A 121,896-nucleotide genomic window follows, 5' to 3' on the forward strand; every position below is an offset into this window, starting at 1 on the left:
TTAAAAAAATATTTATTTACTTAGGCTGCGTCAGGGCTCAGTTGCGGCACACGGGATCTTCGTTGCGGCGTGCAAACTCTTAGTTGTGGCAGGCATGCGGGATCTAGTTCCCAACCAGGACTTGAACCCGAGCCCCCTGCCTTGGGAGCGCAGAGTCTTACCCAGTGGACCACCAGGGAAGTCCCTAGCTGCTGTTTTTTTTGAGCTCTAAGTACTAGGTGATGTGCCCAAATTATATGATTAATCCCTTCAGCCCCATAATGGAGTGTCATTCCTGATAGAGAGGGGAGACAAAGGCTCAGAGAGGTTGCCAAACAAGCCCAAGGTCACTCAGCACGGAAGCAGGGTCAGGAGTTGAGCCTACACGTATCTGACTCCAAAGGCAGTGCTCTTAACACCAGTTCTTAGTGCTGGCCACACGTCAGAATCAAATAAGGAGGGACTTCCCTGGTGGCGCAGTGGTTAAGAATCCGCTGCCAATGCAGGGGACACGGGTTCGAGCCCTGGTCTGGGAAGATCCCACATGCCGCGGAGCAAATAAGCCCGTGCGCCACAACTACTGAGCCTGTGCTCTAGAGCCCATGAGCCACAACTACTGAAGCCCGCACGCCTAGAGCCCCAGCTCCACAACAAGAGAAGCCACCGCAATGAGAAGCCTGCGCACCACAATGAAGAGGAGCCCCCGCTCGCCGCAACTAGAGAAAGCCCGCACGCAGCAACAAAGACCCAACGCAGCCAAAAAAACCAATTTATTTAAAAAAAAAAAAAAAGTTCCCCAGGAGATCTGCCAGGCAGCCAGATTGGCAGGACAGGTACAGGGAATGGGGGCTCATACCCAGGGGAGATGCATCTGACGGGAGAGATGCAACCCATGCAGCTCTAACCCTTGCCCCCGCAGCTCCCCTTAGCCCCACAGGAACAATGTAATCATTCGAGACCAGACCCCAGGCGGAGAGCTTCCCAAAAGCTGCAACTCCACCAGGAGTCAGCAAGGAGGCAGCAGGTGCTGGGGCAGAACTTCCAGGAGCCACTCTTGGGCTGGAGGCTTGGCTGCATCCCCCTGATCTGGCCTGGGCCCCTCCCCAGCTCACAGCTCAGCACAGGCCTGGCTCTCCGACCTTTTATTCCTGTTTCAGCAGTGGGATCATTTCTTCAAACAAAATTTGGGGAATTTGGCTTGTCCAGACTTTGACTCAGGCCCATTCCTGTTGACATTACAATGAAATGTCTCTGAGCCTGCATCCTCCCACCAAAAGCTCTTCCCAAATCCACAAACGCAGGTCCTGGTTGCTCATCCACCTTCCCCGAGGCTGGCGGATTACACAGCCCCTGTAAGATGCTGGCTTCCAATCCTGGTTCTACCGTTTCCGAACTGAGAGGCCTTCGGATGGTCGCTTAACTTCTGTGAGTCTCAGTTTCCTCATCTGTAAAATGGGCACCTACCTCATATTCATAGAAAGGGCGCCAAGATTGCAAGAGAGAACAGTGTAACACCCCTTTGCCAGTGCCTAACATGCAGGAGGCACTCAATAACGACACTTGTTGTCAGCCTGATTGTGATAGGGGAGGGACAGCAAGCAGCCTAGACTGCAGGCCTCTGGGATTCATACTCCACGTGGTCCACAGCTCTGACGCTGAGTCATTGTCCTGCTGCCAGAGACTGACTCCAGGTGGCCATCCTATGGGTCAGAGGCCAGCACACCCACTGATGCACTCCCTTCCCCTCCCCCCAGGCCACCACACCAGCTTTAGTAATTAACACAATGAGCCTGGCCCTGGCCAAGAGAGCCACTGGGTGCCACTGCCCCTCACACCCCCCTCTAAAGCTCTCTCGCTCCACGCCCACTGCCACCACCGTAGTCCAGGCCCCCAGTGGTGCTCATTTCCTCCCTTCCACCCTGTCTCCGGGCTCAGCCCCTTGAGTGGATTCTCCACCCAGCCAAAGCCAGGCAGATCGTTATAAAGCACTGTGATCATCTGTTACCATCCTCCATGGCTCTCCAGTCCCTCCATCTCAGCCAGCCTCCGGAGTCCTCTTGTGACCTGGCCACAGACTCTTCATCACCTCTGGTTTCTACTGTATGCTCCACCCACCCTGCACCTCTTGGTGCTGCCCAGGTGTGCCAAGCTCTCTCTTGCCTCTGAGTCTGAGCCTTTGCACATGCTGTTCCCTTTTCCTGCTGGAATGCCCTTTCCCCATCCCCTCTGCTGGTCAACTCCAGTTCATCCTTCAGCACAAGTGGCTGGAGGCTTCAATCTTCCCTATGTGGGTCTCCACAGATGACTTGGGCTTCCTGACAGCATGGTGGCTGTCAGGAAGATGACCAGATGGATGGTGCCTTGCCTTTATGACCTAGCACTGGAAGCCATTCAGCATCACTCTGTCTTTGCCACAGGCCACCCAGACCCAAAGGAAGAGAACATGTGGACCTTACCCCCCAAAGAGAGGAGTGTCAGAGCCATATCATAAGAGCCTGCGCAATGGAAGATGCTGTGGCTATTCTTGGAAAACAGAAAACAAAAAGAGGGGGAAGGAAAATGTAAGAACTCAGCACACAGCTGGGGCCACCGATGCGGGGTCTGGTGTCCATGACCTCACTGACTTACAGCTAGTGCTTCGGTAGGTGGTATGGCTCTGACTCAGTCAGGAAAGTTTAGCAATGTTAGTCTCGTCTGCAAAGCGCATGAGGTGTCATGGGAAGATTTCTGTGTATATTGGAAACATTGACAATGTAAAGCTCTAAATGTTAGTGATCTTGAAAATTCCCCTGTGTGGCTGAAAAAGTAAGATGGGCCACAAGTGATTTCAAAGAGGTCTGGGGCAGGAGAGATGGGAAATTTTCCAAGTATACCTGGCCCGCTAAGGATCACGTCCTCTGAGGGTTGTTGGGAGAAAAGGATCTACCTGGCATCTATCTTTCCAACCACAGGAAAGGCCTGGAATATGCTGGGGGGATGTCCAATTGGTTCTGGCATGCACACACTCCATGCAGAGGTTACAGAAGGAAATTGTAAGATGGGGCTGAGGGTGCTGGTGTGAGCAGAACCAACCCAGATTTCCTCTCTTCTCTTTCCCCCTGGGTTCTGCTTCCTCTTTCCTTTTGCCAGTTGGGCCCAGATAATTCAGATTTCCAGAACGTGAGGAATCTTCAGACCCCATGGTTTAGCCAGTGACACCCTATTTTGGCTGTTACAGCTGTGGGACTCCCTCACCCTTAAGCGTTCGGCTGTGCCATGTGGGTCTCCCTGGACCTCCAGCATTGACACCTGCTCTGTCTCCTTGGCCAGGAAAGGTGAAGCTGTGTGACTTGAATCATGTTCCCTCACCTCTCTGAGCCACCCCCAATAGCACCCTGAGCTGCTGGTCTCACGGAGCAGTTAGGGAATCACCAGACAGAAGTGCTTCATGAAGAAACTCTGACAGGCTGTACGGTTAGCGCTCATGGTTAATAATAATGGAGCTCCATCCCAAGATGAGAGCAAGGGTGCAGACAGACAAAGGAGGGATTTAGGAGCTCTTTTGATTCCAAGTGTGAGTGAAACTTTCACTGAGCATTTACTGAGCACCACCTGTATACCAGGGCCCAGGAAGCACCATGGACACAATGATGCACATGATGTATGTGGCCCCCGCCCTTGAGGCCTCACTATCTGGACTGTTCCAGAAACAGAACATGAGGTCTAAGGGGAGACCCGAAAGATGGAGAACCATCCAGATGGGAGGCGGGAAGGGTTGCTTTCCTGATAGGTGGAACAGCATATGTGAGGGCCCAGGGTCCAGGGAGAAGAAGGGCTTCTGGAAGGTAGAGTTTCAGCACAGAGGTGGAGCTAGAGGGGGATAAATAGTAAGAAAAATGGATAAATAAAATATATGGCATGTTAGGATTTGGTAAGCGCTACAGAGAAAAATAAATCAGGAAACAGACTGAGAGTGTGTAGGGGGTAGGGATGGGGGTGCCATTTTTAAAAGGGGGAAGCCTGGGCTGAACAGAGCCAACGAAGTGAGAGTCATGTGAGTATTTGGGGAAAGGGCATTCCAGGCTGGAGGAAGCAAATGCAAAAGTCCTGAGGCAGGAGTGTCCCTGCACTTGGGAGGAATAACCAGGAGCCAGTGCAGCTGGAACAGAGAGCCCAGGAGAGCATGGTGGAAGGTGAGGTCTTGGAGGTAACAGGGCTCAGACTGCACAGGCTTTGTGGGCCACTATGAGGACTTTGCCTGTTATCCCAGATGAGGTGGGAGCCATGCGGGGGGCGGCCGAACAGAGGAAGGATGAGGGCTGACTTTAACAATATCCCTTTGGGCTCTGTGAGAAGAGGCTGAAAGGTCGAGGAAGGAACAAGGGAGGAAGCGAGAGAGATTATGGTGGCTGGAGCAGGTGGCAGCAGTAGATGTGGCAAGAAGTGATGGGTTTCTGGATGTGTTTTGGAAGTGGAGCCAACAGAAACTGGAGGGAGAGAGAGAGAAGAGAGGCATGAAGAGGGGAGGGGAGGGGGAAAAGAGAATGGAAAATCCATGGCACACACACCTCTGTTCCCTCCTGGGTCCATGACAGACATCATTAACTGAGACCTTTTCCCCCTTGACCCCAGATTGGTCCTCAAACTCCTCCTTAACCCAAACCTACAAGCCATTATTCCCACTAATCAAGATTGAATACTGAATAAGGTTGGAAAGCAGTCTAGGTTCACACAGGGATGGAAACCATTATTTTGGGACATCTACCACATGCCTGGCACTAGCTAGTTGCTTTTCTCTTTATTTGTTATAATTTTCAAATGAGTTAAGTAATTAAGTTCCACCTTTATTGAGATCTAATTGACATATGCTGCTTGTTTTTCACATTCTCTCGTTTCAATACTCACAACACACACTGTGTGGTTGGCATCAGCATCCCCATTTCACAGATGAGGAAACTGAGGCTCTGAGAGGTATGGACACTGGTCCAGAATTTCCCAGTTAGGAAGTTTAGCACCAGGGTTCAAACACAGCGGTCACGTATTCCAGTGCCACCCCCAGCTCCCCACTGGACACCTCCCTCCCCACCCTGCCCAGGCCTCACCCACCACACCTGGGCCTCCTGGCCCTGCCAGGGTCTACATTCCGACAGGCTGGTAGAGAAAGGTGTGGGCAGAGCATACCTGCAGGCTGAGAGCCCTGCCTGCCAACACCCAGGCCATCACCAGGCGGGGAGTTTGGAGGGGTGCATGCTACGACGTTGAGAGCCGGGCGCTGGCTGGGGGCTGGCCCTGCCTGGCCAAGGTTGTCAGTCTCTTCTCTCCTCTGACACATCTACAAGTTCAGGGCCAAGAATTATTAAGGAAAAGGTAAAACTGAGGACACGGCACCGTCAATAACTGGAGGTGATGCCAAGCTCCAGGAGGTGGGGCTGGCTGTCATCACCTGAGCCACTCTCTTCTCCAATGGGGCATCTTCCACATAATTAGAGAGTAGATGCGTCTGTCTGTCCTGATGTACTGTGGGGTCTCTAAGAGGGTACTGTGGCTTAGGAGGACAAAGAGAGTCATGATTCCATGGGGGGGCTCCAGAGCCAGACAGCCTGAGCTCAGATCCTGGCTCGGCCACTTACCTGCTGTGGGGCCTCGGGGCAGTTACTTTACCTCTCTGGGCCTCTTTCCAGGTGAAGAGGGAAGAGTGATAGTATCCACCTCAAAAAGTTTGTGAGTATGGTGGGTAGTATACATGTGAAACATTTAGCACGGTAGGTGCCCAGGAGGGCGATAGTAGTACTATTACTATTAGTATTATTAGTATTTCATCATCATCATCATCATTATTCATCCCTGAGTCCTCAAGATCCATATGGACCTGAGCAGGTGCCCAGTAATTCTGTGGAGAAACACAGTGACAGCCAACCTCCTTGAGGTGGTAGTGGGGGCTGGGGCCTGAAGGGTATGAGCCCATGTCAGTCACCATCTTGCTGTGTGACCTTGGGCAAGTCCAGTGCCCTCTCTGGACCTCCATCTCCCCTTTGTTCACATGCCGACATACACGAAGGTCCTCCCAGCTCTGCGACTCTGTGACTAGACTTTTTATGGGCACCTGCTGTCGGCCCAGCCCAGGGCCACGTGCTTGGTGAGGACTTGATATCAGATTTGGAGGGGGCTCGGGACCTCTGGGCTCCCAGTCCCTTGGAGGGGTGCTTGTTTTCTGAGGAGGGGGGATTGGGTCTTGCTGGCTTTTTCGTTTCCCCACGCGCATCCTCCCACTCCCCCGCAGGCTGAGGTCCACGCTCTCTCCCTGGTGTGCAAAGCTCCAGCCTTTTGGTACCAAGCCTGCTCTCCCTCCTCCTTTCACACTTAAGTCGGCCCCACCTCCTCCAAGAAGCCTTCCTTGACTCAGGCTGAGTTAGTTACCTCCCTGGGCCAACTCATGGCCTTCCCTCATAAGAAGATGGAGTTGGGGGTTCACCTCTCTGCCAGACAGCTCTTGGAGGGCAAGGGCTATGTCTGACCTGTGCTATGTCCCTGGCACCATGGAGTGCCAGCCATGTAGGCACAGGGAGTCCTTGATGAATGAAGGAAGGGAGGGAGGGAGAAAGGAATGAAGGAAGGAAGTTAGGAAGGAAGGAAAGGAGTGGAGGCCACCGAAGGCTCTAGTCTTGGAAGGAAGAGATCTTCGACACTGTCCGCCTGAAGGGATAGGATGCTGCTGAGAAAAAGGCCAAGAATCAGGAGCCACACAGATCAGGATCTAAATCTGGCTCTGCTCTGTCCTAACTAGGCAAACTTCCCCTCCGTGAACCTCAGTTTCCTCATCTGTCACAAGCAGGCAGTCCTCGTTGCCTCTCAGGCAGGCCCACATGGAAGCCTGGTTCCCCGAGATCCTGGAGGTGGTGTGTGTGTGGTTCTGAAGGGTCCATGCTCAGTGGGTTTCTGTGTCCCCTCTTCTGGCCATGGGCTCCCCAGAACCCTCCCTGCCTCGCTGGCTTCCCGGCAGCAGGCCGGCCCTGCCTCACACACAGGGTTAGGGTTAGGGTTAGGGTTAGACTGCACTGGCCTAGCCCCCTGCACTGAGCAAGGGACGGTCACCCCACAGGCACCTGCGGAAAGGACAGGTCCTGACGAGGTGCCAGCCTGTGGGAGTCTGAGCAGAAATCCAGGCAGGTTGGGCAGCCCCTGCTCACCCCACCCTGGCCGGGCAACCTCAAGCAAGTGACCAACAACTCTGAGCCTCCGTTTTGTCACCCGTTAAGTGCAGATGTTCAGGGCTGTCTCAAAGATTAAAAGAGCTATGGATTCAGAGCTGGGCATGGCCCTCAAGAAGCATCTCACTGTGTGAGAGCCCTTCCCTTTGCTAAGCTAATGCCTTCAGTCCTTCTGACCAAGTTGAGGGCTCAGCGTGGGGCGGGGTGTCCTGGATGCCTCTCTGCCACTGGCCATTCTGTCCTTTAGCAAACCGAAAGCAGGTCTCTGGCTCTGAGCTCCCCCAGGTAACAGAGTCTAGAAAAAATTATTACAAAGCCTTATTCTGTCTTGATTTTATTTGTGTTTCTGGTACCTTCTGTTCATAGCAGCCGTTTCTCAGATGTGACGTGGCTTTTCCTTTCTAAATATGCTGGCCTAAGCAATAGTGTCGGGCAGCAGAGGGGTTGAGCTCAGGGACCCTGGGGCCAGGCGGTTCTGGTTCGAATCCCAGCTCTGCTCCTCCGTTGCCCTGGGCTTTCAGGCAGCTCTCGCCTCAGTTGCCCCGCCTGTACAGCACGAGGATAACCCCAGGACCCCTGTCTGGCCTGAGGGCTGTTATGATGGTTGATGTGTATGCAGTGCCCAGGGCCGGGCCCAGGGCACGGTCAGGGTTACCTCTTTCTGTGAAGACAGTTTAAGAAGTAAGTTGACATAGAGCACGCTTGGGGCTAGTGACTGCAGCCATCATGCGCGGCCTGGAAAACGCCAGCCTGCCCCGCTCCGGCAGGCCTGCTGCTACCTGCCCGCCTCCCTGGTAAGCTCCCTGGCAGAATCAGTTTTAATCTCCAGGCTGGTAAACAAGCGATCAGGTTTCCCAGGCTTTGTCCTGTTACTTGGAGAAGTTCTCTGGCCCTTCACTCTCCTCCCACCACCCTCCCACCAGCGCTGCCCCCACCCTGACTCCAAAACCCCGGGTTCCCTCTGACCCTCACCCATGCCTCAGTTCCCTCATCTGTGAGGTGGGCAAGATACCTAGCTCTCATCCCGGAAATGGGCATCACGCTGTGCTGAGAAATGGCTCAAACGCTTGACAGCAGGGCCCCAGAAGATTCCACCGTGCCCTGCACGCTCTTCTGCTCACTCCCCCGACGCTCATCCTTTTCCTCAGCCGGGACCCTCACCCGGAATACCCTCCCACTATTTCCTGTCCACCCATCTTTCCCACCCCTCTGACATCCCACAGTATGGAACCAAGGGCATTACCTGCTACCTGGCAGGTCGACTGGGGCAAGGAAGGCTAGCAGAGGCAGGCCAGACCTGGGCTACCCACTCATTCGACTCTGCGTGCCTCGGTTTCTGCATCTACAAAGTGGGAACAGTAACCGTTGCTTCCTCACGGGGTTATCCTGGTGGTGCCCTGAGCCACAGGTCTGGTGCACCCTCATGCCCCCATGACTGTATTACTGGCATTATCATCTGTTTGAGAATGAAACGGGAGACAATCCTGCCTCTTGCACGTCGTTTCTGGCACTGTATTCAGTCTTAGCACGTCTGGAAAAATTCACCTCATCTCTCGCTCTCCGCACACATCTACCTTGGCAGGCTGTCCCGGTGCCTCTCACCTGCCCACCACCATGTGCCCGTCTCCACAGCCTGAGAGCCGCACCCCGCCATCCCACCTCCACCGAGGCCGGAGCCCTGGAGCATGGCTTCCAGACCCCACCTCTGAGCAGCTCCTCCCCTGCCCTCGCCCCTCCCAACTCCCTCCCGCTGCCCCCCTGGTCCCCTGGTCCCCTGGCCAGGCCCTGTGAGGTGTGGATCCCCAGATATGCCTCCTGCCTTCCTGGCTGGGCCTCCAGCCTGGAGGCCTCTTGCGCTATAGCCCCAGCCCGTCACCCGCTGAGATCTTTCTCCTACTTCACAGCCTCGGGCTTTCTGGACAGACCAGGGAGCGGGGGGCGGGGGGCGGGGGGCGGCCGGGCCTGGTCTGGATCCTGGCTTCTACCCCTGATGTGCTGCCTGGTCTTGGCCAAGCTGCTGGTCCTCTCACAGCCTCGGTTTCCCTACCCGGAAAACAGGATCATGTTAGAGATCAAGGAAACATAATTTATGGTGTGGTTCCCATACTCCAGGCACCCAGCCAAGCATTTCACCCACATGATCTCATTTTCCCTTCCCAGCTGCACTGTGACGTAGGTAACAACTGTGTGCCAAGCACTGTTCCAAGCACGTTATGTGTATTCACTCATTTACTCCTCAAAACAATGCCATAGGCAAGGGACTGGCATTATCCCCGCTTACTTATGGGGAGATCGAGGCAGGGGAAGGTGGAGTGACAGAGCCGGGCAGTCAGGCTTCAGAGCTCATGCACTTGGCCACTGGGTGATATGATCTCTGAGGAGACCAGAGAGCAAGAGTGACTTGTCCAGGTCCACACAGCGGGGACAAAGCAGAACTGAGTCCCAGGACGGAGCACGCCAAACCCTACACCCACAAGGCCACCACCTAATAGAGTCTCTGTAGAAGGATTGAATGCGACTCCCACTGACTAAGGGGAGATCACTTCCTGGGGAATCTGCAGGCTTTTCTCAAGGCCCCCTTTCTGCTTGGGGTGGAAGTGAGCCGTGAGCAAGTGTAGCCCTCCTACCCACCTGGGAGCTCCTTGACTACAGGGACTTGACCTCATTCACCCATCCACCTACCTACCCACTCATCCTTCCACCCATCCACACACATACCCCATCCATCCACCCAGCCATCCATCCGTCCATCCATCCACAGACCTATCTACCTATCTATCCACCCATCACCCATCCCTCCTTCCGTCTTTCCATCCATGCACACATCCATCCACCTACCCACACTCCACCTTTTATCCACCCGCCCACCTGTCTTTCCATCTATTCATCCATTTTTCCTTCCTTTCCTACTTTCCTTCCATCATGCATTCATCCATTCATCTTTCCATCCATCCAGCTAGCATCTCTTCTGTGCTAGACCCGGTGCTGGGCTGTGCTGAGAACCTGGGTGAATTGTCTCCAGTCCCTAATATCCAGGACTCACCCTCCAGTAAGGGAGATGGGGACTTACAATTCAGTGGGATATGGTGTGACAAATGCTATGTAACCGAGGCAGCAGGGAGGGCTACGATACACCAGCAAAGGGGAAGACTCTGCTTAGGGATCAAGGAAGAGTTCCTGGAGGAGGTGTCCTTTGAAGAGCATCTGTATTAGCCAGGGCTCTCTAGAGAAACAGAACCAATAGAAAGTATGTATAGAGAGAAAGATTTATTTTAAGGAATTGGCTCATGTGATATGGAAGCTGGCAAGTCCTAAATCTACAGAGTGGGCCAGCAGGCTGGAGTCCCAGGAAGAGCTAGTGTTACAGTTCAAGTCCGAAAACTATCTGCTGCAGAATTCCCTCTTGCTCAGGGGAGGTCAGTCTTTCTGTTCTATTCAGGTCTTCAACTGATTGGATGAGGCCCACCCACATTATGGAGGAAAATCTGCTTTACTCAGGGTCCATCAGTTTAAATGTGAATCTCATCCAAAAACACTCTCACAGAAACATCTAGTATAACGTTTGACCATATATTTGGGCACTGTGGCCCAGCCAAATTGACACATAAAATGAACCATGGCAGTATCTGACATAAGGAGGAACAGGGGTTCAAAGCATTCTAGGCAGTGAAAACCATCCTTACGTTGGTCCAGAGATGGGACGCAGCTTTCGGACAGTGGATTCCGCTAAGGGCAGAGAATGTGGGCAGCAAGGCCAGTGAGTAGGTGATCCTGTGCTGACATGCAGAAGGGAGCAGTTGCTGAATTCTGACTCCCCAGGCAGATCTGGGGGAAATGGGGTGGTTCGCAGCTGACACTGACCCTCTATTCCCTTTCTCCCACCCCAAGGCCTTGCCAGGCCCAAGCCGGATGTGGTGGGCAGGGAAGAGGGCCTGGCAGGCCGGGCTGCCTCCAGCTGCCCCTGGGTTAGGGGCCCTGTGTCTGCTCTCGGGGAGGGCATTCACCCATTCACCAGGCATTCACCCATTCACCGGCATTCACGGCCGGCAGGCCTGGCCGGGTTCACTTGTGCCCCCCTCTCCAAACTCTGATTTCTCTCACCCCCAACGCCACGCCTCTACCTGTGTGCCTCCTCTGTTCTACTTTTGTCCCCGGCTGTGTCTGCCCCCCTCTCTCTCTGTCTCTGAGATAAATGAGGCATACATCAATGGCTCTTTCCCTCCCGGACATTCAAGCATCCCAAATACAGAAAATAGGCAGCTGGAAACATCTCAGAGACCACCTTGTCCAGCAGCCGGGACAACTGAGGCCTCTGAGTCCAGCCCGAGATCACTCAGCAGGTGCGAGGGGGTAAGGAGTGCCTCCCACTGCCACTGACTCAGGGGTGGGCCATCCACGGGGCTTCTGGAGTCTAGGACCCCCTCTCCTTCTCTCCAGCTCCCACAGCAGCTAAACCCAGAAAGAGCAGCAGAACCTTGAAAGAGCAGTCAAACCCAAGGCTTGCAGGAGGGGCTGGTCGCCGAGGGCCTAGGGCTCTGCTTGGTGAAGAACAGGCTCCTTGAAGTCTTAGAGCAAGAGAACACGCAGGCCTCCAGGGGAGGAGGTCAGGGGCGGTGCCACATGTGGGCCTCCATCTCTCGGCCTCCGTGACCCCGCCCATCCTTGGAGGCCAAGGCTGGGGCCTGGTTGGGACATCCACGACCCGGCCCCTCTCTGGCCTGCACCCTCAGAGGCACCACACATCCCGCTCTTCTGTCCGGCTCAAACCCAAGGCCTGAGGCCCAGGAGCATGGAGTTCTAGCTATGTGGCCCTGGGCGAGGCAAGCCCCCTCCTCGTAGGAATGGAGCTAATCCCCCTCCTGAGCAGGGCTCTGGGGACAACCAGGTGCCAAGTTCCTGGCATTAGTCTCCGTGTGCCTCACTTTTCTGATCTGTAAAATGGGGAGAGTGGCACCTGCTTCCTAGGGCTGCTGGGAAATCGAGTGAGTTCAAGGTAGAAGTGCCTAGAACAGTGCCGCACAGAGCAGAGGCCATGGCCCTCCTCCTCCCCCTGTTGGTGCTGTTATAATCCCTGTACCCACCCGACCAGTGGCAGGGCAAGACAGAGAAGATGCCGATTACGTGTGTGTCTGCTCTGGAGAAATGGCTGATGCTGCGATCTTGCTACCAGGGCCACCCAGAGAGCAGGAGGCCTGGACACTCGCCCCAGCTCTGCCGGGTGACCACAGGCAATCCCTGACTCACCCTGTGCCTCAGTTTCCCCATCTGGGACATGATTTCACCCCAAGGCTTCTTCCAGCGCTGACATGAATCAAATCTGGGAACTTTTGGCAGAAAGCTCAGCCCACCTATTTAATGTGAATTGTTGGGCAGACCACCATGCTGGTCCGAGAGTAGCAGTGCCAAGATCAGACCCAGGCTGTCTGACCCAATTACCAAGCTCTTGCATCAGCCTGCCATATCTCCCTCGAGGGTGGGCCCTTTGAATCGCCTCACGATGGGTCACTCTGAAGCCGCTGGGGACATGGGAGGCAGAGAAAGATGGAGGTTGAAATAGATAAAGCAACAGGGTAGGGTGGAAGGGAGCAACAGGGCCCTTGGCACTTGGTGACACCCCAGATAAGATTTCCAGCAGGGCCTGCTGTGGTCTGAGCCCTGAGCTGTCTCTGAGGGTGACCTGAATTGGCTCTTGTGCCCGGTTTGTGCTTGTGTCAAGCCGGTGTCTCTTGCCTGAGCGACGACGTGGGGGTGGGCAGGCTCCCCTGACAGCGGCCGCCCCTGGCAGGGTGGGCGGGGCCTGTGCCAGGCACCAAGGGCTGAAGGTTTTGGTGGGTGGGTGTGGGGTGCGGGCTGTGGAAACCCTGCGAGAAGCAGCTACCTCTCCTGGGGAGGCGGAGGGCGGAGGAGACGGGCAGGGGAGGGGTTTTCCTCAGCCCCATCCTTGGGACGACGTGACCCCGTGTCTGGTGCGTGAGCTGACCGCCGGCTGTGTCCGTGCTACACCCCAGGGCCCTCCCAGTGTGGGGACAGCGCCAGCAGCCAGCGGCCCTGGGCTCCAGGCTGCTCCCTGGCGCCCTTGCCGGCTGTGCTCTGCCCACACCGGGGAGGGGAGATGCAGGTCAGGGCACCTCCCACATCTTCTCCCACAGGAGCCGAGAGAGCCGGGTGGCCCAGGGTTGTACAGCCAGCGCACGGTCCGTGGCTAAAGCTCCGTCTGCTGTGGCTTGCGGCTGTGCCCTCCTGACCCCTCATTCTCATAGACACTGGGCCGTCAGGGCCGCACTGAGTACCTGGCCCAGGGCAGGGGCCTAGCACATGCTCGTTGAATGAATGAATGAATCAATCAATCAATCTGGACCAAACTGGAGTAGAAGCACCTCAGGATCATTAAATATCAGATGCTCTAAACAATGTTCAAGCCTCCCTCTGAGCAGGTACCATGATTATCCCCAATTACAGTTGAGGAAACTGAGGCTTCGAGTGGAGTCTGGCTCAGGACCGGCTTCTTCAGCAACCCGGGCAGGAGGTGTCTTATGGAGCCAGGCAGTCCCCCTGTGACTTGTGTGTTGTGTCCCTGGACTACCTTCCCAGGGGACATCATGTCAAGGCCCCCTCCTGGCTGCCCCCCAAGGGCTGAGACGGCCTCAGTGCTAGCCCGGCTGCGTGGTCTCTTCCCCTTCTGTTTGCAGATCTTAATATAAAGGAGGCTGTGAGCCACATCATTTGGGACGCAGTAGGGGGGTTTCTGCCGCTCAGAAGCTGGCTAATCCCAGACAAACTCCTTGATCTCTCTGAGCCTACTTTCTCATCTGTAGTATGAGAACCAGAATCACACCTGCCTGAACCATTGGGAGTGAAACAGGAGCAGCAGTTTAAGTAAGAGCCTTTCCGTGGACCACTATACATCGGTGAAGAATCAATGTCCTGCAGCTACATGTACCAACTTGCTGAACCTCAGAAATACACTGCGGAGGGAGAAAAGGCAAGTTCCAGAAGAGAGTGTACGTGTGGTCCTCTTTATAGAAAGATTAAAGACACACACGACCTTTGGTACATGTTATTTGTAGATACGTACATAAGTATTAATAGTAAAAGAATAAAAATACATTTGAACGAGAAACACCAAGTTCAAGACTTGGTTACCTTTGCAAAGACTGAGAGGCGCCCAGAGGTGTGTGTTCAACTTGTACAATGTACCCAGATGTCTCAGCATCCTTTGTCCCACCTGTGCCTCATCCAGGCGAGTGATGCAAGAAGATGGGACCAGCATGGTGGCAAGGACGGAGAGAGCGGGTGTTTTGCAGGTATATTTTGACAGGCATTGCCTCTGGGTTGCCTGTGCCTTTGGGCAACTGACTTGACCTTACTGAGCTCAGTCCCCTTGTCTGTGAAATGCGGACACACCTGCATGGAGGGCCGTGGGGGCTCAGTGCAGTAATGCCCGTATGGCATTCAGCATGATGCCTGCCTCGCCAAGGTGCTCATTCAGCCGTGATGGCCTTAACCACTGTGGTCTGTGCAAGTGTGGGGGGGTGGAAGAGGGGAGAATCTGTGCGGAGCTCTGGAACTTGGGGCTCTGAAGCTGGGGCAGACCCCCAGGAGCCCCCCAGTAGCCCAGGGCCTCTGCAGCTCTCCCTGCGGAAGGTCACGCCCAGGGACATTTTGCTCCACTGCAGTCCCCCAAAATCCCTCCCCATGTGACTCTCGGGCCCCACTAATTGGTCATAAGGTTGACCTTGAGCACAGAGACTGAGCCACACGACTCCACACGCCCTCCTCCCACGTCGTGAAGCCCTGGACCTGCAGGGATCTCCTGCTGGTGGTGACGGAGGGGCAGCACCTGCAGCCCAGTGCACCCCAGAAAGCCAGGCCAAGGGCTGCTGCACCCGCATCTGTCTGGGCCCCGGGCACGCACTTACAAGGCCTGGGAGTAGGCCTTGTTCCGGGTCCTTGGCCAGGCCTTCCAGCCCTGAACCTTGGTTTCCTCATCTGTCAAATGGGGATATGATTGTGCCCACTGCAATCAGATGATGGGTGGACATTGCTTGACCGGAATAGAGCTACTTTTAGTACCAGTAATGATCTCAAGGGCATCTCCAGACCCTGTCCCTGACACAGGACCATACTTTGAAGCACTGTGAGGGCTGTTTCATCCACGGCTGGATCCCAGTGGCCAGCTCAGGCCATGGCACACAACACAGTGCATGAACAATTGCTTTGTGTCAAGTAGGAGTTGGAGAGTGTGTCTCAGGAGGCATGGGCTTGAGCCCCCACATCTGCCCTGATCCCTGTGTGACACTGTCCCCCACCTGCCTAGTTCTCCTGGACGTCCACACCAGCTCAAACACCACCGCCTCCTGCGGCCTCCCCTGATTGCAGGGCCGGGAGCTTTCTCTCTCTCCTAGGTCCTTTTGCCCTTTGTCCCAGTACTCCTGACACATCAGCCGTGTATGTGAGGCCTTGGCTGGTGTGCGAGGCCCTGGCTAAGGAGGCTCTGTCCAGGTTGGGCAGCTTGTTCATCCTGCGTGGCCCACAGGGCTTGCCCACCTAATGAACTCTCTGAATGGATGGAGTTCTTTCTCTGCTTACCTCACCCCTGCACACCAAGGCCTTGCACAGGGCCTGGCACACTGGATGACTGGAGGGTGGGCAAATAGACAGAAGTTCTTCCCTGTTACTTGCCATCAACTGCCCGTGTGCCTCCAAGGTGAGTCCCAGAGATTCTCTGCTGATAGTCACACCCTTGTGCAGCCCCTCCCACCAAGCAGGGCTGTGTAACCCATAGGATATTGCAGAAAGGATGGTGTGTGACTTCCGTGGTTGAGTCACACAGCGTTGCAGCTTCCGTCCTACTCGGGGGGGGAGGCAGCTGCCATGAGGGCAGCAGCCGTTGCAGAGGGCCTGAGGCCTCCCACCAGCAGGCAGCACCGACAGCTGGCCCCGTGAGCCGGCCACTGGGAAAGCAGGGCCTCCAGGCCCAGTCAAGCTTCTGATGACAGCGATCTCATGAGAGACACCCCCCTAGACCAGAGCACCCAGCTAAGCCACTTCCAAATTCCTGGCCCACAGAAAACACAAGCTGTAAGCAATGTTTGTTGTTGTTCGGGGTAACGTGTTACACAGTGATGGGTAACTGACACAGGCAACCTTGGGTCAGAAGGATTCATGCAGGAGCCACCCCCGGGGCACCGGGAGACGACTTGCCAGGTACAGATGACAGGCAGGGGCCTGACCCTCCCACCCTGGACCACGGTGGGGAGGCATGAGCCTGAGGCCTGAGGAGGCCGGGAGAGCTCTCTGTCCCAGGCCTCAGCTGGGAACTTTCTGTCGCCAGGAGGCAGATCTGACTGTTGTCAACACTGTTTGTCCCTCTGGGGCAATGTGAATGGAGCTCCTCAAAAGCAGAGAGGCCTCCCTGGTGTCCGGGGCGGAGGACTGAGAGTCTTATTAATCAGAACTGCTGCAAGGCCTGCTGGGTAACCAAGTCAGACTCTTGTTCTGTCTTTTGGGGTTTTTGGTTTTGGTTTTGGTTTTGGTTTTTTTGCAGCATCAAACCCCAAAAGTCGGGACTTCCCTGACAGTCCAGTGGTTAGGACTTTGCCTTCCAGTGCACGGGGTGCGGGTCGGATCCCTGGTCGGGGAGCTAGGATCCCACATACCTCACAGCCAAAAAACCAAAACATGAAACAGAAACAATATTAGACTTTAAAAATAGTCCACATTGGGCTTCCCTGGTGTCGCAGTGGTTGAGAATCTGCCTGCCAATGCAAGGGACACGGGTTCGGGCCCTGGTCTGGGAGGATCCCACATGCCACGGAGCAACTAGGCCCGTGAGCCACAACTACTGAGAGTGCGCGTCTGGAGCCCGTGCTCCGCAACAAGAGAGGCCACGATAGTGGGAGGCCCACGCACTGCGATGAAGAGTGGCCCCTGCTTGCTGCAACTAGAGAAAGCCCTCCCACAGAAACGAAGACCCAACAAGCCAATAAATAAATTAAAAAAAAATAGTCCACATCAAAAAAAGTCTTAAAAACAAAAACAAAAGCCACAGTTTCCCCGAATTCAGTCACACCCAGGCATGACTAGGATGTCCTCTCTGCCAGGCCCCAAACTGGGCAATGGGTGCTGGTCATGCAGAGGTGCGTGAGTCTCTGCCCTCTGGAAGCTCAGCCCGGACCAGCCGACGTTGAAGGAGGGCCCAGTCCACGCAGGGGCTGCAGGCACAATCGTCCCCTCCTCTACCTCCGCTGTAGCACTGCCCACTCGCCTGGACTGTTGCAGTAGCCCCCTCACTGGTCTCCATGCTCTGTCCTTGCCCCCTGCAGTCTCTTCTCTTCCAAATGGAACTCAAAGTGGTCTTTACAAACGTAAATCAGACCCTGTCACTCTCCTGCTCAAAACCCTCCACTGACCCTGACAGAAAAACGAAAACTTACCTTAACGGTGGAAAGCTCTGGGGCCACTACCTGACCCACCTGAGATCACAGACGGTGGGACCACCTGCCATCCTGGGCATCTCTGGGTGGGATGTGATACGTGAGGCACAGCCCTACCTGCAAAATCTTGACTTGGTGAATTCGATGCGTTTTGCTTCATACGACATCAGGACACATTAGGTGACACCACAAGGAAACCAGTAGACACTACAGCTGTCCTGGACCCCATACTCAGTGTCCCCAGACACACTCCAAACGCCCCCCGACAGGACAACAGGAAAGTGTGTAGAGTGTGTTCCGCCCGGAGCTGAGGCTCCTGCACCCTGGCGCTTCCTGCGGGTGTCAGGCTGAGCAGAAGCAGCCCTGCCCGAGAACGCTGTCTGGCCCCGTGTCCGCAGAGCTCCAGGACACCCGAACCAGCCTGCGGCGATGGATGGATCCTTGGCTGCCTTGGGCGGGGTGGGGATCGCCTGGAAGAGTGAAGGGAACCTTCTGGGTGGGTGGGAATGTTCTCTATCTTGACCTGGGTGGTGATTGTATGTGTACAGATTCACCAAGCTGCATCCTGAAAATCTGTTCACTGAATGTGTGACAAACCTCAATTTAATAAGGCAATCGAATGAATAAACTTTTTACAAAGTCTGTGTCAGGGGAAACAGGTGGGAGACTGTTCTAGCTTAAAAGAATTTGACATAGTCGTCAGGTGCGACATGTAATCCTTCATTAGATCCTGGGTCCAGGAAAGAAAAGAAGGAAGGAGGGAAGACCCAGCCACATGAGACATTCAGGGTCAACTTGAGAATGGATTGAGAATTAGGGAATCATTTTAATTTTCTCTAGTAATAATGGTAATGTACTTATGCAGAGGAACATCCTCGCTCTTAGGAGACATATGATCAAGTATTTAGGAGTCAGAAGGCATAACGTTCTCAAGTTTTCTTCAGATGCTAAGGGGAGGGCTTCCCTGGTGGCGCAGTGGTTGAGAGTCTGCCTGCCGACACAGGGGACATGGGTTTGTGCCCCGGTCCGGGAAGATCCCACATGCCGCGGAGCGGCTGGGCCCGTGAGCCATGGCCGCTGAGCCTGCGCGTCCGGAGCCTGTGCTCCGCAACGGGAGAGGCCACAACAGTGAGAGGCCCGCGTACCGCAAAAAAAAAAAAAAAAAAAAAAATGCTAAGGGGAAAATGAAAGTGTGTATGTGTGTATGTGTGTGTGGCGGGTGGCAGGCGGGTGGCAGGGGAGCGAGTTCCCCGGTGGCCTAGTGGTTAGAATTCCCGGCATTCACTGCTGTGGCCCGGGTTCAGTCCCTGTTTGGACAACTAAGACCCTGCAAGCCAAAAAAAAAAAGAAAGAAAGAAAGAAAAAATCACACCTATGTGAAGATAAGGCAAATATGCCAAGACATTAACAGTGGTTGTGGGATTTCCCTGGTGGTCCAGTGGGTAAGGCTCTGTGCTCCCAGTGCAGGGAGCCCAGGTTTCTATCCCTGGTCGGGGAACTAGATCCCGCACGTAAGCCTCAACTAAGCGTTTGCATGCTGCGACTAAGACCCAGTGCAGCCAAAATAAATAAATATAAAAAAACCAAACAACCTAGTGGTTGAACCTAGGTGGAATATATGAGTGTTTATTCTATATTCTTTCAAATGTTTCAAATTTTAGGACATTTTTATAATAAAAGTTGGGGTACAATGAATAAAATCTAAAGGTCTGGCTGTGGCCTGTGTGGTCCTGTGTTATCCTGCCCCTGCCATCCCTGATGTCATCCCCTGTCACTCTCCCCCTCACTCTCCCTGCTCCAGCCACACACACACACACACACACGCACACGCACATGCACACACGCACGTGCACACATATGCACACACGCACGCGCGCACACATGCACATATGTACACACATGCACACACGCACATACACTGGTCCAGAATACAGCAAGCTCCCTCCTGCCTGGGCCTTTGCACTGGCTGTTCCCTGTGCCTGCAACACCCTTCCCCTCAATTACCACACAGCTGGCTCTTGTCACTCAGGTCTCAGCTCTGATCCCAGGGGGACTCAGTAGCTCAGTGCTGTCCCAGGGACCCCAGCACTTTCTGACTTCCCACCCTCGGCGATGACACCTTCCTCAGCATGTCAGAGACACTTCCCTCATGGACACAGATGACGGCTCCAGCTCTGGTTACCAAGTGCCCTCAGCTGGGAGAGAGGGGGCAACAACTTCCTCCCCTGAACAGTGAGGTGTCCTTCTCTTCTCCCCATGAGGAAAACCTTTCCCAAAAGCCCCTCAGCAGACTCTCTCTTACGTTTCATTGGCCAGAACCTGGTGGCACACCCACCCCAGACCTGTCACTGGCCATGGGCAATGGGGAGGCTTGTGCTCCCTCCCCCTAAAGCAGAGTCCTCTTGGCCACAGGGGGTGGCTACCGGGGAGACCACGCCGGGTGGTTCTCCCACGTGTCTGGAACTTGGAGATGACAAAGCTCATTTTGCATCTGTGCCTTCTTTTCATTCTTCCAACAGGCCAAGGGAGCAGCTGGTAGTCTCAAGTTCCATTTTACAGATGGGCAAATGGAGGATCAGAGAGGCAGAATGACTTACTGAGTCTTGGCTGGTCCAACTCCAAATCCCCTGTAAGTACAGAAGCTGCAAGGGCAGGGTGGGAAAAATGTCACGGACGTCCAGGAGCTGGGGGTTCCTTGGGACTGGGAAATGCAGCAGGCTTCCCGGAGGGGGTGGCCCTCGATGGTGCCTGGAGAATGGAGGGTGTTCAGCAGGGACTGGACAAAGTGTCAGATGAAGAGAACAGAGTGACCAGGGCAAGGAGGGGCAGAGCAGAGGACACATCCTCTGCTTGGGCACCAAGGAGGGGGAGAGCTGGAAGGAGGGTGTGGCCAGATGTCAAGGCCTCCTGGAGCACCAAAGGAGGGGCTGTTCTCTGTTCTGCAGGTAGCAGGGAGCCACCGAAGGTTCTGGGGGCCGAGCCTTGCAGAGCGAGCTGAGAGAGGAGGACTGGAGGGGTGAGATGGAGGCTAGGAGACTGTGGAGGAGGCTGACACAGAGCGGCACACGTGGAGAGGACAGTCGGGGGCCACTGCTTTGGGGAGAAAGTCTCGACTTCCGGGGGATTGGGCCTCATCTGTGAAGTGGCATCTGTAGTGCCCCTGCCTCGTGGGGCTCTCACGAGGACTGAAGTTCTAACAGCGCCTGCTCATGGGGGCCTCCCCTGCCTGGGCCCTGTACTGAGAACTGCACTTGCTTCTCGTCGCACTGAATTCCTGCAGCCCCCTGTGAGGGTCGCGTTATTTGAAAAGCCTCATCCACCACACACAGCTAGGGAAGGGGCCTGGCCGCGGTGTCCTGGAAATCGGGGCCTTTGCCCCAGCTGTCATGTGACCGCGTGCCTGAAGCCCGGCTGAGTCAGGCCAGCCCAGCTCAAGGGACCTGCAGTGGCCTCTGATGACCTCACCCACCTCCAGCCCACCTCTGGGCCACCTCTAGGGTCCCCCATCCCTGTCTCTGTCCCAGCCTCATCTCCCAGCCCCAGCTCCCGTCTAAGAGTGCCTCTTCCCTCTGGCCAGGCAGAGGGATCTGAGCCTCCTGGAGGCCAAGAAGACAGGCTCTGTGCCAGGCACCTCCTGCCAACCCCGGGGCACACCAATTTTGGTCTCAAGGAAACCTCCCACTTGGAAGAAGTACCTGGAGTCGGCAGTGAGCTGAGGATTTCCTTCCACTGCTGACTGATGCAGTTCTATCAGTCATGGAAATTGGCACAGGGTACAGCTGTTCGCAGCAGAACCACCGTTGGCAACGGCCTCAGGTAAGCCTCTGGCTGGCGTCTTCTGAGATGCTTTGGGTGCAGGATGGGGGGGTTGCCGGCTTCTCAGGTTCGCTTAGGTTTGGAGGCCCCTTAGGCCTAGATGCTAAGTCTCTGCTGCCTGATAGTCCCCTGTTAGGACACTGGGACTCCACTGAGGCTTGTCTCCTGTGGCTTCTTGGGCTGAGAGCCCACCACTGTTCCATCCTCCCCGTGAGCCTGGGGAGGGGGTGCAGGGGGTACAAAGAGGGCCAGACTCTGCCCCCACCCTCAAGGAGCACAGGAGTAATTGCACAAAATGCACAATGGTGAGACAAATTACCAAGCTCTGTCCCCTAATTCAGGAGGAGCCCTCTGCTTGGCCTGGGGAGTAGTGGGGTGGACCCACAGAGGGGCTGCTGAAACAAAGGCATAACAGTGGGAAAAGCCTAAAGGAAGGAGAATCCTTTCATGTGGCCGGTCAGAAGAGTTTAGGGGAGGCAGCTGGCAGTCCCGGTGGAGAGGTAGGCTTATGAGAACTTGAGGGCTGGGCTGAGGGGTTTGATCATTCGAAGGGCAATAGGGAGCCACTGAAGGTTCTTTAGCAAGAGAGTGACATGTGAGTTGGCTTTTCCCCGGGGGCTCAAGTGGATGTGAGCCAGTGAGGAGGGTTCTGGCAGAGGCCGGGCAGGAGGCAGGGCCTGAGTCAGGGACAGGCCTTGGGCATTGCATCCCCATGGCCTGGGGACAGGGACTGATGGGGCATTTAAGCCCCAGTGAGGATCAGGAAGAGGCCAAGAGAGGGGACCCTCTAGGAGTTCAAGATGGCTGGGCTTAGCCCCTTTCTGGCACAGGTAGGGTAACCAAGGTCCGAAGAGGGCCAGGGTCCCGCAGCAAGTCTGTGGCAGTTCCGGGCCCCAACCCAAGGCTGCGAGCTCCTCAACCCAGGCTCTGTCTGCTCAGACAGCCACCCCCTGCCCCCACCGCTCTGGAATCAGGCCGCCAGGATTCCAGTCCTGGAATTCCAGTCCTCCCAGGTTCTGTCACACAGGGCGGATTGCTTCATTTCCCTGTTGGCAAAGTGCAGATGATCACAGCACCTGCCTCGCTGGGCTTCCGTGAGGATTAAATGAACTAACGCGGTCGGTCGGAGAGCTGAGAATAGGAGCTGCACTCGGGCAGGGCTCAGGGGCCTTCCCGCCACCGTTACCCTGTCCCGTGTCCCTCCTGCCCCTCACCTTCCTTCCTCCACTCCACAGACAACTCTTCCCCCATTTTCTTTTCCCCTTCTTAAAAAAAAAACAGAAAACAAAAAAAACAGGCATTCACCTGGTCAGGTGTGTTTCACGAAAACAAAAAGATCAAACTCACAGCTCCCTGGGGGATCCGCCAGCCAAGGGGAGCCTCTCCCACCCACATGCTGATCACTGAGCCCTCCCTCCTCGAGGTCCCCCTGCTCCTTCTCCCCAAAGAGTCTGAAGCTACCACAGCTCCACTGCACAGGGGAAGAGGCCATAGCCCAGAGAGGTGAGGTCATTTGCCCAAGGTCACACAGCTTGGACGTATGAGAGCTGGGGCTGTCCTACCCCAGAGCCTGTGTGCTGGGCCCCAGTGCTATGCTGGGGCGAAAGGCTAGCCCTTGGGGGCATTTACCCAAGAAGATTTCACTCATTCATTGGTTCATTTATTCATTTGTCCATGGTCTCTGTGTCTCTTCATGGATCTCATGTTTCTTGAAGATGTAGACTATACTGTTTACTTCTGTATCCCCCAGACCGTCAGGGCATAGGAGGTGCTCCTAACAGAACTGAAGAAATGCATACATAAGAGAATATTGGGGAACATAATACGTCCACACTGCATGCCTTCCCTTGCTCACCAGCTCACTCCCTGAGCCACTGTGCTCAGACTTCCATCCCCTGCACTCCACAGAATCCCATCTCCAGGGCCATTGATGGCTGGCCTCCAGGTGGACACATCCAGTTGTCACTGTCAATCCTCTTCCACTGACTCGGTTAAACCCTCCTCCTCCTTCATGATTCCCATGCTCTTCCCTGGGCTCCCAGGACATGCCCTCTTCCCTCAATCGCCCCCACTCGTCTTCAGGCCCCTTTATGAGCTCCTCTTCTGAGGTCCACTCCTTCAAGGCTGGGGTTCCCTTCTCTCTCAACATGCTCTCTCTTGGGTGTTCCCATGGATTCCCTGGGATCTAAAACACTAGTCAGGGAGGGCATGAAGGGTACCTAACCCCAAGCCACCAACAGGAGACCCTCTATAACTAAGACATGGAGAAGGGAACTAATCTCAGGTGAGATAAAATTGGTGGTGAAAATCACCAACCCCACAAGAGGCCTCACCTTCTTTCTTTCACCTTTGACGCAGGAGCAGGAGAAGACCAGCACTTAGTGGGCATCCTCTCTGTGGCAGGCACTGTCCAAAGTGTTCCTTACTCCTCCCCAGCCAAAGAGGATTGGAAGAGGAGGTATTAGTTAGCTCTAGCTGCGTAACAAACATCTGGAAACAAAGTGGCTTAAAATAGTAGCGACTTATTTGGCTCACAATTTCATGGGTTAGCAATTTGGGCTTGGCTCAGCTGGGTGGTTCTCTGTTGGCCTGAGTCTATGGTAAGCTGGTGGGCTTCTCCACATGGTCTCTTATCTGCCAGTGGGCTAGCTGGGCTTTTTCATGTGGCAGGGGAAAGGTTCTGAGACAGCAAGAGCAGAAGCTGCAAGGCCTCTCATGGCCCAGACTTGAAACCGGCACATCGTCACTCCCGCTGCATTCTATTAGCCTGAGCAAGTCACAGGGCAGCCCCGAATCATGGTGGTAGCAGCAGACCCCACCTCTTAATGGGGAGGACTACACGGCATCAAGGTCATCTGCCGATCTGCTGCGGAGACAGTCTTCATTTTACAAAGGAGGCTCGTAGTGACAAAACAGCTGGGTGGACTCCAGCCCACTGACCCTCCCACAGACACAGACCTGTGGGCCTTTGAGCTCGGAAAGGCAGGCCTCACCGAAGAGGCTGTTCAGAGGGGTCCCAGGCAGGCCGGTGACAAGCAGGCGCTTGACTCAAGAGGAGGATTAAGGACACTAAATCCGTCCTGAGGTTTGAAGGGTGGCCAAAGCAGCAGGGCACCGCTCCAAGTGCAGGCCTCCCTCCAAGGGAGGGGAGCACAGTGGCCTCCCCACCCGACTGCCTGGCTCCAGCCTTGCTGGCCCAGCCCACTGGGAATCTGAGTAGCCAGCATGTGCCAGGCCCAGGCATCTGATGACCGGCAATGGTTCCTGCCCAGACTAGCAGGGCACACAGGTGCCACTGACAAGAGCCCTTGGTGTTTCCCCTGTGGGTGTCCTAAGGGCCAAGCCTGAGAAAAATGAGGCTTTGGAGTCTGCCTGTGTACAGCCCAGCCTTCCTGCTTCCCAGTAAGGGTCAGGCCTTGGGCAAGCTACTGCTCTCTCTGGGCCTCGGTTTCCTCCTCTGTAAAATGGGATTGAAGATGATGCTTTCCTCACAGGAAGGTGACAAAGATTCAGGAAGACAAGCACATAAAGTGCTTCACTCTGGGCTGGGCAGATGCAACATTGTCCAGAAATGGTAGCCGTCACCACCTATAGCCTAGGGCCCTCAGTCCTCTCTCCAAGGCCCGAGTCCCAGTGTGACTGGGGATTAGAAAAGCGATGTGATGCCTATACCACATAGTACACGTCACCCCTCGGGGCTAGAGCAGCCCGCATCCATCAGACTGATTTTTCTACGGTGGAGCTTGACTATTCAAGGCACCTGGGCTCAAGTTTCCAGACAGCTTCATAGAATTTCAAGTTTTCCCACTAAATCCGTTTTTTTTTTTTTCTCGATTTCATTTTTCAACAGATTGATGGCTGTGAGAAGCACAGATAAGGGGTCCTTCGGATCATCGTAATTATTCCTCAGCAGTTCTCAGTCCTGGCTGCATATTAGAATGAGGTGGGGAGCAGGTTAAACTGCAGGTTCTCGCACCTGACACCAGACCAAAGGAATCAAGTTTCAGGAAGTGGGTCCCGGGGAACAGCATTTAAAAAACGCTTCCAAGGTGAGTCTGATGCCTAGGCAGGGATGAACCATATTCTAGAGATTATAAAACAGGGAAGGGGCTTCGCTGGTTTAGGAGGGTCAGGGAATACTTCTCCGAGGGCGGGACCAAGCTTGAGCAAACTGACTGGGTAAGAAAGGGGAGGAAGAAGGTTCCCAGCAGAGGGGACAGTGGGCACCAACTCCTCAAGGCAGGAAGACACTCAACAGCAAGTTAAGGGAACGGAAAGGTCCCGGGTGGGCTGGAGCAAGGGCGAGCTGCCTCCTTGGGTTCTTCTTTGGTGGGGTTCAGGGGGGAGATTTGAGACCGGGACCTTCCTGAGGGCGAAATCTGTGCAAAGAGGCTCTTTCTTCCCAGAGAAAAGGGAGCAGCAAGGCCAGAGGAGGGGAATAAATTAAAATCAACACGTGGGGACTTCCCTGGTGACACAGTGGTTAAGAATCCACCTGCCAACGCAGGGGACACGGGTTCGAGTCCTGGTCCGGGAAGATCCCACATGCCGCAGAGCAACTAAGCCCGTGCACCACAACTACTGAGCCTGCGCCCTAGAGCCCGTGAGCCGCAACTAGTGAGCCCACGTGCCACAACTACCGAAGCCCACGTGCCTAGAGCCTGTGCTCCACAACAAGAGAAGCCACCACAATGAGAAGCCCGCTCACTGCAACAAAGAGTAGCCCCCGCTCTCCGCAACTAGAGAAAGCCCGCGCTCAGCAACGAAGACCCAACGCAGCCAAAAATAAGTAAATAAATAAATTTATAAAAAATCAAATCAAGTCAAATCAGCATGTGTCGGGCTGGGAGGCGTCCCACAATCCGATAACCCAATGGGTTTTAAGTGTTTTTAAGTTATTTTGGTGGCTTTTTGTCAAACAGAATATTTTGCCACTGTCCCTGTAATGGTTGGAGGCAAGTGATGGTGATGTAGGGGATCTGGGGTCCTGCCCCCTTTGACCTTTGCCACCAACCCTCCCCAGGTCCCCTTGAGACTCTGAGGAACCCAGTTTGAAAACCCCAGGGAACCGAGGCTCAGAGAGGTATGATGGGATTGCCCAAGGTGCCCCCAGTCACGAGGGCAGGGCTGGGGCAGGACCCTGGCCCCCTGGCTCCCTTTCCTGTGCTCCTATGTCCTGGGCAGAGTTCCCCAAATCTTTGTCAAGTAGGTCTCCCTGTACAAGTTTTTCTTTTGCTACAACTCACTTATGGGTTGAACTGAGTCCCCAAAAGAGATATGTTGAAATCCTAACCCCCAGTACCTTATTCAGAAGTAGAGTCTGTGCAGATGTCATCAAGTTTAAGATGAGGACATTAGGGTGGCCTTTATCCAATGTGACCAGGGTCCTTATAAGAAGAGGGAAATTTGGGGACTTCCCTGGTGGTCCAGTGGGTAAGACTCCACACTCCCAATGCAGGGGGCCCAGTTCCATACCTGCTCAAGGAACTAGGTCCCACACGCATGCCACAACTAAAGGTCCCGCACGCCACAACTAAGAAGCCTGCATGCTGCAACTAAGACCCGGTGCAGGCTAAATAAATACATTCAGAAAAAAAAAAAAGAGGAAGAAGAAGAGGGATATTTGGCTGCAGAGGAGGGTGGCCATGTGAACTCAGAGACACATGGAAAGGAGGCCAGGTGACCCCCGAAGCAGAGATGGGAGAGACACAGCAGCAAACCAAGAAACGGCAGAGATCGACAGGAGCAACCAGAAGCTGGGAAGCGGCAAGGGAGGTTTCTGCCCAGAGCCCCAGAGGGGGCGCAGCCCTGCTGACACCTTGACCTCAGACTTCTGGCCTCCAGAAAGGTGAAAGAACACATCTTAGTGGTTTTTAAGCCATCCAGTTTGTGGTGCTTTGTTACGGCAACCTTAGGAAACTAATATACCTCCTAAAGCATTACTCATTCAATTTTTTTCCTTCAAACAGACTCGTTTTTAAACAACACATTTTGCTAAAAAGCACACATTTTGCTGAAAAGTAAATCTCCCATCGCTGCTAGAAATGGAAGACCATGATCCTTTCCATAAATAGTAGGTGCTTTAAAAGTAAAGACAATGAAAACTGGCTAATCTAGCTGGAGGAAGTTGCCTGACGGCTCTGATCTGGGGATGTCTTTGTTGGAAAAGAAGACGAACAGTTGACAGAGGGCATTGAAGACACACAAGCCCCCAGCAGAGACGTCTCCATGTATCAGAGGGAGGAAATGAGAATTGAAGAGAGAAAACTCCCTTATTACCCGAAAATGTCTCATCCTGAGATGTGTCCAATGATTAGAATTTCAGGGGTGGCCATCCCCCACCAAGCCCATCCTCCTCTTATGTTTGAGGAAACTGAGGCCCAGAGAGCTTCAGTGATTTGTCCAAGGTCACACAGTGCTGGTGGCCAAGGTTGGATTTGAACCAAACTCCTATGTGCTTTCCAGGAGATTACATGTGAGAGACTTCTTGGTCCCATCCAGCAGTCCTGGGTCATACTCGGGTGGCCATGGACCAAGCACAGGGACACAGAGTAGGGGCAATAAGCTCTGAAGGCCAAGCAAACAGACTCAGCCTGTGTGTCCTAATCCCATAGCAGTTGTAGCCAAGTGAAGGCCATGCAGAATTATTACTATGCTTCAAGGCAGTTGGACCTGAGCAAAACTTGGCTCACACCGAGGGTTATAATTCACGTGATGATCACAAGATTTTTTTACTTCTTGCTTCATTAGACTGTCCGTATTGAAAATCAGGCTCGATGCAGGCAGCCGTCCTTGTCCTGTTACATATAGTCACATGCTAAACAATGGAGGTCATGGGGCCCATCCCCAAACCAGGCATCTCTTTCCCCCTCGTCTGACCAGGTGGCCACCCTCTTCCCTCTCCCTCTGCTTCTCTCTCTTCATCTCTTAGCTTCCATTGCCTGCTATGGCCCCTGTGAAGGAGCAAGGCTTAGAACGTAGAATCTGATACACTTGAGTTCAAATGCCAGCTCTACTGTGTGGCCTTGGGTGGGTGGCTCATTATCTCTGAGCCTCAGTTTCCTCATCTGTGAAATGGGTCCCTTCCTCTGAGGTCATGTCTGTGAGCATTTGACTCAGTGCCTGGCACATGGCAGAAGCTCAATAAACACTGATTTTCTCCATCTGCCAGGCTGCAAGCTCCTGGTTTCTCTGCCAAACCTCAACTGCCATGGGAGTTTTCAACATCACCAGCCATAATGCTAATTGTGCCTCTTCATGAGCAAGTCCTGTTCCTGCATTAACCCATTTCATCTTCCCATCAACTGTGTGCAGGCCATACTGTTACTGCCCCAGACAGAGGGGCACACGCCTCAGAGGACCTCTCTGGGACCCTCCCCTGCTGCACACCTTCCCCCAGAATGAGGGTTCTGCAGGGTCAAAGGGAGGTGTACGTACGGAGCCGGCACGCTACAGTACCCCAGCCCCGAGTGCTCCAGTGTCAGCCCCTCCCCCATCCATCCACTTGAGGGCGGAGAGGTCCACGGTGTGCACCAGGCCCGAGGGTGGACAAGCGGGGCTCCGCGAGGGAGTGCAGGTGTGGCTGAGGTGGAATGGGAGTCCGGGCTGTCCATATAGGTGAGTGTGCCGAGCTGCTCAAGGGTGAGGGCAGAGCCAGGGGTGGCAGGAGAGGGGTGAGGGGGGCTACCAGCCATGGCCACAGGCAGAGGATGGGTTCTCCCCTGCCCCCACTTGAGGTATAGAACTCCAAGGAGACTGAGAAATTTTCATTCAAACCTGGCCCCTGGGTCGCCATGAAAATACACCTGCCAAGGTGAGAGAGCAGGATAGCTTCTAGTTAAGAGCACAGTAGCTTGATGTGTAATTTGTCAATATCAAGACAGATACATGTGGGTCTCTTTGAAGCCTGGGGGCAGCCCCACCAGTGCGAGGAATGGCCTGGTGTCATCTCTGTTTTCTCAACTGCCGACCCATAGAGGACAATGCATTTGTCAAATTAAGGAATGTGCTGGGCCCAAGGCTTTCTATACACAAGTGGAGAAGACCAGGCTTAAAAATAGCAAATAGCGTCTAAGCACAAGCGATGATAACACCCCTGGAGACCAGGTTCAGGGCCCATGTGGCAGCCACCTCCGCCCTCACTGCCTCGGTTCCCCCACTTGCACAAGAAGGGCATTGGCTTCTCTCCTACCCCAGGGCCTGGCTAGGATCCCCCTTGGCAATCTAGACCTAGACCTGTCTCTTCCCTTCCCGTCCTCTAAAACGAGCCTCCTACCCCAGGTCAGGCATCTAAGATCTGACAGATAACCTCCTATATCTCCCTTTCCCACCGTCCTCCACATGGGCTTCTCACTTGCTCATGCCAGCTGGCTTTGCCAACTTGGCAAAAAGAATCAGAATGATGAAATCATTATAAGGACGCACCTTGTACAAGCCCTGACCTTCACAGTAGCCCTGGAAGGGGCTCTAGTGCCATCCTCATTTTACAGATGGGCAAACTGAGGTTCAGTTAGGGACTGGTCCCTTGCCTAAGGTCACAGCTGGTAAGGGGCAGAGCCTAGAACCGAACACACGTCTCTCTGACCCCTAGAGCCCACACATCTGCCCTACAGCCAGAAATCACAGAGAAGAGGGGCCTTCTCGGCACTGCTGTGTGTCCTGGGACAAATCACTTGTCCTTTCTGAGCCTCCATTTCCCGGGAGAAGTGGCCACGGAGGGCGCCTGGGGTCACCTAGAGCTGACGGATTCTGGGATTCCAGGAGTGGAGCTGGGGCGGCTGGCATGCCAGGGGCCCACCCTGTCTGGCTCAGATGACCAGTCCTGAGGGCCCAATCAAGCCAGTCTTGGATCAGGCCATAAGTGGGAACAAAACAGTCAGGGAGCTTGCCTCCTCAGCTTTGTTTATTGTCTGGGAGCTGGGAATATTTTGAATTGTTGTGTTTGGGGAGGGAGGGAAAAATAACCAAATATAAGAAGGCAGCCAGCGAGAGGCCTAGGCAGGAATGCAGAGGAATTAGGCCTGCCTGGGTATGTCTGGGACACGGTGATGCTCCCAGAGGCCCAGCACCCTCTGGATCAAGGATCCTCCACTCTGACGAGACATTCAGATTGCCTGGAGAACGTCATTAAAAAAAAAAAAAGCCTCATTTCCTATTAAATTAGGATTTTGGAGGGAGGGTGGGACCCAGATAGAAAGATTTTTTTAAGCTTCCCGGGTGATGGGGTTGGGCACCGAGATTGAGAACCAGTTCTGCTCTTGGCAGTGCCCGGCAGACGGCTGGGGAGACACAATTGCTGGCCCTGACCCAGAATTCCAGATTCGGGAGGGCGGGGCGGTGCCTGGGACTGGGCTTTCCTCACAGGTTTCCAGGCACTGCTGCTGGTCTGGGGGCCACACTTGGAGAGCCTCCCCTCTGTACTCTCACGACTCAAAGCGTGGCCTGGGGAGCAGGGGCATCTGAGCACATCAGAAATTCAGAACGTCAGACCCCATGCAGGACGGCGCCGTCGAATCTGCCTGTGAACCCGTGCCCAGGAGACTGTATGCACTTCACAGTTGAGGGTCCGACCTAGGTCGCCTTGGCTAGCCATTCATGCCACAGATGGGGAGACCAAGGCACTGAGAAGCAGAGGCCCTCAGGGCTACAGAGCCATTAAAGATCGCTGGTGCTTTGATCCAGCTCTCTCCGGGGAGGGGCTTCCATGTGGGGTTGAATGCACAGCCTTGAAGATGGGGGAGGGAGGGGCTTTAACCCCAGCTACACAAACGGTTAGTTTGTGGACCTAAGTGTGTAGGCGGGGGTACCCGGCACAGGGGTGGCGAGGCATCTGTAGGCGGCTACGGTCCCATTCATTTGTTCAGCAGAGGTCTGGGGGCACCTACCAAGGGCCAGGCACTGCTCTAGGCCCTGGGACCCAGCTAACTCAGCCCTGCCGTGCGAAGCAGGCAGCCCAGATGTGGAAGCAGATATGAACAGGTGGACATAAAAGCGATCAAGGTACATTGACATGGTTCTCTGAGTCAGGGTGAAAATATAACCAGGGAGGAGACACTGGCCTAAATGATGGGAAGGGGCCAGCCCGGGAAGGGCTGGGGGAAAGTATTCCGGGAGGGGGAGCAGCTAGCAAAGACCCTGAGCGAAGGAGTCTGGGGTTTGAGGGAGGCCTGAAGGGCCGTGTGTGTGGCTGGAGGGGAGGAAGAGGTGAGTGACAGAGCTGGGGGGCGGGTCTCAGAGGCTGCGAGGAGTGTGGGCATGGGGCCAGCGGGCAGGGCGTGGGCTGGTTCAAAGCAGGAAAAACTCAGGGGCTCTGGGGCTCTTCCATTTGATTTTTCCTGAGGTACTCATCGCATTGCGTGATGCGTTCAGATCTAACGTGTGTGGGTGTTTGCAGATGTACACACCTGAGGGGGCTTCACCAGATCAGCAGATGGCACCATTCCAACGCAGAAGGTGGTCCTTCCAGCCAGCCCCTCTGCCGCCCCAGGGGCAACCACTGCTCCTATTTCCAAGACCATAGTTTCGCGCTCCTGATTTAGAGTCCATGTAAATGGCCATTTAAACGGTGGTGTGTGGTGCCTGGTGTTTCGGCGATCGCCCCTGCTTTGGGGCCTCTCAGGAGTCCATCTGTTTGTCTGTTTTGCACAGCCCTCCTATGGATGTTCCGTCTTTAGGCCCTTGCGAATAGTGCTGCCATTCACATGCTTGTACAGTCCTGCGTGGGCGTCTGTTTTCTCTTTGGTCAATGCCGAGGCATAGAATTGCTGGCAGATCGTTTAAGTGGATTTTTAACCTTATGAGAAATTGCTGAACTGTTTTCTGCAGTCTCTGTGCCATTCCTGCCTCACCAGCCATGGAGGAGAGTCCTGGATCCCTCCAGCTGCCGAGTGGAGATGGGCCGGGTGGGAGGGGACACAGGGAGGAGGCCTGCAGTCACCAGAGGGAGATGAGGGTGGCCTGGCCTGGGGAGCTGAGAACCTGGACAGCTGAGCTGCGTGGTGAGTGAATACACAGGCGCACGTGTTCCCTCCCCACAGGTTTGTCTCCTGCACTGACACTGTCCCCTTCCCTGGGGCAGATTTGCTGTTTCCACCAAGGGAGAGGGGGAAGGGCACCCTGGAGGCCTGCCACCCACAGACCGCATCCAGGCAAGGGCTTCCTGGGATCCTCTGTGCTCCGGCCTTGTGCTGGGCACTGCCAGGGACCCCTGCCTACTGGGTGCTCCCAGTCGGGCTGAGATCCAGGCTGCTGGAGGGCAATGGGCAAAGCGCTTTGGGGGAAGGAACAGCAGGGGGGAGGGAAAGGTGTGGGTGAAGGCCGGGAGGTAGAAAAGCCCAAGACACGCAGGCGGGAGGGTAGGCAAGCGCCTGGTTAACCAAAGGCTAGACTGTGTGCAGCGCTCTGTGTGAGCCTCACTTACTCCTCACAGCAACATGGCATAGGGGTTGTGACAAATGGGGAAACTGAGGCACAGGGTTACACGATTCCCTCTGGGTCACACAGCCCCTGAGAGATGAAGCCGGGATTTGGCAGCAGATAGGAGGAGGGTGGGTGGGTGGGAAGCAGATTGCTGAGGCTAGATGTGCCAATAAGGCCTCTATGGTGCCACCGTCTGTCCGTCCACATCCAGAGATGTGGACACGGCCGTGCCCGGGAGAAAGTGACCAGGATGGGGACCACTCGGCCACTCCATCACCATCCCTTCCTCTCTTCAGGGAATGAGGTTCTGAGAGGCATGGAGGCGCCAGACGACCCTCGGCAGGGCTGGTGCCAGGGCCTCCCTGCACTGGCCGGATGGTCCAGCATGGCTGGACCCTAGCAGTATTTCAGCAACTCTTGGTGATCGCCTGATAGACGGATGAGACGGACTATTCCCTGGCAAGGGACGAAGGGTTTTGTTCAAAGCCCTGGATCGATTTTACGTTATTATTGCCAGCTGCTGAGAAAAGCATCATCGAGCAGCTTTTTCAAAATCTCATTCACTGCCTTTGAGTCCAGGGCCTTCCGTGAGCTCTCCCCGCAATCGATTTCTGTTCTTGGAATGGGAGGAGTTTAGTCCCCAAGGAATTTCAGGCCAGGATGTGGCTTCTGAAGTAAACCTCTGCCTGGGTTTCCTTGAAGGTCCCTCCTCCTGCCAACATGTTCACTTCCTTGGTGCTCACAGCCTTGTCCTAGAGCTTCAGACACCCAACTCTGGCAGGGGGACAGGGACGTGCTCAAAGGACACCCGGGTCTCACACTCATCCCATCGCAGGGAACTAGCCGGGTGGGGACTGGCCCCTGGGGAGCCGCAGCCCCATGGGAGGGGGTGGTTGATGCCTCTCGGCTCCAAGTGACAGTAGGTAAGTGCCCTGAGGTGGCTTCATCTTGCCACCTTTTCCAGAGAAAGCAGACATTCAAGTTTGTAAAATGTCAACTCTTCCAAACTTTCATTCACGGCAATTAACTCAAAATATTTTAAAGCGCAGTGGAGGCCAAAGAAGTACATCTGGGAGCCGGACTCAGTGCAGAAGCACCAGCCCCGGCAAGTTTGAGACCTCTTGTCACAATGGCTCAATGATGCCGGACTAGATCTCCTATTAAGGGTGAGGAAACTGAGGCCCAGAGAGTGGGCCTGCAGGCCCAAGTCCCAGCAGAAAGGGGCTGGAACCTGGGAGTTTCTGGCCTCCATGCTGGCTCTCCTCACCTCGCCTGGCCCTTCTCTGCCTCTTGCTGCTTCGCCTTGGGGTGGAGGTTGGAGCATTTCCTGGTGCCTTTCCTCCTCCTCCTCTCTCTCTCCCTCTCCTGCCCTCTGGGGTTGGGTTGCGGTCTGGCAACCACTAAAGGCCCCAGAATCCCTTCAGTTAAGAGTGTGGCCTCTGGAACTAGATGGCCTGCTGAGTGACCTTGGGCAAGTTACTTAATTTCTCTGTGGCTCAGTTTTCCTTTCTGTAAAATGGGGGAGATTAATAGTACCAACCTCACAGGGTGGTTGCAAGGATTCGGCAGGTTAAGGTATTTAAATGCATCGTACAGCGCCCGGCATGTAGCTAAATGCCGTACAAGAGTTCGTTAAAATAAATGCAACGAACATTTGCTGAGCACCTGCTGTGTGCCAGGCCCAGGTCTCCATGGAGGCACAAAGGACAAGGTCCTGTCCCTCGTGGAGGTGATGGTCTAGAGGAAGAAGGCAGATGGTTGAAAGGGCCTCATCCGTGGTCCTGCACCGATAGCGTCTGCACTGCACCGGCCCACCTGGAGGTCAGCCGATTCAACAGGCCTTTCCAAATGGCAGCCGTGGACATGCCGCTCCCCATCACAGGTCCAGTGGCCTCCACTGCCCTTGCTCACTCCCTGTGGCCCTCAGGCCCACGTTACCTTTGCTTAGGGCCCCCCACTCCTGCCAGCAGGCCTACGCACAGCAGATTCCTCTGCCTGGAACACGCCCCCTCTCCCTTCCCCTCAACCCTCTGGCTTCGTCACAGCCTCCTCATGGTTCAAACCTCAACGCCAGGGTCACTTCCCTGCACTGTGACCTGCCGCTTTGCGCTGTGTGCAGTGACACACGGGGTCTGGGGAGTTTTTGCTTGCCATCTGCTCCTTCAGCTCACGGGGGAGCCTCACACACATCAGGAGAAGGGGACAGGTGTGGGGACTCAGTCGCTCGATCTCCAGCTTTGCTTTCCTCACCTATAAAAGGGGGGGCGGGTACTCTGAACTCAAAGGAGAGAGCTGAGTGCCCAGAGTAGATGCCACCCGGGGTGGCTGGGGTGCTAGAGGCACTGCCGGTCCCTCGGTGCTTCCTGGAGGAAGGGGCACCTGGGCCAGCAGAGAAGGGCAGGGAAGGCTCTGGAGAAAGGTGCAGGAGGGTATGTGCCAGTGTCTGGCTTGGCTGGAGCTGCCATGGGGGCAGCCTCTAGAAAGTCAAGATGGAGCCAGAGAGCAGGAGCCTCAGTGAGGAAACCAGGGAGAGATGAAGGGTCACCCCCGAAATCCTGCTCCTCGCATCCCTGTGTGCCGCTTCTGGGGCCGCTCCAAAGAGGGGGTTACACAGCGCTTTCAGGAGGTGGATACAGGCGGGGCCCGGTCTGGCAACGGGATGGCACTCTATGGGGCCTGTTTGGTATTTCTTCTTTCAACCTCAATCTAAAAGGTTCTCTGCACACAGCCTCCCAGGTGCAGAGACGGAGTGAGAGAAAGTGAGAGACCAGCACTGGGCTCAGAGAGGGAAAGCGCATGCTGGAAGTCACAAAGCACTTCCCTCAGGTCTGGCCAGGGCGTGGATGTGGAACGTGGTCTCTGAGGACCTGCTCATGCAAATAAGGACAAGAATAATGGCACTTTCCCCATTTTTAAAAATTTTTATTTATTTTTGGCTGTGTTGGGTCTTCCTTGCTGCGCGCTGGCTTTCTCTAGTTGCGACGAGCGGGGGCTACACTTCATCGCGGTGCACGGGCTTTTCACTGTGGTGGCTTCTCTTGTTGCGGAGCACCGGCTCTAGGCATGCGGGCTTTAGTAGTTGTGGCACTTGGGCTCGGTAGCTGTGGCTTGCGGGCTCCAGAGCATAGGCTCAGTAGTTGTGATGCACGGGCTCAGTTGCTCCGTGGCATGTGCGATCTTCCCGGACCAGGGCTCGAACCCATGGCCCCTGCATTGGCAGGCGGATTCTTAAGCACTGTGCCACCAGGGAAGTCCCACATTCCCCATTTTCATTTAAAAATAGACACTCACTTGGCACTTCTGTGCCGGGAGCTCTTCTGAGCTCTTTGCACCGTTAACCTTGGGTCTTCATAGAAGCCAGAGAAGATAAATTCCATTATTCATATTTCCATTTTACAGATGAGGAAACTGAGGTAAGGAAGAGAGCCTGAGTAGTCCCCCAAGGTCAGCCAGCCAGGGCAAAGCCAAGAAGCCGGGGTGGTTTCACATCACTTTCTCAGGCCACCCTCCGGCCTGGGTGAGGCGGGAGGGTGGAGTGGCTGTGCCTGGTTTTGCGGGGGGAGGGGGGGTTGGGGGGTGCATACAGAGGCTCAGAGAACCTGGATGCCGCCCAGGAAGACGCGGTGGAGTGCTTCAGACCTCACCACTCAAGGAGCCCTGGCCCCACCCCATGAGCCAGGTGGGTGGCGAGTGGTGAGCTTGGTGGCTCGTGTTGGGAGGGAGCGAGTAGGCGTCGTGGGCTCTCTCGTTCCTAATCGGAAGACAGGAGGGGGCTGAGGACCCGCCGCACTCACTCCTTGGCTCCAGGGTTTGGAGTAAACGGTTTCCTCGGAAAGAGCGCTCTTAAGGGGGTAGGCAGGGGACCGAGTGCTCGCCCGCCGCATGAGGGTGTGTGCACGCGCGCTCGGCGAGCCCGGGCTCTTTGTGTCCGAGCCCGAGCGCGCGTGCGTGTGCGGTGTGTGTGCGTGCGTGTGTGTGCGTGTGTGTGTGTGTGTATGTGTATGTGTGTGTCCGCGTGTGGGGCGGGGCTGGCGCCCGGCCCCGCCCCCGCCCCGCCCCCGCCCCGGCCAAGCTGGTATTTTTCCACCCAGCAGGATGGGTGATGCTGAGAGCTGCCTGCTCAGACAACAGACACGCGAGGTCAGGAAGAAGCCGCTTATAAATTACCGCTTCCTCCGCGCCGCCGCCAGCGCCGAGCTTCGGGTCCTGGCTGCAGCACCGCTCGCTGGCCGGCGCCGAGTCCCGAGGACCACGAGCTCAGAGGCCGAGCCCAGCCTACAGGGAGCGCCGAGCGCGGACCCCGCGGGCCAGAGATCGAGCCGGCTGGCAGCCCTCGGTGAGCGGAACCGAGCGCAGACGGGTGCAGCGACGCGGCCGCCCCAGGTACCGAGGGAGAGGAAGCCGGGCGCGCGGAGCCCCTCCCCATCCCCGCGCCCCAGCTAGCCCCGACCTCCTCCCCGCCCAGGGACCCCGTTCCGGCGCCCCTTTCACCACCCAGGGAGGGACGGAGGGTCGCCCGCTCAGTCCCCCTGCGGGGCTGTTATTGTTTCCCGGGCGAAGAGGCTCGGGCTTCTCGTTCAGGAGCCAGGTGTGTGTGTTTGTGTGTGTCTCTTTTGGTGTCTCGATCTCACTGGGGGTCTACATGTATCTCCGTGTGTGTCTGTGTGTTTCTGAGGGTGGCTGTTTCTCCATGTTCCCAGCAGCATGCACTTGTGTGTCCCAATGTGTGCCTGCTGTTCTGTGACCTGAGCTGTACATGTGTGTGTTCTAGTGTGTGTCTGTGATACCTGTGTGGCTGTGTCTTCAGATGTTTGCTCTTGTGTGTCCTGGAGTGTGTCTGTGTGAACCTGTGTGTGTGTGTGACTGTATCTCCGAGTACGTGGCTCTGCACGTGTGTGTCCCAGAGTGTGGCTCTGTCTCTGGGTCCCTGGTTTCGGACACTCATGTGCTCTCGACTGTACCCGAGGGAGTGTCCCCGGTGCCTAGAGGGCCACACAGCCAGAGCTGGTTCTCCAGGGCAGGCGCTGAGTGGGTAGAGGTGACAGGGCGGCATGGCTCCAAGGGTGCTGCCTGTGTGCAGCGTGCAGGTGGCAGTGCCAACGTCCAGCAGCCTTCAGTGGCAGGATCCAGGCCCCGAGGGACAGCTGGGAGCCAAGTGGACAGCGGGCAGGGAGAGCAGGACACATCCATCTCTAGACCTTTCCCTTCCTTCTGGGGGTTCCTCTTTTGAGCTGGAGGTTCTGGTCCCCCTCCCACTAGGAAAGCCAGAGAGAGGATCTCAGAGATTTCATCCTCCAGCCGCTGAGGTTTCGTCGTGGACTGGAGGGGGACCTCTGGGCTACCCTCCCTGGGACTCAGAGGGAGGTGTGTGCTGGGCAGGGCCACCGGCCTGGCTATTTTGGTCACTGCCCAGCCTCTGCCAGATCCTGGCCTTCTCCAAGACCAGCCCCAAAAGCTTGGGAGGCAGCCTGGACCCCCATTTCCCGCCTGGAGAAATAAATTAGCTCAGTAACCCCCCGGACACTTGAACAGAGGGTCTCGGGGCTGAGGTTAAGAGGCACGTGGCTCCATTTGGACTTGGGTGAATTGGCCCATGCTTTGGCACCGCTGATGTTCAAATAAATGTCATGGGGGAGATCTTTTTTAAATTTCTTTTTAATTTTTTCTTGGCTGGAAAGGAGGGGATCTCATCCAGAGTCTCCCAGCCAGAAGGAGTTTATTTTTATGGGAAAGAGCGGGTGAGCGCTTAGCAACCGCCTGCCTCCCTCTCGACCAGGGAGTCATCCGGGGATTGTGGGGTGGGCACAAGGGAGGTGAGGTGTGGGGGCGGAGTGGGGGGAGGAATTTCATCAGGATGGTTTTGGGGGCGTTTGGACGGGGCCCGAGGGCACTGGCTGAGAACCCATCATAGCGTAGGAGTGGGGGACTGGCTAGAGGTCTTGGGCCTGGCTCAGCCCCCTGTTGACCTTGGGCAAACTTTTTTTGTCCTGTGTTTCCTCATCTGTAAAATGGGTGGAGTAAAGGGGTTATGGGGTAAGCTGAGAACGAAAGGCAGGAGCTCTTCCCCAGGGCGCTGAGTCCAAGTACTGTGCCTCTGTCTTAGTCGGCAGGCGACCTTGGGTGGTTCCCTCAGCCACTTTGAACCTCAGCTTCGCTGTCTGGGCAGCAAGGACGCCAAAGCCGGCCTCACTGCGTCCTTGAGGGGATTGAGGGAGATGAGGCTGAATAAGCCTGTGGTAAGCTGTAAAGCCGGGCTCGGCTTCGGAGCTGCCGATTAGAGGGTGTCACGAGGTCCTAGGTCACTGTGGTATGTGGCAAGGGCCAAGGCTCACTCTCGAGCTCTTGTCCTTCGGGGATGTCCTTGTACTGACCTGTGGCGCAGCCACAGTCACCTCCCCTGCCCCTTCCCTCCCAGCTCATCCTGTGGACATGCGGTCCCATCCGATTTGTGGAGTCGGGAGGCCCTGGCGAGCGGGCAGTGCCCCTTTTACAGATGGGCAAACTGAGAGCCGCCCAGAGGACTTTGCCTTTATTGCACAGCAGCAGGATTGGGCTTCAAAGGCTTCCCCTGGGCCAGCCGCGAGTTTGGGCTCTGTGGGGCTTTAGTCACCGATGTCCTGGGGAGTTGAAATTGGACCAGAACCTGGGGAGAACAAGGGACGAAGGCTCCAGGTCTTCAGGGTTGGAGGGTGAGGGCGTGGGCCCCATTGGCACCTGGATTCTACCCCTGGTTACTCATTCTCCCTTCTCTGTGCCTCTCAGGGAGCCCTGCCACTCTTCCTACTCAAGTGTCAGCCCCCCACGAGGCAGTGTGGGCTCTGGGGATGGTGTTTTCTATCACCTATCAGCCTATCGGCTTGTCAAAGGATTTGGGAGCTTGTGAGACTTCATCTGGAAGTCTTTCCAAAGGTCCCGAAATGATAAGACACTTGTGAGTCATTCAACACATTCCTGTGTATAGGAAAGAGGTGAAAACTAAATTACAAGGAACACCTGGGATGCAGCCTGGTCACAGCTGGAAGGGGTCTGGGTGGGAATTTGGGCTGGCCTTGGAACCCCAGGGCCACCCGCCAGGTGTGGGCTGACCACCGCCCCCCCCCCACCCCGAACTTCTGCCGAAGGTCATAAGTGAGGGTCGGATTCTTCGGGGCTACATCTCCGAAGAATGCAATCCCATGTTGCAATCCTGTCTCCAATCTCCATGTTGGCTAACTTATCTTGGCCAAAGTGTTTGTTTGAATTTACGGGTTCTGGGGAGGAGCCCTGGGTGTGGAAATGCCCAGGGTGGCCTTCAAGTGTGAGTGGGAGCTCTTTTATAACATGCCTTGTTTCTTTGCTGTTGTCAGTTCTGGCCAGGCACTGGATTTGGGGTAGAGTATTGGCTTTCGAGGATCTCATAGCCCAGAGGGAGACGGGCAGCACGGCAGCCGCTGTGACCATGCTGCGCGTGGGTGCCGGTGCTGAGCGTGCCTAGATGGCAGGGTCGCAGGCAGAAGGCATTTCCGCTTCTTAGAGGAGGTGATGCTGGAGCTGGCAGCTTCTGTGGGCAGAGGAGCAGGGTGGGCTGGCATTCCGGGATGGGGGCATAACAGGGACAAAGGGACAGGGCATGAAACAGCCAAGCGTGTTTGTAGCACAAGCCTCGCAGGGACCCAGCTGGAGAGAGGAATAAGCCAGGTGTGGCGGGCCTTGAGCGCTGGGTAAATGGGGTTAGGCTTTATTCTGAAGGCAGCAGAGATAGAAATAGCATCAGGCTGGGTTTGGGGACAGCAGTGTCGAAGCCAGTTAAACCCGGGCGTCCGGGAGACCCTCATGGTGAGTGAGGAATTAGGCTGAGGTCCAGGACCGAAGGTGGCCGGGCCACTGCTAGTCAGGGCACAAAGCATTTTCCATGCCAGCGAATCTTGCCCTGAGCTCTTTTTGTAAACATGGGGTGAAGGCCTGGACATGCTGTCTAACAAGTACACAGGCCATTAACTGTGCCTCTGACCTCCCCGGAGCACACAGCCCTGGGGCCTTGGGTGAATTATGTCTGTCCTGGACAAGGCTTCTTTTGGGGTTTCCCTGCCCACCTCACCTGCTCAGAGGCTCCTTTTGGAAACCTAAGCTGAGGGGCAGGGATTAGGGGTGGTGGGGAGAGGGCAGAGAGAATGGAAATTGCTCTTCTGTTTCTAAAAACCAACATAGAAACAACAAATCACCCAACACAATCAAAGGGGGAGGGGGTGTGGGGGGAGGGGCAGGTCGCCTTAACTCTAGTCAGGCATCAGAATTACCTGAGTGACTTTGTACAGATTCAGGTTCCCAGGCCTGGACATATGGAATCTGAATCCCCAGTGGGTGGAGGCTAGGAATCTATATGTTTAAGTTTTCAACTGTGACTGTTAGAAATATGAATATGAAAATTGAGATATAATTTGCATTCAGTGAAATGCAAAGATTCTGTTACAGTTTGTTGAGTCTTGATACATCCGTGTAACTACCATCCAGATCAAGATATAGAAAATTTCCAGCTCCCCTGGAAAGTTGACTTGTGCCCTTCCCCTCCCAGAGGCAACCAGTTTCTGATTTCTATCACCATTAGTTTTGCCAAGCCTAGAACTGGATGGATTTGTATGGTATATACTCTTTTGTGTCTGGCTTCTTTCTGCTTGATGATTTTAAGATACATTCGTGCTGTTGAGTATATCAGTAGTTCAGTCCTCTTATTGCTGAGGAGTAAACCATCACATGGATGCCTCACAGTGTGTTTATCCACTCTCCTGTGGATGGACATGTGGCTTGTTTCCAGTTTGGGGTGATGATGAACGAAGCTTCTGTGAGCCTTCGTGTACAAGTCTCTTTGTGGGCGTATATTTTCATTTTTCTAGGAGTGGAAGTGCTGGGGCGTAGGGTAGATGTTTGCTAACTTTATGAGAAACTGCCAAAAGAGTCTCTTTTAATTACGAAAACAGTACACCTCAAGCAGTACAGCACTGTACAAACAAAAGGTGATTCTTAAAGATCATTTTTTTTTAAAGTGCAATCTAGTCTTCAGTCATCTGTCCATCATCTCTATCTTCCTATAATAACAATAAAAGCCTTTAAGATTATACATTTTCCTCTGCATACAGCTTTGACTGTACCCCTCAGATATCTAGATGGACATATATTCCTTTTTATTCTTTTTAGATCAGTTTTCATTTCAGTTTTGATTTCCTCTTTGACCCAGGGTTATTTAGGATCATCTGTTCAGCAAGCTAGCTGTAGTTCTGTTTTGTTGTTAACGAAAATGACATCATACTGTTCTTGGTTCTGCCACTTAACACTATTCAAACAACAGACCATTGTGGAACGGTCGCTTGTCAGAACATACAGATCTCCAGGCCATTCTGAACAGCTAGTCTGCATGTGGGAATCACTGACCGAGTCTGGCTTGTCTTAATCACCCCGAGTACTGCCACCTTAGTGAATGAAACGCTTCCACCCGATGGCTTTGAACTTACTCTGAAGGTGGGCAGAGAAGCAGCCCAAGGCAGCTCAGTATTCTGAGATGGGAAGGAACCAATACTTTTTCAGCACCACTAGGTCCTATCTCCCTTCCTGCATTTAAGCCCTGTGCCTGACTTGGGGGTTCTTATCTCCATCTTCTGGAAGAGTTCATCCAGTCTCAGAAAAGTGACTTACCGCCCCTCACACAGCTGGGACCTGGGAAGGAGAACCAGAACCCCTGCCCATCCTCGTTCCACTGCACAAGCTTTTTACTGAGCACCTGCAAGGTGTCTGGCATAGGGCCAAAGCCAGAGGGAGGGATAAAGAGACAGAACAGCCCCTGGGCTCAAGTAGCTCACAGTCTCACAGGAGGGGAGAAGATCTGTATCAGGAAGAGGTTAATGAACAATCCCAGCAGATTATGCCAAGGGCAGGCAACCCAGGGAAGGTGTCAGGGAGGGTGCGCGGTCCACTGGCTGGGAGTGTGGGGACTTTGGGGTCATGGAGTTAAGCCTCCCTGCCCACCCACTTAATGGATGAGGAGACTGAGGTCTGAATGAGGCCTAGATCAACAAGAGGGCCATTATTCACAGACTTAAGGTTCTCCCCCCCCGCCCCCCCCACTCCGGCCCACCTGCCATTCAGTGCTGATGAAGTTACGGACAGTGTTTTTCCTTCTGTCTCACACTTTCGATGACTCTCTTCACAGTTCTCCGACCCTGATTGTGTCACAGCAGTGGGAAGGGGGATGGAAGGGCTAAGCCATACTGATCCGAACGATTCCTTGGGCTTGGCTGTGCAGGAGACACCTGCAGCATCTGGAACAGGGCTTCCTGGGCAGCGGGACCCCTGCTCAGGGAGGAGCGGGGAGCCTGGCTCTGGTGGGCAGCTCTGGCCACTGTGTGGGACAGAATGGAGGCAGTTGTGAGAGGGCTGGCGAGTGTCCCTGCTGGAGGGCGGGGCAGCTGCCTTCTGGTTCCGCTCACCTTGGGTCCTCACTGGACAGACACCGGCCCCCAGCTTTGCCCCCGCCCTCCTCCACTGAGCGGAGGCTGGGACCACATCTCTGTGGGGTCCCTAGTGTGGACATTCTGAGAGTTTTTTCCTTCCCACCGCTCTGCTTTGCACACGATGAGGGAATTCTACCATCCACTTTCCTGCAGAAAGTCCTTAACACAGCCAGGTTGCTGTCACCTGGTGGCGGTGGAGGGGTGTGGTTGGCCTTGGGTTTCAGCAGAGTCATGCTTCCTGGGGGAGGGGCTTCAGAAGGGGGCGGTCCTGAAGGCTCTGCCCTTTTGCCCCATGGCCATTTGGCACCTGGAGACAGTCAGCCCTGATGGCGGACTCAGGCCATGATTTTAAGAACATTCATTCTATCACCAGATGGCACCTGGTGTCTCCTCTCTGGGCGGATGCCACCACAGCTCAAGACAGCAACCTCCTCACCAGCCTCCATGCCTCCTGAGTTTTGTAGCGTCGGGGGCCAGCTCTCAGCATGTCACTCTCCTGCTCTCAAGCCTTCTGTAGCTCCCTAGTGCTTTGTGAAATCAAGTCCAAACTCCTTAGCCTGGCATTCAGCGCCCTTCATGATCTGGCTCCTGGCCAATGTTTATTGTCATCTGCCACCACTTCTCTCTGTTCCCTGTGATCTGGCTGGCTTCTGCCCTTAGTCCGAGCCTCAGGCTCTCAGCCCTGCCCAGACCTCAGCCCGAAAGGCTCTTCCTCCCTTCCCTCCTAATTCCCACTCTTCGAGGGCCAGCGTGAGGCCACCTGCTTCATGAAGGCTTCCTGGAACCCCTTAATGGTGCGTGAGACATCGTAAGCACCCAGCAAAGATCCTCTGAGTCAAAGTGGACTTAACCTCGCCCTGCTCTGAGCCCTGTGGACCTTTTCTCTGGCTGGAACCCAGACCTGTGTGGTCTTACCTTTTTTCCAGCCACCTGACCAGAGGCACATCAGGGGAGTGACAGTTGCCCCAGCAGCCAGCCAGCACGGGGCCTGACACACAGTAGGTGCCCAGCACAGAAATAGAGGCCGTCTGATTCCCTCTTTCCTGAAATGAGAGCCTATGATTTGAACATCTGAGTGGGTCCAAGCTTGGAAATTATATCCACCCATCACTATCTATCCTTCCAACAAATGTTTTTTTCTAGACCCTGTCGTAGTCCCTGGGGATGTGGCAGGTGAACAGGATGGACCAACTCATGCCGTCAGGGAGCTGACCACAAGAGTTAAGTGAATTGTTACAGGAACACTGTGACGCCAGGATTTGGATGTCCTTGGCCACTGACTTGCTCTGTGACCTAGGAAAGTCCTTTCCCTGCTCTGTCCTAACCTGTAAGGAAGCTTCATGTTTGAGGGAAATACCTGCTGGGTGAAGGGGGGAAAGACCCTTGTTTCTCTCTGTTGGGGAGCACATGTCACTACATGGGTGATGGTCCTGTGGGATTTGATTGTAGTCCCATTGGTTTTCAGGATGTTTTAGCCCTCGCTCTGAAAACGGGTACCCGATTTGGGGACTGGAGTTCAGAGATGCTCTGAGCAGAGCTGTAGCAACAGGATTTTAGTGGAAAACACTTCCTTGGAGAAGAAAGTGGGGTTTCTTTTAAAAATATTTATTTATTTATTTATTTGGTTGTGCTGGGTCTTAGTTGCGGCAGGCAGGCTCCTTAGTTGCAGCACGTGGGCTCCTTAGCTGCAACAGGTGAACTCTTAGTTGTGGCATGCATGTGGGATCTAGTTCCCGGACCAGGGATGGAACCCGTGTCCCCTGCATTGGGAGCGTGGAGTCTTAAGCACTGCGCCACCAGGGAAGTCCCAGAAAGTAGGGTTTTATTCCACCATTGGTAGAAGAGTATAGATCAGAATAGACCTTTAAAAAAAAAAAAAAAAAAAAAGACCCAACCTGCCAGCCTCTGTTGCCGGGACTGAGCAGAATCTGTTTCTGCTTCCACTTCTCACCAATGCAAGGTGTGGGCTGTTTGCAAAGGATTGCATCCCAGGCCTGAGACAACAGTACTAGTCGCTGCAAAATCGTCCCCCACGGGCAGCTCCAGGCCTCCTGTATGGTTTGTGTTGTCCACTCAGAGTTTTATAAAATCGAGACAGGGTTTTTTCAATGTGGGTTTTTTTTTTTTTTTCTTTTTTGCATCTGCCTCTGGCCATTTGGTTTCTCTGAACGACCCTCCGTTTCTTGGGACCCGGCTGCCTTGAGGCAGGGACATGCTGCCTGTGGATCCTGGGCAGGTGGGAGCCTTCCTGCTGTGTTCCTTCAGCAGGACTGATGGTGCAGCGTAGGGAAGAGGGATTCCTACCCCTTTCAGGGGACCCGTAGTGCTTTCAAGGGGCATTTCAGGGCTGGAGCAGGAGAAATCCAGCCACCCCTACCTGCGCACTGCTCTGTGGGGGGCTGGGGGGTGGCCTGGATGCAGCACGCACCTCCCAGGGCAGCCCCCTCTGCCAACCTCTGCTGGGAGTTCCGGTGGCGCTGCAGGCGGAGAGGGTGATTTGCCTCCTTGAATGTGAAGCGTTCAGCCTTCTGGAGAGCAGACCAGGCAGCCGGTCTCTGCCAAAACCCGCACATCTGAGATCTGTCATTTTTTTGGTGTATTTTGTTGCCGTGGCTGAGCCGTGAGTTAAGTCCGATGGTCCTCACCTACTCGCTAAACCCTGTGTCCCCTCCCCTCTCCTGAGCCGTCTGGGGGCTTGTCGTTAGTTGGGAGGCCGGGGAAGCTGGAGAACTTTTCTTCCCTCTCTCAACATTTCATTACCTTTGACCCCTGCCTGCCATTCCCCCAGGCCTAGGGGTTGTGGGTGCATCTTGGCTCTGCCCTGGGATGTTGCAAGAATGACAGTAGTAATTATAATGTATACCAGCACTCCTCAGACTTGGAAGATGTCGGCCTCACTCGCGATCTTGTTAAAATGCCCCTTCCCCGGCAGGAGGGCTAAGGTGGGGCTGAGATTCTGCATTTCTAACCAGCTCTCAGGTGCTGTGATGACGGTCTGTGCGGGTAGGGCACACATTGAGTAAAGGAGGTTAATCATAGCTTTTGCCACACTTTGTAAGCCAGGCCCCGTGCCTTATAAGCATCGTCTTCCTAACCATCACAAAAGGTACCATCGTTCCCATTTTGCATGTGAAAAGCTGAGGCCCCAGAGAGAGCAGGTAACTCGCCCGAGGTCACACAGCTGGGAGGCGGCTGAGCCAGGCCAAGCTCTCTGGGCCAGTGCCACCTTGGAAAGGTTGCTGGTGGGGAAGCCCTTTTCTGCTGAATGGTGTCCGTGGTCCAAAAGCCACAGGAGGCTTTTCAAGGCAGCCAAGTCGGATGTAAATCAAGGAGAGCCAGGGGCCAGCCAGGCCGCGCTGACAGCAGGGTGGCCCAAGGCAGTGTGTCAGGCCCAGGCCCGCTGCGGGATTTGGTGCTGGCGTGCGGCCTGGTTGGGGGAGCAGCTGGGGGATGCTCACAGCTCCTGTACGACCGGTGTGGGGCCTGCCTGGAGCCCAGAGGCACCAAGTCACACTTACTGCCTCCCCATTATTTAGATAACTCCCAGGATGCAGGGCTGGCTGGAAGGGTCAGCAATGGGACAGGCGGAAGCTGGGACCTGTACTTGAGTTGTTTAAAGGCTGGCTCATCCTTGGAATCACGGGGGCACTTCCCCTTAATTGGCGGTCTGCTATGGGGACTGAGGGGCTGTGGTCTGCCTGGCTGGGCCTTCATTTTTACACTAGACACCTGCCCCAAGCAACTGGGAAGAGTAGAATAGGTTTAGAGTCTGGGTCCTCAAAATGTGGTCACTGGACGAGCAGTCTCAGCATCACTGGGAGTTTGTTAGAATGCAGTATCTCTGTCCCTACCCCAGCCCTGCTGGCTCAGACCCTGGGGTAGTACCCAGTCTTCTGTGTTTTAACAAACTCTCCAGGCTTAACTTTGAGAAGGGCTGATTTCTCCATCTCCAGCCAAATGCCCAGGGGTAGGGGAAGATCAATCCTGACCTTTGCAATTGGCTAGAGTGCCAGGGCTGCAGGAGGACCACAGATGTCATTTCATCTGTGCCTCCCTTTTCTGATGGCCTGAGTGTCAGAGAGATAAAGAGACATGCATAAACTTACACCGCAAATTCAAGGCAGACTTGGGTCTGGGTTCTTAGGGTTGCAAGTGGCAATAATCAGTTCAAACATTTACTGACTCCTTTAACAGAAAAGCCCAGAGTCGTACTTCAGGTATGGCTGGATCCAGATGCTGAGAGATGTCACTGGGGCTCAGTTTCTTTCTCTCCCTTTCTGGCTCCATGTCCCTCCTCTGTTGGCCCCATTCTCCTTGGGGTGCCCCCAGCTGCACAGGGTGTTGCCCACCCGCACCCCCAGCAAAGCCATCCCAGCCTAGAAAGAGCTTTCTTTTTTCCCAATATTTTCAGCCCAAGTCCCTGTTGTCACTCTCAGTGTCCAGTCTTGGTCATGTGCCTGTCCTGGAGCCAATCATGACAGCCCTCTGATTGGCTCAGCCTGGCTCATACACCCAACCCTGGAAATAGGAGGTGGGCTCAGCCCACCCAGAACCCCATGGGCTGAGAGTGGCATGTGGGGTCTCCAGGGGGAATAGATGCAGGCTGTCCCCAGAAAAAAGGGTCCAGGTGCCAGCACAGTAGCTAGAGATACAGGGACTTGGTGCCACTTTTATTCTCCTCTGAGTTGGACTCATGCAACTGCTAATGTCTCACCTCAGATAAAATTATACTCTCGTTCCTCTGGTTCCTTTAACATTGTGCCTGTAATTGTACATTGAACATGCTACCTTCATTTCCCCTTTGTCCCTCTTCCCTTGTTATGGTCCTGGATAACCAGGAACGCATTGCCACTTCCACCACCCACACCTGCTGCAGACATTACTAATCCACCCAGACGTCACAGAGCCGTGCCTCCATCCAGAGAATGAAGCCTCGATGGCATCCGTGTCAGCCCCTGCTATGTGATTCCAGGCTCCAGGAGAGTGGCAGCCTCAGCTGTTTTGTTCACTGCCGGGTTCCAGTGCCTAGAACAGTACCTGGCATATAGTAGATGCTCAATAAATAATTGACTCAGCATTCCTACACTCAGTGCCTCAGACACAGTGGGTGCCCGTGTGAGCCTGGTGAACGTGGAAGCCCAAACACGGCAATGAGGTTGTCTAATTTGGGGAACAGGGGGCTCTGTAGACTGCTGGACCCCAGTTCTGAGTCTGGGGAAGAGGCTCCAAGGGCAGGGCTGCAGGTACAAAGAGGAAAGAAGTGAGCAGCCCTGGAGGCCTCTCTGCTCTTCCACCACAACCCCCTTCCTTCCCTGCTAATCTGTTTAACTTGTTCATTGAAGTGTAAGCTCTTCCTTGATAAGGAAGCATTTCCTGGTTTTCTGCATTTTTTATTCCAGGAAACCAGGAGAGCCTTCCAGCACAGCTCTGCCGGTGGAATGAGGCAGAGGTGATCTGCCCCCACTTGCGTTGTTTCCCAACCAAGTCCAAAAGAACAGAGGTGGTCTATTTAAAAAAAAAAAAAAAAAAGCTTCAGGGGTCAGTCACACTCGGGGAGTGCTTGGCTCGGCACAGTTCAGCAGGCTTCCTTGGCGCAGTGATGCTCAACCTCTAACCAGGTGATGGGTATCAGGTTCTCCATCTGGCTTCGGCGCATCCCTGTGCTCACAGGGGACGGTCACTCACAGACCTGGGCAAGTGGCTGAGCTCGTGGGGGGCTTGGGGGAGCGCAGACTTTTGGGTTAGGGCTGGGGAGCTGCTTACCTGTTCTCAGCCAGCAAGAAGAGCCTTTCCCCTCCTGAGTGCAGGCTGGGCCACCCACCCCTCCCAGCTCTGGTTCTTGCCACTGCCAATTTCAGGGATGCTGGCGAGAGGTGTGTGAGCGTGTGCCTGTGTGTGAACACGTGGTGTGTGTGTGTGTGCATGCATGTGCGAGTGTGTGCAGGAGCACCCGGACGCCTGGCTTTCCCCCGCCCCAGCCCCACTGGGTGTGGACGGGGCCCCTCCCAGTTGTGTGTGCTGGGTGGTCACACGGAATAGAGTCTGGGTCCTGAGTACATCACACCCTGACCAGATCTCTTCTTTCCTTCTCTGCCTTCTGTCCTTGCAATAGGTCCAGAGCGACAGCGCTTTGTGAGGAGCCTCCAAAACGTAAGTGGCATTTGACCTCCCCGTGGTCTTGGTGTCTCGCCACGGGTGGCAGTGACCCACGGTGGGCGCTCGGGATCCCAGAGGAAGAGACAGAAGCCCCGAGGTTCCAGGACCTTGTCCACGGGTCACCTCTGGGTGGCGGGTCCACGGCCCGGCTTGGCCACCTGTGCACATCGGTGGCAGGGAGGTAGCCCTGCAAATGGGCTGAGCACTGATTTCGGAGTCCTGGCCTGGACCCCAGCCTGGCTCTGCACCAGGGGGTGAGGAGGCCTTCGTGGAGTTGATTCTAAGGTTCGGGGTCAGAAACGTGTGAAAGGGTGAGCTGCTTGGCTCCCAGCAGACAGGATGCTCTAGGAATCGGGCTGCTGTCCCAACTATCTCTTTACTGAACGTTTTATTTTTAAAAAATTGAAAACCTTCAAGAAAGTTGCACGAATGTTACAATGAACTCCTCTAAGTCCTTCACTTAGATTTTCCCATTGTTAACATTTGCCTCCTTTGCTTCCTTGCTTTAATATATGCTATGAAAACAGTCACATTGATATCCTGGATCACTGGGGAGTTTCAGGCACGCTGCCCCTCTACCTCTAATCCTTCAGCATGCATTTTGTAAGAGCAAGGCCATTCATTCTCTTATATAAGTACACAATGATCAGCCCTGGAACATTTAACATTGACACAATTCTGTTATCTAATCTAAGACCTTAATGACGTTTTGCTGATTGTCTAGTATTTATAGAACCTCCCGCACCTCCACCCCAGTTCAGGATCACAGTAGCGTTTTTAAAAGGGGTTTAATGGGGCAGGAACCTGACTCAGTCACTTTTCTGCAGCTGCCTTCTACACCTTGATTTAAACATCCTCACTGTAGGGGCTTTCAAAGAAGTCTTTGACTCGTGACATTCAGTAAGAAGTATACTTTACAGCAGGATGCCGTGTGTACTTAACACACGCGTGAAGCTGAAACGAAAGTTTCACGAAATAAAACTCGTAGCCTCACCGTCTGCAGGGCTCTCTGTTCTGTTCTGTTCTCTTTTATAAAAACGATAGCCCTGACCCTCTAAGTCGATAGATTGCGCGACCCACTAGTACACCCTGCTCTGGAATTTGAAAAACCTGGCTTCCTGGGCAGAAACTTCTCGGGATCCAGCTCCCCCAGGTCCGGGGCCGGGTTTGGTTGATTGGGGTCCCCTAGGAAGCCAGGACTGGGAGAAAAGCCTGGAGACCCTTGGCCTCTTGCTGCTGGTGGTGGGCCCGATTCCACCCCAGTCATCAAGCTCCCAGCCCTGGGTCTCTGTCACCGGCAGCCGCAGGCCTCCGGCACCACCCAAGACCTGCTCTTCATGCTGTGACATCAGATGCGGAGAATCAGGCTGGAGTATCCCTGGTGGTCAGGAGATGCCCTGCTCCGGGTCAGCCTCCAGAGTCACCACTGTCATAAATAGCAAGAGGAATAATCGCGAACATTTACGGAACTCTTGAACAGCGTTCACCGTGCTGCCGAGGGTTTAGTGACAGCAGCAGATTTTATCCTGCACCCGTCCTGTGATGGGCGCTGTGGTTCCACCATTTATTGAGCGCTTGCTCTGCCTCAGGCAGTGCTAGCACCTTAGTCGCCTGCAGTCCTCACAGTAGCCCTGTCAGGTGGGCACTGTACAATGGTAGTCCCCATTGTACAGATGGGGATACTGAGGCTCAGAGGTGGTGAACTGCCCACCCCCTCACCCCCAGGTCACACAGGATTTGAACCTGGTTGATCTGACCCTGGTGCCAACACCATCCAGCATGGCCCTCCCCTCCCCCTCCCCCAGGCTGGAGCAGACTCTGGTCCAGCCCCTTCCTGAGGCCTCTCACTGGTTAATGAGTAGCCCAGGGCAGCCAGGAAGCCAGGTGCCTGCCGCTGTGAAGCTGGAATGTGAGTTCTGCTTCCAGATAAAGAGAATCTTGTGCAAGGGGCTTGGCCTTTAGAGGCAATAAACAGAGGCCGGCCACGGTTCCTCTCCCTGAGGCTTGCTGATCCGTCCATACTTGGTGGGAGCCCATTTTACAAGAGAGGCCGCTGAGGCTGAGAGGCCTGTCTGACGCCTCCTCCAAGCAGCCCTTTTGGTTTAGTCTTGCCAGAAGTGCTCACTGCCGCCTGACATGGCAGGCAGTGGGATTTGGAAGGAGGTGTCTTTAGAGAACAGTTGTCATCTCTGAAGTCTGAGCCCTGCTGGGTGTGCGGCCTTCAGTTCCCACCTGCGAAAGGGGATGGTGATCGCTCTGGAGCCGCCGCAGGGTCAAAGAGGTGACAGATGTGTGCATGTCCGTTGGGTGTTCAACAGACCCTGGGGTATTAATGAACCCGCCAAAAATAGTATTCCTGAGCTGGGGGCAACCGGGTAGTAGAAAGTCCTTGGAGCTGGAGAGTCAGACAGCCCAGGTTCAAATCCTGGCTCCATCCCTGGCCAGCTGTACAAACTTGAGAGGGCAGTCAGAGCCTCTCGGAACCTCCTCTTCCCCACCTGTGAAATGGAACAGTAACAGCCCCGGGAGGAGCAGAAAGTGAGTATGGGATCAGGGGTAACGATCAGTCATCACAGTGGGGTTTAGAAGCGCGCAAGGGGCCTAACAAAGTCAGTGCCCCGCACCCAATAGCATTTCTTTTATTTATTTATTTTTTTATAAATTTATTTATTTTATTTATTTATTTTTGGCTGCATTGGGTCTTCATTGCTGCGCGCGGGCTTTTTCTAATTGTGGTGAGCGGGGGCTACTCTTTGTTGCAGTGTGTGGGCTTCTCATTGCGGTGGCTTCTCTTGCTGCGGAGCACGGGCTCTAGGCGCACAGGCTTCAGTAGTTGTGGCTTGCGGGCTCAGTAGTTGTGGTGCATGGGCTCAGTAGTTGTGGCGTGCGGGCTCAGTAGTTGTGGCGCACGGGCTTAGTTGCTCCGCGGCATGTGGGATCTTCCCAGACCAGGGATCGAACGCGTATCCCCTGCACTGGCAGGCGCATTCTTAACCACTGTGCCACCAGGGAAGTCCCCCCAGTAGCATTTCTTATCTCATCTCCCACGTGGGATCCCCTGAGCAACTCCCCCCCACCTGAAAATCAGATCCACCCTCTTGGGTGCCCAGGAATTTTAGGGAGGGGCTTGTCGTGAGAATTCCAGCGGGGCCTTCTCCACCTGTGCCTCCCCCGACCTCACCGCCCTCCCTCTGCAGCTTGTAAACTCTGGCAAGGGAGGGGGTGTCGGTACGACCTCTGACCATCCACCAAAGCACTCGCTGCCTAGAAGGGCCAAGACAGTGAGAAAATGGTATTTATTGTTTGTTTACCCTGATTATAAAAGTCATACAATTTTTCAAAAATTGAGAGAGGGTTGGCATACAACGTTGATGTACATTTAAGGTGTACAGTGTGTTGATTTGGTCCATTGCTATTGCGGTATGAGGGTCACCGTAGCATTAGTTAACACCGCCATCCAGTCACTTAATGATTTCTTCTAGTGTTGAGAAGTAATATGTTTTTCATACAGAAAATTTGGAGAGCACAGAAAAGTCAAAACAAGAAAATAAAATTCATCTCTATTCCTACCATCCAGAGATAAGCACCTAATGGTACATTTATACACGTTTGGGTAATATACCTTATTTAAAATTTTCCTTTCCAAATTGAACTCGTAGCATGGCTCTTTGGGAGCCAATTTCTCCCAGCACACCCTCCAACCTATTTCTGATAGCGTTTTGGGGTCTTGGGTCTTCCAAGTCCAGGTTTAGCAAACTTCTTAAAGGGTTGGATAGTATGTACTTTGGGCCTGTGGGCCATGGGCTCTCACCTCTGCTATTGCAGCTAGAACCCAGTCCAAGACAATAGGCAAATGATGGATGGAGCTATGGGCCAATAAAACTTTATTTACAAAAACAGTGCTGAACCTAGCCCAGGGGCCACAGTTTGCTGACCCCCTGTTCTAGTTTGTTTTGATTTGTTTGGGTAAACCATCATTTATTTAAGTAATCCCCTAGTGAGGAGAGATTGGCTGTGTATAGTTTCTCTTTTTTGAAAACCACTCTGCTGTGAACATTTTTTTTTCTATTTTTAATTATGGTAAAATACACATAACATAAAATTTGCTGTCCTAACCATTTTTAAGTCTACAGTTCAGTGGTGTTAAGTGTCTTCACATTGTTGTGCAGTCCATCCCCAGAACTTTTTCATCTTGCAAAACCGTGTGCAGTAAATTACACATTGGTCTGGTCAGGAAACTGGAATCACTAGCATGAAGGGAGCGTGCATTTTTAAGATGCTCGCACTTGTTGCCAAATTATTGACCCTCCAGAAATTTGCTCTAATGTCATCATTGACAGCCCTCAGTCCTTGAGAGAGAGAGGTGGCACGTTCCTGGTGAATGTGCTTTCAGGGTCTTAGGGGGCAGAAAATTTAAAACAATCCATCCTAGAGGAGCTGCTCCCAGTCTGCCAGCCTTCCTTTTTTGGGAAGAACATTAAAAACTCAGGAAATACAAAATGCTATGAATCCTAGGCCTCCTCCGAGGCTGATAAATACACCCTTTAGAGAGAGGAGAGGTGTGTTTAAGACCTAATCTCACCATGAGTCTGGGTGTAAATGTCTTTTGGCCTCTACCTTGCTGTGTGACCCAGGGTATGTCACTTAACCTTTCTGGGCCCCAGGGTCTTCTGTCAAAATAAACATGATGTAGAATCTCCCTTCTGTGGTTGTGGTGAGGATCAGGGAAGAAAAACTATGAACCTTCTCAGTACAGTGACTAGCCCATAGCAATTACTGAAAGTGGTACTTGTCACTGTAATTGGTCTTCCTATTGCTACTGTTACTGTTAATACTTTTGATACCTCTATCAGGGTAGGCTGAACATATGGACAATAATAGCGTGCGCAGCTCTTTGCAACTCTCAAAAAGGTCTCCCATCTTTCATACTTGCATTATCGTATAGCGTAGTTATTACTGTCGCCACATAACAGGTGAGAGATGTGAGGCTCAAGAAGGCAGTGGCCAGCTTGAGGTCAGCCGTGTTTCAGGTCGGGACCTGGGGTGAGCCACGTCTTTGGCTTCTTAGTCTTGAAGTCAAAGGTGCTGGGAGACGGGGCCTCTGGACCACCAGGCCAAGCAGGAGCCGCGTCTTCTGGCCTAACCTGTGGCGGGAAAGCTCGGGCCTCAGGTGGAGAGAAGATTCCTTGGCTGTATCTTCCTGTCTTGGCTCTTACCCCAACGGGGGTCACACAGGGATTTCTTCAAGGAGAGAGATTATTATTTTAATGTGTGTGGTTCTTTCCCCACACCACCAAGCAATCCTCCAGCACCAGCTGGGCATCCTATGACTTAAGTCACTATTGACGATACTGACGCTGTTGGTGTGGAGGTAGTCTCAGGTTCCCCAGGTGAAGGGCTCAGTCCCACAAGACTGCCCCCACCCCCGACTTTAGCCCGAATGGCTGTGAATCGGAGGGTCCCACGACCCCCTCCTCGGGTTGGATTAATTTGCTAGAGCAGCTCACAGAACTCAGAGAAACATTTTACTTACTAGATCACTGGTTTATGACGGAACGATATAACTCAGGAACCAGATGGCAGAGACACACAGGGCCAGGTGTGGGGAAAGCGAGGAGCTTTCATGCCCTCTTCAGGCGTCCTTGTCCCTGAATCTCCACGTGTTCACCAACTGGAACCTCCCCAAACCCTGTCCTTTTGGGATTTTACGGAGGCTTCATTACCTAGGCGTGATCCATTCAACCTCCAGCCCCTCTCCCCTCCGCAGGGCTGGGGGGTAGTGGGACTGAAAGTTCCAGCCCTCTAATCACTGGTGGGTTCTCCTGGCAACCAGTCTCCTTCCTTTGCTCCCTCCTAAGTCGCCTCATTAACATAACAAAAGACACCTTGATCCCTCTCGCCACTTAGGAAATTCCAAGGGTTTTAGGAAGTCTGTGCTGGAAACGCGGATGAAGACCAACTTTATCTTTTTTATCATAAATCACAATATCACAGTCCCCCCCCACCCAGTTTTTGAAACTGACAGGGCCTTTCAAAAAGAAGAGCGTCCCACAGTGGTGAAGCCTGAGGGGTTTCTGAAGGATACTGCTAACTGCTAGCCGGTGCTCAGCCACCAGACAGCAAGTCCAGAAACCTGGGCTCCTAGAGCAAAGCAGGCACCTCCCAACCCTGGGGCTGCAGTTGGCCTCTGGCCTCGGAGGGCCTGGCTCCCTGGGGCAGTTCCCTCTAGCACCTCCATTATTTACCCATTTGCTGGGGGACCTTGGACAAGTCACTTCCCTTCTCTGGGCCCTAGGGCTTCCCCACGTGTAAAACAAGGGTCTGGAATCGTCTCCCTGGGGTGGCTGCTGGCGTGGCAGTGCCGAGCTTTGGCTACGAATGTCAGCTCTGCCATTTCAGAGTCAGGTGCCCTAGCGTAAGGGGTCTCCCTTTCTGAGCTGGGTGTTCTCTGTAAAAGGGGCGAAAGTGCATGTGCCCCCCCCCCCGGGGTCTGCAGGCTTAGGAAAGAGGCCACCCCCACCACAGCCTGGCCGCTGCTGGCACACCCTCCGTGGGGCCTTACACGGGGACCCCTGGCATCCCCTCACTGCTCCTCCCCCCAGAGGGAGTTTGGGATTGGCCTGCCCTCCTGCCCCTCATTCCCACCCTCCTCACCCCCGAGTCCCCCTCCTCACTCCTCTCCTCCCCAAGCTCCTGCTCTGTGGGTCCACGAGGGCCCACGCCTCCCTCCCTCCCTCCTGCCACAGTGAGGGGGACGTGGCTCTTCTTTCTGTTTGGGGGGTCCAGTGCCGGGAGCTTCTGCTTGTCTTGCTGCCCCCCTAGTCTTTTCTGGGCATCTTGCCTGCCCCTGACCATCTCCCTCATGTGAGCGCATTCTCTTGTCCGTTAAGTTCCTGAGGTCCAGAGAGACGGGGTTCCGATGAGGAATCTAAGGCTGAGTCCTGATGATCGGTGGGAAGGATGCCATGATCGATTAGCGATGTCTGTTGGGGGCGCGGGATAGGAGAAGGTGGCCTGTGGGTGGTACACAACCCCCTTGGTAGCAGACACCTGCTTTGGAAAAAAGGAGGAGCTGAGAGGACTGTGAAAGTTCTGTGCAGCCACCAGGCAAGAGTCTTCTTCTGGGTGGGAAGAAAGAAAGGGACACGACTATGGGATAGGGTGACCCTCAAATCCTAAGTTACTTAATTCATATTTAGGTGGAGGTTTTCGGACTAGGCACCCAGAGTATTTGATTGCTCTTATTTTCTGGGTCTGATATTTTTGCTAGATGTGGGATGGCGGGGTGATAACACATCGAGACCCTCCGGATGAGGTTGCCAGATAAAATGCAGGTGCACCTGAGAGGTGCAGCGACCTGCCCAAGGTCACACAGTACCTTGACGTTGGGCACCTCTCCTCTGCTGCTTCCTGGCTGTGTGACCTCAGGTGAGTCCCATCAGCTGCCTGGGCCTCAGTTGCCCCATCTGTTAAATGAGGACCGAGATCAAGATGCCCAGTGGGTGAACTGGCGCACGTAGGAGAAAGCAGCTTGGTGTATTGAAAAGTTGATGAGCTGATTTCTTATATATGTGGCTTATGAACAATAGCTGTAATAAAGTGCTTTCAGGGAAGGGTTAGTCACACTAAACAGACCAGACATTGAGTGAAGTTTCTCGCCCTAAAAGAGACAAAACTAGAAAAGCTTGGAAGGCGGCAGGTGGCTGTGCTTCTGGGCAGTGATTCCTGACACCTCGGACCCCTGGGCTAGCTGATCCCCATGTGGCCAGGCCTGAGAGCGCCACGGCTGGGCACCTGGCCTGAAGTGCTTCTGGGGAGAAGGGTCCCCCTAACTTTATTAAATTAATTTTATTTCATATTCATAAATATTATGACAGGTGCTGGTGATACAAATATAAGCAAGATATTGTCAGCTTTTTAGAATTTTACAGTCTAGTAGGTGAGACTGTGTGAAAGTGTAAATTACGTTAAATTTTGGTGATTTCTTTTCCAGTTTTATTGAGAATAAATGACATACATCACTGTATGAATTTCAGAAGTACAGCGTGATGGCCTGATTTGCATATATTGTGAAAACGATTACCACAGTAGGTTCTGTTAACGTCCATCACCTTGTGTAGATACAACGGCCCCCAACTTAAGGTCATGGGGCCAGACCTTTGACTTCCCTTGGGCCTTTCCAGTCCATTGAGAAATTCGCGTGTTTTCAAACCCTTTCCAGCTCTGCTGAGTGGGGGAAAGGCCCAGGCAAGAACATTTGATGTCAGGGGAAGTTTGGGGAAAACCTGTAAGCATCTGAAAACCGAGAATTGAAAGTCTGCTCATTCAGTCATCAGGGAGTTATGGACTTGTCCTGTGGCTCAGGCCCCCGCTGGGCCCTGGGGACCCAGAGATGAGCCTCACTCTGTCCAGCCTGGGAACTGCCTGGCCTGCAAATCGGGCGTCCATTGGCGGGGTCTCTTGAAGATGCTTGGGCACCCAAAGTTCAAAGAACTTTCCCAGAGGCCTTGAATGACAAAGCATGCCAGCTGGGCACAAAAGGGGAAGGGCATTACTGGTGAGGAAGCAGCCTGTGGAAGGGCTGGCAGAGCGTGAAAGAGTGGAGCGAGGACCCCGGGGCCGAAGGAGCCTGGGGGGCTAGGGGGCTGTGTTCTGGGGTGGGAGGAGGAGCCGGATGGGTGTTGGTGTAGCCTGGTGACCCCCAGTGCCCTGCTGAGTGCTTGGTCTTGATTCACTTTGGGGAACCAGCCTGGAATCAGAGTCCTTATTTAATGCTTCCAGGTGTCCGTTAAAGGTAGTAACTGTTTAGTTGTTCTGACAACTGGCTTCTGCTCAGGAAGAAAAACAAACAAGCCCAGCCCTCACCACGGAGACCGCTTGTAGGAGAATCACAGGCGCGGCCAGAGGTCCCAAGAGGAAACCCACTCTAATGAGATGTCTAACCTAGTTTTGCTGATTCACGTGGTTTGGGGAGCACACGAAGTGCCTTGAGAGGGGATGGCGGTGCCAGCGGACTTGGCTGCTGGTTTGACACAGAACGCCGGATGGAGAAACTGTTTATTTGGTATTTTCCCTGCTTGACAGATCAGCCCTGGGTGTTTGCTTCTGCCTCTCCCAGCACTTAGCTTGATGATGCTAACAACGGGTGGAGTCCGTGTTTGTTGATTTAACTGCATGAAATGCAAGGTGGCTGATCTCTCTGGTTCAAGGGCAAACTGTTTCTCCTGAGAGCAAAGCCAGGCTTGTATTGAGGCCCTCCCTTGTACCTTCCCTTGTGTAATGTGAGGTGGCCCATTTTACAGATGGTGCAACTGAGGCCCCAAGGGGAAGAGACATGCCTGAGGTTACTATTTGCCGCTGACAAGTGGCAGAGTTAGGTTCCAACTAAAATCTCTGATGGTGACGCAGAACAGGCAAAAGCGGAACCAGGCAAAGGGTATTTGGGGAACAGAGTCTCACTGGCCGGGTTGGGAGCGGGAGGCTCACTCTTGGGGAATTCAGAGAACAAAGCTGGAGAGGCGAGGAGGGTCTTTCCTCTCCACTGACATTATGCGGGGGAGGGAATTTTGTACAACTCAGCCATCTGGGGGTCAGCCGTAACTGACTGACCAAAGAAAGAGATGAGTCAGTTAAAAAGGACAACGGATTTCTCGACTATTTATAGTTGTGGCCTAGATCTCAGGTATCCTTGCCCCCAAGGAGTAAAAGGAGACTTTTTCAGATGGCCCAGGCTCTGCACAGGGTGAATAAGCTGATTAAGTCCCAGGCTGCAGTGGATGGGACACTTTGAGGGGGGTCAGGGTGAGAAAGGTCAGAGGAGGTAGGGGTGGGGGGATGCTTCTGGGGCTGAGAGGGTGCAGACAGGCGGGTACACCATTTCCAAAAGCGGTGCAGGCTATCAGACCCCACACCCCTCCCTTCCTTTCATCAGTTCACTGAGATTAGCCGCATCCCTGGACATTAGCTCTGAGCAGGCTGAATTTAAAGGGTTAAAAGCTCTTGCTGGCCTAAGGGGCCAGTATTTAGCCATCCCAGCAGGTGTACAGACTTAAATGGGAAGGTCCTGTAGAGCACACAGCCTCAGTGAGGTGGATTCTTTTCGTTGCTGCTGTTCTGTGGTTGAGGCCGCTGGGTCCTAGTCCATGAAGATATGTGTGATGTGGGCCCACTCAGGAGATTCTAATCCTAGCTGGTGAATTTTCCAAATGACACCCCTACCTCCTGCTGGCCTCAGTTTCCTCCTGTGTCAGGTGAAGAGGGGGACCTCGTGGTATCCAAGGTCATAGCCAGGAGATGCCCCAGAGCCCTGTGGTCGAAGACCCAGGACCCTCGAGTCTTGCCTCTTCCTGGCTGTGCAACCCTGGTTAAGTCGATTGATCTCTCTGAGCCACAGATGGGTAAAATCCATCATCTCATAGGGTGGTTGGAAAGAACTGGGTAAAATAGGGAACCCAGGTGCCAGGTGGTGCCCCAGGCACACTTGGGCGCTCAGCCTGGGGAGCTGGTATTCCTCTCTGGAACTGACTGTGCAGCTGGAGGATTTTTCCATACATCTAAGGCATTTCAAGTGTGCTTTTTCTCCTATCAGACTCTCTGAAAATGCTATAAAGTCTCATTACCTTTGGACTGGTTATAGGAAAAAAGTGAACAGCCATAATCAGTGAAAAGTGATTTAAGGAAATAAAAATATTTAGCATATTTTTAAAAAGTTACTATTAGCTAGAATCATATCAAGTGGCCAACACAGTGCCAGGTACATAATGTCAGCCGCAATTATTATTGTTTCCAGGATGTAAGAACAGCTGGAATTAGAACAAAGGGTTGCTATGACAGTGGTAGACCACGCTCCTCATTCACTGCTGCCTCTGAGGAAGCTGGGACCACGTTCCTCATTCACTGCTGCCTCTGAGGAAGCTGGGACCCTTGCACTAGAGCCCCCAGACCAGGGGAGGAAGAAGACACGAGGATTACAGCTGAGGAATGAGCACCTCGTTCCGCTGGGAGATGGGCGGGGGGGGGATGGTCAGGGAAGTCTTCCTGGAGGAGGTGGCATTTGAGGATGGAGAAGAGTGGAGATGTGCATTCCAGGGCCTGGAATGGCCTGTAAAAATGTACCAAGCTGTGACAGGCTAGGATCTTGCAGGCAATGGTGTGTAGTGACGGTAAGCTCTGTGATCAAGGAACCCTCTCTCTGGCTTTAGTTCTGCTAAGGGATGTTCCTAATTGGTGGCATTTTTCTGGAGAACGAAGTCTCTGGGCACCTGGGCTGTGTTGGAAGGGGCATTGTGACCTCATGAGCAAATATTCTGAGACCCAGAGCCGAGGTGCTGGGCATCTTCCGTACTCTCTCTGGCCTCCGATGGCGTCCCATTTCCCAGTGCCTGGGGTAAGTCACATTTGCTTGTCCACCTGTGTCTCTGTTTGCACACAGAGCCCCTGCCCCCTTAGAGAACCACCCTGGGCTGTCTTCTATGATTCAAGCTTGTGAGGTCTCCGACAGCTGCAGTCGCCTAGGAGATGGTGTTCAGGGAGACTGCCCCAAAGTGGGAGCAGGAGACAAATATGGGAGCCCTTCAGTGCTTACAAGTTCTGACCCAGTGGTCCCGCTGGGGGCCTGGTGGGAGGAAGGTCTTCCTCAGAGGCATCCAGCTCGGAGCAGGCCATGGCTCCCCTGGCTGGAACTGCTCCACCAGGTCCCCCACCCCAGACCACCAGTGGGACCCTCTGTTTACCCACCTCCTCAGCCCAAATCCTTGCATGATGGAGCCTCTCAGCCCCTGAGCTGACTGCAAGTAGGTCGCCGGGTGAAGAGACACGGCATTCCCTTGGGGTCAGGGGCCTCCATGGCACTTGGGGCTCTGGATTTCCTAAGCCTGGGAAAGGGTCCTCAAATAAGTAAGGAGTCGATCTGGTCCAAGGCATCCAAACAGCAGCAGCTGGCGGGAAGGGGCACTGGCTGTGGAGAGCTCAGAGCTGAAACCTTGGAGACTGAAGCTCGTGCACCTGGGCCTCAGTTTTCCCACCTGTAAAATGGGCAGATTAGGCCAGATGATGGTGCTGAATTTCATGAACTAGTGCATGTTCAAAAATCATATTGGGGTTGAGGAGCGGAGTGGCCCACCCTCGGGCCGCACACCTGTCATTTTACCCCTTCACAGCAGTTCTATAAAAGTGACCATCTGGTCTCACTCCGATGCTGTGAAAGAAAGACAATTTTAACCTCCCCTCCAAATAGGAAGGCTGCAGTTTCAGAAGGTGGGGGCACACGTGTCTAAGAAAGAGCCCTGGCAGCCTCCAGGCTTAGCCTCTCACTGCACCATGGGCTGGAGGAGGTTTCAGCCCAGTTGGCCCTGCCTGGTGTTGGGCAGCTCGGAGTAGAAGCTCTGAGAACCACCCCAGCCCTCGCTGTGACTCGCCTTCCTGCTGCTCGGCCCTTCCCCAAGACCAGCCTCAGTGTGAACAGACGCTCGTCCTCACGCAGGACATGGTGATATCACCTGTCTGTGTGCCCGCCCCATGCGGAGCAGCCCGCCTGCATCAGCTCACACGGGGGTCCTTCCACCCTGGGAGGTCGAGGCTGCTCTTGGCCGTGACTTATAGCTCAGGAAGCAGGGTCACCCTGAGCCTCCTGGCAAGCCCCCTTCCCTTTCAGGCCTCAGTTTCCTCATCTGTAAACTCTGGGCATTGGGCTCCTGGGTTGATCTGTCACTCCGTGATGGCCAGGAGAGGGGTCTCACATACCCAGGGACCTCCAGCTAGGATCCTTGGGCTTTCGAGGCTGCCAGGAGTTGAGGGGTCACAGAATCTGATTTCTGCAGCTTCAGCCATCCTGGGGGACACCAGCGAGACCACCTTCCCCTCATGAAGGTTTTCTTGACTGCCGCCCAGGGTCTCTGCCTGTGACCAGGGGGATGGAGGGAGGCTGCTTGGCCACTCTTCGATTAGCTGGTCTGTAGTTCACACCATGGGTTGTCACGGCCACTCTGTAGCCCCATTTCCCAGCAGCAAAGCCTTTGTCTGCTCTCAAGTTCAGGTCCAGCCCCTGTAACTTCCACCTCCCCTGCTTGGCAGGTGCCACCACCCAGGGGCCCAAAGGGTACCAGCACCTTGTATGGGGAGCTGCCTGAAGTGCTCTCTAATCCCACCCCAAGACTAGGCCAGGGAGGTGAGGAAGGTTTCCGTATCCAAGCTCAGATCCCCAGGGAGTACCAACCCAGGGGACCCCAGGGTCCACCAGTCCCACCCACTGTGGAAGAGGACAGGAAGTTGGAATAAGAGGGGGCAGGGGTGTTAGGGTGACGCCCCGAGTCTCATAGCTGGTTGACCCTGGTCCTGGCTCTGTGGGATATCTGTCAGGTTCCCAGTAGGCCTGGCACACAGGAGATGCCCAGTAGGGCCTTGGCTGTGAGTCCAGGCTGCCGCTGGTCTCAGGGAGAACATGCGTGAGTTTGTTCGCCATCCTGATGCTGAGAGCACACACGTTGTCCAGGTGCTGTTCTAAGTGGTCTGTACGTACTCGCTTATCTAATCTCAGCAGCCCTAAGAGGCAGGTCCCCATTCACTATTACTGTCCCCATTCTACATTTGAGGAAACTGAGGCACACAGGGTTTATTGATGACGTACGTTTTCTTCTCCTGGGGAGACTGCCTTTGCTGAGGGAGAGAGGGCTGTGTGTACACGTGTGTGGGGAGGGACAGGACACTGCACCTCCAGGCTTGGGGTCTCCTGGTTGGAGGGTCTAAGCCATAGCCCAGAGAGGGCAGGCCTTGCCTTGGTCAAGCAGCTGTCACTGGCAGAGCTGACCCCACCAGGGCCTTGTGCTTGGGTGGCTGGCATTTAAAGGACAGGGGTTTCTTTTGGGAAGACCCCACCTGCTGCCTCCACCTTAGAAAAAAGTGACTGCCAGGGTGACAACCAAGGGGTCCCTGAGTCCCAGGCGGTGTGCCGTGCACCTCGTCCCTGTCCTTGGAGAAGCTGCCTGAGGTCTGCTCAGCTGAACTCTGCCTTTTACCAGGCTTCAAAACCAGGTCCTGGCTTCCTTTGTGTGTCCCACTCCCAGGGTAGGGGGCTCTCTCTGATGCTTGTCCCTCCAGGATCACATATACCCACTCAACTCCCTGCCCCAGAGCCCCCAGGTAATGCACCTGCCAGCCCTCACCTTCAGTTCTCAGCCCCCTTTTCACTTTAGTAAGTGGATATAAAGGCGCGCTGGCCTTGTCCTGGGTTCAGTACTGGCTGTCACTCACTCACTGGGTAACCTTGGGCCAGGTCCTGTCTCCTCTCAGAGCCTCAGTTTCCTTATCTATAGAACGGGGCAAAAGTGCCCGTGCCCCAGGGTGCTGCAAAGAGCAGCGGCAACAGGGAAGATCAAGTGTGGGGTGGCCCTGAGCCCACCAGGGCTGGCAGAGGTGAAACCCAGCCGGCCCAGCCTCCAGCTGCTCACAGTCTGGCGGAGGAGACCACGCATGTGCGCTCACACACACACACACTCACGTGCTCAGGTGCACTGTCATCACCAACAAGAGTCCTTTTCATTGGTTGGTTTTCTTTTGCATTTTACCAAGAGTCTCCCAGTCCATTGGCACCACTGTCCCTGGCCTCACCTGAGGCTGAGAGTCGCTTGGGGGCTCATTTAACAGCTTTGAAGATTCAGTCAGGAGAGGTGGGTGTTGGGGGGAGCCGTCTGCACGTTCAGCCAGAGCCCCAGGTGATGCTGGTGTTGAGGCCTGTGTGAGGGTCTTGGGCATCTACTAGCTCTGCCCGAGAGCCCAGAGACTTCAGCCAGGGATGGCTTTATAGATTAGGAGGCCCATTTTACAGGAGGAAAAACTGAGGTTTCCCAAAAAGAACTTTGAACTTTGTCCAAAGTTGCACAGTTCTGAACAAGAGTCCAGCACCTGGGAGATGGGGGTGGGAGGGTGACACTGGCCAGAGGAGGTGAGGGAAAGAGTGGGGTGGGCAGGAAGGGCTTCCTGGAGGAGGCGACACTTGGGCCAGGTCTTCAAGGTGGGTGGGATCCACCTAAATATAAGGGAGCCCACAAGCGAAGCACAGGGCGGAAGGGGATAATGCTGGGGAGAATGAGGAGGGCCCAGGATTCATGCAGGACAAGAGAAGAAATAAGGCGGCAGGGACTGCGGACAGGGCCAGACGTGTAGAGTGAGCCTGGGTTTCCAGGTGGGGAAATTGAGATGATTAGTCTCCAAGCAGCTGGGATAGTTCCACTGATAGTTCTTGAGCTAAGGGCGACATGGCAGGCAGTGCGGTCTGCCAGAAACAAGCTTGGCTAAGCTGGTGGGAGCAGAGTTCGGGGCGCGCCTCTGGGGAGTTTCCAGTGGCTGGGTCGGCCTCGTCTTGCGGCGCTGCGTGAGTGGCAAATCCCCCACACCGTGCTCTTGGCAGGCACCATGGAGGCATAAGTGGATCACAGTGAAAGGTTAGGGGTCATGGAGGCTATGTGGGGCTGCCTGGGAGGTGGTCTGCACGTGTAGGAAGACCACAGTTGAGGAATGTCAGCCATCCCTGCAGCCCGCCCCGCACCCCTGGGGTGGATTTTAATGATGAGTTTTTCTTCTAGCCAAGCAGTAGCTGCTGTTAGGCACCATCTTGTAGCCCTGGAAGTCGCCGCTGCTGCTGCACCAACATTCACCAACCTGACGGAGTTAGATATGAATCCGGTCCACTCAGGTTTGGAATAAGACCTTTACTTTCCGCCTCTGGCACCCACTGTGCTCCACTGGGTTGGGGGTGTCGGGAGCATCCCCACCCTCCGTCAGCTCCTTCCAGCCTCAGTTTCCCCTCCAGCTCTGATGGTCTGTCTGTGAAAGAGGCTGGTCCTCCTTGTTGATCCGCCGTGGGTCCAGGGCCTCGGTTTTTCTATCTAGAAAGTGGGCTTGCGTTCACACATGCCAAGACCTCTAAGGCCCCAGCTGGAGCTTTCAACGTTTGTGCAGGATCCACTGGGCTCTCCAGCACTGGGCAAACCTTTAGGGAACCAGAGAGAATTCCCTTCAAACTCATTTTTGGAAGGTGCTCGGGGAACACATGTAATGAAAATTGATTTCCTAAAGATTTGGGGCTCATCTCAATAAAAGGCAAAGCTTTGTGGAGTTTTGACCCTTGGGGGGACCTGTGCTCAGATGCCAGGGATACATGTAATAGAGTTACATCCATAGCTCTTTGCTCCGTCACCCTCATCGAGGGGCCTCGCAGCTGCAAAGTGGAAGAGACTTGCTCCGGCACTGAGTGTCCCCAGAGTCCTGAGCCCTAAATGTTCCCTCTGACGAATACTCCTAGTGCCAGGCCTTGTGCTGGGTGTTGGGAAGCAGGCCCGGGGAGTATGGGGCAGAGGTGGAGGTGGTGTGGCCTGCGGAGCCCAGGGGAGGCACTAGGGGGTCCTCGGGGCCACCATCCTGGGGGTTGCCTGTGAGTTACTCGGGGAGCAGCGTGCTGGGCTAAGGCAGCAGCAGGAGCCGAGGTGTGGAGGGGGGCGTGGGAAAGCACGGGCTGTGTGGGTTCAGAGGCCCCTGGGCATCTTGGGTGGGGCCTGGATGGTGGAGGATGCTTGAAACTTGACTTCCAGACAAATGGAGTAAAAGTTCAGGCAACAAGCCCCTTTGCTCTGCGGTGGGCGCAGCGGCAGCCCGTGCCAGTGGATCACCCCCTCTTCCTGCTGAATGAATCCCAGGCTGTTTCTCTCCACAGGCACCAAACTCTCCTTGAGCTAAATTTCTAAGTGAGGGAGAGGTAAGCGCGGAGCTGGGCAGGAAAAAGAAAGTCCTTCCTCTTTGAGAAGAAACATGATTAAAAGAGGAACAGTGAGAACGGGGAGCTTGTTTACAAACACTAATGAGCTACGCGTTGTCACAGTGTAGACAGGATGTGATGCCCATTTTACGGAAGGTGACACCGAGGCTGAGAGCAGTGACTTGCTCAAGGCCCTACTGCAAAAGCTGCCCTGGCTGGTTTCCCTGGAGCTGTAACTTCCAGCAGAGCCCTGGTGACAGAGTGGTGGATGGCCGGCTCTGAGCGAGCACTGGGCCACGCGTGCCCTTAGCTGGCCTTGCCCCCAGGGCCTTTCTCTCTCCAGTTTCTGTAGAGGGAGGGAGGCGCCTGCCCTCTGTTTGCTTTTTACAGCCAGCTAGAGAGGAGTGAGGAGGTTAGGGTTCTTACAGCTTGAAAGGGGAAGTTTGAGGAAACAGAAACCGAGCCTTTCTTTTTTCTCATGTCTCTTTTTTTTGTGGCCTCCAGAAATAATCCTGGGCTCTGCAGAGCCTGTCTCAGGGTCCTGGTTGACCTACTCTACCCACGCTTCCGGCAGAGCCCGGCTGGGGCCCGGGTGGTGGGGAAGCAGGCGGGGAGAAGAGTGACAGGCTTGCGGCTGGTGAGTCAGTGGCAGGAGGCCGTTGCCTGCTGACTCACCGCCCTGTGCGTGAAAACAGGCCCCCTGAGTCCCCCGCAGCCACGGCGCCCTCCCGGCTCCCTGCTTCCTCTCTTTCACCTGATTGGTGGTTATAGCGCGTGCTGGCAATCTCAGTGGCATTTGGGGTCCAAGCCCCCTCAAACGGATTCGTGCAGCCTGACTGTTCCTGGACCTCCGCCTTCCCTCAGGGACCAGGTCCAGCCTGGCTGCGGGCCCAGCCCAGGGGGTGTCACGGGACCTGCTCCTTGAAGCCTCACTCCAACCAGACGCGTGACTCCTGTCCTCCTCCTGAACTGAGAACCATTTTTGTGATATTGTGACAAAATGAGGCCCCCACCCCCCGGGTATTAGCACCCTGAGGGCAGGAAGGCGGTAGGTGCTCGGTCCAGGTAGGGCAGGTGGGGCTTCTCCTGGAACCAGTCCGAGGGAAGTGACGTGTCCCAGATCATATAGCGTCAAAGACTGACCCTGTTCTTTCCAAAACCCATGGGTTTTATCCACGGAGGGGCCAGGGGTCTGGTCTAGACTCACAAGGACATTTTCTTCTCTCGGTCACCCATGTTATGGTCCTTGGCCGAGGGACAGCAGTTCTGGCCGCGATCCTTGGCGGGTCCCTCTTTGCGAAAGATGGCGGTCACTTCAGCCTGTCCCACAGGTGCTCGGCTCACAGTGAGGAGGCCGGCGGCACTGAGGTGTCGGGGTTCAGGACTTGGGCTCTGCAGGCCCCAGTAGAAAGTCCCTACTGGCAACAGCTTACAGAGGAAAGCCCAACATGGGCCCTCGAATCCCTTCAGGGTGGGAGGGAGCCAGGTGGTCAGGGACAGCCTGAGTTGAGCACTCCTTGGGGCAGCACAAAGCTCTCCAGGGTCCCTCACCACCCGCTAGATAAATCCAGGTTCTGACCTGGCCTCCAGGCCTGGCTTCCTCTCCGGGTCGCCCCATGCCCTGTCCCCCTTGCTCTGTCCCACACCGGCCTTCCCTCTGTTCCTTTGCCGTGCCCAGTGTGGCCTTCTTCACACACGCTGTCCCTGCTCTGAGAACACCGTTCCCCCAGATGTTTGCCATGCAGATCCCAGCTTTAAGGTGGTTGAAAGCACAGACCCTGAAGCCCATTGATTGCTGTGTGACTTTGGGCAAGCGACTTCACCTCTCTGGGCCTCATTCCTTCATCCAGGCTAGTGAGAGGAATAGATGAATTGGTACCTGCAAGGGCTTAGCACAGGGCCTGCCCAGAACCAGTCTTTAGTGAGCGTCTGCCACTATGAAACGTCACCTCCTCAGGGGGTCCTCTGACTCCCTGTGCCCTCGTCTTGCGTGGTTGTCTTCTGCTCACCGGTCCCAGTCGTAAATATTTATTCATGTATGTATTTAGTGTCTGTCTTCCCTTTTGGAATGTCAGCTCCAGGGCTCACCTCCGAGTCCCCAGTCCCTACCGCAGGGCCTGGCACCTAGTAGAGGATGCTCTCAGTAAATATTTATTCGGTACTCACTGCTCGCCGGAGCTGCCCTCTCTCCGTCTTATCCCCAAATATCCAAGAGGCACAGGGGAAGTGCTTGGCCTGCAGGACTGGAACTGGAACCAGACCCAGTTTTCTGACTCTTCACCTACTGCCCTGTCCCCTGACTCGGTGGCCTACTGGGCCAGTGCCTGGGGCACCTCTGTTTTGGGTGTGTTGTGTGCCCAGCTTGCGTTCCCCTCGAGGGCAGCGCCGGCCTTCCTGCACCTGCTGCCCGCCCATCCCCGGGCCACCCGGCCACAGAGCAGCCTGCTCGCGCCTTCCTCCCCCTGCCCGCCTGCAGGTTTGGTGCCGGAGAGAGGAGAAGGCTGTACATTGGGCCCACATCCTGCCCCCCGCCCCGGCGTTGTCCTAGAGGCCAGTTCTTTGGAAAACCTGCCCACCTTCACCCACTTTTTCCTCTGCGAACCATAGATCAAGAGTACGATCTGCTCTATTAGGTCCCTGTACAGAGGCCACCTTACCCTGGGGTGTCACCAACCACGTGGAGTCAGGATCTAGGTGCAAATCTTGGCCTCGCCTGGTGGCTGTGTGACCTGGGCCAGACCCTCCCCTTCTTTGAGCCTCAGCTTCCTGATCTGTGAAAAGGAAGGCTCCGTGAGGCTTGGGGTGAAGTCAACGCTCCTGTAGGGTGAAGGCCGAGCCTGAGCCAGGCAGGGTGCTCGCAGCAGAATGGGGGTAGACATGAGCCTTCGTGGGCGGAGGGGAGGGCCTTGCCCACAGACGCTGAGCCCAGGAGATAACAGACCCTGTCCCCAGAGCTGCCGTGCTGAAAACAATTCCCCAAACAGAACTCACTTTCACTAGGACCACAGAATTGTCGCTCATTGTTTCGACTTTGTTCCTGGCAAAACAATGCCGGGCTTCCTGGATGACCTCACTGGGGCGAGCCATCGGACCTTGGAGGCTGGGCTGGTCAGCATCTCCAGCCGAGCCTGTCCTGCCCTTTGCTGCGACTGCCTTGGGTGACCTGAGACAATGGTCTGACCAAAGAGGACAAACTGGGTGTTTGGCCCACACGATGTTGTAGAAATTGGAAGTTGTATGTGCACATACGTCTCAGATTTCAACACCTCTCCAGAAACTGGAGGATCTGGCCTCAGTGGCCTCGATCCCAAAGGCAACCACAGTAGCTGGAGCTGAGGAGAGCTGCCCGTGGCATATTCTGCAGGCCCTTCCCCACTGGCCTCCATTCTTTGCCTGCCAGGTCCCTGGAGGCCTTTGAGCTTGTCATGCTTGAGTTAGCCTGAGTTAGGAATAGACAACCAAGACAGAAGGATACAGACCTTCTGATTGAAGGTCAATCAAGTGATCAAATGATTCAATCAAATGATCAGATCTTTTAAAAGTGTACCTTTTCATGAAAAAGAATAAAAAACCCCTTTTTAAAATTAATTCCTGCTTTCTTTTCAAAGTCAGCTGCCCTAGGAAGTGAAATAGTGCTCTTAATACACGTTTTTTTTTCCCTTTGGTGCTTAACTGTTAAATACTCTCTAGGGCCAGGATTGTATGTAAGCAGCGTGCCTGGGGCAGACATTACTAATTGATTCTGGCCCTCCTCCTTACTGAGCCTGTCCCCCACCTGCAGTCTGTGGGGACAGTGCTCGAAGGAGCCCCTCCAGGGCTATCAGAGAAGTTTGGGAGAAACTCTTCCTGTTTGCTAGAGGAAGCCTCGGGTCCATGGCTCCATCCGTCCTGCCCCAGTCAGTGCGTTCCATCGGCCTGCTCAGCCCACCCCTGTGGCCCTGGGCGCTGACTGCCGCACGGGTCCCCAGGCCCTGCCCTGTCTGTCTCTGTCATGTGGCCCCTCACTTCCCTGTTTGCCTTCACCTACTTCCCTAATTTTTCAGCATAGCCCAGTAGCTTGAAGCTGGCGTAAAGGCGCCAGACCTGATGTCACTTTGTGACATATCTAGAGCAAGTGATCCGAAACAGCCGCGTGGTTGAGAACATGGAATTGAGAGGCCGAAATAGACCTGGGAGCCCTTCGAAGCTTCAGCGGCCTTTTGCTTGCTTTGTGACCCTGGGCAAGTAACTTCACCACTCTGGGCCTTGTCAGCAAAAGGCAGATGGTAATGGTCACCCATGGACAGGGTTAATTCAGAAAATGCTTGCAAAGCGCTTAGCACGGTGCTGAATAAGTGTGCGTGCAGCCAGTGCCCAACAAATGCAGCTTGCTTTCTCAGGATATGCCCAGGATACGATGCCTGCCACATAACGTAGTAAAATCCCAGTGTGAGCAGATGTTTTCTTCAATAACAGCTAATATTTATTAATCACTTGTATGTACCAGGCACTGTGCTCAATATTTTACAGGCATCATCCTATCTGATCCCTATAAGGCGAGTTTTATTTTTACCCCCATTTTTTTAACCAGTGAGGAAACTGAGGCACAGAGAGGGTTGTCGCTTGGACAGGTCACTCAGCTTAGTTGTGGCCTCTGTGAGCCCAGAACACTGGGTCTGGAGTGGAGACAGGGGACAAGGAAAGGAGAGAGGAGGAGGGACCCTGCTCTGGAAAGGGCAGACAAGGGGTCCAGCCGCTTGCTTGTTTCCATAGCAGGCCCAGCGGGCTGCGGGCTCCCTACCTGTGAAGTGAATGGATCTGTCGTCCAGCTGTCCTGCCCCAGTGTGGGGATTCTGGGAGTCGCTTGCCAAACCCCAGATGTCAGGCCCAGAGGTTGATCCTATAGCCCAGCTGTGGGCTGCGCCCTTTTGGGGAGGGGAGAGTATTCCAAAAAGGAAACAGAAGTACCTGCCTCTTGTTTAAAACCCTGTAGGGGCTCCTGAGTGACAACAGGGGACTGGAGAGCCACATGGGACACTGTTGACTTGAGAAAGTTCAAGTTCTGCAGGGGAGGGCAAGGCAGAGAGCCCCCCGGCTTCTGGGCTTGGTTCCCCCAAAGCCTTGGGCTGAGGTGGCAGGTGGGGGGGAGGGGCCTCAGTAGCATCTCAATTTCAAGACCCAGATGGCTGGTGCGTGGGCCCCCGGGGTCCCCAGCACTGCCCTGCTGCTGGCTCTGTACCTCTGCAGTCCTTTCCCTCTGAACTCAGTGTCCGCATCTGCAAACCCCGCAGAGGCTGCTCTCTAAGCTTCGCTCCAGTGCTTTCAGCGTTGGGCAGACCAACTGGGAATTCTGCCTCTAGTCTCCTTCCCACCTGTGTATCCTCAGCCAGGCCACGCTCTTCCCTGCTTGAGCCTCAACTCCCCCCATCCGTAAAACGGTCCTAAAAATCCCGTCTGCAGTGTTGAGGGTGTTTGAAGAGTGCATAGAAAATTGTGTGTAGACAGCTCAGCACAGAATTAAAGTACTCAAAAATTTGGTAGTTTTACATTGGGAGGAAGCAAAGGAACATCTTGTCAACCCACGGCATCTCTGGCACTAGGTTGACTCTGTCTGAGTACGTGTCACAAGCCAACCCGGTGATCTGCACGTTGGTCTTCAGGCACCAGAACCAGGCCCTGGCTGTGATGTCCACCCCAGGAACAGAGTAGGAGTTTCAGCTGGACAAGAAGGGAGCCTTCGTCGTGGAACCTCTGTATTGGAGCCGATTCTAATCACTTGTAGCTGTAATAAGCAAATAGGAAGCTCTTAAAATGGGGAATAATGTATCACGGTTGCTAGAAAATAGCCCTGGGCCTGGCGCCAAGGAAAACAGCGCTCAGCGGCGGCCTGCAAGGCAGCGGGCGTCTGGGACACCTCGGAGGGGGCTCGTTCCCAAGTGCTGGCTGCACTGGGGGCGCGATGTTGGTGTGTGACGGGCGAGAGAGAGTTAGTGAGTCTCTTGGGGGTCTGCAGAGTTGGACGGGCTGGACTGGCCAAGGGACAGTGAGGCGGAGCTGGGGGTTCCAGAACATCATGGTCGCTGTCACTCCCAGCTTCGTGACCTCAGCAGTGTCACTTGGCCTCTCTGGGTCTTGCTGATCTCACCCTGAGTAGGACTAAGGCCTTCCATACCGCATGGTCAGCGTGGACCCCAGAATAATTAGAGCAATAACAGAGTAGTACTGGCAGATACTAGTTCAGGAGCACTTGCCATGGGCCCCCTCGTTCAGTCCTCGTAACATCCCTATGAGGCGGCCACAGTTAACCCTCTTTACACAGGAGAACACTGAGGGCCAGAGGGTGGAGTAACTTGCCTGAGGTCCCTCAGCCAGGAAGTGGCTCTCAGCTTCTAGGCCAGGGCTCACCCTTTGATTCCTGCAGGGGCCAGGCTGCCACCAGGGGGCCTAGAGCAGCCATGCGGGAAGCCCGAGCCTGAGGGGTGGGCTGAACTAAAGCGGTAATGTGGGACCAGTGTCCCAAGGAAAAGGGGCCTGTGCTGAGACCCAGTAGCTGTGGTGAGGCGCGTGTGTTTTCTTCCGGGAGTGACGGAGGGTTGCGGTGGCAGGGCATTATGATCTGAGTCTGCTTCGTAAGTTGCCTTCAGCTGCTGTTTTGAGAACAGATTGTAGGGGTGGGGTGGGCAGAGTAGCAGCAGGGAGACCCAGGAGGAGGCTGCAGGGGATGCCCATGGAGGGCTGTCAAGCCTGGAGCTGGTAGTTGCCATGGTGATGGAGAAGTGGGTGGATGCCAGGAATGTACAGGAGGCGGAATCCGCGGATCTTGCTGCTGGGGCTTCCTCGGACACCCCAGAGGAGCTTGGAAGGAGCCCCCCTGACAGGGAGTTGGGGTGTCTGCACCTGGGTCAGACCACATCCAGGCGTGAGTCTTGGGCGAGTCCATGGACATCCCTAGGCTATGTGTTCTCAATGGCCAGGTGAGCCTGTGATGGTAGCAGCCACAGGTGGGACAGGTGGCAGTGATGCAGGAACACATCTGCAGGTACACCTTGGCAGTGAGGAGTGAGGAGACCACTACAACACCAGGACATGACAGGCCTCACCCCCGATCCTGGTTCAGGTACAGGCGTCGGGAAGATGGGGTCCTGAGTGCGGAAAAGGGGGCCGGAGGTCTCATCTCATATGGAACCAGAACCTGGAGCCAAGGGTCTTAGGGAGCTTGTTGCTGCTCCCTGCCTCATGTTTCTAGAGGGTTCTCTGAGGGCCAGAGTGGCAAGTGGGCCTGGGGCCCAGAGGGCAGAGCCAGGACTCAGGGTAGCTTTCGCCAGTGCCCCCAGCCTATGTGAGCAGAAGCCGGCCACCTCCCCCCTCCGTCTGGCTGACCTGGTGAAGTGCCTTCCGGCCCCGAGATCCAAGGAGGGCCCTGAAGGGCGGCACCGGCCCTTCTTGGAGGAGGCTCAGGGGTCATTCCCTGGAAAACATCCCCACTAGGAGGGAGTGGAGTCCCACATCCTCCAATTATGCTCCCATCCAGCCGGCCCACAATGGGCTACTCAGATAACTATCGGGGGCTGCACGGATCAGCGCTGGAACAATGCTGGCCGCCCGGGCTATTTTTACAGCAGCCGTGCGCTCGGCAGAACCCCGCGTCGCCCCGAGGGAGCGGGCAAAGAAAGGCCTGCGGATGCCGTCGCCGGGAGACAGAGGAAGGCCCAGTGAGCCGCCCGGCGGCTCCAGGAAGCCTTTTCTTGGTCTGCTCACCGCCAGATAGCGAAACAATCGGGGTCCCCCACCCCCAGCCAGGAGAGGAAGGAGGCGTGGGGGAACGGGGGTTCTGTTGTGCTGCGTGCCTCTTCTCCTCAGAGCACGGCCCTGGAGGGCCCACTGCTGGGGCCAGGCCAGCGCGTCCCCTCAGCAGCCCTCGCCCTGCCCTGCCCCAGTGCCTCTGGGCCACACGCCGAGGACCTGCCAGTGTCATGGGGCTGGGAAGCGGCAGAGCTGGGGCTGGTACTTGGCCCCAGCTGCTTGCAGACACACTCTGGGAACCATCTACCCAGCAGTCCTTGCCTGACGACCTACTGTGCGCCAGCTCGGGGCACCGAGCCGTGGACAAGGCAGGTCCCGGTGCCACGGAGCCTCTGTTCTAGTTGTGGAGGAGACCGCTAACGAGGAAGCAAGGAAGGGATTTTCAGCTAGTGCCACTGTGACAGGAGGACTCAGACGCCCCTGGACAGGTCCAGTGAGCCGGGGTGATTGGCCGCCTCTGGTCCAGCTGGAGGTCACTGTAGGGATCGTGAACCCAACGTGGCCCACCTTCCGATTTTGTAAGAAAACCTAGAAATCTCGCCTTTTCTCTGGAATCTGATATTTCAGTGTTGGCCACCGATTTGGATCACGAAAACAAGCAGGTTGTGTTCAGAGCTGCTTAGCTATGAGTCGGTCACCTCTGCCGTCATCCTTTTCATTCTGCAGGTGGGGAAACTAAGGCTCATCTGTCCTCATGGTCCTCTGCCACGTGGGGGTAGAAGGCACCCTCTCCCACTGCGCTGGGACTTGGGATGATCTTGCCCTCAAGGTCGAGCTGCCAGGCCAGCGAGGACTCGGGGACCTGAAGAAGTACAGAGAGCAGGGGCGCTGCGCTGGCCAGTGGCCGACCTCCTCCAAAATGGGGTCCCAGCAGGGGTGGGCTGTGAACGGCTCCTGGGGGCTTAGAGATTTGATATCCCCTGGGGCCTCCCCTCGCAAAACCCACAGGGTAGTCAGAGGGCGAGGGCCCTGGATGATACAGGGGTCAGAGCAGGCCAGAGCATGGAGAGAGAGGGCTGGACACGTGGGGATTAACCCGCATTCTTCCCTAATCCTGACCAGTGCAAATCCCTTATTTCTTATGCCGCAGAGATGTGACTGGTTAATAAGTTGCAAATCTATTTTATAAGCATCCATTTTCTGTATGTGATGGAAACTCTGTTTTCAAATATCGTTTCCATTCCAGCCTGAAACCCCATTCCTCACTTGTCTGTGTTTATCCATTCTTTAAACAGTGAGGAACGAGCACCTCCTGTGGTCCAGGTCCTGTGCTGAGCTGTGAGTGAAATGGGAGGCATCGCTCTCTGTGCAAATCTGAAATTTGGAGATCATTTCTAGAAAATGCAGGCAGGCTGTTATTTGGAAGCTGCCCTAGACCTGCCTGGAGGGTGCTGTATTCTGCAGAGATGCTGCCAGGGCTGGGTGGCTTCATGCTTATCTCCCTGCAGGTGGAGGGTGCGGTGTGACATTCGGGGATGCCGGGCGTGGGCCCCGCTACTTCTGTTGGGAATGGCACCTGTCAGTCCCTGGATCACTAGGTCCCCCAATCACCTAGGAGGTCAGAGGAGTGGACAGACGAGGCGGCAGCAGGCCAGAGCCGGCCAGCCGGGTTGTGTTAAGACACACAGGGTGTCCCTTACCGACGCACGTTGCACTCTGTTCTGTCCCCCACAGAAAGCGAGGAGAACATGGCCACCAAGGAGAAGCTGCAGTGTCTCAAAGACTTCCACAAGGATATCCTGAAGCCATCCCCAGGGAAGAGCCCAGGCACACGGCCTGAGGATGAGGCTGAGGGGAAGCCCCCGCAGAGGGAGAAGTGGGCCAGCAAGATTGACTTTGTGCTGTCCGTGGCTGGCGGCTTCGTCGGCTTGGGCAACGTCTGGCGCTTCCCGTACCTCTGCTACAAAAATGGTGGAGGTGAGCCTGGGCTGGGCAGAGAGTGGCATTGGAGGAGAAGGGTTGAGCCAGAGCGTGGGTGGCCTCCCCATGCCTGGCTTTCCAGGCTCCCACCTTCACCTCCCCCGGGTCAGCCTGCTTAGCCCCCAGCCCAGAAGCTCCTCAGAAGCAGGAGAGGAGCATGACTAGCAATCAGGTGGTGTTCTGTCAGGGTCTTACTGTGTTACCTTGAGCAGATCCCTCACCCTCTCTGATCCTCCAGTTTACCATCTCTGAAGAGTGCCATGAGGCCAGGCCGGAGTCTCCCAAGCCTCAGATATTCACACGCCCCCTTTGTAAATTCCCTCACAGCTCTGCACCTCCCCACTCTTCCTTACTTTATAACTTTTTTAACCTTTGCTTTTCTAACTTAAACCAAATGTAGTTCAAAAGCAAGCTTGGTTTCCCACCTTAAATGTAAAAAGCCAGTATCATTTGCCATAATGGAAAGGTGGTATCCAGGAAAAAAAAATACAGTGAAGATTTTTAAAATTTTTAATTTTCACTTTTTTCCAGTTTTATTGAGATAGAATTGACATAAAACCCTGTTTTAATTTAAGGGATACAATATGATTTATGTCTATATTGAGAGATGATCACCACAGTAAGTCTAGTTAACATCCATCACCTCACATAGTTACAGATTTTTTTTTCTTGTGATGAGAACTGTTAAGATTTTGCTCTCTTAGCAGCTTCCATGTTTTGTTTTGTTTTCTTCTGGCCGCGCCGTGCGGCATGCGGAATCTTAGTTCCCTGACCAGGGATCAAACCCGTGCCCCCTGCGTTGGGAGTACGGAGTTTCAACCACTGGACCGCCAGGAAGTCCCTTAGCAACTTTCAAATGCGTAGTCCAGTATGTTGTTACTGGAATCACGATGCTATACATGACACGCCCAGGACCAATTTATCTTATAACTGGAAGTTTGTCCCTTTAGACCCCTTCACTTAGGTGAAGGTGTTTTTTAAGTGTACATTCTCTGTTTGGTCAGCTGGTTAGTTGGTTGGTCTGAGTTTTTTGGGTTTTGTTTTTTTACCTGTTGAAGGCTCTGAGCTAGAATCCTCTCCTGTTGGAGAAGTTCAAGTTGGTCAGACACGATGGAGACTTTCTTGCTGACGCAGTTAAAACCGGTAGTAAGAACTCACTCCCAGCTCCTCGTGGCGGCCCATGGCCAAGGGCTGGCGCTCCGGCGGAGCCGGGCATGCGCGAGCTGCTCCCGTCAGGAGAACCACCTTTCGGGAAATTCTGCCTTCGAGCCTGATTACTTAACCTTTTGTAGGTCTCAGGTGCCTCTGGGACTCTGATGAGTACCCTACACGCTCCCCAGAACAAAGTACATACACATAGACCCAAGTTGCCCACAGTTTCAAAGGGTTTATGGACCCGCTGAAGCCATTAGTGGACACCAGGTAGGAACCCTTGCCCAATTATTTGCCCCTCCCTCGTCCCCTGGCTCCCACCCCCGGCTGGAGAGGCCCACCTCTCGCTTCCCATCACCCTTCCTAACAAGTTCTTCTCAGCTTCCTGCCCTGGGGGCCGGGGAAGGCTAGCTGAAGGCGTCAACGAGGCCCCGTTTGAAACGGGTGTTAAGGGTGTTAAGGGCTGAGCATTCCTTCTTCGGGTGGACGGATGTGGGGAAGGCAGGCAGGTGGGCAGGCACGCAGCTTAAACAAAGGCTCAGGGACTTCAAGCACCTGGTAGATTTGCAGAAGGCAAGAGGGCACCCAGGAAGGGTGATGCCGGCTGGACAGGTGGGCAGGACCTGGAGAGGTTTCAGCCAGGTCCAGGAGTTTGGCCTTTACCCTCATGTCCCTCACCCATGCCCTCTGATTCCATTGGCCGGGAGGGCTTGGGAAGGAGACCTACAGCCTCGGCCCCGTGACCTGAGGGTCACCCCACTCTTTTCTCTCTGCAGGTGCATTTCTCATACCATATTTCATTTTCCTGTTTGGGGGCGGCCTGCCTGTGTTTTTCCTGGAGGTAATCATAGGCCAGTACACCTCTGAAGGGGGCATCACCTGCTGGGAAAAGATCTGCCCCTTGTTTGCCGGTGAGTGTGGGACAAAGGTCACCTGGGGCCTGGTGTTCATCGGTTCAGCAAATTTTTATTGAACACCTACTGTTTGCCAGGTACAATGGAGCCTCATGCAGGCCGCGTGGCACCGTGCCTGACGCAGGTCACGCCAGCACCTTGTACACGTGATGCTGCTGCTCGTTCCACACAGCTGTTCCCGCCTCTCTGGGTTGTTCTAAGCAGCAGAGGGTAGAAGAGAAGCCTTTCAGGAACCGTTCTGTCTGGCTTCAAGTCCCAATTCCTCATTTTGCTAATTCTCGTGACTTTGGGAAAGTCACTTAATCTCTTTGTGCCTCAGTTTCCACAACTGTAACATGGAAATAACATGCTTACTTCAAGGATTGCTATGAAGACAAAACGACATAGCCATGTAAAAGTGCTTTGTACACATAGTAAGCCCCAAACCAGTGGTAGCTTTATTATTATTGTAACATTTAGTCCTGTGCCTAGTTCCTAGTATGCCCTCATAAGATAATACTGTCATGATTATAATTGGCAGGGGTGGGAGAACGTGTGAGTCTGTTCACTCAGTCATCCGTGTAAATCTACCCATCCATCTATCCATTAAACCTTTCTTTCATTAAACTAGTCAATAGTTAGGCAATCCATCTATCCATCCAACCATCCTCCATCTACCCATCCACTCGTTCATCCGTCCGTTCACCTACCTAACCTTCCCTTCAACCACCATCCATACATCCATCCAACCAAGTGAATAACCATCATTCCAACATCCATCCATTCATCTATGCATCCATCTAACCATCCATCCGTCCATCCGTCCATCCATCCATCCATCTATCCCTCTTTCATACATCCTTCGATTCATCCAACTATCTGATTTATCTAAGCACCCATTCCTTCACCTAGCCATCCATCCAGTCATCCATTCATCCTACAGATATTTGCTGGTCCCTGTTGAAGGGCCCCTTCTGGCCCCAGGCCTGCAGATTCCAGGGTTTTCTGGTTGAGGGGTGGCTGTGGTGGGTCTGGCCTCCCTCTGATGCTCGTCTCGCTTATCCACACTTGCAGGCATCGGCTATGCCTCCATTGTGATTGTGTCCCTCCTGAACATATACTACATCATCATCCTGGCCTGGGCCACGTACTACCTGTTCCAGTCCTTCCAGTCGGAGCTCCCCTGGGCAAACTGCAACCACAGCTGGAACACGCCCCAGTGCTTGGAAGACACCTTGCGCAGGAACAAGAGCCTGTGGATCTCCCTCAGCACCACCAACTTCACCTCCCCCGTCACTGAGTTCTGGGAGTAAGGCTGGCCTCGCGGAGGACGGAGGGGGCAGGGGAGGAGGCAGTGGACAGCCCACTCCCTCGTCTTCTCCCCAGGGATATGGGAGCCACTCTCTTGGGGCGGGGTGGGCGGAAGGAGGGGTACAGATCTGGAGATAAATCCATGCCTTTGGTCTCAGACAGGCCTGGACTCGAACCTCAGTTCTGCCATTTTACTGGCTGTTTGACCTCCAGCAAGTCACTGCCCCTTTCTGAGCCTCAGTTTCTTTAACTGTCAAATGAGGGGAATGAATCGTTCCTACACCCATGGGATCTCTGTGAGGATTGTTTCCCAAAGGCAGGTATATGTTCTTATGTTGTCTGAAAATGATATAGTTTTCTTAATGTATTTTAGAAAAAATATAGTTAGCACATCAAACCTGTTTTTGCACAGAGAAAAATGCATATATGAAGCTGAAGTAGTTACTCAAGTCAAGAGGTGAGTAGCTAGCGTGAAAAATATGTTCAGTTAGCATTTGCCGGGTAACACCCATCCCCACATTCAAGCAGCCATTTATTTTATTTGGCTCACGGCTCTGCTGTTTGGCAGTTTGGGCTGAGCTTGGCTGGGCAGTTCTGGTCTTTGCTGGGCTCCCTCACTAGTAGGTCAGCTGTAGGGCACCAGGGTAGCTCTTCTGGAAATTGGCTGGCTATTGGCTGGGGTGCCACAGGCAACTGGTCCCTATGGTCTCATTACCCTGCAGGCTAGCCTGGGCTTGTTCCTAGGTGGCTCAGCATTCCAAAAACAACAGATGGGGAAGTCCCAGTGCAGGAGCACTTTTCAAGCCTCTGTTTGCACCATTTTTGTTAATGTCTCCTTGGCCAAAAACAACCACAAGACTAACTCAGACTCAAGAGGTGGGGAAATAGGCTCTGTCTCTTTATGAGAGGAATGGAGAATTATGGGCATTTTTGCAGTTTTCCACAATAGAGTCAGTAACTGCTGAAGTATACACATAGACCAAACATCAGAAAGGCAGAACATGGAGGCCTGAAGTTTGGGTAGCTCTTAGCTGACATACCGGGAAGTCCTTCTAACACAGTGCTTGGAGATGAATCAAAAATGTATTAGTGCATTGCTTTTCCTGCTCTCCATGAGCTATTAAATTGACTGCTCAGTAGTCCCTTCGATCCTGGAAATAACAGATGAGGCCTTGCGTGGGGTCGAGAGCCAGGGGCAGGGGACGGTGTTAAGGAAGGGGGCGGCCCGTCATGATCGCAAGATGAGACCCCCTCTCTTTTGTGTGTGGATTTGCTGCTTCAAGGTGTCTCTCCCCCTCTTAGAACCTGGCCCAGGAGCAGGCCCACAGAAGAGGGAGTTCACTGCTGGCTGGTCCCAGCCAAGTGTTAGGACCAGGGCTGGGGAATCTTAGGCCAGAAAGGGCCAGTCGGCCTCACCCAGGTGGTCCACGTCCGTCTCCTGACACGCGGGCCTTCAGTATGTGCTCACGAGTACCCGGGCTCCTGGAACTGGGGCTCTTTTCCATGGACATATTTCCCTCTTGCAGACAAAAACCATTACAGACACATCCCCCACCTTGCTCCCCACCCTCTGGACAGCTGAGTTTATAGACAAAGAAATGCAGGTACTTCATTCTTCTCGCTTGAATGGGGCCCGAGACCACAGCCCTGTCCGTTCTCTGTCGTGCCTGGCACAGCCTGACCACCTAGGGCCCTGGCACTCACCCAGCTACTCAGGTGCCCACCGGGGCCTCGTTGCCTCAGGCATGGTTTGGCTACCTGGGTTGAAACCCTTGTTCTGCCATTTCTAACTCAGGCAGGTGCCTTTTCCTCTCTGGGCCTCAGGGTCCTCAGCTATACTTGGGGAGATCATAACCCTGCCCTCCTAGGGTTGTAGGGCCGCCCTAATGGAACAAGTTCATGTATGGCCAGCCCTGAGAGCCTGCTTGATAAATGTGGGCCATTACTCCTAATTTAGTGTCCTCATTGTGGATAAAACTGCCCCCTGGGGACATTTGAAACTCAACTTCAGAGGGACTAAGAATGGCCCATTCTCAGGTGCCCGTATGGTCCCGCTATTACAAAGGGGCTGTGCCCTGTATCTCAGGCCCGAGGGCTCTTGGGAAGGAGCTCACGTGAGCCGGGAGGTCCCTACCTGTGCCTCTTCTCCTGCCTGTCCCCCAGCCTGGGCCCTCCTGGGGGGTTCTAGGCCTCCTGCCTTCCAGAACCCCCGTTCTGAGTGCCCGAGCTCCCTTTCCTGAGCCAGAAGACATTGACAGGATTTATCTTTGGAAACATCCTGGTCCTGCAGTCACCTTCCCAATCCTCACATGGTCCACATAGACTCGCCCAGTCCAGAGAATGTCGGCCGCCCGCCTGGCCGCCCCTCCCGCTCTAGCCTTCACACCCTCCCCTGGGCCCCGGCAGGGCTCTGTGAGCCCACCTGAACCTTCACGCATAACCTTCCCTCTTTTTAGAACCCTAGGGAGGACTGGGGTCCACAGAGGAGAGGAGAGGACCTTCCTGCCACCTGTGAGAGTGGAGAGGCTGAGGCCACCTGCCTTCAAGGGCCTTCCCTTCTCTTGGGCATGAAAGAGGGGGAGGGAACGAGAACTCGTGTGGAATAACTGACTCCCGTGAGCATCGTCCCAGGGACTTGCCCCTGTCATTTCGTCCCATCTTTGCAGAGGCCCTTTAAGTAGGGAACATATCTAAGAATCGTCCCAAACTCCTTTCTGCCTCAAACCCCACATCCAATTCGCCGGTCCTCTTGGCTCTCCGCTTAAAGCATATCCAGAGCCTAGCCCCCTCCCCACTTGCACTGCCGCCCTTCCCCCACAGGACCCCCTCATCCCTCTCCCGGACCCAGCATGGCCTCTTATTGCTCTCTCCACCTTACCTTTGCATCTCTGCAGTCAGCTGTGAATCCAAACACGTCATTTCTCGGCTTAGAACCCTCTCGTGGCTTTTTCCATGATCATCATCTTGCCCAGCCAGGGAGGATTAAGTGAGTGTTTCAGCACTGAGTAAGCGCTCACTGAGTGCTGATTCTTACTCATTCCATGTTTGCATCCACCTGCCTGTGTAGCTTGGAGCAACAAGTCACTACCCTTCTGGCCTCATTTCCCCATCTGCAAATGGAGGGGCCATGTGCGCTGGGCTTTGGGGGATGAGTAGGAGGTCACTAGGCTGGAAAAGAGAGAGGGAAAGACATCCTGGACAGAAGGAACAGCCATGCTGAGGCTCAGCGTTCGTAAAACACATGAGTAGCAGTGAGTCATTGGTTTGGCCGGAGGATAGGACACATGGGGCCAGGGAGAAGGATGGAGGCCTTGGATGTTAGGCAGATAAATTTGGGCTTGGTTCTCTAAGAGGGGGAGCCATGGAAGCTAAGGAGGAGGGAAGGGGAGTCATGGGATTGAATTTGTGTTTTCAAGACTTACTCAAGGAACACACTGGTGAGAGAGAGAGGCTGGGACATATATTAAGTGCCTACTGTATACAGAGCCTCAGAGGGCTCAGCCAGCAGTATGTGGGTTCCCTTTAAGGTGACACTTAGCTTATATGATTTCCCCTGAAAATAGCCACCAGCCCAGCAGTGACTAACTCTGGGATCTCCACTGAGAGAGAATTGCTGGGAAGTGACTGAGGTGTCGCTGGCCGGTACCCACTGGGCTGCTGAGCAGTAAGCATCCTCTCAAGGCTGGTCTCCGGGCCCCTCGAGCCAAAGCCCAGCCCCGGCCATCACTGGCTTCACCTCTCTCATCTGCACCAGACACGCGGGTCCCTGAGCTGGCCCTTCTTTCGGCAAAAGAGGCCTGACAGTGCTCGGAGCCACCTGGGGTTCCAGATAACGAGACACCACAGAGCTAAGCCTTCCTCCTGGCTCTGGACAGGAGAGGCCCTGGTCGACCATCCCTACCAGCCCCTCTGCCCGCTCTGGTTTTACAAGAGGAGCTACTGGAGAGCCACGGGCCACGCTCCTGTCTCCCAGAGCAGGGACAGTGACTCTGGCCCGGGGTCCCTGCTGCTTGGCCTCCGTGCAGTCACCACCTCTCCAGAGCTCAGAGGTAGCGTGGTCCTAACACCTCACAGCCTGGCTGAGTGTTAAAGAGCTAGAACAAGCGGTGTGCTGACGATGGAGCCTCTGGGCGTGGCTTATTAGGTGGAACGCTGAGGACCAGAATGGTTAAGTGACTTACCCAAGGTTACATAGGCAGCTACACATAGCAGAGAGCTCAGCCCTGGTCTCCAGTACTGGACGCCACCTCCAGGGCCTATGTCCCCACCAGCCATAAGTCCAGGGCAAGTCCACGGTCACAGGTAACATTGTGCCGTGTGTGTGTGACCCCACTGTCAGGTTACGCATGGGGTCTTCTTTTGGCCTGGGTCCCCACGCCTACCCCGTCTGCAGCACTAAAGCACTATCAGCGGGAGCTGGTGAGATGCCCTTCTCCCTTGAAAGCCACCCGGGCCCCTGAGACAGTCATTTCACACTGGCTTTATAATTTAACTCTGAATCGCTCTGTGATGGGGAAGCAGAGCTTCTGCCCCCAGTCAGCCTCATCCTTGCTCGCCCCTGCTCTGAGGTCACCTCAGTCCCGAGGGTCCTGCTTCGCCCCCAGCCCTGGAAGACGGGTGGGGCCAGATCTGGCTAAATGCCCTCCATCATCCTGGAGCCATGCCTTCCTCCCTGGTTCCTCCAGAGCCCCCTGGGAGCTCAGCACATATCATTAGACTTTATTAGAATCAAAGAAATGAGTCATGTTTGCAAACAAGCCCTGCTCAGCCAATCTTCCCCTGCAGCTATCGGAAGGGAGAGACGGCGGAGAGAGCCCTGTGCGGCCCCATGCTTGGGGCGGATGGGCTCTTTTATAATTGTTGCCTCCGCCAGTCTCCAGGGAAGAGCCATCGCCAATAAATGGCTGGCCGGCAGTCAAAAGGAAACGATTTGGCCCACTCGGAGGACGTATTTACATCTCTGAGTGCCGGCTGGACGGCAGCGGGGCGGCCGACTCAAAACAGACGTCCAGGCGATTCTTTTTTGGATCCCACCCTGGAATGAATCATTACTATTCTTGGACAAGAATGCAGCTCACCTCTAGGTCTCCTCCTCTCTGTATGAGAGATGCAGGGAAGCCTGGGCTGCTGGGGCCCCTCTCGAAGGGTAGCATGGTACCCAGTGCATGGGTGGCTGCTCCCCAGGGTGGGATCAGAAAAAGGAACCAGGCCTAGGGTTGATTTTTTTTTTTTTTTTAATCTGGGTAATTTCAGATGAATTACTGCACCTCTCTGAGCCTCAGTTTCCCCATCAACCAAATGGGTATAGTTAATTTACTCAACTAATGTCTATTGAGCATTCACTGTGTGCCAGGCACTGTTCTGAATCCAGCAGTGGTCAAGAGAGACACAGGTCCTGCCTCCATGGAGATGACATTCTAGTAGGACAGACAGACATTAAACAGATGATACAAGTAAAATTGTAATATACAAGCGATGATAAGTGATGTAAAATAAAGCCAGGGCTGGGGAAGGAGAGCGACCAGGGATGCTTTTTACAGTGGGTGGCCAGGAAAGGCTGCCCTGGTGAAGTGGCATTTGAACAGAGACCTGAAGGTGGTGGGGTGGCATGTCATGTAATGAGTGGCCAAGGGAACAGCCAGTTCAAAGGTCCTGAGGCAGGAGCGTGCTGGACCTGTTCAGGAAACATTCCAGAAGCCAGTGTGGCTAAAGGAGGAGGGGAAGGGGCCACGAGGATGAGCATTGAAATGGGACCGCTACACACGGAGCTTGTCCTAGACAGGTCCCATTTATGCCTATGGTCCCAGCCTCTTATTAATAGGCACCACCCTCGCTCTTTAAGATGTCTGGGTCTGAATGATAGAGTATTTGGTCACCTTATTCAGGGAGGCAAAAAGGAATGGGGCAGGTAGGTGGGGAGCCATGGGGGTTGTGGAGCAGAAGTGGGGTGTCACCTGACTTGGGTATTGCCAGATTCTGTCTTAATCAGAACAGACTGGGGGTGAGAGTGGGGGCAGGAAGACCAGTGAGGAGGCTGCTGAAACAGCCCTGGGGAGCAATGGGGCCTGGACAGGGGTGGTGGCAATGTTGGGGCGATGTGGCCAGATTTGGGGTAACTTGTGCAGCCTCCGGGCGAGGTTAGGAGGCATTGGTGAGGGGCAGTGCACCATGGCAGTCCCTCTGGGGCACAGTACTCTACAGTGTACTGAGCACTGCCATGCACCAGAGGGAGAAGGGTCAACAGATCCTGGTCTGTGCCTCGTGGCTGAGACTGTGCGGGCCCGACAGGGAAGCGTCCTTCAAACTGGGTCCCTTCAAGAAAGGGTTCAGATGGACTCACACAGTCTCCGGCCTCCTCGGCTATCCCTGAGATGACTTTGGAAAGGATGTCTGTTACTTTGGCCCCGAGCCTACAGTGGGCTCTGTTACGACAACTGCTGTTTGATGAGACAAGTTCACTCCATTCCTAGAATGTCTGCATGGCCCCATGCAAGCATTTTTAAGAATTTAAAGTAATTTTTATAAAGGTGATATGAGCACGTTGAAAACATTCAAATAGTTTAAAAAACATATTCACTGCCAAGTGAGTCCCCGCACCGCCCCCCCCCCCCGCCCCTGCATCCCCCGGGGCAGCGACTGCACCATTGTCTTGTGTGTCCGCCAGAGTCTGCGAATCTGAGCATGTGTGCCCGCCTTCCGCACAGTGAGGCAGCCTCAGCACTGTTCTCTGTTCACTTATCTCGCCCCTGGGACGTCACCCCTTATCAGCACACAGGGAGAGTCCCGAGGTCTTAAGGGCTGCGCAACATTTCGCCAGGAGCCTGCTCAGTGCCTGCTGGGCCCCGACCCATGGCCATCTGGATGGTTTCCAGTCATTTGCTCCCTCCGACAGAGTGGAGATGAATCGCTGGGGGTGGACCCTGTCGTTGGCCACACCTGCAGATGTAACTGTAGGAGAGTCTTAGGATAGAACCCCTGGGTCACAGAAAACGTGCCTTAAACTGTCGCAGGAGGGCACCGCAAAGGGGACTGCCACCAGCAGTGGAGAAGCAAGTGCGTGACTCAGTTTCCCTCTTGTGGCCTCTGGCTGGTCAGCTGCCCAGAGCAAGGCCATGTGGCAGCCTCCCGTCCATAGTGGGCACCACAGGTTTGCCCAGCACGGTGGTGGGAGAACGCAGAAGGGCACCAGTGACCTGAGCGCGGGCTGGGTGTGGTCAGAATTGGGGCTCTGGGGTTTCAAGCTCTTGGCCAACTTGCCCTAAAGGAGAAAAGGAAAGGCCGTCTTGTGACTGGGCACCCCCTCGGCATTGGCTGAGCCCCTGCTGTGTGCCTGCCGTGGTGTGTCTAGAGTCTGGTAGGCAAGACAGGCTCTCACCTGAGGGCGACGTCCAGTGTGAGAGGACGGCCTGGGAGACAGAAGGACGCTGGCCGTCCGGAGCATCATGGGAGGCCTCCCTGGAAGCACGGAGATGGTGTGCCTGGCGGTGGAGCGGTGCCTACCCGACGCAGCCCATTCACAAGGAGTCCTTGGCTGCTGCCCAGCAGGCCCTGGGCTTTCATTGAAGGCGCCGAGCTCTGGAGGCTGCACAGGGAAGGGCTTTTTGTTCTAAAGCTGCTGTAGCCGCCAAACCCACGTGCTTGGCAGGGCCCCAGCCGGGACACGGTTGGCCCACAGCCTGCCTTGTGAGGATGCCCCCTGCCCTGAGGCTCCAGTGACCCCTGTTGAAGCAAGGCCTGGAGAGATTCTTTTCAAAGTTTAGGCTCTGTTTTCTCTATTAACCAGAGGGGCAAGGTAGTGGAGTCCAGAGAACACTGGCGTTGGGAATCAAGACAGCGCGGGTGTAGGGTGGCAGTTCTGCCACCTGGTGGCTGTGTGTCCGTGGATGATTGGTTCTCCAAACCTCAGTTTTCCCCATCTGTAAAATGGGGCAAGTGACTTCTAGTCCTTGGACCAGATGAGATAAATTAGAAAAGCTCGTTGATGGAGCCCCTTGATGTCGGTGTGACCAGAAGAAAGGCCTCACCTGAATGCCAGTTGAGGTGGGAATCTTGGATTTATTCAAGGTCCTCGTGTTGAAGCTTCTTTGGGAAAAAAGGAAAAGGCAATGAGAAAGTGTCCTGGGCCAGTGGGCCTTCCGAGCCCTGACCGTGGGGATCATCCCACAGACTAACTGAGAGCTGGGGATGGTCTGGGGGCAGGAGCTAGTATTCGTGTTTTACAAAAGAGGAAACTGAGGGCAAGGTCGCACGCCCCTCCTGCCTCTCGTCCCTGAGACTGTGGCCCTCGAACCGGGAGCTGACTCGTTAGAGGGAACCCAGCTTCTCCCCAGGGAGCACGAGCCCCCATCTCCTGTGACTCCTGTGACTTCGGTGGCAGTGGCCCTTGTGGACCGATGTCCCTGTGCTCGGCGTGGCTGCCCTTGGTCACTGCCACAGCAGTCGGAGCTCTGGGACCGTGGGGACACTTTCTGGGCATTAGGTCTCGTGGTCTCTCGGCTGCCAGCGTCCTGCGTCATCCCAACCCAGCTTCAGAAGGCTCCTGCCCCTCGGGGGTGTGTCTGAGTAGGTGTTGCGTGCGTCTGCCTCGGTCAGCAAATTTCTTGGACTCCGAAGAGCCAGGCTCTGCCATGTGACGCTGGTCGGGGTTGGTGGCTGCCTCGTGCTGCTTATCCTTCAGACCGTCCACTCACCTCCTCCTGAGCCCTTCACAACCCTGGCAGGGAGCAGGGGAGGAAACGGCACTGCTTAGGTAGGTGTCTGGAGCTGCACTGGGGTCTCTGCGCCACGACAGTAACAACCGCTGAGGTTTACCGACTGCTGGCTGCATCCCAGGCCAGTAGCTGATACTTCGAGTGGGCTTTCTCCTAACCCTGTAAAAAGGTGTGTGAGTGTCCTACAGCCACAGATAGAACAAACACTCTGCCCCCTTGAGGCTTACCTTTTAGTGAGAGATCCAGGTAAGAAACAGGGGCGAGTACAATAAAAGAGGGACAGGACAGAGAATGTTGGGGGAGGGTAGTTGTTCCCATTTTAGAGATGAGGAGACTGAGGTCGGGCAGTTGGATAACTAGCCCCGAGTCAGTGGTTGCGTGGTGGAGCCCAGTTGGAACCCAGTGTTTGGCCCACAGTGGGCACTGAGGAAGGGTCTGCCGGGAATCAATCACATGAATCAGCAGTCGATTCACAGATGAGGAAACTGAGGCTTAGGGGTTTAACTTAACTTGCCCGAGGCCTGGCTGGGTAGAACCCAAGTTCGCCTGACTCAGGAGTCCAAAGCTATACCCTTGTTGGCCTCTCCCACGACTCTGTGACACAGGTGTTAACTATTTCCCTAGACCAATGGGATTCCACAGCTCGGAGGCAGGATTTGAGCCCCAGCCTGTTGGAATCCAGGCGTCAGCTCTCTCGGCCCCTGACCGGGCCCCGTCGTCTGACTTGTGGCTCTGTTTGCTTGAAGGCGCAATGTGCTGAGCTTGTCTTCTGGAATTGACGAACTGGGCGCTCTGAAGTGGGACCTTGCTCTCTGCCTTCTCCTCGTCTGGCTGGTCTGTTTCTTCTGCATCTGGAAGGGCGTCAAGTCCACGGGCAAAGTGAGTTGTGCTCCTGTCCCTCCCCTGCCTCATGGAGACCGGCCCCCATCTCCTGCGCCCCCAGGCCTTCCTGCTCGAAACTGGTCCTGATCAACCAGTCCTCCCAGCAAATACAGAGCCCTGGTGTGCCGCATTTGCCCACCTCATGATGTAAATATCCCCACCAGGTCCAATTAGAAGTTATTGATGGTTCAACGACCAGCTAAAAAAATTCCTGCAATTGAGCTGTCAGCTCTCCTGAGCCTGCACAGGCTCCCACACACGCCTGGTTCCCCATCAGGGAGTGGGCAGCAGTGTGAGTGTTAGCAGATAGCAAACCTTGGAGATGCCACTGATAAGGTAGCTGGTAACTGCATTGTTAATTACCAGCTTCTCTACGACCCCATGCACCCTTGTAGCCTCCACATCCCCTGGGGGCTCGTTAGAAATGCAGACCTGTGGGCTGACCCCAGGCCAACAGAATCAGAAGCTGCCTTTGAACACTTTCCCCAGATAATCCAAATGCACACTGAGGTTTGAGAAGCACCAACTGGGATTTTTTGCTGCTAAATCAGATTAACTGAATTATCTTACGATTTGCATTTCAGCTGGTAGCTAAGATGTTAGTTATTAAGGAAAGCTTTCACTGATGATTAAGTCGTTCGCTCATAACCAAAGTGTTAGTTGTAACTGAAGTATCTGCTGCTGTTTAATATATTACATGATGACCAGGATGTTAGCTATTAGCAAAGGTGGTAGCTGATAATTAAAATGTTACCTTATAATTCAGGTTTTAGGTGTAGCGGTATATTGTCAATATGAAAATGTTAGCCTGTAACAAAAATGTTCCTGTTAGCAGAGCACAGCAATTACCTGATAACCAAGACACTGGCTGATATGACACCATAGTTTTTCTGATGACAGAAATCCGTGCAGAGGGTTCTGTTGGGATCACAGGTGTGAACCCAGGGCACTAACTAAGCCACAGCAAAGGTGTTGGCTGATCTGCCCTACGTGCCCCCCGTCTATCATGCCCCGACCCCCATCATTTGCATCTCGATAGGGGAAAAATCTCTTTAAGATCAAAAAGCCCTCAAAGGTCAAAAGAGTAAGTTAAGGTAGCATTTGAGGGACATCGATGGGCAGTGGGTGAAGTCATTTGGAGAAGGGGCCTTTGCTGTACACATTCACCCCAGACAAAGAGGCCCTTAGGCAAAGTCATGGATCTGAAGAGACCCCAACAGTACTCTGGGACACGCCGGGTAAGAGGTGGGTCCCCGGTGGTGGAGGCAGAATGAGCACGGAGGCCTGCGCGCCCACGCCCTCCGCCGGTTTCTCTGAATAGAGCCACCTGCGACCCTAAAACCCAATCTGGAAAGGAAGCGGGCCAGGCTTCAGAAATCTGCACGGGCACACCCCCGCTGACATCACCCACCCCGAGAGGCAGGAAGAGGGGACGTGGCGTATTCCCGCCGCTCCTTGGGACGCACGTCCTCCAGTCTTGTTCCATGTCCTCCACCGTCTTGTGTGCGAGCGGTTTCCTTACCACCTCTCTTTAAACAGTGAGGGAACTGGGCTGGGATTCCTTAATGACTTGTCCAAGGTCGCCCCTCCCTCTGAGCTTCAGTTTCCTCATCCAGAGATGGGTGAGGGTTAAAGCAAGCTGTGTCAGCACCCGGCACAGTGCTTGGCACAGGCTGTGCAGTAGGCGCCAGTCCCTGCTCCCCACGTGGAGGCGAGCCCGTCAGGAAGCTCTGTGGACCCTGGTCCCGAGCAGTGCTGCAGACACACTTACGCACGCGTGCTTAGAGCCTCTGCCATCTGCCGGGCGCTGCCGTGGGCATGGGGCCCGGGGTGCACAGAACAGACAAAAATCCCTACTGTCCAGGAACTGACAGACTTGTTGGTTGCAACAAGGGGAAGGTGTAAACCATACAGGAGTCAGTTGGCCACAAGAGCTATGGAGGAAAACAGGAGTGTCAAGTGCAGTTTCAAGGGGGTTGGCCAGACAAGGCTCTCTGAGAAGGGCACTTCGAGGCAAGGATCTGAAGGAAGTGAGGGTGAGCCGTGCAGAGGCCCGGAGGTGTGAATGACCAGACCCTCGGGGAGCCCCCAGTCTGATGGAGGAGCTGATGTCCCCTAGGAACGGTGAGCAGTGCTTGAGACACTTGCTGGGGCCGGAGAGTAGAGTCCAAGCGGGTGTAGGGCTGCATCGGGGGCGGGCTGAGGGACGTGACTTGCTAGAGGTCCCCCTGCCCGCCCCCAGAGACGAGGCTCCAGGCCCCCAGGGGCGGGTGTGGTTCCCAGAACAATAGCAGGGCCTGGGCCAGCCGGGAGAAGCCAAGACAAACACAGTGAGGCTCAGTGGACTTCCTCAAGCCTCTCCGCCTGCCTATCCGCCCATCGCCAGCCGGTACTTCCAGCCCTGGCCACAGACCAGGCTCGCAGCCGCCAGGGGGGCTGGGCCCACGGGCAGCAGGACGGCCTCATCCTGGCCAGGGCCTCGCTCCAGGGGCTGATCCTGGTGTGGCAGGGGGTGGAAGGAGGGAGCGCCGGGTCCTGGGAGGCTCAGGACCTGAGTTCAATCACTTCGCCTCTCTGGGTCTCAGTTCCCTTTTTTGTAATATTCAGCCTTCTGAGGGTCTGACACTTGGCCCCGAATTTGCTGCTGCTTCATTCATTCAAGAAATGGAGATAATGGCGGCAAATGCTCTGTGGCACGTGTGTGCCAGGCACTGTTCTCAGTGCTGATTATTACTTACTAGTTCATTTAATCTCCTGACGCCTGAGGTATGTGTGGCTCTCACGACCATTTTACAGATGCGGAAACAGAGGTGCAGAGAGGTTAATGAACTTGCCCAAGGCCACACAGGTTGTCGTGGCCACACAGGTGGGATTTGAACTCAGGCAGCCCAGCTCCTAGCCTCAGTGCCCGTCACCTGCTCTCCGCCCTCAGCCCTGTGCTGGCCTGACGGTTGTGTCCGATGCGAGTCCCAGCACGTAAGGTCCAGGGAGGTGACACAGAGGCCCAGATCCTCACACAGGAAGTGCAGCTCTGTGGACCCAAATGGCAGTTTGGTCCCAGACATGAGCACAGGCGCTGGCCTCTCCATCACCAGCCTCCACGGCAGCTCTTCTGTCCAGTGCTTAGAAACAGGCAGGGGTGGCCGGCAGAGCCAGACCTGGTTTGGGGTTTCAGCTCTGCCCCTATAGCCTACATGACTGGGGGCCAGTCCTTCTCCCCCTCTGAGTCTCGGTTTCCCCTTGTGTGAAATGAGTAGCAGTACCCACCCCCCAACAGGAGTGCTGTGAGGACCCTCAGGACCTGCCCAGGCGCTGGTTCCAGACCCTCGGCCTCAGGTCTCTGGGATGAGTGACCCACGCTGCCCAGGCCTTCTTCTCAAAGGAAGCTCAGGGCAGCAGGAAACAAGCCCATCTCCCCCCTGCCTGGCCAGCCACCCTCTCCCGACCGTCCCTAAGGAATGAGGAAGCGTTGTCCTTGTAAGTTTCCAGGGCAGTTGGGCCACAGGGCTTTTGGGTCGAGGGCTCAGAGGAGCCACGGAGGTTTGCCAGCAAGAGTGGAAAAGTACCACATCCCGTGGCAAGGCCTGCTGGGCCCCCCCCCAGAGGCCCATTGGTGGTGGCTGGCACCAGCATCTCCCACGAGCATCCCTGGAGAGTCACGGAGAAGTTGAGAGAATGGCTCCCAGGGGCTTGTCCTCAGCAACAAATTCTGCAAAATAAGGGTGTCTTTCCAAAGAGGCGGCTGGGTGGCATAACCAGGTGGGCTGTCGTGTTCTGGGTTTGGGGAAGACAGCGGACACACACACACACAAGCCAGCTGGCCTGGACCACATCCCACCTCTGCCACCTACTGGCCCTGGGCCCCCGAGCAGCTGACGTGACCTCACTGGGCCTCCGTGTCCTCATCTAGAAAATGCAGGTGATAATAGTCCTACTTCTTACAGTTGTGAGTTAACACGCATAAAGCTCTGGCATAGCGCCCGGCACACAGCAAGCGCTATATAAGTGCTTGTGAAACGAATTAAATACGTGGAAACAAGGGAAGCCACCCCCACCCCGGGAGGTGTCCTGTGTCCCTGACACAAAGCCCTCTGGCCACAGCCCGCACACCCGCCCAGCCCAGGGGGCCCTCAGGCTTTGAAGCAGCTGCCCTCCGCCCCGCCGCTGTCAGCAGCCATTGTTCTCCGGGCCCTGAGCTAGGGGCCGGCGGGCCTGTCGGCAGGAAGGGAGGAACGGCCTGCGGGCTGGTCTTCTTTCTTCTCTCACCCCTTCCGTGGCTTCCTGACCTGCCTCCACCCTCCACGTCTGCCTTCCGGTCCCTGGGAAATGGAGGGCTCTCTGCCTCGGGAGAAGACAGTAAGGTGGCTGGGGAAACTAAGGCCCGGGGGAGAGGGGCGTCCAGGGAGAGTGTGGCAGAGGCGGAAGGAGGGTGGCCCTTTTAGCCTGGGATCCTCAGGAGGACCTGCTGCTAGGGTGAGTGGGGAAGCCACCCGCTGGGAGGGTGCAGAGGTGCATACGGACCCCAGTCTGTGCAACCCCAGCTGACCCTCTCAGCCACTCCACCCCTCCCGCTGGCAGAGCTGGAGGAAACCTTAGAGCCCAGCTGGTTTGAGCCCCCCAACTTGGCAGGTGGGGAAAGGGAGCCCAGAGAGGGGCAGTAACTTGCCCAAGGTCTCACAGCAAGCTTGTCACTGGGCCTGAATTCTGACCTGAGCCGTAGAGCCCTTGGCGAGTCCAGCTTCCCTCTGGTCTTTGGGAGGATTGAATGAACTGCCAGACGTTGAAGGGCTTTTTACTGCCGTGCTGTTGTCACTGGAGGAGGTTCTAGGCTGCCCCCGTTCTGCTGCTTAAATGCTGTGTGACCTGTGGGCAAGGGACAGACTCTCTGGGCCTCAGTTTCCTTGCTTTCATGATGGGGTTAGGGCAGGACCAGGTGAGTGTAGAAGTCACTGCACTTGGATTAGCACTAGGTACACAGTAAGCACTCAATAAATGCTGGCTGGTGATATTGACTGAAGGCAGCTGAGCCCGACAGGCCCTGAAAGCTTCCTTCTTTTTCCAAAGCCCCCTGCTAGTTGTTTCTACTCAAAGGGATGGCAGCTGTCTGAGAACTGGGCTCCATTATGGCAGCTAGGCGAGGTTCAGGGCTCTATCACCCCCCCGCCCCCCGTCGGTGTCTGTTACCTGCCTGAGTCCAGAAGTGCCTGGCAGTGTTCTGGCACTGCGCCCTCCCCCAACGCCACGGGCCTTTCATCCTGTTCTCGGTCTCAGTTTCCTCACCTGTAAAATGGGTGCATTGGCCATGCAGTGGTCCCTCCCCGGGCCCCTGGCCTCAAGGCCCTCAGAGGGGGTCAGGGGCTCTGTGATCTAGTCTTAGCATTTCCACTGGTCACCACGGACTTTTGCATGTCCTGCACCGTGCAGTAAGATGCCTCATGCCTTGGCTCGGGGCTGACCCTCTGCCTGCTGGGTGCAGGCCTTGAGCACAGTGGTGGCTTGGAGAAGTCTGGGAGCCCTGCCCAGTCTCCGTTCCTTCTCCAGCAGCAGGTTAGCCAACGTACCGATTTGGGGGTGTGGTAAGCATGAAGTGGACTGGTGCTGGGGAGGCCTGGCTCAGCCGGTGCCCTGCTGAAATAGCAGGATTTCACTGTCCATTCAGCCAGGCATCTTCAAGCTCCTCGCAGGTGTAAACCCTGCCTGGGAACTTCTTGTGTTGAAGAAGAAGTTGGGAAAATCCATCCACGAACTGAGGCTACAGGAGGTATGAAGGCTGGTGCTTTCGGGACAAGAGGAGTAGAGAAAGTAGGGCGGGGCCCTTGGAGATGGAAAGGCCTGGCCCGGGTCATCTCTGGTCCCCACCTTGATTGACCTAGGCCTGCCTGGGACGTGCTGCGTGACCCAGGGAAGGCTGTGGGCTCCTGCACCCCCAAGGAAGTGGAGGCCTTCCCCATCCTCGTTTCCCCTCTCCAGAAGTTCCTGTTTGCTTCCTGCACAATCACATGGCCAACGACAGGCCCCATTTCTTGCTCAAGCACCTAAGCGGCCACCTAAGTGCCATGCACTGTTTTGACCACGTTGTGAGCATCGTTCCATTGAATCCTTGCCTAATCCCTTAATGAGGGCCTTCTATTACTCTTACCTCCGTTTTACACGTGAGGCCACAGGCCCAGAGAGGTTAAGCATCATGCCCAAGTGATGGCATGTGAGGGGACAGAGCGGGGATTTGAACCTACACTTACCTGGTTCTGAACCATGAGTCATACTAATGGTTGTAATGTTAGCTGATCTGTGCTACGTCCTGTGGGCCAACCACTGGGCATACACACTTAATAGTTTACTGTCGTATTGTGCATTTTCCTTCTTCACCTGCTAGAATGTCGGTTCCATGAGGGCAGGGATTGGTTCCCTGTATTTCCCGGGCCTAGGAAATATTTATAGATTTTTTTTCATTGAGTCTCAGTACATCTATGAGGTAGATACTTGTATTATACCCAGGTTACAGGTGAGGCACGTGAGGCCCAGGGAAGGTAAGCAGCATGCCCAGAGTCCCCCAGCAAGGGAAGTATCAAGCTCCGCTCCAGAATGCCTGCCTCGGAGAGGATGTTCGAATTTAATAGCAGCAGGCCCCCTCATCGCTCTCGTCCCTTGCAGGTCGTCTACTTCACCGCCACTTTCCCGTTCGCTATGCTCCTCGTGCTGCTGGTCCGGGGACTGACGCTGCCCGGTGCAGGTGCAGGCATCAAGTTCTATCTGTACCCCGACATCAGCCGCCTGGAGGATCCACAGGTACTGCAGGGCAGCCTGGCCCCCCTCCTACCCGGGGCCGGTGTGGGGAAAGGAAGCTGAAGCAGTCTGTGGTTCTGGGCACACAGATCTAGCCGGGCCGTCAGCCCTGGTACTTTTCCACTGGGCTGTGGCGGGCTGTTCACGGTGCTCGTGGGCCATTCCGGCTGTGTGTATCTTTTCACATCGAGGACTCTGGAGGCAGGCCCATTATAAAGTTTCTTTAGGTATTGCGCCAGGTAAGGGAGAGAAGTCGCTATGAGCTGTTCTCCTCTGCCACAGCGGCCTTGAGGGCTGCATCGTGGGGGTGGGAGAGTTGGGCTTCCTTGTCTGAGGATGGAATTCAGAGTTGGTGACCACTTAGAAGGTTGGGCCGGGAGGGCAAATACTAAACGTCCACCTCCAGGCACTCAGCCACATGACTGCAGGCAGTTGAAGAGTTTATTGGCCCATCTGGGGTTCTGGGGAACTTCTGTCCCCAGGGTCCTCAGCCTTTAGGTTGCCTCCAAGGGCCTGTGATGCTTCGGGTCTCTTCCCCTCTGTCCTCTCGCCCTGGGCAGGAGGTAGGTGGGAAGGGCTTGGCCATCGTCAGAGGACAGCTGGGGAGGCAGCTCTCCTGGCCGTCAGGAGCCACTTGATGAAGGTTCTGGAGAACAGCTTTGCCTGCATAATCCATTCAGGAATTCCTCCTCCTTCCAACTCGGGGGCCCCAGACAATAACAAGTACGATAATGGTAGCAGCCTTGACTTACAGGCTTACCGTGTGTCTGACACTGGGCTGGATCTTAACTCTTTGAACCTGCAAAATAGCGCTGTGGGGCAGGGCAGTGGAGCCCATTTTACAGATGTGAAAACTGAGGCTCCAGGAGTCATATTTACATCATTCCACAGTTGGAATCCAGGTCCCTCTGCTTCAAAAGCCAGCCTCTTAACCCTGATGCTGAGTGACTGGGGGGCTTCTTAGACTTCTGGGATTCCTTGCAGCTTGGATTCCAGCGCAAACGCTCTAATTGCATCAAGAACCTGCATAATTCGAGGCGCTGTCCTCGGGGCCCGGTGGCCAGGGACCCGCGCCACCTCCTCCAGGCAGCCGGCTCTAAAGTCTCCTTTTCTCTCTCCTTGCCACCCTCCCCCCGCACCCTTCCCAGGTATGGATCGATGCTGGGACCCAAATTTTCTTTTCCTACGCCATCTGCCTGGGGGCCATGACCTCGCTGGGGAGCTACAACAAGTACAAGTACAACTCGTACAGGCAAGTGTCGCACCAGCGGGCCTGGTGGGCCTTAGAAATGATGATGATGTTTAAAGAAAAAAGAGAAGAAGTAGGGAGCGCGGCTTCCTTGTGTTGTGAATTAACTTGCTCCCTGACATATGTGTAACATAGGGACTGTATGCTGCTGGGATGCCTGAACAGTGGTACCAGTTTTGTGTCTGGCTTCGCAATTTTTTCCATCCTGGGCTTCATGGCACAAGAGCAAGGGGTGGACATTGCTGATGTGGCTGAGTCAGGTATGGTGGTATCGGTGGCAGTGGTGGTGGGCACTGCCACCTAGTGTGTAAGCCGAGTACTGCAGGCATGAAGCCAGACCCCCCAGGGGGCTTTGTGGGGGGGATGAGCCTGGTTTCTGAAATGGACCCCCCCCACCAAGACGTCCCCCAAGTATCAAAGAGTATAAAAGCTAAATTTTAGACACTTCCAATTGCAATTTTGCCCAAGGGGCGGCAGAAACATTGGGGTTGGTTAAGTTGGGGAATATTCAGCTATTCTCATGTGGTCTTTCCCCCTCCCTGTCCTTCTCCAGCAAACTCCTGGTTTCAGCAACAGAAACCACTTCCTAACTCAGGCCCAAGGCAGCCACCAATCGGCATTCCATCACCACCTTCTCAGCTTTGGTTTCTGTATTTTGCACTTTGCTCCCAGCACGCCCCCTCTAAGCGAACCCATTCATTCATTCCACCGCTGTTTCTTGATTTGCTGAGTCTCTGCCCTGTGTCAGGCACCACCGTAGGCCCAGGTGGGGGAGGGACGAGGGTGTGGCAGGCCACCCTCTGGGACGGTGACAGGTCCAGTTTGGGGGAAGGTTGTTGGGGACACCATCACCCCCCTGGGGTGTGGGCCCCATTGGTGGGGCACTTCCTGCAAGACACCTGCCAGTGGAGAGACAGTCTTAGAATCAGAGTCTTCAGAGCCTGGGGTCTTAGGCTGGGATCCTGGGGTTCCAGCGAGATGGTTCTGGAACCCGAGAATTGTGAGGGCTTCAGCTGCTAGAATCCTAGAGCATCAGAAGCACAGGTGTCCCAGTTCTAAGACGTGCCCGTGGGCGCTCCCAGTCCTGGACCCCAGCTCTGCGGCTGCGGGGGCTTCGATGTGGGAGTGAGAACCTTATTCCCAGGGTCCCCAAGGTCCGCCTTTCCGGCCTCTGCGGCCTCCTCTCATCCTGCCCAGGTCACTTGGAGGGTGGTTGTTGCTGTTTCACAGCCTGACCACCTGACTTCCCACAACCTCTCAGGGGCCACTTGGAAGCAGGTGAGGGCCCTAGGCTGAGGCCCCTCCCAGGCCCAGAGGAGAGCGTGAGGTCCTAATTCCAGGGATCACAGACCAGGGTCAGGCACAGCTGGAGTCCCCACATGGCGCTACCCTTGCCCTTGTTGGAAACAAGGGCTGGTGTCCTGGTTCCCCAGCCAGGGACCCTAGTGTTGGGGGTTGGGCGCCCCAGCATCATGCATTCAGATGTCACCACGGCCGATGAGGTCAACGGCTTGAGACCTAGGGCCTTGCTTGGGCTGGTCAGGGTCAGAGCTGGGGTCTCCTGGACAGGTCCCTCTGACACAGGGATATCCCCCTGCAGCCTCCCCATCCCACCGTGCACACCTGCGACCTCTGGGCTCCTCCGGCCTCTCAGAGCCGCAGGCCCCGCTTCCCCCCTTACTCGGTGAAGATGCTCACTGCCCTGCCCCCTCCTCCCACGCCCAGTGCTGCAAGACAGGCCTGACAAGCCCACGCCTCAGCCCCACAGCTGTCTCCACTGCCCCCGCTCCCAGATCGGACCTTCAGACATAGTTTTCCTTCCCTGAGAGCCCCCAGAGGCAGGCCAGAGACTGAGGACACAAAGTATTTCCAGAAGTGAAATAACCACACGCGTGTGGGACTTTGGCAGAGTGACGAAGGGGAGACAGTTGACATCTCCTTTGCAAATGGCTTTTTTTTCCGGTTGAGGGCTTGCAAACCAATTCTGATTGATGGGGAATCGCCAGGAGCATGGAGGGAATTTGGCAGTGGGAGATTATGAAATATGTGAAATAGATCTTTCAATAGATCTGTCAGTATATGAAATAGATCTTTCTCTGTGGACAGCTAGAAACTTTTATATACGTATTCATCGTCAAGATAAGTTGTTTCTTATTCCCATCCACTTCAAAGACCTTGTCATTTATTCCCCACGGTGATGTCTGAACAGCCGACACATCAAGGGTGATTATTTCGCTAATAAGCTTTTAACAAGCACCATATTGAGCGAAGTGCATTGGAACAAGATAATTATTTAGCCAAACGGAGTGCAAATTGCAAATGAAGCGTAGAGCGGGGCATCTCTGCTGCCCCAGGGGCTCCAGCGGCTGCCGTGTCTCCCCGACTTCTCTCTCTAGTTCCCGTGCTTTCAGAGAAGGATGCTCAGACCCTCCCCCGGAGGCTGGCTTGAAAAAGGCAAAACTGAAATACAGAAACAGCCGTTGAGAAGCTTCAGGGCCCAGCGGGCGGGCGGGGGAGAGGTGGGGTGAGGGCCCCATTTTACATCTGTCTCGCAGCGGCTGGATTGATTTCTCCCGGTGCCGCCTACCAGTCGGGCCGGAGCTGACCTGGGGGGCCCAGGGGGCCCCAGCCAGGTGGAAATGCGGGTACTACTCCAGCTGGGGCTTTGGGGTTGGGACGAGCACCCTTCCACCTCTTCCGGGGGTTTTCCACCATCGCCTCCGAGGACATGGTCACAGTCACCGTTGGGCTTTCCTCACGTTGGGGGACTCTGGCTGTATAGGGTCTCGCCCTCGCCACCACGCGTGTGGTCAACGCCGTACGATGTGGTTTCTGGCTCCAATTTATATCAAAGTTTTTTTTTTCATTCTCAGACCATTCATTTGGTTCCTGATACCTGTTTCAAATATCCTGCCCTCCAGCCCTTCTCGTTTCACATTTCTTGCCTTTTTTTAATTGTTTTTGAGTTGTGGATTTTGCTCTATTTTTTTTCAGCCCAGGCCCTCCCTGTCTCCTTTCTTTGGTGGCTCCCGACCGTCTGGTGGACCCACAGGTCTCGGTTACAACTCCGTCTTTCCCCCGGTGTCTTCTCTCAGGCCGACTGGAGGCGAGAGGGGACGTTTCCAGTTGGAGGCACCCCCAGAGCCGGTGGGGCTCCTGCCTCCAAATAGTCACGGCCCTCCCTAGAGACCAGAGCCCTTTACCAGGGAAATGGCACCAGCACCCAAGAATCTGAGCAGGAGAAGCCTCGTTGGGGTTCACGTATGGGAACCTGCCCCTCACTTCTGTGGGGAGCCTGAGGCCCCGAGAGGGCGTATGGTGACGTGATGCGGAGGTGGTGGGCCGAGGACTGGACTGCAGCCTGGGGGGCTCTCCGCCTGGGGTCTTGCCCTGCACTCGCCTCCCTCCAGCTTTGGGCCTTGGCTGTGACGGTGCTCCAGTGGGTGCACAGATGCACCCACAAGAGACATCGGCCCCGCGGGGCGTGGTTCTGTGTTCTTTTTTCTGGCCACTCATTTAGTGTTTCAGTAGAAAGCTTTTCTTTGCAAACAGGGCGTTAGTAGTCAGATAACTCTAGTAGTCAGGACGCTCCCTGTTTTTGCTTCCTTCCAGCAAACGTTGGTGTGATTCTCTGGTTTGCGGGGAGGTCCTCCTTTCCCAAGCCGGCAGACTGAGTCCCAGGCTTGGTCCTATTTCCTACCCCATAACCGGTGTCCGCTCGGAACCTGGCGTGTGAGGAGGCCACCTGTGCTGCTGCATAGGAGACAGATGCTAAAACGGGGCCCCGCCTGAGCCCCGGCGTGTCCCACCCCACAGTGAGACAGGCCTGGCCTCTTCCCCCAGGCGGGACCCTGCATCTGGGGCTTGGGAGACCCGCCTCAGACCCGAGTGTCTTGTGTGGCTCCGGGGCTCGGGGCGGCTTGGGCGCTGATGTCTCCCCTCTGCCCCTCCCCATCTTCTCTTCCGTTAGGTCCTGGCCTGGCCTTCATTGCCTACCCGAAAGCTGTGACAATGATGCCGCTGCCCACGTTTTGGTCCATCCTTTTTTTTATTATGCTTCTCTTGCTTGGACTGGATAGCCAGGTATGTACAGAGCGAGGGGATGGCCCCTGGGTGGGACCGCCTCCGCCCCCCTCCACCCCCCCGAACCTGGTTCTGGAAGAGCCGCCCTCTTTGTGCTGTCAGTGAGCTGCTGACACCCCTTCACACCCCTCTGCAGACCTGCAGCAGCTTCGGCCAGGGAAGGTTCCTCTGGGACCCCAGGAGTAGAAACAGCCCCAGGGCAGCAGCAGGATGTTGCCTGCCCCAAAGCTCGAGTCTTTGACCTCGGCACAGGGAAACGGACAGCCACAGGCTGTGGTCCACAGAGAGCCATGGGTACGACTAGAAGGGCAAGGCCTTAAAGTAGTGGCGTGTGCCGTGGAGCATGGGGCACCCAGGCAGGCCAAGGAGGGACATGGCACACAGGCCGTTCGGGCAAGGGGCCAACACCTCTGTCTAGGGCATGAGGTGGTCACTGGCCAGGCCATCACTGGCAGTCCTAAGTGTGGCCACAGCAGCTGGAACCACGGCTGTGTTCTCTGCTTCCTGGGGCACATGGGTCCGCGATCTTGGCCCCCACGGGGAAACTGATCCTTTGGAGCCTTGCCAACACCCATCCTGCCCTCCGGCCTTCCCAGCTTTCTGCCCCCTCTCCACAACAGGCAGGACTCCACGTACACCATGGTCATTTCCTGTGCTTCTTAACCCCCACGTCCCATCCCTCCAGGACTCAGGCCTCCCCCCGACCCCCTGGGGATGTCAATGAGAGCCAGCTGGGGTCTGCATCTGGCTTTGGAGTAACACTGTTCCCAGCCCCCGTGCTGCTCTGTGTCATGGAACACGTTTCCTCCCCCACCCTGAGCCTCAGTTTCCTCATCTGGTAAATGGGTATGATTATACCTACATTGCCTTGTGGGAAATGCCAGGCACAGTGCCTGGTAGGGAGCAGTCAGTGGTGCTCGGAGGACGGTAGCGTGAGCCCAGGGGACACCTTCCCTGGAGATAGGTGTGTTTTCTCTGAGGCCTTCTCGAGAGCACAGGTGTGGCTCCAGGGGTGGACAGTTAAGGTGTGCAGGGCGGGCTGGCCCTGTGCGCATGGCCACATGGCCCTTCATCTGAGGTCAGGCGCTGAAAGGCAGCCTCGTCTGCAGGCTGGGCTCCGGCTGCCTCACAGAGGTCTGGTCTCACCCTGTGAGAGGTGGGGGCCTGCTCCTGTTCAGGAGAGGGCTTTGCCACTGCCCCCTGGGCAGCAGCCTCAAGGCCCGTGCCCGGATGGTCCCCGGGGATTCAGAACCGGGTAGGAAGAAAGTCTTAGAAGGTCAGGCAGCGGAGAGGAGGTGGTCCACTAGCAAGGTCAAGAGAAGAGTGGAGGATTTGGCGGAAAGAAGACCAGGATTATCAGAGAAGACGGAAGGAAAACATTTGGGAGACTGTAAACAAAATACTTGTGCAGTTGTTGATGGGCTTGAGCTGTGTAAACAGCGGGAGGGCTCCATCCCTCATTCCTAGTTAATGAGTTTGGCCTTCAGAGGCCCCAAGCAAATGGCTTTTATCACTTCTTCCAGAGCTCTCAGTGAAAGCCAAAGACAGAAACAGAAAGAGGTTAATAAATGACAAAGCATGACATCTCCACGGGCCGAAATTGGCCTCTTGGGATACGGAACTGCTTCGTGAACAGGCGGAGGGGGTTATTCATTAGATTTCCCCTGGTTGAGGGTGTGCACCTCTGAGCCAGGCCCACTGCGGCTGTTTGCTTAGGGAATCTCAAAGCTCTCAAAGCCAGCCTCGCAGGGAGCCGGTGTTCTTCTGCTTCAGAGCATGGAACTCATGGCACTGAACGACCTGCCTAATTGATGTGCCAGGAAAGGGCACGGTGGGATTCGAACCCTGGCATCCCTCCCCTGCATCTGTGTGCTCTGTGAAGTCAGGGACGTGGGGGAAGGTTTCGCAGATGCCAGCGACCACCTCGTACAGCACCAGCAGTGATAGGGGCCCTGCCCTGCGAGCTGTCCACTCGGACCGGGCTTCACGTGTCATGTGTGGCAAAGTACACATAACACAGAATCAACCATCGTAACCATTTTTAAGCGCCCAGCTCAGGGCGTTAAGTACGCTCACGTTGTTGTGCAGCCGTCACCACCATCCATCTCCAGAACTTTCTCATGTTCCCAAACTGAAACTCTGTCCCCACTAAACACGAACCCTCCCTCCTAACCTAGCTTTTATGCATCCGCTCCTTAATCCACACAGTGTCCCGATGCCTGGGTACAACTGTTCCCCGGAGCCGAGAAAACTAAGGCTCGGAGGGAACCGGCCCTGGGCTGAGGCCGCACCCAGTGGGTTAAGGACTGGAGTCATGGCTGCCTGTCCCCAGACCTGCCAGTTCGTCCCTGCTAGTTGGCCTTTCCTTTGAGTTCCCCCCAAAGAACTCCGTTCTTTGGACATGCAGGGATCCACAGCCGGTCTCAGGCAGGGGGAGCGTGAGCCTCGCTCATTAGAGGAGGGGGTGTTCCTAGCATTTGGGGGGAGCACTGTGTTTGGCTGAGGGGCCATCATACCGCTATGTGTTTCCCAGGGAGAGGGAGTCGGACTGTCACCCGTGTGGAGGCAGACGCTCGCTAGCTGGCCCGCCCGAGGGGGACACAGTCTGTGAACAAACAGCACAAGGAGAAGAGAGCTGGATTCTCTCTCGCCCAGGAGCTCACCCATTCAGCCCCTGATGTGCGTTAGCAGGAATCACCCCATTGCCAGTCTACTCTGATGATTTCCCATCTTTCTCATCACCCCTGCTGAGTACGCAAGATGCTCCCATTTTACAGAGAAGGAAGCTGAGGCTCAGAGAAGTCAGGGTCACACCACTATTAAGTGAGGGAGGTCTCGAGAGGCTGGTGGAGCGGGTGAGGGCTGGGGTTGGTGTCCCCCAGAGGTGCAGTGAACTTGGAAACAAGGAGCTTGTGCTGCTGTTGGCCCTGACTCTCAGTGACACTGGATCTTCCTGTCTTTAATTTTCCAATCTCAAAAAAGGAAAGAACCTTTGTTTTTTTTTGTTTTGTTCTGTTTTTAATTAATTCATTTATTTTTTATTTTTGGCTGCGTTGGGTCTCCGTTGCTGCGCGCAGGCTTTCTCTAGTTGCGGCGAGCAGGGGCTACTCTTCGTTGTGGTGTGCGGGCTTCTTATTGCGGTGGCTTCTCTTGTTGCAGAGCATGGGCCCTAGGCACGAGGGCTTCAGTAGTTGTGGCGTGCAGGCTCAGTAGTTCTGGCTCGAGGGCTCTAGAGCTTAGTAGTTGTGGCGCACGGGCTTAGTTGCTCCGCGGCATGTGGGATCTTCCCGGCCCAGGGATCGAACCCGTGTCCCCTGCATTGGCAGGCGGATTCTTAACCACTGCACCACCAGGGAAGTCGCAGAACCTTTGTTTTTAACTGCTTTTCAAGCTTAATGTTTGAGCTGCAGGTCTGCTCTAATCCAGTGACAATTTAGACTCAGAACCCCTTTGGCTGACACATCAATCAGAGGTCAAATCATCAGCCCCCTGTTCTCTTTGGACCCCTTTCAAGAGCCTCTTGATCATCTTTTCCCTGAATTTCCAGCCCCTTTGGGCACATGAAAGGGACTTGCTCCTTGTGTATGTTCCTCGATCGTCCCGTGATGCTTAAAGGAGCCAGCGGTTGGCCATGTCTTGTAGGAAGGCTGGGGAAACCTCCTTCCCCAAAGCCTCTCCCAGATGAAAGAGCAGACAGGTCGAGGTTTTAGCTTGTTAATGTTTAAAGGAATCAGATGGCCTCAGAGGGTGTGTTGGTGGGCAGAACAGTTTGGCTGTAGCCACCCCAATTATAGTGCATCTGCACGCCTTTAACTCTGAAGTGTACGTCTAGACTGTGCTACAGATACTTGTGCACACATGTCTAAAGACAGACGGACTTGGGGGAAGAGTCCTGCCCAGGTCAGCAGCCGTGGAGGCTGGACACCGTCTGCAGGGCACTGGTTAGATCCCTGATGGTAAGCGTCCACAGGACGGAGTTTTATGCCACCATTTAAGAACCGAGGCAACTGCATGGACTGATGTGGGATGACCTCCGGGATAAATCATTAGGTGCAAAGATGAGATGATTTAGAAAGATTGAGGGTCACCCTAGAAAGTTACTCATGGACTGGCGTTTTCGATCAGCTGTTTTACCTTTGGGAGCCCAGGGATGGGTTCCTGGGGTCACAGGCCGCATTTGGCTCACACACATGGGCCTTTGGGCATGCACGCACGTGTGCAAAATCCCCCTACGGGCCCACGATCCCCACGGGGTTAAAAACCACCATGTGAATTGGATGGGGAGCTAAGGCCCAGACTTGCCTGGGTTACCACCCATTGGTCACGTGCTGCCGCACTGCCCTTTGCGCCAGGCCCGGCCGGGCGCTCAAGGCCCAGAAATGATGGGGCACCGCCCTTGGCTTCAAAGATGACCCAGACCAAAGTGGGAGGTTGCCGCGTCGACGCACGCGTGCCAGCGGGCATGCCCGGTGGAGGGTCAGCACGGGCCTCAGAGAAGCGCTCGGGACCGCAGAGGTGTGGAGTATTTGGACAGCTGCGCGTGGCCCGCCAGGCCTGGCTCAGCAGGCAGGACTACTCACCACACGGAGCCCAACGGTGTGGACTCCACCCCACAGCCGACCTCGCTGGGGCCTTGTCTCTGAGCTGAGGGGCTGCTGGACCTCTGCCACTCACCCCTCTCCTTTCCTCCGCAGTTTGTGGAAGTGGAAGGACAGATCACGTCCTTGGTTGACCTTCACCCATCCTTCCTAAGGAAGGGTTTCCGCCGGGAAATCTTCATCGCCTCCATATGTTGTGTCAGCTACCTGCTGGGGCTGACCATGGTGACGGAGGTAGGTGGCTCTCTCCCCTGGCATGAGGGGCCTCCCCTGGCGGGGCCCTTGTTGCTCTAAATGTGTTTCAAAGGCCAGTTCAAGGCCACGCCACCTCCCCGCTCCCCCCGTGGAGGCAGCTGGGTGAGAGGTCCAGGCCCGCTGAGCTCCTGGCCACCCTACTTCAGGAGTCCTGCCCCATCCAGGACTCCCTGCCCCACTTCCCTGTTACCCTGGCAGCACAGTGGCCACCCTCTGCCCTCTGTCCCTCCTCATCCGCAGAGGACTGAGAAAGGGGTACTTCAGCCGAAATCCATTTTAACCACAGCTCTGTCCCCGCCCCCCCACCGCCCCCCGCCCCCCTGCCCCCCCACCGCACTGTGTGCAGTGGCCCTTCTCAGACCTGCAGGGGAGGCGTGTGAGCATGTGAGCCTAAGCCCGGGCCCGGGCTGATCCCTCCTGTGCCCCTCACCCATCTCTCCATACTCTCCAGCAGAGGGTTGCATTTGCCCCCAAATTTGGGGTTTCACATCACCGATTTTCCTTACCAGAAGTAAAAATAAATGCTTTTCTCGAAGTGTCTGTAAGAAACACCCCCTGAAAGGCAGGCCACAGGTTCATACACTGAGCAACGGGGTCTCACTGAAGTCTTCTGTGTTGGCCACAGTGAGTGTTAAGCCCCTCCTTTGGAAACAGGCTTCAGAGAACCCATCATTTTTCGCTAAGAAAGACATGTTTTGCTTTCTTTTCTGTGTGTGTGTATCTTTTTAATTAAATTTGTCAAACATGAAGTTAAGCATCTGTTTAGACATGTATCTGGTCCTTATACCCTCTGCACTTTTTTTCCCCTTGGATTTTCTATTTCTTATTGACAGGCCAGATCTCTTTATATATTGAGGGAATGAGATGCCAAATAACAAACCCACCTTCTCTGGTTTTTTCTTCACAGGGTGGCATGTATGTGTTTCAGCTCTTTGACTACTATGCAGCTAGCGGTGTATGCCTTTTGTGGGTTGCATTCTTTGAATGTTTTGCTATTGCCTGGATATATGGTGAGTAGAGATGTTTGGATATCTTACTCAAGTCTCTCCTTTGGGCTTCTCTATCTAGAAGCTTCAGAAACAGAATTCTAGTGGGAATTTCATTTTGAGTCAGACACAGAGTCGCTCCCTGCCTGGACTTTTCCTCTCAAGCCCGCCCCTTCCAGCACAAATAATATGACCGTAGCCACACCGAAGATTCTCCCCATGCTGAAGGTGCAAGGTGTGAGTGGATGCTTTGACAAACACAGAATTTGGCCATGCCAGGGGTCTGTCTTGGATGAACCACTCTAGGGTCCAGGAATGGTCCATTCTGACTTCCTCGAGACCTTGGAATGGCCACACCGGGTTTTGGGGGTCTGCGTAAAGTTACCAGAAAAATACCGGGTGCCCAGAGACATGTGAATTTTAGATCCTTTCAGATAAACGTCTGCCAACACTTGGGATTTGTGATGCAGGGACCTGGATGAGGCCCTGGAGACACCCCCTCCCCGCCACCCCCCCAGGGCCCTTGAGCCCCTGCTGTGCTGTTCCCGGGGCGGATGCTGCATCGGACACCGGGTCAACATCTGTCTGCCTCTGTCTCTTACAGGCAGTGATAACTTTTATGACGGTATTGAGGACATGATCGGCTATCGGCCTGGGCCCTGGATGAAGTACAGCTGGGCCGTGGTCACTCCGCTTCTCTGTCTTGTGAGTGTCCTTCCGCACGGCCGCGGGCAGTAGCCGTTCCTCCCTGGGGCTTGACAGTTTCACCCGCTAACGCATCGTTCACTCAGCATCTGCTTAGTGCTGGCCTCTGACAAGCCTAGTGACAGCTGTGCTGGGGAGGGGCCAGGCTGCTCCGGAGGGTTCCCTGTGCAGCATGAGTAGGAGCTTGTCAGGAGGAGGGAGCCGGAACGGCAGTGCTGGCAGAGGGGCGCGAGTCGGGCACGCCAAGAAATTGCAGGGTTCCATCACTGAGTATGTGACCTTTCCTCAAACCCTTCCAGAGTTCATGGGCACAGTCAGGGTCACTGATTAAGTTGAGGGGCCTTGGGGAATGTCGAATGGAGACGTCATAGACCCTGGAAATGCAGTGTTTCCCATGGAGGGCGGGGCTCGTGCCTGGAGAGGGGAGGTCCCAGCAGAGAGGAGCCCTGGCCTCTCTCAGGAACAAGGAAGCTTAGTAGCCACCAGGACCCAAGGGCAGTGATGTGCACGTCCCCCTTCGCACCAGGGTTCCTGCACCTGCCATCTGGGGATGCGGCCTTGGGGCCCAGGCACCCGTTAGGCTCCGCTAGGAGGCTCTGGCCAAAGGGAGGTCCTCTGCAGCAAAAGCTGCTTCCCTGCCGGTGTTTGAAACCTATCATGAGCTTGGAGCTAATTGCAAGGAAAGACGTCTGCTGTGCTGCTCTCAGCTCAGACCATGGGGAGCACAGATGGCAGAAATGTTCCTGGTGTTTAGGAACCAGGTGCCGGGAGATAAATGGGCCCTCCCCTCAGTGACCTCTGTTTCCAGGCCTTTCCTCACAGGGCCCAAGTTCCTGCATTTGTAAAACAAGGAGACTGACTGATGCGGGGCTGAGTGGCAACGACCGTCTTAGGTTGTCTTAGGTTGTTACTTTATTACTGAACACGGTCTTGGCCTTTTCATCTGAGATGCAGATTTTCCCCACAATATAAGGAAGCTGTAGCAGCCAGTAACCATGATCGGGGAGTGCATTGTTGGTGGTGAATTTAGGTGGGTGCAAGCCCGTGTTCTCATCCTCACTTAATGATTTATTTGTGGGCAACTCCCCTCACCACTCTGACCATGGGATTCCTCCTCCCTCCCTCCCTCGGGGATTGGATAGGTGAGAGGCTGCATTTTGAGGTGGCGGGAAGAGTGACACAGGTGGACATGCTGCTTCCCGGGTTGGGTTGGGAGGGCAGAGCTGCCCTCCCTTGGGACCCTCCCCCTCTAAGCGTCACCCCACACGTAGGACAGCAGCAACAGGGCCAGGCATACCGTAGGTGCCTAATGAAGAGCATTCCCCCCACCCCCTCACCAATTCTGGTTTAGATAGGTTTGTCTTCCCTTCAAACCCCCCTTATTAGATAATGAAGATTTAAGTCATTTTCACTGGGTTCTACACGGAGAGGCTGTAGTTCTGACCAGAAGCAGCCCTCCAGCCAGCCTAGGGTGCAGGCTTTGGGGCGCAGAGCTGACTCCACCCCACCCCTATGTTCCTTAAGAATTAAAAGCCACTTCTGTTTTTCCTTTTGACACCACCATTTTGAAGTATCACTGATCATTGGTGAGTCTGACCCTCCCAGAGGAAAAGACAGTCCTAGGGAGGATCGCAGGCCCGGGCAGGCAAGGCCACACTGAGAGTGCAGGGGAAAGAACCTGTTTGGCTGGAAATAGGTCTGTCAGTCAGTGATGTGGACATGCTTAAGGGACAGAGCCCTATGCTGTGTTCTGATAATGGACCCCTGGGTGCAAAGGTGGTTAAAAACCAACCTTCAAGATAAAGACAAGCTGATCCTAAAATATAGTTCACTTGAAGTTTTTGGACGCTTATTTTGAAGATTAAAAAATGCTTAGGATTATTATAAATCAATATTTATCAAAAAGTAAACGTTTTTGATAAATGGCTTGGGCGTGGCTTAAGCTGGACCCCCCAACAGGGCAGCAAGGCCCAGGTCCACACCCCGCCTTGGGGGCTGGGCCTGGGGCTCAGAGAGGGAGGTGGAGGGGTGGCAGTGGCCGAAGGGAAGCTGTGTGCCCCCAGAGCTACACCACATGTCAGGGAAACAGGGGAATGAGACAGACACACCTTCCGCTCTCATTGACTCAGGCTGGGTGGGGAACGAGTAATTGTGATCATGAAGAATCGAAAAATCGCGCTTTCTGGGAAGGGAAGTGTGGGCACCTGACTGAGCCTGGGCAGGGCCTGGGCCGGACCATTAGTGCAAATTTAGGATGAGGAGAAGGTGAGCAAGAGAGGGGTTCCCAGTGAGTGGGAACAGCCTGCCCAGAGACCCCAGGGCAAGCGGCTGAGAAGCTGAAAGGAATTCTAGGTAGCTGGACTATAGTGGCAGAGAAAGAGGCAGTGGGTAGGTGACAGGGAATTGCCGGCCAGACAAGGAGTTTGCATCCCGAAGGTCCTGGGGAACCGCAGAAGGGTTTTGAGCAAGGAGGCGGCTTGATCAGGTTTACCCTGGGGGCGGCCCTCCTGCACCAGAGGGAGAAGGGTGTGAGCCTCTTGGGTGGAGCCTGCCCTGGTCCCAGAAGCCCCCTGACCGGCCCCGTCTCTCCACAGGGATGTTTTATCTTCTCTCTCGTCAAGTACGTACCCCTGACCTACAACAAAGTCTACGTGTACCCCAACTGGGCCATCGGGCTGGGCTGGAGCCTGGCCCTGTCCTCCATTGTGTGCGTCCCCTTGGTCATGGTCATCCGCCTCTGCCAGACGGAAGGGCCGTTCCTCGTGGTAAGCACACAGGGCCCCGAGTCTGGATTTGGGGTGGGGGCAAGATGCTGAAGGCCAGCCAGCTGTCGGTTTGCTGTGTGACCTTGGGCAGGTCACTTGCCCTCTCTGAGCGCCAGACCTCTCACCTGCCCTGTGGAGTGCTTGAGATTGTGGGCAGGAGAGTGTATAGTGGGAAAATGGGCAGCAGTGACACATTCAAGGGCTGGGCCGGGGGCCAGAGAGGTGGTGGCAGCTTTGGATTCCAAGATAAGAGCCGGGGCTTCACCCGGGAGCAGTGGGGGCCAGGTTTCCCAAGTGGTGAGACGGGAGACAGGAGCTCACGAGCAAGGCTAAGCTTCAGCCAGAGGCCTTCCCTGGCCCTGGAGCCAAGTTTCAGACGAGCCCAGCCCGTGCTGGTGTTCCCCTCGCCAGACATGTGGCCCCATCTGCTGCCCGACCCTCAGAAGCCACCTGTGCACCGAACAGACCCTCCAGCTCCCAGGCCCCTGTGCCCACCAGTCTCCTCCCTGCACCTCCCTCCCGCCACCATCCTCTCAGAAATTCCTGCAACAATCCTGGAGATTCCAGGCCCTGGCAAAAGTCGGGGCTCTTTCCAAGAAATCCTTTTCTTAGACTCTCCCTTAACCTTTGGGCTTGGGCTGGCTCCAAGACGGCACTGTTTTGTTCTGGGCTGTTTTTATTGTTATTCTCTTAAAAATCTGGAGCCAGGATGTCCTGGGGCCCTGGCTCCCTCTTGGGCTGGGCTGGTTTCCTTGTGGGCAGGGGATTGGCCTGGAGGTGTTGTTGGTGGGGAAAGATGCCAGGCCTTGCAGAAGGAGACCAGACCAGCCTTCCCGAGACAGAGGAAGTAGGCAGGGGGATGTATGCCAGGAGGAAACCATGAGGCTGGGGTCTGTCTGAGCCAGGAGGACTCTTGGGGTGTTCCTGCAGCACTGGACCCATTGTGTTTTCTCAGAGGACACAGGGAAGGACCCCAGTATTCGGCCAGAATGCTGATTGGCCCTATCGTGTGTCAAAATACTGAAATACTGGGCCTGGGACAGACCCAGCCCCTCCCCCAGGAATTTCCAGAATGTCCCTACCACCCAGAAACCAAAGGGTTAATGGAGGGCACAACAGGGGGTGTTGGATGTCTGTCCTGATTGCTCAGTGCCCACAGCTACACCCAACAGGTCACTGACTTGTGTCTCTTTGAGGCCTAATTTTAAAATATTGTTCCATCCCAAGTTTAGAGGTTTGGGCAGAGTGGGGTGGTGTGGGGGAAGGATTCGAGTCCACCCCAAATTCACAACCGGTCCTCACCCCCAAACCTGACCGTTAACCAAAGCCCCCTCCTCTGAAGGCACCTGGCCACCATCCACCTGTCTTCACCACATGCCCCTCGACCACCTACCTGCACAGGTTGCCAAGGGGTCCTCCCAGCCATGAACTTCTCTCTGAGCTCCATCCTGGGAGGATTCCAATTATGTCTGCACCTCCTGCATAAACGGGGCCCCAGGTAGCTGCCCGGGGGTGTTTGCCTCGTGTCCCCAGTTCGGGGCACACACCCATTGTACAGATGTCAGGAGAGGCAAAGCGATGAAGTGGGGGCAGGGCCCTCCCCTCCTGCTGGGTTCCACCTTCGCCCTGTACCTGGGGCCTCTGGTCTGGTTCCTCCGGGGCCCAGGCAGCCAACCCAGGTGGGGAGGGGGACTGGGGAGCTGGGGCTCGGGAAGGCGAGGACCATCGCAGGATGCAGTGATGCTCTCAGCTCTGGCTCCCGTTTTCAAGGAGATGTGGGCCTGGGGTGGCCAGACCTGTGGTTTTTAAAGAGTAGATGGAAGTCTGGATTTTCACATGAAATATCGTAGCTTTTAACAGGCAGCTTTTAAAAATTGTTCTATACCTAAATTGAACGTAAATGCCGAGATAGAGGGTTTCTTGTTAGCACCTGCTTCCTACTTAAGCCGCTGAGTGGACGCTTGGCGGGGGGTGGGCTGGGAGGCGGGAGCTCTGAGTTCAAGTCCCAGCTCTGCTGTTGCTTTTCTGGGTGCCCTGGGGAGGGCTCCTTCCCTTACTGATCCTATCATCTGGCAACCTGGGGAGGACAAACTGCTGTGTGCCTGGCAGTGGTCCAGCCTCTGGCCCCTCTGTTGGGAGGGGCAGCACAGACCCAGGCAGTGGTCTCCAGGCCCTCAGTAGGGAAATGGAGAAGGCAGGACATGCAGCTTGTGGGAGACGGAGGTTCTCCTCGGGGAAAGTGGGAGCCATGGGAGGCTCAAGACAGTTACCCAACCTCGGGCATACAAATTGCAGAAACTCAGCTGCTTTGCAAGTCAGAGAAATAGGGGAACGAGAATCACAAGGAGCTGTATTTCAGCTCCATGGGACAAAGAAGGGGGAAGAGTTTGGAGGCGTGAGTCTCCTGTCCCTGAGGTGTGTAAGCAGGGCTTGGCCAAGCAAACTACCGGCGGGCACTCTGCCCTCATTCAGGGCCTGGAGGGACCTTAGTTCAAGTCCTCTATTTGCCAGTGGATGAAATGGGTGGTCCAGAGAGGGTACTAGTTTGGCAAAGGCCACAGAGCACACTGGCAGGACCCGAGGTGAAGAGGGAAACCGGGCCCGCTGACCTGCCTCCCCGTGCCTGTCCCCTTCTTCCTCCAGAGACTCAAGTACCTGCTGACACCGAGGGAACCCAACCGTTGGGCCGTGGAGCGAGAGGGGGCGATGCCCTACAGCTCCCGCATGTCCGTTAACAGCACGCTCAGGAAACCAACCCACATCATAGTGGAGACCATGATGTGAGCTCTCTCCCAGTCGACGGGCTGCTTTCCTGCTGTTTACTAACATTAGATTCTTATAGGACCAGGTTTACAGAGCTTTATATTTGCACTAGGATTTTTTTTTAATTGTCACAGAAAATGTTTGTGTGTGCGTGTGTGTGTGTGTGTGTGTGTGTGTGTGTGTGTGGTGTCGTGTGTATGTGTATTTTGTTTTGATTTGGGGATATTTTGTACAAAAAGAATACCCACGGGCAGCTGCCCGGGCTGAGGCAGAGCTTTCGTATGGAATTAGATGTATTTTATGGGAACTTGGTCAATTTTTCTTTGTATTTTTTTTTAACATATAACTGTGTATACACGTAGAGATTGTCCTACACTTTTACCACTTGAATTGATCTTGCCAGCAATAGATCTTGTTTTCAAAAGCAATTCTTCGGTGCTGTGTAGCTGGCAGAAAGTTCTGCCCCCAAAACGCAGGGTGGAATTTTCCTGGGACAGCAGACCCATTTTAAAGGTGTAGTACCTTACCAACCTGGTTCAAGTGAAGCAAACAGCTATCGGGCCAGACCCCGAGGGGCTGGAGAAAGGAAGGCTGTCGGGAGACGCCTCACGACACTTGTCTTAGCCAACAAGAGAGATGCCAAAATAATGAACCAACCTCTCAAATATAAAGGGACTCAAAGCCCACAGATGAGGCCCAACAGGAAAAGTGTGATGCTGAGAGCACTGGGAACCATTGCATCAAGAGCAGAGTCCCTTTTATTTCGAGACTGAGGCGGGGACAGTCGGAAGGGCTGTCAGAACTGTCCGTGTGCGAGGGAGCGGTGTCCTTCCTGGCGCGTCCCAGGGAGGGAGTGGAGGCTGCCCAGCAGGAGCGGGGGTCTCAGGGCTGCAGACCTCACGCAGATGGGGCTGTGGCCTGGATGGGGATTCCGATCAGCTTCTGGTTGTTCCCCCAGCCGACACCTCTCGCAGCTGCTTGTAGGGGAAGCGTGGTGTACGTATTTGGTGAGGGGCGAGGGGTGAGCAAGTGGACCAAAGGACGTGGCCCCAGGCGCCCGGGACCCCGGGAAGGGGGCGGTGCTCTTCTTTCCTCAGCTCTCCACCCTCAGCTCTGTATTCATCTCAGAGGCTCTTGTTGAAGACCCCAGCCCGGGGCCGCCCTGGCGCCTAGCAGGGAGTGCCAGGAGCGAGCTTTCATTGGGGCGAGGTGATCCCCAAACTTTCCTGCAAATTCAGGCACAAGTACAACCCACGCTGGTAACCTGGGAGATAAGGAAACTCTTTATTCCCCCTTCACCGCAAAAGCTGGGGCCGGGTACGCACTATGTGGGGATCGAGGCCAGGAGGTGAGTCAGGGTTGTTCGGGGGCAGGCACCCCAGAACCGGCATTCCTCCCTGAACCAGGACGGAAGGCACTCCACCTTTAAAATCCCAAGTACGGACACCCCTCCACCCAGCCCGCGTTTGGATCTAAACTGTGCCATTTAAACAGAAACTTCCAAGTTCAGGGTGTAAAGTAAACTGAAACGTTGTCACGCGGAAACGGCAGTGACTGCCTCGGGGGTGTGGAGAGCAGGATCCGGCTCTGGCGTTCAGAGCAGGGGCTCTCTGAATCCTGGGACCCCCGCCCCAAATCCAGGCAGGGGAGGAGTCTCGGGTGTCCCCCTCCCAAGGGGCAGAGACGATTCTGAACCTCTCGCCTTTAGCAAGCATTCACAGTCCGCTGTCTCCAAAGCATATACCCTGCTAAACAGCACCCAATCCTATTCCAAACCGTCAGCAAGTCTGTGTGCCTGTTTTACGATGCATTTATGGTTGCTACTGTATCTGATTGATTGTATTGTTTTGGGGTTTTTTCCTGATTTTATCAAGTAGGAATGTGACCTGTTCTCCTTTGTCTTATGGAACATTAGTAAACTAACCACTGTCGATGACTGGGGACAGGTTACGTGCGGGGGCGAGGAGGGCCACAGTGTTTCGGGTTCGTAGGCAAATTGCAACATTCTGGAAATAGCCCGAAAAAGGCCTCTTCTTATAAGATTCTCAGACCAAATTCTAGACCAAAGACACATGCAGACCAAGTCCCCAGGCCCCGCCTGGAAGGAAGGTCAGCCACTTTCCCAAGCCTGACCCTCGCCCATCTCCCGAGCACCTGTCTCCACTTGTGACCCTCCTGTCTGATACCCTAGCTCTTGTGTATCAGCAGAACTCTGCTCTGTGAGTACAATGTGTAATGGTGTGTGACTTCTATGTCTCCACATAAAGGAAACTTGTCATTGGAGCTCACGACTCTGGTCCGCCTGTCTCTGGGCAGTCCGCCATCCATGCTCTGCCTGGGATGGGTTGGAAATTCTGATGCTTGCAGCCAGATCTGGAAGGGATGCAAGAGAGAGGTTTAAAGGATGTTTTTAGCATGCACAAATGGGTAATGGCCCCAGGATAATCTCACCTGGGGAGATGCTCTGTCCAGCTGGGCCTGGGCCCTGTTAGTCCTATGGTGGAACCGTACGGTCACTGATAGAGAGGCTTCCTGGGCCCCCCGGTCAGCACCCTCGTTGTCAAAGGGGCATGTTCTCCCTGAAGACCAAAGACCAGCCTTTATGAAAAAGGACATGCTCCGTCCCCAGAGTTCAGGGACGCGGTGAACTGCAACCCACCCTGTGACCATGCTCATGGGCCAGCTGGATCCCAAGCTTATGGCTTAATGGGATGGGAGCTGGGCCACCCGGCACCCTCCCCTCAGCAGCCGTCTGGAAGCGAGGCACTGAGATGTCTGTTGCACCACAGGAAACTGAGGGGTCCAGACAGAGCCCCTCAGACAGGATTTAGCCTGAGGTCACGTGGGAAATTCCCAGGTGGCCGGAAGTGGCCTTGGATGATTTCTGGGCCATACACAGCTCCCTCTCTGTAACTCCAGTGCCACATTCTCACCCCAGATCCCCAGCACACCCCAAGACAGTGGGGAGACAGAGGGGAGAGGGAGCCCCCCTCAGCCTAGCCCAGAGTGTTCTTGTGTCCCCAGGTGCCAGCACACGGCGGTCAGGGCCCCAGCCAACATCTCCCAGCACTACCCCTCCAGCTGGGGCAGCCAGTGCTCCGGCAGGCGTGCCTCCCTTCCACACCAAGCCTCAGACACAGTCTGGGAAAGGACCCAAGAGAAACCCCCTCAAGGGGGCTAGAGGTCCCATCCAGCCCTCAAACCCAAGGTCAGGTGGGCCAGGCAAGGCTGTCCACGTGGATGCTATGAATATCACTGTGCAAAACTCCAGCAAGCACAAACCCACAAAACAACAAAGCTCAGACATCAAAACTTGGAGAGGGGTGTAGGTACCCAGAGGCCAGGAAATAGCACTCCCCCCCTCCTCTGTGCCCCCTCTCAGTGCCAGGCTTTCAGACTGCAGCTCGGAAGCTGGGTTTCATTGTTCTCTTACGGGTGTCACTACAGGCTATTCCGCCGTGTTCCCTGAGGGATTGGAGCATCTTGTTATATACTTGGCTTCAAATCGAGATGTTGGCTTAATTTTTTTTTTAAAACCCAATTAATTTTCGAATCCCTAGCAACTGTGACTGTATTTAGCACAAGAGAATGCCGAGAATGTGGGTCTTGCTTCCTTCCAGAAATATGTCTGGCTCACCAGAACTTTTTTTGAAACTTCAAAATATTTTTAAGATATTTTAAACTTTTGTAAAAAAAAAAAAAATCAACCAACAAGAGACTCTTCTGAGGAGGAGCATTTGTATTTGAATAAAATCCTTGGTGTGTAACTCAGTCTTGCAGTATACAAGCTTTTATGTATAAATGTTTTCTGATATGAATTCCTGTATTTTGCAGGGGTTTTCTTTTCTTCTTTGGCTTTTTAGATAAATATGTATACCTATATTTTAAATTCATCTTTGCTTTTTTTTTTTTTAGAGGAGTTTGTAATCACCTTATAACATGAAAATAAACATTTCCTTTTTAAAATCCAAAACGTGTGGGTTCTGTTCTGATACAGCTGTTTCTCTTTACATTTGGCAAGCACTTTACAGTTCACAAAGGGCTTTCATTTCTGCCCCGGGACATTCCTCAGAGCGGGGTGTTATTCTCTGAGGTTGGAGACATTGAGGTAGAGGTTCAGGAGGGGACAGTTTGCCTCAGGGCGCATGAGTCCCTGAAAGAGTGGGGAATCTCCCCAGATTCCGGCTCTGCTCCAGCTGCTTCTACTGATGTCCTGCGACTGGGAGGTCTCATCACCTGAGCCCGCGGCGCTGTCATCTGGAGTGAAGCACCACCCCCTTCATGCTGATTGGAGGCGGTGCTCACCACGCAACAGCACCAGGTGGTATCACTTACACCCAAACCAGGGCTCTGACCTTCCGGCCGAGAGAGCGCAGGCTGCTGGGGGGCTGGTAAGTGACCAGCCCTGAAGGATGGTGCCGCGGACACTGGGACCTCAGAAGCGAGGGCAGTCAGGACCCCAGAGGTCAGTGGTTGGCACAGACGTGGTTGGCCTTGGGAGTCATGAGCCCAGCCCGCTGTTACAAATGGGGAAACGGAGGCTGGGAGAGGGGCCTGGCTTGCCTGGGTTCACAGAGCAGGTCCACGTTTGAGGCAGCCTTTGGGCCCGCTGGCCCAGCCACCTTTGTGAGTGTGCGAGGTCAGGGGGCTTTGCAGGGTCTTTTCCCCAAATCCCCAGACCAAAAAACCTTTCTCGGTAACTCATTCTACATAGACAATGCTAGAGTAAAATCTCCCTCCCCACTCTTTCTGTCTGTCTCCCTCCCTCCCTTCTTCCCTGAGCGTCTTGGTCACCTGGCCTGTGTTCACATCCTGGTTCCATCCCTGACTACCTGTGTAAAGTACTTAACCTCTTGCCTCCTTCACTCCTCTCTGATGTTGAGATCGTAATACAGCTCCCTCCGAGGCTGTTGGGGAGGATCTATAAGGGGATTGCTTTTTTTATTGAAGTATAGTTAATTTGCAAAGTTGTGTTAGTTTCAGGTGTACAGCAATGTGATTCAGTTGTACATACATATATACTTTTTCAGATTATTTTCCATTATAGGTTATTATAAGATATTGAGTAGAGTTCCCTCTGCTATACAGTAGGTCCTTGTTGTTTATCTATTTTACGTAGTGTGTATGTTAATCCCAAACTGCTAATTTATCCCCTCCATCCCTTTTTGTAATTATAAGTTTGTTTTCTATGTCTGTGGGTTGATTTGTGTTTTGTAAATAAGTTCATTTGTATCATTTTTCTATACTCCACAAATAAGTGGTATCATATGGTATTTGTCGTTCTCTGATTTACTTCGCTTAGTATGGTAATCTCTAGGTCCATCCATGTTGCTGCCAACTGCTTTATTTTATTCTTTCTAAAGCTGAGTAATATTCCATTAAATATATGTACCACATCTTCTTTATCCATTCATCTGTCAGTGGACACTTAGGTTGCTTCCATGTCTTGGCTATTGTAAATGGTAATGCTGTGAACATTGGGGTGCATGTGTCTTTTTGAATTATGGTTTTCTCTGGATATATGCCCAGGAGTGGGATTGCTGGATCATATGGTAACTCTGTTTTTAGTTTTTTAAGGAACCTCCATACTGTTCTCCAAAGTGGTTGCATCAATTTACATTCCCACCAACAACGTAGGAGGGTTCCTTTTCTCCACACCCTCTCCAGCATTTATTGTTTGTAGATTTTTTGATGATGGCCGTTCTGACTGGTGTGAGGTGATACCTCATTGTAGTTTTGATCTTCATTTCTCTAGTAATTAGCAATGTTGAGCACCTTTTCATGTGCCTGTTGGCCATCTGTATGTCTTCTTTGGAGAAATGACTATTTAGGTCTTCTGCCCATTTTGTGATTGGATTGTTTGTTTTTCAATATTAGGCTGTATGAGCCGTTTGTATATTTTAGAAATTAATTCGTTGTCAGTCACATCGTTTGCAAATATTTTCTCCCAATCCGTAGGTTGTCTTTTTGTTTGCTTGTTTATTGTTTCCTTTGCTGTGCAAAAGCTTTTAAGTTTAATTAGGTCCCATTTGTTTATTTTTCTTTTTATTTCCACTACTCTAGGAGACAGATCCAAAAAAACATTGCTGTGATTGATGTCAAAGAGTGTTCTGCCGATGCTTTCCTCTAGGAGTTTTATAGTATCTGGTCTTACATTTAGGTCTCTAATCCATTTTGAGTTTATTTTTGTGTATGGTGTTAGGGTGTGTTCCAATTTCATTCTTTTACATGGAGCTGTCCAGTTTTACCAGCACCACTTATTGAAAAGACTGTCTTTTCTCCATTGTATATCCTTGCCTCCTTTGTCATAGATTAATTGATCATAAGTGTGTGGGTTTATATCTGGGCTTTCTATCCTGTTCCATTGATCATTATGTCTGTTTTCTGTGCCAGTACCATATTGTTTTTAATAAATTTATTTTTGGCTGCATTGGGTCTTCGTTGCTGCGTGCGGGCTTTCTCTAGTTGCAACGAGCAGAGGCTCCTCTTCGTTGCGGTGCACGGGCTTCTCATCACGGTGGCTTCTCCTGTTGTGGAGCGTGGGCTTCAGTAGTTGTGGCTCGCGGGCTCTAGAGCGCAGACTCAGTAGTTGTGGCGCACAGGCTTACTTGCTCTGTGGCATGTGGGATCTTCCTGGACCAGTGATCGAACCCATGTCCCCTGCATTGGCAGGGGAATTCTTAACCAATTTGCCACCAGGGAAGCCCACTATGTAGCTTTGTAGTATAGTCTGAAGTCAGGGAGCCTGATTCCTCCAGCACTGTTCTCTCTCAAGATAGTTTTGGCTCTTTGGAGTCTTTTGTGTTTCCATACATATTTTTAAAAATTTTGTTCTAGTGCTGTGAAAAATGCCATTGGTAACTTGAGAGGGATTGCATTGAATCTGTAGATTGCATTGAACAGTATGGTCATCTTAACAGTATTGAGTCTTCCAATCCAAGAACACAGTATATCTTTCTGTTTGTTACAGGGAATTCTTGCAAAGCACTCAGAACAGTGCTTGGCCTGCAGCCAGGCTGTAGGACCAGAGCCACCTCTCTGTCTTGCCTGGCCTGGCCCACACCTCCGTCCTGTTGCAGAAGAGCCCCAAGCCTGTCCCCCTCCCAGTGCTAGGGAGAGCAGCAGTGCCCTGTGCACAGCTCTGGCCCCCAGCGACTCTGGCCCAGCCACATAAATGCACCCGGTGTGACCCGGAGCCTGCCTGCACACCCTCCAAGACAAGGTGCTCACTCCCTCCTGCATAACTGATGGCGAGAGGCTCTTCCTCTGCTCACAGAGCTGTGGTTCTTCCAGCCAGACCCAGCCCTGCGCTCTGGGCTCATCCTGCCCTGGAGCCCATTTGGAGACTCAGGGGCATCGCTGGGCCCCGACCCAAGCTAAAGGGACTCCATACAGCAGACCCAGCTCTCACCTGCCTCAGTGGCTTCCCCTGCACACAGAACAAAATCCGTAGTCCCCACTCAAGCCTCACGCCTGGGCCCTGCAACCTCGAGCCCCACACCCCTTCCTGGCCTCCTTTCTCTTCCTGAGCCCACCAACCTCATTCCACCTCAGGGCCCTTGCACTTGGCTGTGCCCTCTGCCTGGGACACTCTACCTCTAGATATCAGCACATATGTCACCCCGACCCCTGAACTAAAGCCCCCGGTCACTCTGTCCCATGACTCTGGTTCTCTCCGCTGCACTGTCTACCTCTTAGAATAATTCCTTATGACTCACTCACTGTTTCACTGTCTTGCACGAGAATATAACCCTCCTGCATGCAGACAGGTCCTCATCTGTCTTGTTCATGAAGTTTGCCAAGGCGGTAGGATGATGCATACTATATTAGTGCTTTTGAATTAATGCATTAATCAAAAGCAGGTGAGATGTGACAAGATCCAGAAGAAAGATGACTCTTGCCAACCTCTGATTTTCTTCTTTATTTTAAATTGACGAATAGTTCATTTAAATTACTGTTAGGTTCTGAAATACCCCAGAGTGATTCAGATATATATGTATATATAAATTTAAGTATAGGGCTTCCTTGGTGGCACAGTGGTTAAGAATGCACCTGCCAGTGCAGGGGACACGGGTTCGAGCCCTGGTCCCAGAAGATCCCACATGCCGTGGAGCAACTAAGCCCAGGAGCTACAACTGCTGAGCCTGCGCTCTAGAGCCCGTGAGCCACAACTACTGAAGCCTGTGCGCCTACAGCCTGTGCTCCGCAGCAAGAGAAGCCACTGCAATGAGAAGCCCGTGCACCACAACGAAGAGTAGCCCCCGCTCGCTGCAACTAGAGAAAGCCCGCACGCAGCAACGAAGACCCAACGCAGCCAAAAATAAATAGATAAATTTTAAAAAATTAAAAAAATTAAAAATAAACTAAATTTAAATATATATTCTTTTTCAGATTCGTTTCCATTATAGGTAATTAGAAGATATTGAATCTAATTCCCAGTGTGTATACTAGGACACTGTTGATTATGCATTATGTGTATAGCAGTCTGGATCCCTTAAACCCAACCTCCTATTTATCCTACCCCCACACGTGTCTCCTTTGGTAACCGTAAGTTTCTTGTCTATTTCTGTTTTGTAAATAAGTTCATGAGTATCATTCTTCTAAATTCCACATGTAGGTGATATTATAAAATATTTCTTTTCTCTGACGTCTTTCACTTAGTATGATAATCACTAGGTCTATCCATCTTGCCAAAACTGGCATTATTTTATTCTTTTTGATGGTTGAGTATTCTATTTTGTGTGTATGTGTATATATATACACACACATGCCACATCTTCTGTGCAATTTGTCTCTCACTAGACACTTAGGTTGCTTCCATGTCCTGGCTATTTTAAA

At 54.4% G+C, this 121,896-nt stretch overlaps 1 protein-coding gene across 2 annotated transcripts; it reads left to right on the top strand.

Moving 5' to 3' along the window:
- Positions 1–37,009: 37,009 nt before the first annotated feature.
- SLC6A6 (solute carrier family 6 member 6) lies at positions 37,010–117,187 on the top strand. Of its 2 annotated transcripts, none has more exons than XM_082848818.1 (15): positions 37,010–37,219; positions 49,430–49,467; positions 75,677–75,919; positions 77,851–77,985; positions 79,042–79,276; positions 88,736–88,868; positions 95,523–95,657; positions 96,803–96,906; positions 97,039–97,163; positions 100,874–100,986; positions 105,681–105,818; positions 106,747–106,849; positions 107,430–107,530; positions 110,125–110,295; positions 112,939–117,187. In XM_082848818.1, exons 3-15 carry the CDS (start codon positions 75,691–75,693, stop codon positions 113,077–113,079), a joined length of 1,863 nt encoding a protein of 620 aa, XP_082704944.1. In that variant the 5' UTR covers positions 37,010–37,219; positions 49,430–49,467; positions 75,677–75,690; the 3' UTR covers positions 113,080–117,187. The 2 variants fall into 2 exon arrangements, with proteins under 2 accessions (XP_082704944.1, XP_082704943.1); XM_082848817.1 differs by having other exon boundaries at positions 37,157–37,219; positions 49,430–49,471; positions 75,688–75,919.
- The last annotated feature ends 4,709 nt before the right edge of the window (positions 117,188–121,896 follow it).

The sequence above is a fragment of the Leucopleurus acutus genome (genome assembly GCF_964270905.1).
Source record: "Leucopleurus acutus genome assembly, chromosome: 10".
Classification (NCBI taxonomy): Eukaryota; Metazoa; Chordata; class Mammalia; order Artiodactyla; family Delphinidae; genus Leucopleurus; species Leucopleurus acutus.

What these genes read in the sequence shown, in the direction of transcription:
- SLC6A6 (XM_082848818.1), top strand. Translation starts at nt 75,691, where the DNA reads ATGGCCACCAAGGAGAAGCTGCAGTGTCTCAAAGACTTCCACAAGGAT. An exon ending in GATCTGCCCCTTGTTTGCCG is followed by an intron (nt 77,986 to 79,041) that starts GTGAGTGTGGGA and finishes CCACACTTGCAG; the next exon opens with GCATCGGCTATGCCTCCATT. An exon ending in GGCTGACCATGGTGACGGAG is followed by an intron (nt 105,819 to 106,746) that starts GTAGGTGGCTCT and finishes TTTTCTTCACAG; the next exon opens with GGTGGCATGTATGTGTTTCA.